This window comes from Dunckerocampus dactyliophorus, chromosome 16 (assembly GCF_027744805.1).
Source record: "Dunckerocampus dactyliophorus isolate RoL2022-P2 chromosome 16, RoL_Ddac_1.1, whole genome shotgun sequence".
NCBI classification, from domain to species: domain Eukaryota; kingdom Metazoa; phylum Chordata; class Actinopteri; order Syngnathiformes; family Syngnathidae; genus Dunckerocampus; species Dunckerocampus dactyliophorus.
This window is the reverse complement of record NC_072834.1, coordinates 17,986,193-18,113,890: the sequence shown is the minus strand read 5'-3', so window position 1 is coordinate 18,113,890 and position 127,698 is coordinate 17,986,193. Positions and strand designations below refer to the sequence as shown.

Below are 127,698 nucleotides of genomic sequence, written 5' to 3'. Positions count from 1 at the left end.
TCTTAAGCCTCAGCCTCCTGCAACGGCGCAGCCTGTCTATCAGCTGGTGCCTACAATGCACGGGTCCGCTCCCCAGGTATACAATTCTATCCTGCCACAGTATGCCACGCTCCAATATAGTGTTCAGATGCCAAAGCAGCCTGTTCCTGTACCTGAACTGCCCAAGCTGGTTCATGACAGTGAGCGAGAATTCACTGACCTCAAGATGGCGCTGTACCACCTGCTAGGCCCCCACACAGAGCTGTCAGAGCACTACAAGTACCATGTACTCATGGAGCGCCTAGTCCTGGATGAAGCCAAGCTAATTGCTCAGTCCTGCAGACATTATGCACAAACCTACATGGCTGCTATGGAGGCATTACAGCGCCAGTATGGACAACCACATCAGCTCGCACAAAGTGAGATTTCTGCAATTCTCCCCCTGATGTTAGATTTGGAGACACCAGAGGCTTCCAGAACTTCGCCCTCAATGTTGACCTGCTGGTAGGAATGCTCACTTCATTAGAGGGACCCAATGGGACGGAAATAATGTCAACCGGCCATGTGGACAGACTGCTCAGTAAGCTGCCCAGGCACATGAGAGACAGTTTTGTGGAGCATATCCAAGCGCAGGGCTGTCTCAACACAAGTCGTCTCAATCCCTACAACCTCAGAGACCTTGCTAACTGGCTCAAGTTAAAGGCAGAAGCTCAAAGACTCTCTGCGAAAATGGCACAGCGCCACCTTCCTGAAGAGCCTAATGTCTCCAGGAGAGAAAGACACACTCCAGCTTCCAAACCCCGAGTGCAGTCTGTTTATCACGGCTCTGATGTGTCCACAGACAACAGCCCTCGTGCAGAGGCATCCTGCTCCGACTCAAAGCTGCAAAGGTCCAAGAAGTTATGTCTCTTCTGCAAGAGCGTATACCACTATTTGTCACAGTGCACCAGCATCACACAGCACTCACCAGAGGACATCAGGAAATGGCTTGAAGAGTAAGCGCTGTCGTAACTGTGGTAGGACCAACCACCAGTCTGATGCTTGCACGTTAAAGAAACCATGCAGCGAGTGTCAAGAAATTCATCTGAGAGTTCTACACAAAGTTGCTAAGTCAGACTCACATGTCTACCTCATCACTCCACATGACCATGCCACACTCTGCAACTCCAAGCTAGGAGGAAAGTGTAAGTGTACCTCAAGGTCGTGCCTCTCATAGTAAGCAGCGGCCGCAAGTCACTGAAGACTTACGCCGTTTTAGACGATGAGGCTGAACGAACAATAATACTACCAGCTGCTGCCCAACACTTAGGCCTCAAAGGTAAAGCAGAGACACTCACCCTCCGCACCATCCGCCAAGACGTCACTCATCTTGTTGGTGAGTTTGTTTCCTTTTATGTAGCCCCACTAGCACACCCAAAAGTGCGCCACCTTATTAAAGGCGCTTATACAGCAGGCCAACTAGCTGGAGCAGAGCAATCCTACCCCGTGACTCTACTACAGAACGATACCACCATCTTCAAGGCCTCCCACTCCCAGACTTTAGTGAAGCGCACCCATTGTTACTGATTGGCGCAGATTGCACCCACTTGATCACAGCTAAAGAGCCAGTGAGATTCGGTCCAAAGGGCAGCCCAACAGCCATCCACACAAGGCTCGGTTGGGCACTGCAAGGTCCGGACAGCATAGATTCTACTGCTGTTTCTTGCTAATTCACCTCTCTCACGCCACCACTAGATGACCTCCACCAACATGTGGAACGTCTTTGGCAATTGGACAATTGGATGAGAAGCTAGCTGTCCGATCCCGTCTAGACCAAGAAGCCATCAACACCCTCGAGACACGCACTGAACGAGTCAAGGTGGATGACACATTCCACTATGCCACACCACTGCTCTGCATTAAAGGTGCACCACCGCTCAAGGCCACACCTGATGCAGTCCTGCCCCTCCTAAGTGGCACTGAGAGGCAACTCCGAAGGGATACAGTCCTAGCAAAACAGTATGAGACAGAGATCCAGAAACTCATCAGTGGAGGATGTGTTGTCAAGCTCAGTAAAGGTGAGGTAAAGGCATCCAATGAGTCATGGTTCATCCCCCACCACCTTGTTCACCATAATGGCAAGGCACGCCTCGTGTAGGACTGCTCCTTCATGCATAATGGCCTATCACTCAACGAACAGCTTCTCGCAGGTCCCACCCTCGGTCCATCTCTCATCGGTGTCCTCCTGCGCATTCGCCAGTATGCAGCGGCCATCAGCGGGGACATTCGAGCAATGTTCCATCAGGTTCGTCTCCTGCCTCTCAGCCACTGCTGAGATTCGTGTGGAGAAACTTGCAACAAGAACAGCAACCCGATGTCTATCAGTGGTGTGTCCTGCCATTTGGGACAACCAGCAGTCCCTGCTGTGCCACATTTGCACTGCAGAGGCACGCCAAGGACTATGTCGGAGGCGATCGAGACATCCAGCAATCCATTCAACGGTGTTTTTATGTCGACAATTGCCTACAGAGCCTCCCAACTCCTGAGTCAGCGAAGCCCCTCATCGACAAGCTGAGAGAGTCCCTCGCCTCAGGTGGTTTTGAGATCCGACAGTGGGCCAGCAACGTTCCAGCCATCGTCGCTCACCTCCCTTCGGCTGCGCGCTCCGAGGGTGCCGAGCAATGGCTGGCAGAGAAAAGTGTGGACCCCCAAGAACCAGCACTAGGCCTATGGTGGCATTGTCCAACGGACCGACTGGGCTTCAGAGCCAAGCCTCCAGAGAGTCAAACACTCACCATGCGCCATGTCTATAAAGTGCTCGCCGCGGCAGTATGACCCTCTTGGGATCATCATCCCCTACACTACAAGAGCTAAAGTCCTCATTCAAAGGTTGTGGGCAACGAAGACGAGCTGGGATGATCCTAACCTTCCTCTGGAGATCATTGACGCCTGGTCAAACTGGGAGAGAACTTCCCAACCTCACTGGTCTGTCCATTCCTCGAACATATGCCCCACTGGAAGCTGCCACTGAAGCCATGGTGTATACTCTTCACATCTTTTGTGACGCTTCAGAACGAGTGTACGGTTCGGTCGCCTATCTAACCACAACAGTCAGTAATGCAGTCCACGTCTCATTTGTCATGGCCAGGTCTAGTGTAGCCCCAAAGCGCCAACAATCAATGCCACGCTATGAACTGTGCGCAGCACTCACAGGAGCTCAGCTGTCCTCCCTCATTCTTCGAGAACTCACTGTAAACATCGCAGAGACTTACCTCTGGACTGACTCAACTACGGTCCTGACATGGTTGACATCTGAGTCCTGCAGATTCAAAATCTTCGTTGGGACCAGGGTGTCAGAGATTCAAGACCTGACTGCCTCACATACCGACATTTCACAATTCAGCAACTGGGCAGACCTTGTAAAGGCCACACATCAGTTGCGTCACGGGGCGGCCGCTTATCTGTCGTCCTCTCCTGATCTCCGTCCCTCTGAGGTCCACATACTGAAGTCCAGCCAGGCAGAGAGTTTTCCAGAGGAAATCAAGTGTCTGAAGGCCAAAAGGCCTGTGTCACTTGGCAGCAGGCTGAGTTCACTCGCTCCAGAGATTGATCCAGAGTCCGGCCTTGTCCGAGTTGGAGGCCGCTTTAGGCACGTAGAGTCCGGCCCAATTGATATTCACCCAGTGTGCTTGATCCAGGCCATGCTGTCACAAGGCTCCTTATTAGAGACATGGACGCACGCCTGCTGCACCCCGGCCCAGACAGAGTCTTCGCTGAACTGAGGCGGCAGTACTGGATTCTACGTGGGAGACAGGCCGTGAAGAAATATCAAAGAACATGTCCTGAGTGCACCAAGTGGAGAAGGAAGCCTTCGGTCCCCATGATGGCAGACTTACCTCTGGCCCGCCTGCGACTCTTGAAGCCCCCATTCTTCTCCACAGGAGTGGACTGTTTCGGTCCATATGTCATCAAAGTTAGACGCCGGAATGAGAAGCGATGGGGCGTGATCTTCAAGTGTCTCACAACACGCTGTGTTCACCTTGACCTGCTGCCAGGCCATGACGCAGACACTTTGTTGCTGGCACTGAGAAGGTTGATCGCACAAAGAGGAACTCCTTCCGAGGTGCTCTCCGACCAAGGGACTAACTTCCGAGGAGCCGGGAGAGAGCTTCAAGAGGCGTTTGCAAAGATGGCTTCAGAGTTACAGGAAAGGCTAGCCAAGAACCAGATCAAGTTCCAGTTCAACCCACAAGCTGTGCCTCACTTTGGTGGTGCTTGGGAGCGCGAAATACAGTCAGTCAAGAAAGCTCTTCAGGTGGTCGTTGGCCGGCAGTCCCTTCATGAAGACGTCCTTCTCACCCTGCTGATCGAGGTGGAGGGTATCCTCAATGCCAAACCCTTAGGATATGTCTCATCAGACATAGCTGACCCTGACCCAGTGACACCGAACATGCTGCTGATGGGGCGGCGGGATGCTTCCTTACCAGAAGTGTCCTACGCTCCTGACACCCTCACAAGAAGACGATGGCGCAACTGTCAGATGATGGCGGACCATTTCTGGAGGCAGTTTCTGAGACATTACCTCCCGTCCTTACACGTCCGGCAGAAGTGGAAGCGGCCCGCTGCTGACCTCGCTCAAGGAATGATGGCCATGATTGTCGATCCCCAGCTTTCGAGAGCACAGTGGCCTATCGGGAGGGTCATCAAGGTGATTGAGAGCACGGATGGTCATGCCCGATCAGCTGAGGTTTGAGTCGGTGAGAAGACTCACCTGCGGCCGGTGGCACGTCTGGTCAAGCTGCCTGCCATTCCGGAGGACAATGGAACTTCTTAGGGAACTCTTGTAACACGTTAGGGAATTTAGTAGTTTTTACATAATAGCTTTGCCATTCTGGGGGCGGCTGTTGTAAATTCCCTTGTAATTTCATGTTTAGTACAGGCACTGTTCAGGGCAGACTTCATTTGCGTTTTGCACCAGGCACCTTGCAGGGCGACTAAGAGGTCCTCAATAGGACCACAGCCTAGCAATCCAGGCATGTTGAAAAGCTCGTCCTCGTACTGTATGTCTATCTGCGTTAGTGACGAAGGTGAGTTTATGTGCTGTTAACGATCTTTCACGATCGTATTTATACGCAAATTAGGCGGCGAATATCGCCCATTGTTGTGTGTGGGCATGTCTATTATGCAGACGTTTGAAGTGCTAGCTAACCTGTTGGTGCCCATTTCGTCGTGAAGCCAAGTGTGTGTAAATTAGCATGTGCTCCTCTATGCTAGTGACTTACATTTCTATGTTAATATTTATTCATTACATAAACCAGACTCCTTGAGACATCAGACTCAATACAGTTTAACCTGTTGGATGGAAATTGGACTGTAGATAAATAAAATCCATATAGTTCTGTTGTTGTGTCCAGCCTCACTCTCTGACCGGAGTTCTGGTGTGGATGAGGTGCTCCAGCGAACCCACCTAACACACATACAGTCCGCTCTCCCCCACAATACATCTTTTGTTTTATAACTTCATTCTGGACTCGAATCAAATCAAACATATTTATAGATATTGCTGTGAAAGCTGAAATTCATCCACGACCGGAAACTTGTCGTCGTGAGTACTTTCGACATATTTCAAATTTGCAGTATGAACAATATTTGTAACAATAACGTTATGACTTGAAGCGGTCATCGGAGAAGAGCCGGAAGACATCCATTTGTCGGCGTTGGATATTGGTAAGTATCGATTTAACATTATTTAACATTTACATTAATACGATAAAGATAAGCATTTTAAAACATAATTTACAGAGTTACTCAAAGGCGCAGAACGGCAATTTGGAAAAATTGCAAAAAATAGACAAGGGAGAAGATCAGACAAAGGAAGAAGATTTGAACCACATGTTCATGAAATGAGTGCTGAAGCACAACGGTAAGACAGAGATATCAAGTTATTGATAATCAAGATGCTAATCATTTAAACATGAATAACAGGATTAAGTGACCTTGGAAAGAAGCTTGTAGAAAAAGATGGGGGTCTGTTCGAAGATTTGTCTTCTATGGTGACTGAGTCACAGTCAGAAGGGGATGTACAAGACTTGGAAGACATACCAGGTAATGTGTGTAATTGATGATGCAAGATAATACAATACACTCCTGATCAAAATCTTAAGACCGGTTGAAAAATTGCTAGAATTTGCATTTGCACATTTGGATCTTAATGAGGTTTTAAGTAGAGCTACAATATGCAAAAACAAGAAGGGGGAGTGAGACAAAAAGCATTTTGAAAAAGTAATTTCTTGAAAACAACAATTAAATTGAAATAGGCTGTTCATCAGCTGATCGAAAGTTTAAGACCATTGCTCAAAAAAATAACAAAACCAGAAAAAACAAATTCTCTGTAGAACTCAGTAATGAGTAGCTCCACCATTCTTGTTAATCACTTTAAAAATTGGTTTGGGCATGCTTGTCGAGGAAAAGGCTTCTTGAGACGTCATCTGTACTTCTGTGTAGAAGGTGTCGGACGTTTCGCTCCTCATCCGAAGAGCTTCGTCAGCAAACTAATAAGTGCTGGTAGCTTAGGCCTTAAATATAGTAAGAGTGGGCGGAATTGGTGTGCCAACACCCTCCTCCTTTGGGCATGCTTGATGCGAGTGTTTCCAGGAGGCGAGTGGGAACATTGCTCCAAGTGGTGAAGATGGCATCATGAATGGCATCAGCTGTCTGGAACTGATGGCCATTTTTATAAACTTTCCTTGCCATCCATCCCCAAATGTTCTCTATGGGATTTAAATGTGGGAACATGCAAGATGGTCCAAAACAGTGATGTTATTCTCCCTGAAGAAGTCCTTGGCCAAGCGAGCATTGTGAACTGCAGCGTTGTCCTGTTGAAAAACACAGCTGTGACCACACAGACGAGGGCTCTCAGTCATGAGGGATGCCCGCTGCAGCATCTGCATGTAGGCATCCGCCGTTTGACAACCCTGCACCGCCTGAAACTCCAGTGTTCCTCTGAATAAAAAAAGCACCCCAGACCCTATGACCTCCACTGTGCCGGGTAGAAAACATCTCAGGTGGGATCTCCTTGTCATGCCAGTAACGTTAGAAGCCATCTGGACTGTCAAGGTTACATTTTTTTCTCCAGTGTGAGGTCCAGTGTGAAATATCCACAGTCCGTCATGATTTGCGGTGCAATGTCCGGTGTTGGTAAACTCTGCTTTCTTAAATCCAAGGTCAACGCAACAGTCTACCAGAATGTTTTGAAGGACTTCATGATTCCTTGTGCTGAGGATCTGTATGGAGATGCAGATTTCATCTTCCAGCAGGACCTGGCCCCTGCCCATACCGCCAGAAGCACCAAAACCTGGTTTGATGCCCATGCCATCACAGTGCTTGACTGGCCAGCCAACTCACCGGACCTAAACCCCATTGAGAATCTATGGGGTATTTGTCAAGAGGAAAATGACCAGACCCAACAACAAAGAAGAGCTGACAGCAAGCATCAAGGAAATCTGGGCTTCCATAACTCCCAGGCAATGTCACAGGCTGATTGCTTCAATGCCACGTCGCATCGAGGCAGTGATTAAGGCAAAGGGATTCCCAACCAAGTATTGAAGATTGACATATCGTTTTGAAAGTACCATATTTTGATTGATTTGATGTGATCCTAATTTCTTTCTTTTTTTCCTGCAAAAACTGAGTAGTAAATGGTGATTTCTTCACATATTCGAATTTTTTGAATTCCTGTTTTTGTTTGAGCTGGAAGCCCAAATTCCGTAAAAATAAACAAACACTTGAAATCGTTTAAATTGTGGGCCCCGAATCTATAATCTATGAAAGTTTAACTTTTTGAATGGAATTATGGAAACTAAACAACTTTTCCATGATATTCAAATTTTTTGGAAAGGGTCTGTATATACAGAGAGAGAGAAAACACTCCTGATCAAAATCTTAAGACCAGTTGAAAAATTGCTAGAATTTGCATTTTGCACCTTTGGATTTTAATGAAGTTTTAAGTAGAGCTACAACATGCAAAAGAAAGAAGTGGGAGTGAGACAAAAAGCACTTTGAAAAAGTTTTTTGAAATTTATTGAAAACAACAATTAAAGTGAAATAAGCTGTATATCAGCTGATCAAAAGTTTCAGACCATCGCTCAAAAAATAACAAAAAACTCTCCAAACCAAAACAAAAAATGTTCTCAGTAGGACTCAGTAATGAGTAGCTCCACCGTTCTTGTTCATTACTTCAAAAGTTCGTTTGGGCATGCTTGATGTGAGTGTTTCCAGTAAGCTAGTGGGAACATTGCTCCAAGTGATGAAGATGGCTTCACGAAGGGCATCAACTGTCTGGAACTGATGGCCATTTTTATAAACATCCCTTGCTATCCATCCCCAAATGTTCTCTCTGGGATTTAAATCAGGGGAACATGCAGGATGGTTCCAAAAGAGTCATTTGAGTCGAAGACCGCCCTGTGTCTTGATGGACAGCCAATCGGATCCTCCGGCTCAGCGCCCAACCTCAGCAGCAATGGCACGCTGCGAGAGGTCTTGCTTATGCAGCTCGACAATCCGACCAAAGAGAAAGCTTCTTAGCTTTAGCCATCAGGAGGGCATGACAGTGTGAATGCCTGACAGAAAATGAAAATTTTCAGCAGATTTTGGCCTGTGGTCTTAAACTTTTGATGAGTTGATAAACAACCTATTTCAGTTTTTTTGTTTTTTTTGTTTTGGTTTTTGTATTTACAGGTGTGTGTGTGTGTGTGTGTGTGTGTATATGTACACACATATATATATATATATATATATATATATATATATATATATATATATATATATATATATATATATATATATATATATATATATATTGGCCGATAACCTGTCTCTCCATAACATGGAAGCTCCTGTCAGGCATCATAGCAGCTAAGATAAGTGGGCACATGGATCAATACATGACAAAAACACAGAAAGGCATTGGTAAAAACACGAGAGGAGCCAAACCCCCTTCCCCACTAGGTGGTGCAGGTGTTGTAGAGCCTGACAGCGGTCGGTATGAATGACCTGCGGAACCTCTCTTTCTTACACCATGGGTGTAACAGTCTGCTGCTGAAGGAGCTGCTCAGGGAACCCACAGTGTCATGTAGCGGGTGAGAGGTGTTGTCCATGATGGATGTCAGCTTAGCCATCATCCTTCTCTCCCCCACGAACCATGTTGTAGTCACTGTGTATTCTTTACTTGCGTATCTTGCTTGCTGCTGTAACAAGTGAATTTCCCTGCTGTGGGATAAATAAAGTACAATACAATACAAACACCAACTACTCGTTGACAGAACTGTCGATCGGGACTGCAAAACCAGACAGACAAACCTGTGCACTGCCTAGATTGATTACCAGAGAGCCGATGACTCAATGCCGCACACATGGATCCTGGAATGTCTGAAGCTGTACAAGGTCAACACCACTCTAAGAGCCTTCGTTGCAAACTCAATGAGGCTGTGGCAGACCACCCTTGAGGCCAACTTCGAGCCAATTGCGCAAGTCTCCATCAAATGTGGCATATACCAAGGAGATGCTCTGTCCCTGCTGCTGTTCTGCAATGGCCTGAACCCCCTCAGACAATGAATCAACAAGACTGGCTATGGATACCAACTTAAGAATGGGGCCACCATCACTCACCTCCTGACATCAAGCTGTACGCTCAGAGCGAGCGAGACATTGACTCACTGATCCACACCACCAGGATGGGGACATGTCATTCGGATTGGAGAAATGTAGCCGAATGATAACAAAGAGAGGGAAGGTAGTCCATACAGGGGGCGTTGCACTCCGAGAGGGCAGAATAATAGATGTTGAGGAGAATTACAAGTACCTTGGAATACCACAGGCAAATGGTAACCATGAAGAGGCCACAAGGAAAGCTGCAACGGTCAAGTATCTGCAACGTGTAAGGCAAGTCCTGAGAAGTCAGCTCAATGGGAAGAACAAGACCTGGGCAATTAACAGCTATGCCCTGCCAGTGATCAAATACCCTCCTGGGATAATAAGCTGGCCAAAGGAGGAAGTTCAGACCACCGATGTTAAAACACGGAAGCCATGCATGGAGGGTTCCAACCTATATATATATATATATATATATATATATATATATATATATATATATATATACAGTAGTACCTCGCATAACATAAACCTCCTTTTACATAAATTCCACTTAACATAAAGAATTTATGTAAAGTTTTTGCATTGTATTACATAAGAAATTCTATATAACATAAAGCATCAAGTCAGTGCAAGTCTTCAACTTTATTAATGCCTCAAGTCAGTGCAAGTTCACACTAACACTTGGTGACGCTTTCTGATGCATCACGCTCTCATTGGCTGATTTTCGGGGCACTGCCTCCGCTCTCATCTCATTGGCTGATTATCGGGGCACCGCCTACACTCTCATCTCATTGGCTGAGTTATACAGCACGTACGTGAGTTTGTGTGAGAGACAGGCTTCTCCCTTCAACCTCCTTCCTCTTCGTAGTCCCCCTGAAACTAACTTAAACAATTAAGTTAAGTTACAAATTAAAATTTTGCACACAGCATTACCGTGTAGTGTGTGTGCATTTATCTGTGAGACCAGCTGACTCTTACACTCTTTGAGTAGCGTTTCGACTCAGGCTAGTCCTCCTCCTCCTTCCTGCCTCCACTTGCGCTCCTGATCAAGACATCTCGTGAACGGTAGGATTGTTTTTGTTTTTCAGTTTTATTCATTTACAGTAATGTTATTATCTTATTATCTTATATTGGAATGTTACTGTACTATGTTTTTGCTAACGTTTTCTTATATTTTCCCACCATATTTGGTGGACTTTGAATATTTTTAAGTGCCAAAGGGGTGATTTTGGGAAGATCTTGGAACGGATTAGGCTATTTACATGTATTTTACGCTTCGTATAACATAAAATCCAACATGAAGGTTCTCAGAACGGATTATTTATAGATCATAGAACGGCCACCTGCCTATAACAGCCACTGAAAAATCCCCCACAAATTTACATGTTATAGACCCTGTGTATAGCAGTCACCTGTCCAACGCGGCCAGCGGCCACCCATTTTGTCTCCCTTGGTCAATATCTGACTGCATATAGCGTCCAAATCACTGACTCAAGTAGAAGCTTCATGCACGAAAAAGTTTCGTTTTTCAATCAATGAAGCCGTCGTGTGTAGACTTTAATTACTGAGTCCTAGCTCAGTCACAATCATTCACAAGATCCACACAAACTGTCAGTTGTTCCACATAAAAAAGCCATCTTCTTTTGAGTCTGTGTAGGCTCTCAGTCGTACAGGAGTTGTCCATCGAGGAAAAGGCTTCTTGAGACGTCATCTGTACTTCTGTGAAGAAGGTGTCGGACGTTTCGCTCCACATCCGAAGAGCTTCGTCAGCAAACTAATAAGTGCTGGTAGCCTAGGCCTTAAATACAGTAAGAGTGGGCGGAATTGAACACCTTCTTCACAGAAGTACAGATGATGTCTCAAGAAGCCTTTTCCTCGGTCTTCTTTTGAGCTTGCTATTTCCTGGTCAAACATGTAACTTTAAGAGCATTTGCACCAAAACATTACCGCAAAGTAGACTGGGAACAGGACGTGCTCCCAGCGACGCTACAATAAAAAAAAAACATACGCTAGCATGCATGCGGCAGCGGGAGCAAAACTGAGTTCGGTTGTACTTAATTGAAGTATTTTAGAATGTACTCATGTTATCAATCCTCATCCACAAATCCATCAAAGTCCTCATCTTCTGTATTCGACACAAAAAAAGCCGTCTTCTTTTCCGTTCGCTACTAGTCTGTTAACTTGTCAGTGTTATTCAGCTCCGAAGCAAAGAAGGAAACTTCTCCTGTTGCTTCTGCCAACTTTATTTCTTGAACGCGGCCACCAGACAGCAGCTCAGAACACACACACATCTCTCAGCATCGTCTCTCCTTCCTGCTTGCCCACAAGGCAAAGGTTAAACAAGCCCCACTACATAGCTGTCCAGCCAATGCCTGTAACAAGTGACACCGTTTATTTCCTGGTGTGAGACAATGTTCACAATGTGTGTCAATACTGTAATGCCGCTTGTTGTGGGGAAGGAGAGACTCACGTCGCCGATGCACTTTAATGGCTTTATTAACAGCGGAGAACACTGCAGGACTTTACATCCACGCCAACATAAACACACTTCCCAACTCTCTCCAAACTCACAGCTAGCACTGAGCCTAGCTCTCCTGCTCGGGACGCCCACCGTCACTTCCCGTCACTTCCTGATGAACTAAAGCTGTAAAAAGTAAAATATTAAAAACAAGCATAAGACATTACTAGCACAGCTTTGTTCTGTGGGTCGTGGATATATTCTATCAGTTATTATTAAGCCTCTAGCTTCCTTTTAGTAAGTAAAAACCTTGGCTATGATTGCACTACATTGTCATGTAGACCTACAAAGTACACTTGGGAGAATAAGAGGTGAATAAATGTATTGCAACTGATGTGAAACTGATGAGGGGTAGGATTAAATAAGCTTTGCTTTTTCCTACTCCTTTTTGGACTTGCAAAATTGTGAATTGTACTATGTGATGTGCTACTGTTTGACTCATGAATGAATTAAAACCATGAACCATGAACCATGATAATAACAAGCCTAGTAGTGCTGTACAACTTTTATCCGTAGTCCGCAGTGCCCTCTACTGGTCAACATTATTATTATTATTTTTTCCCCTTTTTTTTCCCTTTTTTTTCCTCTACTGGTCAACATTCAAGCTGGATGCCAACCTGTCTATAGAGGCCACCTGTCTATAGTGGCCACTTTTGCAGACTCCCTCTGGCCGCTATAGACAAGTTTGACTGTGTATATATATATATATATATATACAGTATATTTCCCTTGACTTGTTATTTTTTGAAAGATTTAATTTATTTTTAGTTTAGTTAAATGGGTATAATTTAAAATACATGAATTTGCTGATATGTTGATAACTTCCATGTTCTTATTTTATATTGTTATTTTATTGCATTCAAACTCCTATATGTATATACTGTGTATGGTTTTTCGGCACTACTTTGTGCTATAGCTGATGTAATGTGAATTACTACTGTGTTGGATCAATAAAGTTCTTATCTTAGCCGTTTCAAAAATCAAATACATTGTGTTTGGTGCTTAACTGTTTCCCAAGTATATTAGTGCGTGTGTGAATGTATAAACGAGAGGCATTAACTTACATTTATCTGTAGAAAAACGTTTTATGAAGTACATTTCCTTGTATTCATTGCAGCCCAGCCTTGGTGACGACGCTGACGCTCAGCTCAGCGAAGTTGCATTTACTTACCGTATTTTGACAGCAGAGTTTCCTGTTTCCCAGTGTGCTTTGCTGTACTGTTGTGGTAAATAGCCGCTAAGTTACATGTTTAGAGCTCACATATGTTCTGTGGGTGATGTAGAATAAGCAGGCCTAGTAACTTTTTATAATTTTAATCACCAGCTCTGCCGGGTTGCATCATACAGCTACAACTTAGCCTTTTTCACTTCTTCCTCACTCACTCACCGTCTTCCTCTCCTGTTTGTCCCATTCGCGGTGTCACAGTGCCCTCTCCTGGTCAAGCACGTAGCAGTATAAATATGGAGTTACTACAAGGCGTAGCATAATGTATCTGCAAACACAACAACATAGTTGTCGGTTATTCTGCATTATTCGTTTACAGTGTCTTGTCTGTTGTTATCTACCTATTACGTTCCTGTGTGATGTTTTTTTAAGTCTCTTTTTTTAAAAAAAAACATTGTGAGTAAGACTAGTGTGTGGAATGGTAACCCCCCCCGTGATTTCCAAGGAGCTTGAAAGTTAATTGTGAGCTTTTTGTAACTCTGCTTGTATAAATTTTGTTACCTTATTGTCAAAGACTTGTAAGAAGCACAGTATTAACTTAATGATGCAGTAAGTTCAGCAGTGTTGCAAAATTGTGAACTTGGCGCTAGGAACTCTGTATCGACATTTATTGCAATAAAAACCACGACTACGGATCGGTGGTCATATCCCTAATATATACAGTACGTACTGTATGTGTGTGTTTGTACTGTATGTATAAATACAGTATATGTATTAGCAATTGATGCGCTACAAAGAGGGGGTAGGATTAAATAAGATCTCTTCTTTTATGAAACCATAAACTATTGTCGGGGGTATTGCTCCGGTGGTCTGGCTTACAGTGGCTGGTGGGGTCCGGCGGCTTGTCTGCTGCTGGTCTCGCCTGCTCGGTTCTGGTGCTCAGCCTTCCCGCGGCTTCGGGGCGAGGTACTCCCTATCCGGGGATTTTCTGCAACGCGAGTGACGGCTGGCGCGGTGTGGTGGGTTGCCTTGCTGCTCGCCCTTTAGCCCGCCCGCTTGCTCATTTGCTTGCTTTCCCCCTCAACTGCTCCTTTGTCTGCCTTGCTGGTGTCGTCCTGCCGTTGGGGTGGATGGGCCTGGGGTTTCCTTGCTCCCTAGTGGTCCGCATTCTCTGCGGCTTGGGATCTGGGTTGTGGGTCTAGGACCCCAGGGTCCCCTACTCCGCTACGCCTCGCGTCCCCTGCACTGGGTGTTGCGACAGGCTTCCAGGTGTCGAGGGAATGACCACAGTGTGTGTGTGTGTGTGTGTGTATATGAATAAGGACACAAAAACCTGACAGGATATCATTGTTTTATTGAGTGGGCTCTAATATGAAGTGTAATTGCATCTTGTAAAATAATTTTCAGTGGAAGTCCTGATTGATGTGCTGTTTGCAAAGTACATACACAATTTCTGCTACACAGATAATATTGACCATTGAAAGCCAATAAAAACAGTTGCCTTTTATGTCCGCCCCATCACACGTGTTAATAAGTGTTGGAAGCGCCCTGAACGCCTTCTGTTTTGCTTCTATCACACACCAGCTGCAACGTGAGAAGCTAGCCTATAGCTATGGCACCAAATGACTCCACATAAATAAAACCTTATTAAGTTAATTATGTATTGATATCTAAAAACCAAGTGGAGTCCAAGCATCATGATTGTTATCACTGACATATATCCAATCCAATCCACTTCATTTATCAGCACATTTTATAAACACTGTTTCCAAAGTGCTGCACAGACTAGTAAAACCATAAATAATAAGTAAAAGTACAAATTACTATAGTATAAACTAAAAGATCAAATAAAAACAAAGACACTTAGAACAGTAAAATATTTGAAACAAGAAGTAAAAGCAATAAAAGCAATAAATACAAGAAGTAGGTGATAAAACACACACGACTCACACGAGTTAAAATCCCGAGAATAAAAGTGGGTTTTAAGACGAGACTTAAAGCTTTCAATTGTGGGGGCCGTTTTTATATGAAGGGGGAGAGTGTTCCACAGCTTTGGGCCAACTACAGAAAAGGCCTGGTCTCTCATGGTCTTAAGTCTCATCTTGGGCACCACCAGTTGGAGCTGGCTTCGGACCTAAATGTGTGCGCTAGAGAGTAAATTTGGATGAGGTCCGAGATGTACTGAATGGCCAGTCCATTCAACGCCTTAAAAACAAACACTAAAATCTTAAAATCAATTCTAAAAAGCACAGGCAACCAGTGCAGCAACGCTGGAATTGGGGTGATGTCCTCCCTCTTTTTGGTTCTTGTTAAAGAGTTCTTGCAGAGTTCTGGACTAACTGTAAGAGAGAGTAATTTGTGGCTTATTCCAGAGTAAAGCGCATTACAGTAGTGCAGACATGATGAAATAAATTGCTCGAAAAGATTAAAATGATTTAATTTGGTAGAAAAGCCGAAGATGATAAAAACAGGATTTTACAATGGCGTTGATTTGTTTATTAATTATTATTATGTACAGTATTTTGGTGAGTGCAAGGTTTTATTTGCCACAATTGTAACGGAGATTGAATGTTGCCGAAAATAAGCAAGTTTTGAGTTCACCTCAACTTTAAATTTTGATTCCCTTGTCAGGTTTTTAGTCAGCAGGTTCGGAGAATGTGTCAGATTCTCCTCGTTCTCTTGTCGTGTTCTTCTTCTCTTCACACCTCTTACTGAGGCTGGTCTTTCTTTGGAATGAGTTCTCAAAAAACAACCAAAAGTCAAACAAAAAGCAAATGCACAATGAGAAATGAAGCTTTGATGCTTGACATCTGTCTGATAATGTTGGTTCAACTTTTGAAGTCTTCAATTTCAGAGGCGTTTTTCTGAAAATGTTGGTTAAACTCTGAATAGTACAACTTCAGAAGACATTCAGAAAATCAGTTTTAATAGCAGATCCTAACCTTGATTCATAGCCTTGTCTCAGCACCATGAATTGCATTCTTGCTGAGTTGGGAATCTTTTCCCCTCCAATGATTCCATATGTACTTATTTATTAAGTGTAATGAGGCATGCCGCACAGTTTAAAGAAATTCACATACACTAGATCCTGTCAGCAGGATATTATTATTAATATGATTAATCACATTTCGTGACAAGAACCCTCTCTGGATGCCAACACAGACATACAAAACCATTAGTTCAGTGTATTTCTGATGGATATAAGAAATGGCTTTAAGTATGTCATTGGAAAAGGTGAGTTATATTGATAGCTGCAGACAAATGGTTTTATGCAACACTATAAATTGGATTTATTTCCCTAGTATGAGCTTATGTTGGAGCCAGGAGCCCATAGTTGAGTCTCCAGCATTGTTCAGGTGCTTGCTGCAGGCCTTCCCGACCAGGAAGACGACCTCTGCAATGTTGAGGAGGATGCAAACGCCCGACACAGCCAGCATGAACACGGTGAAGACGGTTTTCTCAGTGGGTCTGGACACAAAACAGTCCACTGTGTTGGGGCATGGGTACGAGTCACATTTGACCAGGCGGATCATCTTGTAACCAGGGTAGATCATGTAGAAGATGTACATGAATGTCACCTCAAATGTGACCCTGAAGAGCAGGCTAATGACATACGTCCACCAGAGGGCGCCTGTGATTTTCATCCTTTGGGTCTTAATCTGCTCCAGGTCTTTGGGGCTGGTCTTCCCTGACAGCTTGTAGAGACTCTTGTCCACATGGCGCCGATGGGCCACATGCATGGCCACCAGAAGCGCCGGGGCGGAGACCAGGATGAGCTGCAGGGCCCACAGGCGGATGTGGGAGATGGGGAAGAAGTGGTCATAGCAGACACTGTTGCAGCCGGGTTGCTGGGTGTTGCAGGTAAAGCCTGACTTCTCATCCCCCCACACGCTCTCTGCTGCCACCACCAGGACCAGGATGCGGAAAATGAAAAGCACTGAGAGCCAGATGCGACCGATTCCTGTGGAGTGTCTGTTGACGCCGCTGATGACAGTATAAAATGAGGCCCAGTTCATTTTTTGTTCCGGGTCTGAAAGAGACACAATAATGCAGTTTCCGTCACAGAGTTGAGTTCCTCCTCCTGTGCCAAACAGCCCGTTCCATTCATGCTGTTGTCTTCTGATTTAGCGTGCCGCTTTTGTATATATTTGTATGCCTTAACAGCTTCAAACAACCTGAAAATGGAAATCAAGTTAAAACATATCACAAATTTTGTTAACTAACTAACTTCACTAATGGTAGCAGAACATTTGAATCGCACTTGAACTGTGCTATTATGAGCAATGTGGGTTGTGCTCAAAGACACCACATAATTTAAGTTGAATTCACGTTTTGAGTGGATTTCATACTTAAATGCACAAAATTGTACTTACGCATAAGAGTTACAACGTGAGCGATAAGACTATCGATTTTCTTTGTCTATCTGTTCATTTAGACCACACCTACTGTACAAGCATAATTAAGATGTTTTGATGCTCGGAATTTTGAGTTTCCTTAATGCACCGCGGTTGCTGTGGTGAGAATCAGGAAGTGTCGTTCTGACGATGAACAGACGAGGGAGTGTCCGTGAGTAGGAGATACATGTTTGGTTTTGGAATCGCACTGCTGTTGATGTGTTGATGTCAGAATAAAAAATTATAAAAGATAGGAAAAGAGTCTGTGTGACTCTGTGGCACTCAACACTGTGCTGCCGTCTGCTGTCCTAACAGAGGTGTTAGCTTGCCAAAATGCGCATGCCTTAATTACGCTAAAAATGTGAACCTAATTAATCAAATAAATTTGTTAACGCATTATTTTTGACAGCCTTAATTTTCTATTATTAAAAAATACCCCAAAACGCAAACTCTTCAGCTCACAAACCTTTTTCACATATTGCTTACTCGCAGCAGTTGAATTACAAACAAAAACGCCTTCCTTTTAACATTCGCTTTGTATTTTTTTAATTAAATATGAAATTACAATGCTAATTATTTCCATTCTAAAATTATAACATAACATAAAGGAACATAAGATAACATACCATAACAAAATACAATTTAACAATAAATTACAATAAAATAACATAACGCGACATAAGAAGTTATGCTTGTGTGTCTCCAAGAATAAAAAGTCAATTTAAGATCACTAAATCTAACCACTGCAGAACCAAAATCCAACTTTCAAAATCTCCAAAATATTTATATGGTATAAAGTATGAATATAGAGTGGTTACCAGGCTCAGCAGGAGGCGTAAGAGGCATATGAGGCAGTGAGGAGCACACTATTGACCCGCTGGCTTGGCATGGATGACTGACTGCAGAGACGAAGGGGGCATCTTTGCCCTCCTCTGTATTTGGCAGACCTTGCTCCGTGTGTCATGTGACATGCTCCTGCCAGTCGCCATAATGTGGCCTACAAAGTGGGCATCTGCATGCAAAGTACCTCGTACTTTATGTGAATATCAGCCTGATGTTAACTAAACATTAAAAGCAGGAAGTAAAATATCCTTACCTTCAGGTGAGGCTTACAAAAAATAAAATCCAGACATATTTATGTTGATTTTGTTAACAAACGTCTGCCACCAGTCAGCAGCAGGACTTTGCATCGCTAATGGTATCGCACACAGTTGCCACAGCCCTGCACTGAGAGGTCATATGCTTGGCTGCATGCACTAGTTTGCATACAATAGCTCCATTTAACCAGGCCAAACAAACAACTACACAGTTCAGTTCAAATGTTTTAATTTCAGCCCAATGGAGGAATCTGTGTAGGGGGGCTGCAGTCTGCTCTCTTGGCTTGACTGTGCCTTGTCCAGAGAGGAAGTGGAGGCAGTGTAGAATGGAATAAAACAGCAAATGATACACAAAATCAAGGTGCAATACAACAGTTTATTGTTATGATCATTTGCTGCTAATGAGTGTTTCTTCCAGGGTTTAACATCCAGTTCATTGCTTCCTGGTTAAATATTTTACATTATCTGACCATCATTAGATTCCCCCCCTCCTCCGTGAATGCACTTGAAAGTGATGGTAAATAACTTAAGATTTATGAATTTAGTCTCTGGGGTCTAAATAAATAAAATTTGTGTCTTTACAAAGATAATAGTCAATCCTATTAATTTTACACAAATAGTTGGTTGTTGAACTGTACTGCATTCAATCTGAAGATGTTTCTAATATTGTTGTTGCTTATATAGACACCAACAGTGAATATTATCTTCACGATAAATGATTCAATACTTCTGCTCAGTCTGAAGGAGGACATCTAGAGGTCAATATGGGTTTCACTAGTATCATAGGCTCATTTTATTATTTTCCCTTTCTCGAATTCTCGAATGAATAACGGTGCGAAATTACGAAATGCAAGTAATCAAGATTCCGACAGGATGTAATATTTGCACTATACAATGTTTAGTTATGATTGTATTAGATACTTGTAACTTTTACTTTTTATATTTTATTTTGAAATGTCTTCAGTTTTTATTTTTAAAAAAGCCGTTTCCTGTTTTAGTCAAGCGGTGTTTCCGGTTGGTTGGTGTACTAAGTGAACCCTTCTGTGCCTGTGTTGAATGGTGACAAAACAGACAAAAATGTATTTCGTCATACAGATAGTTATTTTGAAATGGAATTTTGTTCCTGAAAGTGTCGAAATAGATGCTGCTCGTGTTAATCGGTGGCTTAATGCCACATCCGGGTGGTAGCGTCCCCTTTAAGAACCTCATGGGTGTGTAAAAAATGTTTTTTTTGTGTGTGGTGCTCGGCCTCCCCTGTTCGCGTTCCATTTCGCATTGTGGTAGGCTACTTGACAGTTTATGTGACGTTACAATACAAATGACATGTCACAGTGAAATTTCCAGCTTCTTTTATGTTATGTTTACAAGTTAAAATGCCTTTGATTTTTTAAATTGTAAATCAGGAAAGAGAGCGCAAAATACGATTCGTGACAATGAGAAACATTTCGGAATGGGACGTGTCCAAAAGAATACTAGCCGCTCTTGCTGGTAGCTACATCACAACACTGGAAAAGTGGCAAAGCCGACAAAGACTCGATAATTAACAGTCGAATAAGCTTGCCAATAACGGAAAAGGGAGTGATTCCACACCATCCATTTGCTTTCGTTTTTCTCGGCTTGATAACTGACCAGCGGCCATTGCAGGAGACTCCCACAGGCAACATGGTTGTCCAAGCTGAGCGGCAATGAGCGGCATGCAACAGTAAACCATCAGCGACTGTGTGGTAAACAAACTCGGCGTGTCTCTTTTTTTGTCCTAAAGATGGGGCATCCTCCCCTGGAGTTCAGTGACTGCTATTCGGACAGTCCTGACTTCAGAGAGACGCTCAAATGTTATGAACTGGAGCTGGAGAGAACTAGTAAATTTCTCAAGGAGTTGATAAAAGACGGCAACAGTGTGATCAATGCAATAAAAGGTAAGCTTGGATGCACCTTATCCTCTGTTTTTTTAATGCATATTTCATGCTGCTAAAGTGTGTGCAGGATGTGTGGGCTGTGAGTGAGGGACTTTTCGGGAGGCGTAGTGCTCGGTAAACACCTATAATACCTAAAGTACACATGTTGCTCCCCCACTGTCTGCTGGAGTGGACCAAGTGCAGGTTACAGTTTGGACCAAAGCAGCAAACTTACAGTTGGTGGGTACATATGCGTGAGGGTGGCACCCCTGAGGCCACACTTGGTTTTGTATGACTCGCTAAGATCCAATTCTGCTGCCCTGGCAAGCAAGCACTGTGATTGTTACACACATAGTTGGGGTCTTATGTGCACTTCTTGGCATAACTGAATGTCTTATTGTTGATGCACCAACACAAGTCATGTTATACACGTCCCAGGCTGCAGATGCATGCATTTATGCTTACTATGCATGCTTTTCCTGCAGTAAGTAAAAAAAAAAAAAGCAGGTAAAACAAATGGTTAAAGGTTGGAAGATTCAAGGGATGATTTCAAATATGCCACTGGATGTCAGCCTGTGTCAGCCAAGTACCTGAAGCCAAAATGTCTTACGATATTGATTTAGCAGACTTCCGTTTGTTTAGATAATGAAAGCCAGACATACTGTTGCTGGGATAATGTACTGACCACATACTGGCTGCTGCTGTGACTTTCCTAACAGTGGAGAAATACAATAGCAATGTGGAGCGAAAGGGGCACAAAGGCCAAGTTTATTACATCCAAACCATTATCTGTGATTCATAGTAATGCATACAAACGCCGTGAATTCAAGATTCAAGATTCAAGAGAGTTTTATTGTCATGTGCATAGTAAAACAGCAGTTATACCATGCAATGAAAATCTTATTCTGTTCATTCTCCCAAGAAAAGAAAGAAAACAAATGAAAGAATCAGAACATAAGAAACATAAACACATAAACATAAATATCAATAAATTAAGCAACAACAGAAGAGACATTAATACAAGTAAATAATACAAATAAATAAATAAATAAAGTGCTATGAGTGTGTGCGTGTGTTGCGTGCGGCGTGTGCGAGTGCTTCGTTGAGGAGCCTGATGGCCTGTGGGTAAAAGCTGTTTGCCAGCCTTGTGGTCCTGGACTTCAAACTCCTGTAGCGTCTGCCTGACGGTAGGAGTGTGAATAATGAGTGTTGTGGATGTGTGCTGTCCTTGATGAGGTTGTGTGTTCTGCGTAGGACTCTAGATTTATAAATGTCTTGCAGTGAGGGGAGGGCTGCCCCAACAATGTTCTGTGAGGTCTTGATCACCCGCTGGAGTGCCTTCCTATCACGTGTTGTACAGTTACCGTACCAAACAGTGATGGAGGCGGTAAGGACACTTTCGATAGTGCATCTGTAGAAGCAACTCAGGATTGTGGTGGGCATGCCAAATTTCCTCAGTCTTCTCAGGAAGTACAGTCTCCTTTGGGACTTCTTCATAATTTGTTGGGTGTTGTGAGACCAAGTGAGGTCCTCGCTGATGTGTGTGCCAAGGAACTTGAAGGTTTTCACCCTCTCCACCTCAGTCTCATCAATAAACAGGGGTCTGAATGCTCCATCTGTCATTTTTCTGATCCCGCTCAACCTCTCCAGCAAGTTGTGCAGATACTTACAGCAAAGTTTAATGATGACAGCTGAGATCATTGTAATGATTAGCAAATCGAAAGCATTTACTAATGTTGCTGACAAGTTAAATTACATTCCGTTGTGTCTGAAGTCTCGGTGTGCTTTCATAGGTTATTCTCTGGCTGTGCAGAAGTTGTCCCAAACTCTCAGCGTGTTCCAGTTTGACTTCATCGGCGACTCCCTGACCGACGATGAGATTAACATCGGTAGGTGGGAAGCGCAAGGTCATGATGGTGACAAAACACGTGAACTGAGTCTGTAGAAATATACACCACGATTCGGGGGGTGCCAAGATACAGAAAATTTACGGTTTGGTTCGACACTTTAGTGTTACCGTTCGATATGTTTTTTGATAGAAAAAAGAGAAATTGCCGTGCCCTTTTTTGTAATTTATTGAAATTTCCAACATTTGTTTAAACTCAGTTTATTAATTAAATGATTAAATGAAATGTATGTAGTGTAACTATACCTGCCTCATTTCTGCTGTGCATACTTCAAAGTTAGAACCATATAAAACAAAAACCTTGTAAAAAAAATATAAATATATAAATAATTCACAATTAAATTCAACATGGAAACAAAGATAAATACACGTAATTCATCAGTAGTTGTGTTCATAGGTTCAATAGACTCTCAATCAAACTATATAGGATTCATTATTTCCACTCTTCATGTACATATCCAGTTTGCTATTAAATATTGCAATTAGAAAATAAAGAAAAACAATTATACCAGCCTAAGTCAAGGCAGCACTTTAAAAACTAAAGCCATAAGAAGATTTTTTTCAATTCACTATAAATTAATAGCAACAATAACAAGTGTAGAAAAACACATTTCCTTAATGGAGTTCAGGGTGCACACGGCGTCATAAAACACTTTTTTTTTTTTTTTAAAGGTTTTACTTGGAACGAGCTGCTACAAATGCAATGCCGACCTTTACTGTATGTCAGAGATGTCAAAGTGCACCGCTTCTCCTCATTAGGGTTGCGGGGGTATGCTGGAGCCTATCTCAGCTGACTTCGGGCGAGAGGCGGGGTACACCCTGGACTGGTCGCCAGCCAATCGCAGAGCACATATAGACAAACAACCATTCACACTCACATTCATACCTATGGACAATTTAGAGTCACCAATTAAACTCACATGCATGTTTTTGGAATGGGGGAGGAAACCGGAGTACCCTCAGAAAACCCACGCACGCACGGGGAGAACATGCAAACTCCACACAGAAATGCCCCAGGGGAGAATCGAACCGAGGTCTTCCCAATCTCTGTGTGGCCAACGTGCTAACCACTAGACCACCGTGCGGCATTAAAAATACAATTAAACAACAAAAATATAAAAAGCATTATTTTTTATGAGAATAAAGATGAAACATTATGAGAATAAAGTTATAATATTAAGTGGAAAATAGATGTAATATTATGAGAAACAAGAATAAGTTGCAATTTCAGGAAAATTATGTTGTGTAAAAATTATAATGTTACAGTAATAAAGTCAGAATACTGTACTGTGAGAATAATTTTGAATATAATATTGCAAGATAAAAGGAACGAGAAGAAAGTTGATATATTTGTAATAAATAAATAAATAAATCACAAAAAAAAACAAGCAAAATGTGTAATACAAAAGGAAAAAGTTCATACAAGGGGTGTTCCAGTACAACTTTTTCACTTCCGATCCAAAACCGATATTGCAGCCTTGAATATCGTCCGATAGCCATATTGATCTGATATCAACATAAATCATACGTACGTTTATTATTTATTTTGTCGTGTGTACTATTAGAAAAGCACAAATCATATATATTTTTATGACTCATTTTGTAGTGTGTAATGTTAGAAAAGGCTTGATCAATTGATATTACTCATACAGAGAACAATAGTCAGCAACAGTAGGTGCTTACTACGCTACTTACATTATTTTTATATACTGTATATATACTGTATATATATATATAGTGTGCGTGCGTGTCTGTATGTATGTATAGATATACACTCCTGGTCAAAATCTTAAGACCAGTAGAAAAATTGCTAGAATTTGCATTTTGCACATTTGGATCCTAATCAGGTTTTAAGTAGAGCTACAATATGCAAAAGCAAGAAGGGGGGAGTGAGACAAAAAAACATTTGGAACTTATAATTAAAAAAAAAAAAAAAAGAAATAGTTTATCACCTGATCAAAAGACCACAGGATATAAAAGCCAAAATCTGCTGAAAATGGTCATTTTCTGTCAGGCATTCACACTGTCATGCCCTCCTGATGACTAAAGCTAAGAGGCTTTCTCTTTTTGAAAGTGGTCGGATTGTCGAGCTGCATAAGCAAGGCCTCTCGCAGCGTACCATTGCTACTGAGGTTGGGTGCAGTAAACCAGTCATTCTACATTTTTTTAAAGATCCTGAGCATTGTGAAACAAAAAAGTCATGTGGTAGACACAAAAAAAATCACACCTGCGCTGAGCCGGAGGATCCGATTGGCTGTCCATCAAGACACAGGGCGGTCTTCCACCCAAATGAAGGCCCTTACTGGTGCTGACTGCAGCGCAATAACCACCAGACGGCATCTGCGGGAAAAGGGTTTAAAAAACAAAAAACAAATTAAAAGACCTCATCTCCTTCAACACCACAAAACTGCCCGTTTAGACTTTGCCGGGGAGCATCAAACATGGGACATTGAAAGGTGGAAAAAATTTTATTTATGCAAATTCTAGCAATTTTTCAACTGGTTTTAAGATTTTGATCACGAGTGTTTATATATGTACAGTATATAAATACATATACATATATATATATTTATATACATATATATCTATATCTATATATACAGTATATATATATATCTATCTATATATATATATATATATATATATATATATATATAGATAGATAGATAGATAGATAGATATACACATACAGACCCTTTCCAAAAAATTAGAATGTCATGGAAAAGTTGTTTAATTTCCATAATTCCATTCAAAAAGTTAAACTTTCATAGATTATAGATTCAGGGCCCACAATTTAAACAATTTCAAGTATTTATTTGTTTATTTTTACATAATTTGGGCTTCCAGCTCATTAAACCCACGAGAACAGGAATTCAAAAAATTTGAATACTGTGAAGAAATCAGCCCAAATTTTGCAGGGCATGAATGTTTTAAACTGAGTGTCACACACTAATCATCTACTAAACTCAAATCACCTGCACATGCTTCACCAGGTGTCATTAAATTGCTTCAGTTTGGTTCAATTGTCTCAGTTGGGTTCAATATGGGGAAGACTGCAGACATGACAACTGGCCAGAAGACCATTATTGATACCCTCCATAGGATGGGTAAGCCACAAAAGTTCATAGCTAAGGAGGCTGGTTGTTCACAGAGTGCTGTGTCCAAGCATATCAATGGAAAGTCTAGAGGAAGGGCAAAATGTGGCAAGAGAAGATGCACCAGCAAAAGAGATGACCGTGGGCTTCAGCGGATTATCAAACAGGGAAGATTCAAGAATCTGGCAGAGATCCAGAAAGAGTGGACTGAGGCGGGAGTCACAGCTTCAAAAACCACCACATTCAGACGCATCCGGGAGATGGGCTACAACTGTCTTCCTCGGGTCAAGCCACTTCTGATCCTGAGCCAACGTAGGAAGCGTCTCCACTGGGGCAAGGAGAAGAAGGACTGGACTGTTGGCCAGTGGTCCAAGGTCCTCTTTTCCGATGAAAGTAAAGTGTGCCTTTCATTTGGGAATCAAGGTCCAAGGGTTTGGAGGAAGACGGGTGAGGAACAGAACCCAAGCTGCCTGAGGTCCAGTGTGAAATATCCACAGTCCGTCATGATTTGGGGTGCAATGTCCAGTGCAGGTGTTGGTAAACTCTGCTTTCTTAAATCCAAGGTCACCGCAACAGTCTACCAGAATGTTTTAGAGGACTTCATGATTCCTTCTGCTGAGGATCTGTATGGAGATGCAGATTTCATCTTCCAGCAGGACCTGGCCCCTGCCCATACCGCCAGAAGCACCAAAACCTGGTTTGATGCCCATGCCATCACAGTGCTTGACTGGCCAGCCAACTCACCGGACCTAAACCCCATTGAGAATCTATGGGGTATTCTCAAGAGGAAAATGAGGGGCACCAGACCCAACAACAAAGAAGAGCTGACAGCGAGCATCAAGGAAATCTGGGCTTCTGCTTCAATGCCACGTCGCATCGAGGCAGTGATTAAGGCAAAGGACATATCGTTTTGAAAGTACCATATTTTGATTGATTTGATGTGATCCTAATTTCTTTCTTTTTTTTCCTGCAAAAACTGAGAAGTAAATGGTGATTTCTTCACAGTATTCAAATTTTTTGAATTCCTGTTTTCGTGGGTTTTATGAGCTGGAAGCCCAAATTATGTAAAAATAAACAAATAAACACTTGAAATCGTTTAAATTGTGGGCCCTGAATCTATAATCTATGGAAGTTTAACTTTTTGAATGGAATTATGGAAATTAAACAACTTTTCCATGACATTCAAATTTTTTGGAAAGGGTCTGTATACATATGTGTGTGTATTAGGGATTGGTGGCTGCCGATTTGCTGTATTTATGAAGATAGAATAATATTGTCTTTCGCCACAAAATCGGGACGATCCGGTTGAAAACCAACACCAACATGCAGACGTGTCCACAGTGTACCGTGGTGAAGTTAGTTTCACGTTGGACATTGGATATTCAGCTCCGTAGCTGCAGTGGTAGTTTCCTCTCACTGTGCCCGTACTGCTATGTTATGGACTGTGCGTGCGCGACTCAGGCTGGATGAGTATACCGTATTTTCACTGTGTTGTGTTTTATTGCTTTAATGTAAGGACCTTTTTACAATGCCCACTGACGACATGCAGGTTCTGAGTGAAAAAAGACGAGAGGCATGTTTAAGCCCCGGTCACACCGCCCGAACTTTGCTGTAGCATCCCTGGAGCGGTGAAAAAAATTAATCACCGCTCGTAACCGCGCACCACGTTTTAACACGTTTTAAGGCAACGCTGTATACGCTCGGCCACCGCTGATGGTCCCTCCTACCGCTCCGAAGTTTTGAGCTGCACAAAATATTGCCAGCGGTGAGGAGCAGGCAATTTTCCGCTACGGCTAAGTTCATCACCGCTCCAACAACGCCCAGTTAAAGTTTGGCGCTGCTAGACGGAAGTTCGTGGACGCTTGGGTCCGCTACGCCAACACAGAAATCTTGAACGCTGGACCACTGCTGCTTCGCCAGCTTTGCCCGGGCGGTGATTAAACGTTGCACAAACTTAGTTGGAGCGGCTGTAAGCGTTTTACGTGCGGACACGGGATTGCTGGAACGGTGTCAGGCGTTGAAGCAGCGATGAAGCAGCGATCCATTGCAGTGATGAACTTTGGTTTGCCGTTGGTATGGACGTGTCAGAGGCGGAGCATAATATTGCTATAAATATGGGGACAAATGGACCAGGAGCCCATTTGGAATAGCCGTTCAGTGCAGACCTCAGTTATATCAAATTTGCTCAAAGTTACAGTAAAACTGTACTACCATGGATGCTGAGAGACTTGCTATGATTGGTGCACTAGTCCAGCAGCTGAATCAGAACCTCCTCAGATTGCAACAAGCTGTTGACAGAAGGAGAAGAGAGAGAAGATAGAAGAGACAAGAGTTGTGTGGGTCAGACAGTTATTGTGTTTGCAGAGACACACTAGAGGGCACTGTGGGACTGCGAATGAAGATCCACGAGCCTTCCAGCAAGTCATGAGGATGCCACCAGCCCGCATGCGCAGAACGCTGCTCTGTCGACGATCTCGTCACCGATAAACCAACGTTTGCAACCGTTAAACCAACACTAAAGCAACGGCGGCTTCCGCGGTACACCGCTAGGACAACGCCCGTGTTTTCTATTTTTTTTCCCATTTTGTGCGCGGTTACGAGCGGTGATGATTTTTTTCACCGCTCCAGGTACGCTACAGCAAAGTTCGGGCGGTGTGACCGGGGCTTTATTCTTGCACCCGCCACCCGTATAAACCGTCAATTGCCATTCTCAACACACAACACATTCCAGCCTTCAAAATAAGAGCGCTCTTTGTCACATTTGTCCTTCAAAATAAGAACGCTCTTTGTCTAATTGTGTAAACAAAATAAGAGTGTCATTAAAACATCTTACATTAATAACACGATTGGAATGACATCTGTGACGCCATCTTCCTTAATCACAAGCACGGGCATTACAGTTCTTATTTTGTAGCAATATGTGCTGAGGCTGACGTCACATTAATAGAATACTGCCTGTTTCACTATGCATATGACAATAAAACTCTTGAATGAATCTTGAATTAGAAAAGTTAGCTAAGCTACATCCGTTTCTCACTTACTGGACAAAATGGGCCAGTGCTGTATTGCATGATAAATGTAAGGATTTTTGCATTTTATTCACTAACTCAAATAGCACACACTCTATGCTGGTAAAATAAGTGGAAACCGGTTTCACAGGGCCCTAAGAGAGTTTGTTAAAAAAATGTCATATATTCTAAATCACACCACATTGATCTATAGGCATGTGAAATGATTAGTCCTGCCCTAAAAGTATTTTGCACGCCCATTTTTTCCAATTTGATCTTTTATTGGATGGACTTTTATTGGATTAGGGACCTGATTCACAGTGGTTTGTTACAAAAGCCAAACAATATTGTTGATCATGCTGTGTAATAAAAAGTCAATTAAGCAATACTTTGGTTGCATTATTTTTAATGCTTTGAAGAGCTATTTTCATAACCATATTCAATTCCACAAATTCATGTTTGTAAGAAAAACATTTTATTATTTAAACAAACAAACAAACAAAAAAAGATCGCTATTTTGGTTTGGTTTGGTTTAATTTTATTTGAACATGCATGCAGGTTAGAATGGAATACATCTCATAAACCATTTCATAGTTGCACATGCCCAAAAGGAGTAGGAAGAAGCAAACTTATTTAATCCTACCCCCCATTCGTTCCACATCTTGTGCAGTACATATTATTCACTTCCTGCATTCCATATAATTTTATTCCATATAATAATCAGTGTAATAATAAATAAATAAATAATAAAAAATAAAAACAAGCATGACAGAACAATAAATACAATAATCAAAACTCTTATATTTATTATATTTAGCAAACATCAACTGCTTGTATTGTTTTTTTAACTTGCTCATCTTGGTACATAATGTTTGAGATCCTTGCTTAATCCGTTCCATAATTGAATTCCGCATACTGAAATGCTGTGGGTTTTCAGCGGTGTTCTCGCATATAAGTTTAATTTTCCTCTAAGATCATAATTTCTCCTCTCTTACAGAGGAATACTGAAGTTTGGGTGGGTAACAAGTTATTGTTAACTTTATGCATTATTTTAGCAGTTTGAAAATTTACTAGTCAGAAAATTGTAGTAACTGATTTTAAAAATAAAGGTTTTATATGTTCTCTATACGTGGCATTATGAATTATCCTCACCGATCATTTTTGCAGTACATTGAGTGGAGTGGAGTTGCGTACGCACATTTGGACAGCAGGTGAAGCACAAATTGTGTGAATGTGTGCGGACGCCACCTTTTTTAGGTCTGAATATTTTTATCTGCACGCACATTTCTGGTTTTTGGCGTACGCAGACTTTTAGTCAGATTTCTACTCACAGTTTTATAGATGAGGCAACCGGACACTCGGCCCGGCAATGAGATACTCAAATGATACTCAAAGATGCTTTATAATTTCGATACATTAAAGTGTGCCTCCTCTGTATGGATAGAAAATTGTTATATAGTCAAAACTCAGTTTTTAATGCCCCGGTTTTCATATGATTCAGTTTTCATTGAAAACTTTTCTGTACATTAATCCGCCTAACAGAGTAGTCCAATAAATTAAATTTATTTTTTATTTATGATGATTTCTCTATAAACTGTATTTTTTTGTTGATATTTTTGGGTGTCTAGAATGGTTTAAATGGTTTTAAATTATTTCCTACGGGGAAAAATGCCTCAGTTTTCATACGTTTTGCTTTTCATCAGACATTTTGCAACAAATTAATGACAAAAACAGAGGTTCCACTGTATTAAAAAAAATACCACCAAAAAAAAATTCTCAAACAAAAATGTTTAAAGACTGGCACGAGAATGATTCCTTGTGTTTGTTGTTTGCTTGTTATTTTCGGGGAAAATATGTCCTCTAAACTCGCAAGAACTTGGGAATTTGAACCGCCATTGTGCATGATGTCCCTAATTATACGAGACGTGAACTTGGCTAGCATCAAAGGATTAACTCTGTGAATACGTTTTGTGTTGTCTTTGGCTTTTTGCGACTTTTTCGCAGCACTAATGAAAATGCCTCTCAGGGATTACGTTTCATCACTTTAAAAAAAAAAAAAAAAGAAGAAACAGGACGGCCATGACATGAAAACAGGACTTGTCCTGATAAAACAGGATGTTTGGTCACCCTGTTGTATGTATACACACCTTATTGTTGAATTATTTTATCCATAATTTCGATAGTACAGATGAAAAATGCAGTTTTGCGTACCTGCAGCCACAACAGGTGCAGCTGATTGCTTTCATCTGTCGGGATGGGAACTGACTGATATCATGTGACGTCTACATCTGGGTTACAGTATCATTTTGATTTAGTGCGCACCAAACCGAGATCACTGTATGGAACAATTCGACACAGATACATTTATTGTTGCACACCTAACCACGATATTTCACGCTCTTGTGCAGTCTAATAATATCCAGTGCAAGAGTGTGCCTTTACAAATAGAATTCTCAGTTTAGTTTGATAACCCTCAGAGATTTAACTATGCATGTTTTTAATGAATCTTTCAAAGTGCTTTTCCCACGTTTCAGTGTTAACTCTCCTCTGTGATCTTACCCCCTCAGCTCAGTCCTTCCAGGAGTTTGCGGGACTGTTGCAGGAAGCAGAGCATGACAGGATGATGCTGGTGGGCTATTGACTTCCTCCATGCGCACTTCCTATATGAGCTTCATGAGATATTTGGAAAAGCACATCATTGCACATTTTCCTCAGACATGTTTCCTGGCTCTTTTCTGAGATGCAGAGTGCACTCATCATGCGTCATGTTATGGTATTTTTTGATGGGTTGCAACTAGAGGCAGATCCTGTTCGACTGGGCTGTCCGGGAGTGGTCAACCTGATGATGTGTGTTAAACAGTGCTGAAAGAAATGCAGCTGAATTGTTTGTACTCCTATTTCAACAACCTGATTGAGGAACGCTGCCTTTCTTTTTATGTTTTGAATGTAATAGTAATATAACCTATTTTTCTTTGTATGTTTAGGTTCAGAATGCTTCAGATCTACTCATCAAACCTCTGGAGAAGTTCAGAAAGGAGCAAATAGGATTAACAAAAGTGAGATCAGCTGTGTCATATTGGACTGCAAGTCTAACGCTTGCACAGCATACAGTGCTTTCCTGACAGTCAACAGGATGTCATGAGCGGCTTCCTCATTATTTCTTATGAAGATGTGTGTGCAACATGAGGAACAAGACTGACATATTTTATTTCCTCATTTAACATTTCAAGTGTGAAGACATTCTACTCACACTACAGGGCAGGAGCCATTTTGTACCACAGCTTAATATATTCTAAAAATAAAATAAATAATTACATATTCCACTAATAACTATTGTCGGAGCTCAAAAATGCTCATGAAAGTGGGAAATGCAGAAAGAATTGCCCCATAAGAGAAAACTATAGCTTAATCGTTTCCTCATACCACTTCATCTAAATGCTCCGACTGTATCAGTGCCCAGTTATTCTATAAAGACCATCAAGCCTGCTCTGTTGCATGAAAATAAAACAGAAATAGACTGTGTGAGTAGAAAAAATAAAAAGGGAGCACACGTGCGACAACGTTTTTCAACCCTTTCATTCGCGTTTTGCTCCTGACATAAGTCCATACAAAGTGAATCAAATAGAATAACATTTTGGCGCATCTGTATGTACTGTAAATCTACAAGTCTCCTACAACTTTTCTTGGTTCACATCGGCAACTTGCGTTGACGCACGATGACATCTCAGCCGTACAAGCTCCACTCGCTGGTGTACGTAGCTAACAAGCTATTTTATCAGTTGGATACTGTAACGTTGCATGGAAGATTACTGCTCTCTGTGACGTACTATACTGCTTTCCCACTCACGCCAAAACCACATTTTTTTCTGTTTGTATGCTTTGTAACGCCGCTCTGAATTATATTAAAAATTAATAACACAAATACTTGACTTTAAATATATGGATGTTTAAAGCCTTTAAAAACAGCAAAAAACATATACACCATGGACAATTTTGCCAAATTGACAATTCACAAATAAAGAACAAGAAAATAATAACATTCTAAAAGCGTCTCTATAGGCAACCATGATTAGTTAGCTGTTGGTAGCAGTTTTTAAGGATTCCATGCTTTATTTGATATCACGAATAGATGGTCACATATGTACAAGAACTCCCATCATTCTGTAAATTATCATTTTGATGATGGTTATCTATTTAGTTTCTAAAGCCAACATGGTACACACATATAGGCAAATAACATGACAATGGAATGTCTGGAGTTGACTAGAATTGTTAGAAAAATGAGAAAGTCACTATATTTATAAATTGTATTATTATTATAACTATTATTATATATACAGTGTGTATATATATATTGGAATATATTACCTGACATGGTTGTGGTAGGTTGGATTGATATCAACGCCGTTCTTCTTGTGCGGTGTGATAAGTGGCCATTAGTAATGAAATTATATGAGACGTGATGTCAGTAATGTTATGTGGCTGTATGTGTAGCTTAGTACATGTGTACAGGATGTAGTATGCCAGGGTATGTACAATACATTCATATTTGTGGACCGCAGTCCAAGGGGGATTTATTTTGGGTTCCACAAAGATGATGTTGAGCAAAAGAACACGACATGCAATGTGAGTATGAAAACTGTCATAACCACCCAAAGCACATTATGTAAATGGAGCATTGTTGATGCTTTTTTTTTTTAGGCGGAATAGGTGCGTCCCATTACGTGCATTATATTTCATTGACCAGTTATTGACCAACTGTGTGCCAGTTGGTCAATAAATCAACGAAAATAAGTTAATTTACAAATCCTGCAATTATTTTCAGATGGCAAAGATATATAGTGGTCTGGGATTTATCATGCATTTATCATTATCAAAGTCAAACTGCCCAATTTATTGTGCTATTGATTTGAGGTCATATCGCCCAGCTCTACTTTTATGTTAGGGCTAATCATTTGACATGGTTATAGATTAGTTTTTCAATGAGTTGATACCTGAAATGTCTAGATGGCCAGTGGGGTGGCCGGTGAGTGACCAAGGGTGGCCACGGCCACCATTTGCCACCACGTAGCTTCGCCGCTGCGTGCGAGCTCCCTGCACAATGACACAGCAGTCCGGGCACAGTGAGGGGAAACTAACTAGCTACGGAGCCGAATGTCCAACATGAAACTAACTTCACCATAGTACACGATCCTGAAGGTCGGATCGGGTCATCCCTACTTTAAAGCAAATACTTCCAGAAATAAACCGGTGTTCTAGCAAAGCGATGCAGTCTAATAGCAAATATGGACCACCTCTGTCAACTGGCTACTGGGAAGCAACTTGAAAGGATTGCTATCGCGTTTATAAATTAACGTTCATATGCTGCACCCTCATAGAAAAACAGCACAGAGAAATGATTGACACATACAATCATGGATACATTCACATATTCATGCAGACTGACCTGGTGTAAGAACACAGGCAGTTAGAAGCACTATTTATATTTGCTCAGTACATGCAATATGTCTGATGCGGATATAAGCTTTCACCACTGTTTGATTGCCTTGTTTTCAACTATTTCATGTCTTAATGCAACACACTATGCACACTCACATAACTTGAGCAAATACTTTCAACTATCCATCCATCCATTTTCTTCCACTAATCTGGGTCCGGATCACGGGGGCGGCAATCTCAGTAGAGAAGCCCAGACTTCCCGGTCCTAGGCCACCTCCTGCAGCTCCACTGGGAGGGCACCAAGGCGTTCCCAGGCCAACTGTGAGACATAATCTCGCCAGCGTGTTCAAAGTCTGTCCCGGGGCCTTCTCCCGGCTGGGCATGCCCGGAACACCTCACTTAGGAGGTGACCGGGAGGCAACTGGAATAGATGCCTGAGCCACCTCAACTGGCTCCTCCCGATGTTACAGGATGACCAAGCTCCTCACCCTATCACCCTACGGAGGGAACTGATTTCAGCTGCTTGTAGCCGCGATCTTGTTCTTTCGGTCACAACCCGGAGCTCATGACCATAGGTGAGGGTGGGAACATAGATCGGTAAATTGAGAGCTTTGCCTTCCGGCTCGGCTCTCTCTTCACCACGAACGTCCGGTACAGCGGCTGCATTACTGCAGATGCTGAGCCGATCCGCCTATCGACCTCACGTTCCAACCTTCCCTCACTTGTGAACAAGACCCCGAGATACTTGAACTCACCACCTGGGGCAGGACCTCATTCCCAACCCAGAGGGAGCAATCCACCCTTTTCTGACTGATAACCCTGGCCTCGGATTTGGAGGTGCTGAGTCTCATCCCAGAAGCTTCACATTCAGATGCAAGCCGCCCCAGTACGATGTGGCCATCAGGACCACATCGTCTGCAAATAGCGGAGACGAGATCCTAAGGCCAGCGACCTGGACTCCCTGCACGCCTTGGCTGTGCCTAGAAATTCTGTCCATGAAAATTATGAACAGAATCGGTGACAAAGAGCAGCCCTGGCAGAGGCCAACGTTCACCGGAAACAGGCTTGACTTACTGCTGGCAATGTGAACCATGTTCCTGCTCCGGTTGTCAAGGGCTGAATGGCACGTAGTGCGCCACCAATCCCGTACTCCCGGAACACCCCCCACAGGACACTGCGAGGCACACGGTCGAATGCCTTTTCCAAGTCCACAAAGCACATGTAGACCGGTACCAGCTGCTTCAGGAGTCCCACAAGCCATTCATGCTCGATAGGACTCTTTCTTCAGCTTGACGGCAGCCCTAACCTCTGGTGTCCACCATCGGGTTTGGGACTTGCCGCCATGACTGGCACCGACCACCTTGCGGCCGCAGCTCTGATCGGCCATTCGGACTCACAAAAGTACACACATGCTGCTGGTAAAATAAGTGTAAAAGCTAAAAAACGAAATTCTAAAAAATGTATGAAAATTTGTGCAGGGGGGTGAGATTTGATAGGACCCTATTTAATGTTCGGTGAGATACACAAGCAGCAGGCTTGATCACCGGAACAACAGCCGTTTGTTTGCAGGTTTGAATTATCTTACAGCAGGCACAATAATCACTAACACAGGCTACTGTTGTGGCCGTAACCCACGCCGAGCTAAAACTCAACTCTGAACCCCCAACGTCACTTCCTGTCCACCCACTCAGCTCCCCTAGCACCGAAACACATTTATAGCAACACAAATGAGCATGAAGCTTATTTATGTCTTAAATGTAATAATTTCTTTTATTATGTCTGCTATATTGGGCAATAGGAGTGTAAAAGTGACTATGGAAGTTATTTCATGTCTAGAGCGCTCTAATAATGTTACAAGCTGTATTTAGAAGGTCAGAAACTGGTTTTCTATAATTAACTACGGAAATATTCCATTTATAAATAAGGAATCATACTTTTTAAAATTCACTTATCATGGTCGGGGCTGAAACCAGTTACCACAATAAACAAGGGATTGCTGTTTTATCTTCTGTGCAGGAGAAGAGGAAGAAATTTGAGAAGGAGAGCGAAAGATATTACTCCCAGCTTGACAAACACCTGAGTCTTTCTGCTAAGAAGAAAGAGAGTCAACTTCAAGAGGTGGGTGATGATGTTGGAGTTGTGGAGCGGCACATGGCCGACTGCTTGACGCCGCTTCATTTGTCTTTTCTCGCCACAGGCCGATGAGGTCTTATGCAAAGAGCGAGTCAACTTCTATGAGTCTTCAGTGGAATATGTATACCAGATCCATCAGGTCCAAGACAGGAAGAAGTTTGACATGGTGGAGCCTGTAAGTCAAATGTGAAGTGTGACAAGCAGGGAAATGTAGCAGGGACAAACGTCAAGGGACACATTTAATCAGTCAATTAGAGGTGGTTCCTGTGAAGCTTAAAAATACATTTTTGGACTATCCCGTGCTTCCAACTGTGTGGATGCATTCCTCTGAATGAGATGGACACACACGAGTCTTCCCAGAAGAGAGAAGCTCTTATACTTGCAAAGGGGACATCAAAACTTGATATTTTACTTCCATTTTCACATCCTGTTGATGTGAAGGCCAGCTTTCCCCCTTTTTTTTCTTCATAAGGTGTAGAGCCCAATAGCTACATTACCAGACAAAAGTTTAGGGACAGTTATGACACACTCTCTGAACTTGCAGAGATCTTTACAAGGATCAGGGTGTCCCAAAAAATGTATACACTTGCTGCAACAGTGCCTACTTTTACATGCAGTCAATATTCAAGTTAAGGTCAATATTCAAGCCTGCATGGACAATGTTTTCACGCATGGTAAACGTCATGACGCAAGCGCGTCATTTCAGCTTCTTCTTCCTGCATCCATAAGCAACAACAACACTGGCAGAGCGGATAATGAATGCCTTTGTTTGCGTTTTGGTGCCACCACCAGTACTTGACGCTATTCTGCCTCACTTTCTTCATTAATGGAAGGCGAGAACGTGAAGAAATAGGAAATGGAACCAGAGCTGTGCCACCCACATCCATGCTACATATGTAGCACATTCTAAAAATAGAACTTAAAAAAAAAAAAACAAGATAAACAAAATGGAAATTTTACAAGAATAAAGGTAAAATATGAATTGGAATAAAGAGTTGTCCCAAAGCCCCTGGACACTTTTGAAGATGCGTTCGTACAAACCCTGCTTTGGGTAAAAGACACAATGTTTCTGTCTTTCACCACACTTACGAGGTGGCATGTTTCTCCCTTGCTCCAAAAGTGTGGGGTTTTGCGTGTCGTCACGTTTACAAGTAGTTCCTGTCAAAGACACAAGATTCTCTTCGAATAGAACATGCGCAGAACACAAATGAATGTTCCTTTTGATCGGGACATGCCAATAGGCGTATACATGACCCGATTTTTGGGTTAGAAAAGGAGTAACCCAGGGGTAATATTTGGCTTTTTAAAAACCGGAATATGACAATATTCCGTTTTTTTTTTTAAAAGGGTTATTGGTCTTTACATGGCCGTGCGCAAGAAGGTTGTTGCTAATATTCCGGTTGTGATAGGGTTATTTGACTGCATGTAAACGTACTCGGTGTCTGTACCGGAACGGATGTCAGTTTGAGAACAGGCGGTGACAAAACAATAAAATGATGTTCATAAATTGTATTCCATTTTGAAAATTGTATACATACATACACCTAGTTTACCATTATTTATAGTGTGCATACGTTTTTTTGGGACACCCTGTATTTTGAAATTGTTGAGGTAAAGCGATGATAAAAATGAATCATGGATAACGTTTGGTCTTTTCTTGATTGTTGAGTCATTCGTGGAAATTGGGGGGTGCAGGGACACCAGAACCTGACAGAAATGTCATGGTTTTGTTGAGTAGCCCTGATATGAAGTGCATTTGCATCCTGTAAAATAATTTGCAGTGGAAGTCATTATTGATGTGCTGTTTGCAAATTATGCACACAATTTCTGCTCCACAGATAATACTGACCAAGTACAGGAACTTTGGACGCCCAGTGCAAATCATGACCCTTTCTTGTCCACCGCCGCCATGCATGTTAATTACCGTGGGAAGTGCCTTGAATGCCTTCTGTTTTGCTTTTAACACACACCAGCTGCAAATCAAGAAGCTCGGCATGACTAAAACCTTATGAAGTGAATGTGTGTATTGATATCTAAAAATCATGTGGTGTCCAAATCATCACAATTGTTACCACTGACATATACAAACATGGAAAAATTATTAGACCACCCTTGTTTCTTCAGTTTCTTCAGGTGGTGATTGAGCACTGTAAAAGTTCACCTCAACTTTAAATGTCAACTCCCTTGTGAGGTTTTTAGCTAGCTAGCTAGGTTCGGAGAACCTGTCCTATTCAAACCTTTGAATGGCACTGTTGATAGATACTACTTTCTCATTTTAAATCCATGCTTTGCTCCACAGGTGCTGGCGTTTCTCCATAGTGTTTTAACCCTCAACAACCTGACGGTGGAGATGACACAGGACTTTATGCCCTACAAGCAGGAGCTGCAGCTCAGCCTGCAGAACGTAAGTGCACGTCCTTGCCAACAAATTAATCAGATGTGAAGTCCTCTCAATCAGCAGCTCGTCAGACTCTATAAAGTGACGTCCACTTCTGCCCGCAGACGAGGAACCACTATGAGAGCACCCGTGAGGAGATGGAGGACCTTATGAAACGAATGAAACACTCATCGCAGAGCTGCAAAATGCCCAGTTGGTTGCCTATGGAGGGTTATCTGTACTGTCAGGAGAAGTGTAAGTGTAGCAGGTGTTTAGACAGGAGCAAGGTACTTAATATACGAGTATAAGCTTGTGTGAATTCCCTCTCCTGCAAATTCTGACAAGGTGGGCCCTGTTTTTGCTTCCATCCCAACAGGGGCTCTGGGCGTGAGCTGGGTCAAATACTACTGCAAATATCACAAAGAGGGTAGACTGCTGGTCATGGTCCCCTGTGAACAGAAACCCACCACTAAACAGGTGTTACAATAAAAAAAATATTTGTAATAATCCAGTCCAAAACCCAATTTGCAACCATGACGTTGTTCCCTTCAGGGTGCCACACAGCTAACCTTGAAGTCCTGCATCCGCCGGAAGACCGAGTCCATAGACAAGCGCTTTTGTTTTGACGTGGAAGTTAATGAGAGGTTAGTGCACACAAATCCGATGGCAGCGATCCGACAAGCCTCGCGGGGTAAATGAGTGGAGGCGGGGCACGGGCGAACAGGTGGTTTTTCAAGGACAGGGCATGAGGGTGAAATGGACCGTAGCCCAAACAATTCCAAAGCAACAGAAACAGATGGAGAAAAGCAGCAATAGCACACGGGGCAGGAACATGACAAGTTCATATTTATCTAAACAAGCCACTTGTCAACACTTTGCTCTGTCATAGCTAATGACTTGGAATGACACTTGCTTGTCCTCAGGGTGTTTTTCAATGTTTAAATACATGCTGAATGGTGCATGAAGTACTTCGTCCTATAATGCTGAGCAGCTAATTAGAGTCTTTGTGTGAACACCGTCATGAGAGCTCAGCTTGTCTGCCAGACTGAAGGTGGCAGTACTGTCTTTGCAGAGACTCTCATGATGGTAGCTCTGTGTTTAAAGTGCATTTCAGCTTCTTTTAGCTCATTGTCAGCCCAGAAAAAGAGCAAAAAAAATATTTTTTGGATATCTGGTTAATCTACAAAGGTTGAAACTGTCTTTAGAAGTATTTTTACGTGGACTGTGGTGTGCAGGTAAACAAACGTAGACAAAGACCGAGTAAGACGGGGAGAATTAAGAATAAAGAAAATGGCAAGTTTGGAGGCTTTTGCTGAGATAATTACACTTTGTTTTGAAAGCAGCAAATCGCACGACGAAATGTATAATATAATTATGCACGAGCGCAGGGGTGTCTGTTCGGTCTGCAGCACATTCTATAAATGTAATTTAACAAGAAAACAAAAAAAAAAAATCCCAGCAATTTTACAAGAATTATGTCAAAATAGTAAAAAAAAAAAAAAAAAAAAAAAAGTTGTAATCTAACAAAGTCTTAATTTTACAAGGATAATATGATGAAAAATAACATTTTTTTAGCGTAAAGTTGAAATTATTTTTTAAAGTCGTAATATCATGAGTAAGACTAGAGTTGCAATTTTTGTTTAAATTAGGTTGCAGAAAAAGTTATGTTACAAGGATAAAGTGAAAATATCTGAATAAAGTCACAATTACAAGAACAAAATTTACATGAAGTAAATGAAATAGTTGGACATTTAAAAAAAAAACTGCTGTAATTTTAGGATAAAGGACAAAGTCAAACTATTAAGAGAAAAAAAGTTGCATTCTAAGAAGAAAAAGTCGCAGTTTTACGAGAATAAATTTGTAATATGAGGAAAAATTATGTTGTTTTATTAGCATGAAGATGTAATAAAATAAAACATAAGTACTTTTTTGAAAATCTGATACGAGAAACAAAAAAAAGTAATATAAGGTTGTAATTTTTGGAAAATGAGGTTGGGGGGTAAGAAGTTATAATATTATGGGAATAAAGTTAAAATATCACGGAAAAATTCTGAAGAATATTTAAGACGGATATTTAGGTAACAGCTGTGTAAAGTAACTAAAGTAACAGTTGTCATCACTTCCCAGTTTTCTCCTTCTACCGACTTATTTCCTAAAAGCTTGCTCTAGCCCAGCCTGCAGAACGTTACTGTCATACGTTCATGAATATGAATACATATACATGATGAATAATAAAGGAATATTTAAGGTTACTTTCAACTTAATTGAACTGTACCCAAAGACACTGTCAGCGACACACCACATGGACACCACCTTCCTGTGTTGCCATGAGTTATTTTTTAAATTCAATAGTGTTTCTAACTAAATACCCAAAAGGGAGCCAAATAAATTTGCAAGTGCCAGCATTTTGATCAGGAAGGTGAGAAACACTATTGAAATCAAGAAATTACTCATGACAAAACAGGAAGATGGTGTCCATGTGGTGTCTCTGCGCCACATCATGTCTGCCAGAGCAGTCACAGCTTCAATGAAGGTAAAAGTAGCCTTAAATGTTCATTTATCACTTTCATTCAACATTTATATGCATTTAGAAATGTTGCATGCATGTAAAACTATAAAACCATTTTATGTTAACATTTTTGAGAGACAACAGAGATGGGCGACATAGCTGACTTCCGGTTCCTGTCAGCAAGCTAGGGATGCTAACAGGGCGTTTTGTCATATAAATACATTAAGAACACAGTTGGAGTCACGCAGTGTATTAATAACACAACAAGTCACACATCATATTGTAAGCTAACCAGAAAATGTACGCAAACCGAGGCAAAATGTTGGCATAAAGTTTTGATGTCAACCAAAAAAAAAACACGCTAACTAGGGCATACACTAACCGAGGTTCCCATGATCCACTTAATTATTCATCTTCACATTATTAATAGATGAAAAAATAAGAAAAACAACACGTTATTCATGTTTATGCTTTTGTTTAAAAAATTACTTATGAAAAAAAAATCCTTTATTTTAGCATTGATTTCAAATGAAAAAACAAATGATACACGGTTTAGTTTGTGTCAACAATTGATTGAAAAAGCCACAAGCTTTTTAAAATTTTTAGCTTTATCTTTTGCAGAAGACAAATTACAACAGCAGCATGGTTTAATCAATGTATCATTAATGTCACATTTCAAACAGGTCCACGTTTCAAAGCTTCAAAAGCTCCCCTAAATGCTCCCTATAGTTCGGGATAGCAGTGTGCAGTGGATTTTCAAACGGAATAATTTCATTGCAACCTTCGAACTCTTTAATGACATTTGCTACTGTTTCCATAGAAACATTCCAGTCACATTCCAGGCGCTTTCGGAAGGAGACAGGAAGTTGTGGATGGAAGCCATGGATGGAAAAGAACCTGTGAGTTAACTTTTCTTTCTCCTGTCGTCCCTGCTAGACATTTAATGGCACTGCTCTCACGAATAGAATATGGCAGGGGTGTCCTAACTTTTTCCACTGACGGTCACATACTAAAAAAACGGCCACTTCAATCTTTTGTAAAGCAACACATGTAGATGTGCTAAGAAGTTACATATATTTCAAGAAATAAGTGTGTGATATAGATGGGGAATTTCCAAACATTCGTATTAAATAATCTTCATAAATTTGATCCTGTAATATTGTGACTTTATTCCCATAGTATTATAACTTTTGCCCCAACCTAATTAAAAACACTATACTTTTGTTTTTCATGGCATTTCTACTTTAAAAAATAACATATTTTTTTCTTTAATATTTCAACTCTATGCTACTAAAATTACATTATTTTTACTGATATTATTTTAGTAATTTGTGACTTTTTTCTGAGTATTCTGAGTTTACTGTTGCAGTTTTTTTCATTTCTGGTAATACCTTTTTTTTCTCATTTCAGATCTATCACTCCCCAATTCAAAAGCAAGCTGAAAGTAAGTGTGTAAGGTGGAGATGATGCTGTGATGCTGTGTCACTTGTTGCTGTTAAACCCTTTTTTTCTTTTCTTTTTTTTACTTCGTACAGTGGAATTGAATGAAATTGGATTCAAGTTTGTACGGAAGTGCATCAACTATGTGGAAGAAAAGGGTGAGGAGTGCCAGATACAGTATTAATCCCCACTGCTCTGGTTTGGCTGGTTCAAGTTGTACAATACGAATCTAATGTTCTCACGTTTGGATATACTGTACAGCAATCACTTAAAGTGGTTTTTATGATGATTTTGCTTGGCTGTTACTGTATTTATTTAACAAAAGTGTTAATTTCTTTGCACACCAGGAGGCAGATGTGACTGATATTGTTTTGATGCAGCAAGCATGTCCCTTTGTTGAAGTTGTGAAATGACACATTCATAAACAGCAAAGAACATCTGTTTCTGAGTATTCTGCAAGAAGCTTGTACTATGTTTCCATTTCTCCTTTTCGTCACACACTCTTTCTTCCCCTTAAGCAGGACTGACACAAGAAGGCGTGTACAGAACAGTTGGCAGCAACATCCAAGTGCAGAAGCTTCTAAATGCCTTCTTTGGTAAGGAAATAAGCCTGTGAACCTGTGCTGCATTCCATTCACACTTTTGCATAGTGCAGCTCCACTGTGCAATTGAGAAGCAGTTCTGCAGCTTCCACCAGTGAATATCAGCTGGACATCAACTCACGGCACACATGCTCTGCAGGGCGCTGTCTTAACATGACGGCCACAAGTTGTACTTTGAGGAGCAGATGCATGTGCACGATTCCCATTTGTATAAACAAAAACAGGAAACCTAACATTGCTGTGTCACTCGGTTCATTGAGCATTTCAGCATTTGTTAGGTTAGTTTTTAGTGTTGCTGTTTCATGCGTTCAACTTGCTGGTGAACATTATGAAGTATTAGCATCACCTAATGGGTTGGACTCATCTCAAATTTAAAGAAAGTAGTAATATTGATCTTGGATGACACAAATAATGTGTGTACAAAAGTAACTATTTATAATTTTACATGAAATGAGACAGTGACAGTAAAGTTGTAGTTTTGAGTGCACAATACTCAAACCATCAAACTCTCTTTAAAAAAAACACAAACAAAAAAAACTCAAAACAATTGAATGTAGTACATTTGGCAAGAAAGATTTTTTTGGGGATAATTTTAAAATAATTTTTTCTGTTTGTATATTATATTTATATTTTATTTTATCTTTGTATTTTTTGCATAATAGAAATATATAAACATATTAAAATATTTAATTAATAAGAATGAATAAGAATAAAAAAAAAATTGAAAACATTTGTTAAAGTTTTGTTTTGACATGCATTATTTCCAGGCTTTCACGGGCAACATAATCTGAGTTTGATACTTGTGGTGTACTTTAAAATTTACTTTTTTTGGCTAGAGCAAGGATCACTAACTGGTGGACCTCAGTCCGTGTCCTGACCCAGACACCATCCAATACGGACCTGGACAAACAGTCTAAATAAATTATTAAAGTTTGGCTTTCTGTTTTGAATGGCACCTCTTTTGTTAGACTTTGCGGTACTAGTTGTGAAAAATATAGACCTTTTTCTTTGTAAAATGTATGAATCTGTGTTCTTTTTTTGGTTTCAAAAAATTTTATTTGGAGTGAGTTGCAAGCAGTCCCTTTAAGCCCTCAAAAAGCCACAACCTTCTGAGTGAAAACATTTTTTGCATCTAAATGCATCACTTTGAAAAACTGCTCTTTTTTTTTTATTATTTATAAAGCACTTTAAATTGCCACAGGGGCCCAAATTGTGTCCAGGAGATAAAGACAACAAAAAATGATAAACTACGGTTTAAAAAAAAAGTACATAAAAATACACCACAAACATCAAATACAATGCTTCCCGAAGGTAAAATAAATACACACATAAAATCAGCGTTGAAGGTCAAGTACAAAAGGTGAGTTTTAAGAAGCATTTTATGAGAGGCTTTTGACAAGCAATTTTTTTATTGAAGTATAATAATAAGGACATTAAACTTGGCGAGGGCCAAAAACAATTATTGCATACTTAGTGGGATATATTGTGGTTGTCCTCAGGCCATGCACTTGTAGTTTTGTGAGCTTTTACGCTGGTGATAGCTGTGGCTGGATAGCATTTTGGCTTTCGATCCGTGTCCATCCTATTTTCATGAAAGTGATATGTAGGGAATTCTTCAGGGGATTTTATTACACCCTACATCTATTCAGGCTTAGTAATTTTTGGCAATTGACGGTCTCTTAAAACACCTTTTTCAACAGAACCAAGTAATTTATAATAGTAGTAGTTGTTTATGAACACATTTCATACAAATATGTAAAAGGTTGTAAAGTGACGACAGGCAGTAATCTCGGTTGTTTACACTTATATTTTTCTTACATGGACAAAATGTCAACGTGGATTCTTAGACTCTCTTTAAGACTTCAAAGCACGGCCGCCTACTGCATATATCATGTATCCACTGGAGCGGATCTCTCTAACATCTCGTTTGACTGTTCCACTGCCTTTAGATCCTGCAAACTCAGGAGATGTGGATCTGCACAGCGGCGATGACTGGGACATCAAAACCATCACCAGTGCAATGAAGTTTTATCTGAGGTGTGTGAGCGTGTACATGTGAATGTATTATGAAGACAGTAATGTATTATTTTACAAAATGTGTACATTTACATTGATGATACTGCTTTCTACTGTGATAGCGTCATGCGTTTGTTTTTATTTATCTGCAGAAGTCTGTCTGAACCTCTGATGACCTATGATCTGCACCGAGACCTCATGTTAGCTGCAAGTAAGACACATTTTGGGGCACTTAGAGCTAAAGTACACTTACAAGTTGTTGTAAAAATGTCTTCACTGCATGGTGGAACCTGTTGTACAGACTCCACATTTTAGGTGTAAATGGTAAGGTGAGCCAATACCTTTGTCCATGCAGCGTGCTGGTGTCTCATGTCTCAAATCAGGTGTTGCCAAGGACAATAATGCATATGTAGCAGGAGTGTCACGAGACACTCCGTTCACAAGACGAGACAATACACAAGATTGGGTCTATGAGGACGAGATGAGATTTGTTATTACTTTTAAGAAAACTACAATAAAAAAATATACAAAAATATATGACTATATATTGCGATCTACCAGTTGAATTTATACTACATTATCTTGCATTGATCCCCACGAATCTTCATTCTTCTGCACTCTGTGTGTATGCCACCGGCCTCTTGTCCACCCACTGAGACAAAGAGATTGTATCACTGACAAAAGGGCTCATTCCGTTCATCCTGCTGTTTTATGGAGCAAACGCGCCAAGGTGCTGAAACCATTGCACAGTGAATCCTCTTCCTGACACTTTGGAGGAAAGAGACGAGGAAAACAGACACGCACAAGGAAAACAGACACACATGCAAATGGCAATGTATTGAGTTATGTACTATAGAATAGTATGTTTGCTCCCTTCCTGATTTTAAATTTTTTTGCCACACTTAAATGTTTAAGATCATCAGACAAATGTAAATATTCGTCAATGATAACACAACTGAACACAAAATGCATTTTTTTAAATGAAACTTTTTATTATTAAGGGAGAAAAAGGGAGTGGGGGAGAAAAACTACATGGCCTTGTTTGAAAAAGTGATTGCCCCCCAGTTAAAACAAAAACTTAACTGAGATTAATTGAGATCTATCAGTCTGGAAAAGGTCATAAAGTCGTTTCTAAAGCTTTGGGACTCATCATCCATGATCAACAACTGGTGGTTGATCATGGTGAACCTTCCCAGGAGTGGCCGGACAACCAGAGTGACCCCAAAATGTCACAAAACACCCCACAACAACATCCAATGAACTGCAGGCCTCACTTGCCTCAGTTGTGGTCTGATGAGATAAAAATTGAACTTTTTGGAATGTATGTCCCATTACATCTGGCGTAAAAGTAACGCCGCATTTCAGAAAAAGATCATTATACCAACAGTAAAATATGGTGGCGGTAGTGTGATGGTCTGGGGCTGTTTTGCTGCTTCAGGACCTGGAAGACTTGCTGTGATAAATGGAATCATTAATTCTGCGGTGTACCAAAAAATCCTGAAGGAGAGTGTCCGGCCATCTGTTGTGACTTCAAGCTAAAATGGGTTCTGCAACAAGACAATGATCCAAAACACACCAGCAAGTCCACCTCTGAATGGCTCAAGAAAAACAAAATGAAGACTTTGAAGTAGCATAGTGAAAGTCTTGACCAGAATCCAATTGGGATGCTGTGGCATGACATTAAAAAGACAGATCCTCCAATGTGGCTGTGTTACAACAATTTTGCAAAGTTGAGTGTGCCAAAATTCCTCCACAGTGTTGTAAGAGATTCATTGCAAGTTATTGCAAATGCTTGATTGCAGTTGTTGCTGCTAAGGGTGGCCCAACCAGTTATTAGGTTTTTGGGGTTAATCACTTTTTCACACAGGGCCATGTAGGTTTGGATTTTTTCTCTCCCTTTAAAAATAAAGAGTTTCATATAAAACCTGCATTTTGTGGTAAATTGTGTTGTCATTGACTAATATTTAAATTAGTTTGATCTGAAACACTTAGGTGTGACAAACAATTGCAAAAAAAAAGAAATCAGGAAGGGGGCCACACAACACAACACACCACTGTATTTACAATCCAAAGGCCAAATTTGGAAATAATTCTACACTTGTTGCTATGTGGAGCACGTCATCTGCCACGCAGCGTACTGTGTTTCGATCAAAAACGTAACTTACACATCATTTCTTTGATATTAGAGTCGGACAGTCTTGACTTTCGGCTGAGTGAAATCCATTCCCTCACCTACAAGCTACCTGACAGAAATCGAGAGATGCTGGAGATGCTGATCAAACACTTGGTGGTGTAAGTGTCGGCGTTGTCATACTGCATTCTGCTATCGTGAATGTGACTATTACTGATTTTTGTCTACAGCGTGTGCAGTCACAGCGAAGAAAACCTCATGACTCCTTCAAACATGGCCGTCATCTACGGACCCACGCTGATGAGAGCCAAGGAGGAGACGGTGGCCGCCATGTTAGACATTAAATTCCAAAATATTGTTGTGGAGATATTGATTGAGGAATACAAAAAGGTAAGGCTGGGTATAATAATAATATATTCATTGTGGCTTTGGGGAAAGACACCACGTATTTGTCGCTGTACCACAGTCAATCACTGGTTGTCTCACACATTTAAATGAATAAATCCTTATCGTTATTAGTCCACTAATTAGCCTTTCTGTGGGTGTGTCTCAAATGGAATACTTGTAGGTCACGATAACAATTTTTGCTGGACGATAATTGTCGTGCAAATTATTCCAGATAAATGATACTGTTGTCAACATTATTTTGAGACCATTTTTTCATGAATGTATTGGTAATATATGGCATAATAATGCAAATACAGGTAGCATAAGCGATAAACTTTAATTTGTCAAGAATATTTCATTTAAATCCCAATGAAAACAAAATGGACTTTGTCTCTTTTAGCAAGAATTGCACTTAAATAAAAATCACAAATAATAACAATATTTCTGATTTTGAATCAGTGTCACTTTCATTATTGTCTGAATATTGACAAAAAACTGAGAAATAACCGAGAAATACTCTAAAATTCACATTGTGTGTCAATGCAGACGTCAGCTCATTTACATATAAACTTCCTTGATGCAATACATCGTTTGACAATTTTGCCCTTCAATTCAGAAGCAGATATAGCTTGGCTAACTTTTCTAATGGGGTTTCAGCAACTGCAAACATTTCTACAAAATCGGTTAAGGAAGTGCAATTCCATTTGTAATGTAAGATATATTTTTATGACACCCTTATTTTGTCTGCACAATTAGACAGGATGTGGCACTCTTATTTTGAAGGCCAGAAGTGTGTTGTGTGTGTTGAGAATGTTTATTGACCGTTAAGCTAGGAGCAAGAATAAATATGCATTTTGTGCTATTTCACGGAAAATACACAACGTCTGCGGGCATTGTAAAATGCTCGCTTTAACTACCGGTAAAACACAGCACGGTGTAAAGACACTCGTAGAGCCTGAGTCGCACACACACAGCTGCACGAGCATGCTCTGCGAAACTAAGCTAACCCAGCTAGCTTCCATTCACACTCAGTAAGATGAGTTTTTCCGCCAAGTCTCGCTGGTGTTTAGGCTGCCTTATTCGGGAGAGGGGGTTAGTGTTTGTGATGACATGCCGCCACGATTGAGCGGTCCGCTGGGGAAATACTTGCCTACACAAATGTTGCTTCTCGTCACGATATATTTGGTTTGTTGATCTGTTTGGTAGAGAGAGAGAGGAGGCCGGCAAAATGATTGAGTTTGTTTTATTTATTGCGTGGTTAATTGATTTATTGATTATCATGGCAGGCCTAAATACTTCTGTCAGTACACATCAATATATATACTACATATTTACATTGCTACTGTACTTAAATCTCAAGGGCGTATATTTTGGCAGTGTAATAGTGCTGTCTCAAATACATTACTGTCGTTGTGCACTTACTGGAAATGACAATGGGGGTTACAAAAACCTCACATGAATATCATGGTTTCATTGGGTGGTTCTGATATGAAGTGTATTTGCGTCCTGTAAAATTATGTGCAGTGGAAGTCATTATTGATGTGATGTTTGTAAAATATGCACACAACTTCTGTTGCACAGATAATACTGAACAAGTACAGGAACTTTTGAAATCCAATAACAATTGTCACCTTTTGTCTCTAATTAGCGTGGGAAGCGCCTTATTGGGCCACATGACTCCACGTGAATAAAACCTTATAAAGTTAATTATGTATTGATATCTAAAATCGTGTGGTGTGCAATCATCACAACTGTTATCACTGACATATTTTGGTGAGTGCAAGGTTTATTTTTCATGAACTTTCACACATCTCTTTATATGTTTTTTATGATGTGGCGGTGCGAAAACTGCAAAAAATAAGCACATTTTAAATGCACCCCACCTTAAAATTTTTAGTCCCTTGTCAGGTTTTTAGCTTGAGTGTTTGGAGAATGTGTGATGGATGTTAAAAAAATTTTTTACTAGGGATGACCGATATTGGCATTTCTGCTGATAACCGATATGCAGATATAGCCAAACTCCCAATTTCCAATTCTGAACCGATACCAATACGTGTAACATCACATATCTTTTTTTTTTTTTTTTTTTTGTAACATTTTTAAGTAACAATACTGAGTACAGTTGTTTTGTTGGCTACTCCACCCATCTCTGTTGTTCCGCTGTACTGTTGTTGTAAATAGCAGCTAAGTTACATGCTTAGAGCTCACATAGTTGTCAGTTATTCCGCATTGTCTGTTGTTATCTACCTATTACGTTGCTGTGTGATGGTTTTTTAGCTCTTTCTTTAAAAAACACTTGAGTAAGACAAGTGTGTAAAATGGTAAACCCCCCCGCTATTTGTCAGGTGTTCATCGTGAGCTTTGTTGTTTCTCTGCTTTTATAAATATAGAGTTACCTTATTGTCAGAGACTTGTGAGCAGCACTGTATTAACTTTATGATAGAGCAATGTTGCAAATTTGCAACCTTGGTGCTAAAAGCTCTGTATCGGCTTTCATTGTAGGGGGAAAAAAACGACACGGATGTTGTCTGATATCACGTTCTTATGCCAGCATCGGCCCAATAATTATTGGTGGCCGATAATATCAGTAACATCCCTAATTTTGACCAATAAAGGCCTCCCCTCTAAACGCCTGGTATGTGTTGCAGTTGCGTACTTAAACTCAAATGGCCACTATATGATTAAATGAATTGCAGCCAAAATTTTCACATTCACGGCTGTGGTATGGCTGAAAATGAACCCAAAGAAAAGCATTTTTGGGTCTGACCAATGACCAGTACTGTGGCTCTGCAAGGTTTTGCAGCTCTCATCCCTGAAATTAGGCTGTGGCAGCACCTATACCACATTTTGCCGTGTACTTGGAACAAAAATAAAAATAGATACTCTGCAAAAGTTTGATTCTTTTCCAGTTTGCATTCAGCTTGGGTGAAATCTGGTTATTTATCACCTTTGTACTGGACACAAGTATGTCTAGCGGTGCAGGTTTCGGATTGTCATTTCTGTAGTCTTAATAATTCTTAATAATATTTCTCTAAAGAAAAGATGTAACCTGCTTTATTTTTAAGGCTATCAGACATTGCTGTATCTTTTTTTCTGTTCGGTTCTGACCAATTTTTCCTCTCTGACTGTACATGATGACCGTTCTCTGCTGTCATCAGTGCTGCTTCTTGGCAGGCTGAGATAGCACTTACTCACTGGAAGTTTTGTCGTGCTCACAGATTTTCAGTCATATGCCAGAGGACAGCAATGCCCCGCCCATCCCTCCTCCACGCATCACCCCAAGAAAGAGGCAGCCCATAACCATCTCCAAGCGGCCGCCTCGTCTTTATCCACCTCTGAGTCACGAGCACTTCCAGCAGCAGCAGCAGCACACAGAGGGTAATTATCAGCCTCTCTTGACCTGACTGCTATCATCATCATCATCATCATCCTCATCATTATCCCATCCAGTCTGACCAAATTCACTGCAAATAACTTTGTAATGTTTGGATAAATTTACAGAGGTAGTACCAAAACACACCAGCTGGGTCATTTTAGTGACACAGGGCAGAGAATGTGTCTTTAGCGTGTCCATTAAATACTCCTAAATGTCATACCAACATCTTTTTGATCCTTCATTGCAACACTGAAGCGCGGTTGATTTGGATATTGGATATTTTTCATCACATTTTCCTTGGTAATTTATGAAAATCATGTAATTTCTTCTCAGTTTAAAACTCTTGGAGCAGGGTTGCTGCACACTGAAAAATCAAAGGATGCAGGGGCGACTTTGATATTTTTAAGTTTTGTAACTCATGTTATGTATATTAAAAAAAAAAAAAAAAAAACAGCCTTCATTTGAAGCTTTGTTTTATAGGTGACAAAGCATATTATTTCTAGGAACTTTTTCTCCTTATGTCGCACGTTTTTGCACATCTTTAAAATGTTTTTAAAGAAATATTTCATTGATATTTTTTGTTGCCCTGTGATTGACTGCTGACCAGTCCAGGATGGTCTGCCTCTCGCCTGAAGTCAGTTGGGATAGGCTCCAGCATACCCCCGAGACTCTAATGAGGATTAGGGTTGGGCGATACACAAAATGCAGTTAACGATAACGGGCGATAACGGGAAACCGGTATAAATTCTTCCATTGATAAGAAAATGACTTGAAAATGAAAATTTTAAACTGGAAAAAAAAGCAGAGTTGATTGTGTTTTTCTTGCGTCCGCACTGCGACACACTGTACTGACGCATTCGCACCTCACGTGTATCACAGCATGGTCCGTGTCACCAGAGAAAAGCAGAGCAGAGACAACAAAAGAGAAAATGAGCATGGCTGAAGGCAGAAGAGAAGCGGAGACTATAGACAAAGAAATTGTTGCTAAACGGGGAGGTACCTCTGTAATATGGAAGTGGTTTGGTTTTGATAGAGCAGAAGTGGAACAAGAGACCATAATACGCAAAGTTTGCAAAGCAACAATGACACAGAGTTGAGTATGAAGAGTGTGTCATGAAGCATGAGACAGGGTCGGTGAGCACGTCTACACTTACCCAGTCAAAAATAGAAAACGCTTTTGCTCATGGCCTTGCTTACGACAAGAAAAGTAAACAATGGCATGAACTGACTGATGCAGTGTCACATTATTTAGCCAAAGACATGATGCCTTTATGCTCAGTCGAAAAGGACAATATTTAGCTTTATTACTGTTTTGCAATTTTCAGTTGCTACTAAACTGTATACTTGAATTCTGAATACTTTGCACTGATCTAGTTTGGACACTCAATGCACTTGCTGTATTGCACACTACCAATAAATCAATAAATGTGCTTTACAATTTGAGACAAAGGTAGCTTTCTAAGACTCTGCTGAATTTAATTAAATCATCGTATTGTGATACATCTCAAAAATATTGTGTTACATGCTAAGGTCCTTATCGTCGAACCTTAGCCAGTATAAGGGGCACAGAAGATGGATGGATGGATGGATGTCTTATAATAGTATGACTTTATCCCAAAATATTTTGATTTCGTTCTTGTAGTATAACTTTTTTCCAACCAAATTTTCCAAAAGTAGCTTTTGTTTTTTTGTTTTGTTTTTCATGATATTACGGCTCGATGAGGCCATCAGGACCACATTGTCCGCAAATAGCAGAGATGAGATCCTAAGGCCCCCGAACTAGACTCCCTCGACACCTTGGCTGCGCCTAGAAATTCTGTCCATGAAAATTATGAACAGAATTGGTGACAAAGGGCAGCCTTGGCGGAGGCCAACGTTCAACTGGAAACAGGCTTGACTTAACTGCTGGCAATGCGAACCAGGCTCCTGCTCCGGTTGTACAAGGACTGAATGGCACGTAGTAGCGCGCCACCAATCCCATACTCCCGGAGCACCCCCCACAGGACACCGCGAGGGACACGGTCGAATGCCTTTTCCAGGTCCACAAAGCACATGTAGACCAGTTGGGCAAACTCCCAAGTACCCTCCAGTACCCTTGCAAGGGTGTAGAGCTGGTCCAGTGTTCCGCGACCAGGACGAAAACCACATTGCACCTCCTGTAGCCGAGGTTTGATTAACGGTCATACCCTTCTCTCCAGTACCCTGGAATAGACTTTCCAAGGGAGGCTGAGGAGTGTGATCCCCCTATAGTTGGAACACACCCTCCGGTCACCCTTCTTGAAAAGGGGGACCACCACCCCAGTCTGCCAATCCAGAGGTACTGTTCCCGACTTCCAAGCAATGTTGAAGAGACGTGTCAGCCAAGACAGTCCCTCAACATCCAGAGCCTTGAGGAATTCAGCGCGAAACTCGTCCACCCCCGGAGCTTTGCCACTGGGGAGCGTTTTGACTACCCCAGATACCTCAGCCATGGTGATGGAACTGTCCGCGATCGTGTCCTCAGCCTCTGCTTCCTCTATGGAAGGTATGTCAGTGGGATTGAGAAGGGCCTCAAAGTATTCCTTCCACCACCCAACTATATCCTCAGTCGAGGTCAGCAGGCCCAGTGTGAACCGGGTACTGCTTCCCCTTTTGAGGCGCCGGATGGTTTACAAGAACCTCTTATAGGCCGACCGAAAGTCGTGTTTTTGCCTCGACCACCACCGAAGCCGCGTGCCGCTTGGCCTGCCGGTACCTGTCAGCTGCTTCAGGAGTCCCACAAGCCATCCATGCTCGATAGGACTCCTTCTTCAGCTTGACGGCAGCCCTGACCTCTGGTGTCCACCATCGGGGTCTGGGTTTGCCGCCACAACTGGCACCGACCACCTTGTGGCCGCAGCTCCGATCGGCTGCCTCAGCAATGCAGGCACAGAATAGAGCCCATTCGGACTCAATATCCTCGTCCTCCCCCGGGATGCAGGCAAAGCTCTGCCTGAGGTGAGAGCTGAAGACTCGACGGACAGGAGACTCTGCCAAACATTCCCAGCACACCCTCACTACACGTTTGGGTCTCCCGGGTCTGTCCAGCATCCAACTCATCACCAGGTGGTGATCAGTTGACAGCTCAGCCCCTCTCTTTACCCGCGTGTCCAGAACATGCGGACGCAGGTCTGATGATACGACTACAAAGTCGACCATAGACCTGCGGCCTAGGGTGTCCTGGTGCCATGTACACTTATGGATATCCTTATGTTCGAACATGGTGTTTGTGATGGACAAACTGTGGTTCGCACAGAAATCCAACAACATCACACGGCACGGGTTCAGATCGGGGATTACGCCCCTCCAGGTCACACTGTCATTTCCCACATGGGCGTTGAAGCTTCCCAGCAAAACGACGGAGTCACCAGTTGGGGTGCTCTCCAGCACCCCTCTGATTAACTCCAGGAAGGCTGGGTAATCTGAACTGCCATTCGGCGTGTACACACAAACGACAGTCAGGACCCTTTCCCCAAACTGGAGGTGTAGGGAAATGACCCTCTCGTTCACCGGGGATGACTCCAACACAGAGGCACCGAGCCGGGGGGGTATTAATGAGCCCACACCAGCTCGCCACCTCTCCCCTGCAGCAACTCCAGAGTAGAACAAGGTCCAGCCCCTCTCAAGGAGTTTGGATCCAGAACCCAAACTGTGGGTCAAGGTGAGTCTGACTATATCGAGTCGGAATGTCTCAACCTCTCTCACAAGTTCGGGCTCCTTCCCCGCCAGAGAAGTGACATTCCATGTCCCAAGAACCAGATTTGGCCGCCGAAGACCAGGTCACCTAGGCGCCTGCCCTCGACCGCCGCCCAAAGCGTAATGCACCGGACCCGTATGCTTGCCCCTGCAGGTGGTGGGTCTACGGGGAGGAGATCCCGTGTGGCTTGTTCGGGCTGAGCCCGGCCGGGCCCCACGGGTGAGAGCCCGACCACCAGGCGCTCACCTGCGAGCCCCTCACCCAGGCCTGGCTCCAGGGTGAGGCCCCGGTATCCCACGTCCGGGCGAGGTGTGGTCTCTCCTTGTGTGTTTATTCATCAGGGTCTTCTGAATCACTCTTAGTCTGGCTCGTCACCCAGGACCTGTTTGCCTTGGGAGACCCTACCAGGCGCATATAGCCCCAGACAACATAGCTCCTAGGATCACTCGGGCACACAAACCTCTCCACCACGGTAAGGTGGTGATTCACAGAGGGGCCTGATGGCCTCATCGAGCTGTGACCTGCAGCGTTTACTGGGACAGTTTGCATCTGAGTGTGAAGCTTCTGGGATGAGACTCAGCACCTCCAAATCCGAGGCCATGGTTCTCAGTCGGAAAAGGATGGATTGCTCCCTCCGGGTTGGGAATGAGGTCGTGCCCCAGGTGGAGGAGTTCAAGTATCTCGGGGTCTTGTTCACGAGTGAGGGAAGGTTGGAGCGTGAGGTCGATAGGCGGATCGGCGCAGCGTCTGCAGTAATGCAGTCGCTGTACCGGACCGTCGTGGTGAAGAAAGAGCTGAGCCGGAAGGCTAACCTCTCAATTTACCGTTCGATCTATGTTCCCACACTCACCTATGGTCACGAGCTTTCGGTCGTGACCGAAAGAACGAGATCGCGGATACAAGCGGCTGAAATGAGCTTTCTTCGTAGGGTGGCGGGACTCACCCTAAGAGAGAGGGTGAGGAGCTCGGTCATCTGGGAGGAGCTCAGAGTAGAGCCGCTGCTCCTTCACATCGAGAGGAGCCAGCTGAGGTGGCTCGGGCATCTAGTCCGGATGCCTCCCTGGTGAGGTGTTTCGGGCATGCCCAGCCGGGAGAAGGCCCCGAGGAAGACCTAGAACAAGCTGGAGGGATTATGTCTCACAGCAGGCCTGGGAACGCCTTGGTGTCCTCCCGGTGGAGCTGGAGGAGGTGGTCAGGGACCGGGAAGTCTGGGCTTCCCGACTAAGACTGCTGCCCCCGCGACCCGGACCCGGATAAGCGGACGAAAATGGAATGGGGTGGATATTACGGCTTTAAAAAACATCCTTTTTTTTCTTTATTTATTTCAACTTTATGATTCTCAAATATATTTTTTCCTCATAATATTATGACATTATTGTTGTAAAATTATGACTTTTTTTCTTGAAAGATGACCACTTTTTTACTGAATATTAGAACTTTATTCTCCTATTATAAAGGTACTGCTCTTTTTCTATTTTATTTATTTATTTTTTACCTTTCCTGTTTAATTATTCTTTTGGAATGTGCCGAGGAGCCATTAAAAAAAACAGTCTAAAGGCCCCCAGGCCGTACTTTGGACACCTCTGTCTTAGAGGTTGGGTCTCCATCCATCCTCCATCCTATTCTTTAAACATTGCAGATATATTTGGAGCACCTGCACTTCACACACACGCACACACTGTAGGACTACTATGTCTGCTAACTTCATGTCACGCTCTCCAACAGATGGCCAGAGTAGCAACTACGTGATTGAAGCAGATTTCTCAGCAAGTCCAGTTCCCCTGCAGAGGACCAAATCTTCAAACTGTGCCCTGCTTGTTCCCAGAGAACCTCCTCGGAGACAAGCACCAGTGCACAGAGCTAACAGACAGGCTGACTGTGATGTAACAAAGGTAGAAAGGCCAGAATCTTCCTCAGTTCCAAACGGGGAGTCTGGTGTCCCTGTGGGTAGAGTACCTTCATTTCAGAGCAGGAGACCTCCTCCTAAAGGTACAGCAGCCAAGAATGTTCCACCGATGACTCTCAGTCAATCTCAAGCAATATTGTATCGTGTTTTACAGCAGAATGTGATGGTCCGAGCAAAACAAGGCCCACAGAGAAACCCCCCATATGCAGACCCCCGACTCGGCCCCCTGAACCGCCCTCCAGGCAGCCTTCACTCAAGATCCAGAGTCCTGCCAGCAGCGATGGACCCACGGCGTCCTAGTAAGAAGCTAGCAAGTTCACAGCATTAGAATTGTTTGGAAGATTACCAGAGGGGGACACTGTGGTCATCAACAGTAGGACATTTCTCTTCATGTAATGGGGCATCATATCACAACAGAAGTTCTCAAAGCACTTTTTATCTGGGCCAAAATAATTCTAAAAATGGAACAGATGCCATATTATGTAACATTAACCCGAAGAAGTCCCACAGCCCAGCGATTTGTCTCTAACTTTCATGCCCAAAGGACAGCCAAGTGAACGAATATCCTAATATATTCAGAGACCAGTCATTATCTGTGAACCACTAATCTGGCAGGTAATGGCTGCAGTGACAAAACAAAGGTGGGTAATTGTAGGTTATCTAGTTATTAATTTTAAAACACACAGCCTTTTGGCTGTCCTCTGGGCATGGGAGCAGGAGTAAGAAAACGCTGGGGTTCTATTAGTGTGCGATATGAGGACACAAACGTTAACACCCGTAGCATATATTTGTGATGCTAAAGTGCAAACATTACATTCACTCACTCACATAGGTTAGTCTTTTCGCTGAAGAAAAACATGATCAAACTTTCAGCTCCTACGTCTGTATCTGACTGACGGATATGGGCAAAACTCCAGGCCGCATTTTAAGGTGTGTAGTGAAGCCTGTTTTTTTTTTTTTTTTTTTTTTTTTTTTTTTTTAAAGAAAGTGCACTTTCTCTACTTTTGACTTGTACACTGTAACTCTGTACTTGTCCAAAGTAATAGACGCCTTATATCGCATACAACATTAAGGAGTGAGACAGGAGGACACAAATGTTAGCAAGACTAGCATAGCTATCTGACGCTAAAGTGCTAACATTACCCTCACATTTTCACATCATGCATGGTTAGCCTATGTGATGAAGAAAAACAGCAAGATCAAACTTGTAGCTCCCACATTTGTTTGTGACTGACAGAGAGTTGGCAGAACTACAGGCTGCATTTTGAGATGTGTAGTGAATAGGCGTGTCACGAGATCTCGAGAGATTAAAAGCTATCTCGAAAGATTAAAAGCTATCTAACGGGAAGAGGGCAGCTAGAAGTCAATCAGACTGTGCGCTATGGCATCCCTACCTTGAATTATAATACATGTAATATGAAAGTGGCAGCGCGCCACGTGGGATTGGTACAGCACATTAAATGCTTTAAACACTGCAATCCTTGCAATCCTGCCTGCACCCGGTGTTCCCAGCGACATGGGACTGTTTTTTTTTTGTTGTTGTCAAAGTTCTACAGCTGTCGCCATGTTAATGTCCAGGCAGAAATTGTAGTAATTCCATATTTGATCAAAGTTACTTAAGATTTGTTCTAACTATCTCTTCTTGCGTATGAAAACATGTGAGAGTAGAGTCTTAATACGTACCTACTTCCTGCTTCCACACTCTACGCATCAGGGACGTGTAGTTCTTTTAGCGTAAACATGAAGCAAATCTACTTCAATCTACAATCTATTTTAAGAGTGTTTACATAACTACACATCGACATAAATGATTAGGATTAGCAGCTGTGGAAAGAAGTTCAACAGCATCATGCTTAGGTCATGCATGCAAAGTTATAAAACATTTCAAAAAGTACCTGCGTGAACTGTGAGTGTATCATGACACCCCTAAAATATATATATATATACTGTGTATGTATGTATATATATATACTTATTATTATGATAATATATTAATGGTTACATTGGTCATTGGTCTAATTGGTTACATTGGTCTCAAATAATGTTGACAATAATATTGTTTATACACTCAACAAAAATATAAATTCAACACTTTTGTTTTTGCTCCCATTTTTTATGAGATGAACTCAAAGACGTAAAACTTTTTCCACACACACAATATCACCATTTTTCCCAAATATTGTTCACAATTCTGGTTAAATCTGTGATACTGAGCACTTTTCCTTTGCTGAGATAATCCATCCCACCTCACAGGTGTGCCATATCAGGATGCTGATTAGACACCATGATTAGTACACAGGTGTGCCTTAGACTGCCCACAATAAAAGGCCAAATCTTGTCTCCTCTCGTTCTCGTACACCCAATCTCGTGTATCGCCTTGTCTCGTGACCTGAGTGTCTCGTGACACCCCTAGTAGTGAAGCCTGCTTTTTTGGAAAGTGCACTTTATCCACTTTTGACATATACACTGTAACTGCACTTGTCCAACATAACAGACCGCATATATCACATACAACAATGTAACATTACGGAGTAGGACAGGAGGACACAAATGTTAGCAACACTATCATAGCTATGTGATGCTAAAGTGCTAACATCACACTCACATTTTAACATCATGCAAGGTTACCCTATGCGCTAAAGAAAAACATGATGAAACTTGTAGCTAGTGTCAGTGATATTACGAATCACTACTATCAATATTACTACTTACAGTACTTACTTACTCTCATAGAGCTGTGATGTTCACTGCAGCAAGCTAGTTAAGAAAAAAATCTCTTTTTGACTTTGGTGCTGTTGATGGCCTCCACAAGCTAAGAGATAATGATCATTTGCTTTTCTTTATTGAAAAAAAAAAAGTCCCAATATTAATTTGTGCAATGTTCTACTTTCTTTTCACTCTACAGTGTTGCCTCGAAAATGAAATTTTTTGAGAATGCCTCGAAGCAAGTTGTCAGGTAAGTAAAAGCTTCTTGTCTTTCAGATGTGGAGTAAAAACAAAAAAAAAAGTGGTTGCCTTTATGGAAAAACATGAAAAACCTTTCTATTTGTCTAGATCATTGTTGAGTAAACATATCTGTTAGGCTGCCCAAGTGCCAATATATACATGTACATGACACATTGTCTGAACCGGGGGGGTTTGGTAGGGGCAAAATGTTTTGGCCTAAATTAAGCATTTTCAAGCATAAAAATTACCAAATTAACTAATGAATGTAAGGCATTCAGAAGACTCATTCCAAAACTTTACCCTACACTGGTCACTAGGTGTCAGTAATGTTAAATTGATGTGACATAGCCACTGCAGGAATTACTGGTAGTAAAAAAAACAAACAACAAAGAACTCTTCAAATCCTAACGTGTGAGCCTACAGTGGTGTGAAAAAGCTTTTTGCTCCTTCCTGATTTCTTATTTTTTGCATGTTTGTCACACTTAAATGTTTCAGATCATCCAACAACAGTAAGTATTAGTCAATGACAATGCAATTGAACACAAAATGCAGTTTTTAAATGAAACTTTTTATTACTAAGGGAGAAAAAAAAATCGTAACCTACATGGCCCTTTGTGAAAAAGTGATCCCCCCCGTTGACTTCCCCAGAAAGAAAGTAATTGACATATATCCGTCTGGAAAAGGTTATAAAGCCATTTCTAAAGCTCTGGAACTCCAGCGAACCACAGTGAGAGCCATTATCCAAAAGTGGCAAAAAAATGGAATGTGGTGAACCTTCCCAGGAGTGGCTGGCCAACCAAAATGACCCCAAAAGTGCAGCGACAACTCATCCAAGAGGTCACAAAATACCCCACAACAACATCCAAAGAACTGCAGGCTTCAATTGCCTCAGTTAAGGTCAGTGTTCATGACTCCACCATAAGAAAGACACTGGGCAAAAACAGCTTGCATGGCAGAGTTCCAAGACGAAAACCATTGCTGAACAAAAGAACATTAAGGCTCGTCTTAATTTTGCCAGAAAACATCTTGATGATCCCCAAGACCTTTGGGAAAATACTCTGTGGTCTGACGAGATAAAAGTTTAACTTTTTGGAAGGTGTGTGTCCCATTACATCTGGTGTAAAAGTAACAGCGCTTTTCAGAAAAAGAACATCATACCAACAGTAAAATATGGTGGTGGTAGTGTGGTGGTCTGAGACTGTTTTGCTGCTTCAGGACCTGGAAGACTTCCTGTGATAAATGGAACCATGAATTTTGCTGTCTACCAAAAAAAAATCCTGAAGGAGAATGTCCGTCCATCTGTTGGTGACCTCAAGCTGAAACCAACTTGGGTTCTGCAGCAGGACAATGATCCAAAACACACCACCAAGTCTGCCTCTGAATGGCTGAAGAAAAACAAAATGAAGACTTAGGAGTGGCCTAGTCAAAGTCCTGACCTGAATCCTATTGAGATGCTGTGGCATGACCTTAAAAAGGCTCTTCACGCCAGAAAACCCGAACATGTGGCTGAATACAACAATTCTGCAAAGATGAGTGGACCAAAATTTCTGCACAGCGCTGCAAGAGACTCATTGCAAGTTATCGTAAATGCTTGATTGCAGTTGTTAAGGGTGGCCCAACCAGGTTTGGGTGAGAGGGCAATCACTTTTTCACACAGGGCCATGTACTGTAGGTTGACATTTTTTTTCTGCCTTAATAATAAAAAGTTTAATTTAAAAACTGCATTTTGTGTTCAGTTGTGTTGTCATTGATGAATATTTAAATTTGTTTGATCTGAAACATTTATGCGTGACAAAGAAAAAAATAATAGATCAGGAATGGACAAACACTTTTTCACATCACTGTATATTATGTCTTATTTTCTCTTTATTTTCTCTTATTATACACTCCTGATCAAAATCTTAAGACCAGTTGAAAAATTGCTAGAATTTGCATTTTGCACATTTGGTTCTTAATGAGGTTTTAAGTAGAGCTACAATATGTAAAAGCAAGAAGGGGGAGTGAGACAAAAAACATTTGGAACTTGTAATCTAAACAAAAAACAAAAAAAAAACTGAAATAGGTTGTTTTTTACCTGATCAAAAGTTTAAGACCCCACAGGCTATAAAAACCAAAATCTGCTCAAAATTGTCATATTCTGTCAGGCATTTACACTGTCATGCCCTCCTGATGGCTAAAGCTAAGAAGCTTTCTCTTTTTTAATGTGGTCGGATTGTCGGCGTCTCGCAGCGTGCCATTGCTGCTGAGGTTGGGTGCAGTAAATCAGTCTTTCTACATTTATTGAAAGAGCCTGAGCATTATGGAACAAAAAAATCACATCTGCACTGAGCCGGAGAATTCGATTGGCTGTCCATCTTGACCCAAATTAAGGCCCTTAATGGTGCTGACTGCAGCGCAATAACTATCACACAGCAACTGCGGGAAAAGGGTTTAAAAAACAAACAAATTCAAAGACCGCGTCTCCTTCAACGCCACAAAACTGCCCGTTTAGACTTTGCCGGGGGGCATCAAACATGGGACATTGAAAGGTGGAAAAAAAGTTGTATTCTCTGAGGAAAAAAATGTAACCATCACGGTCCAGATGGCTTCCAGCGTTACTGGCATGACAGGAGGTCCCACCTGAGATGTTTTCTACCCGGCACAGTGGAGGGGGGTCCATCATGGTCTGGGGGGCTTTTTCATTCAGTCGAACACTGGAGCTTCAGGTGGTGCAGGGTCGTCAAACGACAGTTGCTTATGTGCAGATGTTGCAGCGGGCATCCCTCATGACTGAGGGCCCTCGTCTGTGTGGTAACAGCTGGGTTTTTCAACAGGACAACGCTGCAGTTCACAATGCTCGCTTGACCGCTTGAAAATAGTTTCAGGTTTCAGAATCAGTTTCAGACATTTGATGCCTTTCGTGAAGCCATCTTCACCACTTGGAGCAATGTTCCCATTAGCAATTTTTGAAGTGATTAACAAGAATGGTGGAGCTTCTCATTACTGAGTCCTACTGAGAGCATTTTTTGTTCTGGTTTGGAGAGTTTTTAGTTATTTTTTTGAGCGATGGTCTTAAACTTTTGATCAGCTGATAAACAGCCTATTTCAGTTTAATTGTTGTTTTCCATAAATTACTTTTTAAAAGTTCTTTTTGTCTCACTGCCCCTTCTTGCTTTTGCATATTGTAGCTCTACTTAAAACCTCATTAAGATCCAAATGTGCAAAATGCAGATTCTAGCAATTTTTCAACTGGTCTTAAGATTTTAATCAGGTCTGTATCTACTATATTGGGTAATAGGAGTGTAAAGGTGACTATTGGGGTGTTAGTTCATGTCTATAGGGCTCTAATAATGTTAAAAAAAATGTACTTAGAAGGTCGTGAATAGGTTTTCTACTGCAAAAATATTATTTTTATACATAAGGAATCCTAAGTATAAAGTACGCAAGAGCTAATAAAAACGGTCAGAGATGAAATGATACAAAGATGGTTTGATAAAAACAGACCCTCAACCCAAGTCGAACTAAAATCATGCTATTTGGCAATAGCAGAAGGGACATTTATGCGTCAATACAAATAGACAGCATAGACATGACAGGGTGAGGGAAAATACATTTCTAGACTTTGTAATAGATGACAAAATGAGTTGGAAATCCCACATTAAAAATATATTAAAATATACAAAAAATGTCAGTACTGAATAAAGCAACATTTGTTCTGGAACAAAATCACTCCATACGCTGTATTGTTCACTGGTTTTACCATATCTAACTTATTGTGTGGAGACATGGGGAAGTAACTAAATATACACTTCACTCACTAACTATGCAACGAAAAAGGTCAACTACGTTAATCCATAAAGCCACCTTGAGAGAACATTCCAACCCTTTACTCTTAAAATCTAAATAATTAAAATTTGCTGACCTGGTAAACCTTCAAACAGCTAAAATTATGCATCAAGCAAACAACAACCTGCTACCCAAAAACGTAATACCATTCTTCTCAAGAGAGGAGAAATATGACCTAAGGATAAATTAAACCTAAAACATTTAACGTATATGCAAAAAACCTTCAGTATTTCAGTGTGTGGAATCAAATTATGGAACGGATTGAGTAAAGAAGACAAACAACGAACTAAAATCAGCCATTTCATGAAACAGTACATGCCGTCGTTTACAAAGTACAAGGAAAAGTGTCAGTATGGCAGTAATGTAGTTCATTGGTGTAACAATGTTAATAACAATGTCTCTAGCTTGGTTAATTTGCACGTCACATTATATGCAAAATTCCCCCAAAAAGTGCACTTTTCCCTTTTAAGATTGAACTGGCATCTTTTTACATGTAACATGTTTTGAGTGCATCACAGCTTTAAATTTGGGCTCCGTGTCATATATATTGGTTTGCTCCCAGGCAGCACAATTTGGAAAAAAAAAAAGTTGGGGGGGACACACACAATTTGGAATTAGTACATGTGTCCGCAATGTCTTCTAACGTGCTTGGATCCCCCTCCCCTTGCAGTCTTCCAGTTTCACAGGCACCGTCAGCAGCAACAAATGTGAAAAGAGAGGTGAGATTTGATGCAAATTTTCAGTTTAACCTGTTATTTTCTTGAGGCTGCTAAATCTGTCGACGTTGTTGCCATGTTTTTGTGTCGCGTATTTGAAACAGCTTGTCTCCTCTCAGAAGTCAAGCTAAACAATGTGGTGCAGCCTGTAATGATGCACGCCAAGCCGGAGGACTGCACCAACAGACTGACCTGTGAATGGTGTCGCACTCAAGAGTCCAACACCAGCTGAACAGATTGCATTTTTGTGTGTGAGTGAAGAAAAAGTGACTCTCACATGTTCAACAAGTACAAATCCTTGTTTAAACATCATTCCAAAGTTCAAGCGGTTATTTGTTGTTGCGTAATGTTGCTCCATGTTGTTCTACTGTGTTAAAAGCGTTGGCGTGCCCAAGACAAATAACTTGTTTCTTAACCAGTGAGGGCTTTCCTAAAATCCTAAAAGTATACTTCTTCAATTTTAACCGTAATTTCAAAGTGATAAATGGCCAAAATGAACATTGAAAATGTTTTTGTTTTTTTTGTTTTTTTTACATTTTTGTTGCATGTTGAGTTGCCATGTTTAGTTCTTCTTTTCCTGTAACGTGGAAATTCTGTTTGTTGTTGTGTTTCCTTGTGTTTTCATGAAGGAAACTAATAAATATGAACAGCATGAATTGTTTGAAAAGAAAAAAAACAACTCTTGGTTTCTGTGTCATTGCATGGATATATAATATTTAGGACTGGCAAATGATTTTGTAATGAATTTTTAATCAGATTAATGACCATTTTCAAATTAATTAGTCATGATTAATCACAGTTTGCCAGTGTGTTTTTACTGTATTTTTTGCCTATTTGTGACATAATTTCTGTCTTATGCATGACTGATATTCAGAAGTGTTGTACTTCGTGAGAACTGAGGCATGCTTCTCGTAAACAGATTTTCCTAACAGTCGTGTCACAGCCAGCATTATTTGACGGTAAACAGTGTGATTCCCAGCATGTGTGGTCTTCAAACATCTTTAATACACAAAGTAACTGTTGTTGACCAGTGAAAATGGATGCAAAAAAAGCTGTTGACTCTTTTGTTATTGTCTTCAAATGTGATATACTGGCAAAAAAAGAAGGGGTCTCAACTTCTCTAGAGATTTGCTTCTATTTTATTTCCTTATCTCCCTTTTATCTTTGTGAAAGTGAAAATTATCTAAGTGAAAATTGTTTCAAGCTATATACTTTTCTGCAAAAAAAAAAAGCTGTATACTTTATGGGGAAAAAAAGTGACATAATCTTTGAAACAAACACTAAATACATATTTGTATGTATTGTATACTGTATATGTTTGCCTCCAGCAAGTGCACCACGGAGGTTATGTTCTACGCTAACATTAGCATCGTATCATTTTTAGCCATTTCCTTAACTAGACACTTATACAAGGTCAGGCAAAATGATCTGACACATTTGTAGGTTAAATAAAAGGCAAATAAAGTAAAGAAACAAAAAAGTGTTATTTTCGAAAAGTACATATAATGCCATTTTTTCATATATTGCCATTTTGCTTTGTTTCTTTATAATGCCATTGTTTTTCGTTTCTTTTTCAGTTGCTGCCATGAATTGGACTGGTGAGCATCGCGCTTTCATTGTGGAAACGTTTATCAAAACAAACTAATCTAACTGCAACACAACGAGCGTTCCGTTTGCACTTCAATCTTGGTAGACACGATCCGTACCAGCGCCAAACCCCATCTTGTTATGGGTTACCAACTTCACAGCTACTGGATCTGCATTGAGTGTGTGGACAGTAATGGATCCCATTTGACTGATTTAATTTTTAAAACAGAATGAAACAGAATGGCATTATATGAAGAAAAAAAATGGCATTATATGTACTTTTCGAAAATAACACTTTTTTGTTTCTTTACTTTCTCCTTTTATTTAACATACAAATGTGTCAGATCATTTTGCCTGGCACTGTATAAGCACTTACTATTATGCTTTGTGTTAGCATGATAACTTTAGCATGTTAGCAGTGCCAGGGCAATCTAAATATGTAGATCAAATAAATGTAGAATATTTATGGCGTAAATCACAATATGGGGGGGAACTATGACGCTTGGCGGAGGTCTGTGCTCTTTTGAGTGCTTTTCTGGTTTTTCAAGGGGTATGTTTTTCACTTAACTCATTCAATAACAAAGACGTATTCAAATGTTTTTCTAATCACGAATGCCAGAGCCCAACAACGTATTTATACGTCTTTTCGATTCTGCGCAAGAGGCAAAAAGAGTTGATGATGCAACTATCCACTAACGCATGTCACTTTTAGAACAATTTTAAGCCATAAAAACGGCCACAAGGTGGCAGAAGTGCATTTGATAAGTGCTCAGCCAGGATCTTACAGGAAGGAGGAAGTGAGAGCGCGTGGAGGAGTGTAAGCGTGCAGGTTAGCATTGTAGGGAAATTTTAACGTATACATACGCGTGTGCATGCACACACGTACCGTAGTTCAGTTCCAAATGTAGAAATTGTAAATACTTCATGGTGTTATTTGTAAATCAATTATTTTGATGTAACAACCCCTTTTTGTGGTGTTTATGTTGGTATTGTTTACGTATTTGAGCTGTGACAAAAGCAAAATATATTTGTGTCAAATTGAAAGTTATGCTTGAAATGTATCTTTTCTCTCAAAGCTGTTTTTCTCCCTTTTCTTGTCAGGAACTGATATTTTCCTGAAACTTACCTATGTTCTACTGCTGATTACTAAAGAACGGCAAAATGTAGAACCAAAAAGGTAAAAATCGTCTGAAATGGCCGGTTTTACATAAATTTGCATACATTTTGGAAATAAGGGCAAATTATTGTATTGTAAAAATAATATACTGTATACATATACTGTATATATGTAATATATAATGTATACCCCTTGAATGCACCATAGCTGTGTGTGCCTCAAGAAAAACGACGTACCACAAATAGTATTTTCCCCGTTCTTTCACCTCATCTCTTTTCACCAAACTGATGCTGTGTGTGAATGCATCAAGGTGAGTTTTGATGACATGTCCATGTTGAGTTAATTTATGCTAGCACTGTCACCCACACATCGATGTGGAAATCTTCAAATTGCACTAAAGTTAATATAACTACTTTTGAGACCCTTATTTTGTTAAGTGCAGTCAGGCCGGATGAGTGCGCAGCTCATTTATTGCGAAGGCTGGAAGTGTGTTGTTGGTCTTGGTGTCTCCTCCCAAGAACATGTTGATGCATGTTCTCCACATGGGTTATTACCACCTGTCACCCAAAGTCAGTTGGGATAGGCTCCAGCTCAGGAATCTCCTGTAAAATGTGTTCCTTCTGTTTTAACCACGTATTGTTTATAAGAATGTTTGTACTCAAGACATTGTATTTATTTTCCCATTCGCTCCTCCCACCGCATTCCTGCCTCCAGTGCCAGACGAGTTCTCTCTGCCCTGTTGCTCACTTCGTTTGCACTACTGGAAATTACTTTGGAAAGCTACATAACAGAGTTTTAGAAGTAAAATTAAACCTCAACTCTGTAAATGAAACCTGCATAAGAAATATTCTGTCAGGACGGTTTTAATTGTCTTTTTACGCTTTTGAAAAACAACAGTTAAAAAACACAGTTCAGAAATGCCATAAACCAAACAACTGACCATTAAAAGAACAGCAAAACCAACTACAGTTTCATATGCAGTACATACCAGATATACAAACGTGGTGGGCCACACTTACGGTGTGTTCTGTGCACACCATACATGTAAACATGTTTCATTTGCCCTGTGAAATGCATTATTAACAGCTAAACAATCAAGTGTTACACAAAAATAGGTAATTAAAAATGACGCTGGCTAGGTCAACATCACAGCATAGTCATCAGGAACCAGTATGTACAACCAATGTCAAAGCTTGTTGCTTTTTCGCATATTGTATCAAAACACATTGGAAACATTCATCTGTGCAGGTGGACTGAAGCACAAAAAACAATGCACTAGACCACTTCCCAACTGGTGGCTCTCTACAGTAATGACCCCAAGTCCGTGAATGCGCTTCATGTTCTTGTCTGTTGCAAACAGTCTCTTTCAATATCAAATATCTTGTATACTTAACAAGTTTGAGTTGTAAAAATCAATTGGGTCGCCGCTTGTCATTGAGGGATGATGGGGGGTCCCGCAGCCAAACCAGTTGAAAACCACTGCACTAGACATCATGAAATAGCTGCTAACTGTGCACTTTAATAAAGCTAAAAGCAGGGACCACACAACACGTGGAGCCGGCAAACTTTCAAAGGAAATGTAAAGTTGTAAAAAAAAAAATCATATTGTCATATGAGCACACCAAGTTAATTAGGAGTATGTGTGTGTGTGTGTGTGTGTGTGTGTGTATGGAAGGTAAATAAGCTGTGAAATGCACGTTCATGGTAATTGGCACAGGTTTTGTATGTCAGTTTTTACATTGAATGCACACAGTTAGCGTTAGCAAATTAGCCAGAAGGCAGAGGTGGATCTGTTTTTGTCATAAGTCTCTAAGTAAATGTGCAGTGTAAAAAAAGTCAGCTAGATACTGAATGAACACAATGGAACCTCCAAAGTTGAACACAATCCTTCAGTGACACTTGTCTACAATTTTTTTTCACAAGAATCAATTGCAATTCAAATAATCTGCCCCAGGGTCAAAACTGTCAGCATCATAAAACCTTCATTAGCTGTGCAACTGTCATGCATGTGTGACAGTCTGCAGCTTCTGTATTTCCATGAAGAGCGCGGGACCAAATGATATGCGGTGGTTGCTCAGTTTTCGTTATTAATCCCTTCCAAAATGTTTGATGAAAAACGAAACCTACGATAAACAAGGTTATTTTTTTCCCACAGGATAGTTCCAGACACACTGAAATATGAACAAAAAATACATTTTATAGACAATTATGGGTTTACATGTAGAAAATGCAAGATAATTATAAATGGCCATCTGATGGAACTTATCGTTGATGCAGACTTACCGTACATCCAGGTGAAATGGAACTTATTGTTTCTCACCGTCTTTATCAAATTGCTGGCACTTGTTACTTTCTTTGGCCCCATGGTGGGTTGTTTAGAAGCCACAATCAATCAATAAATTGCACAGACGATGAGTCAGCAACGCGTAGGGGGCTTTGTTTGGGCACTCAATTTCACATAATGATACAATGCAGGTCAAAAGGACTAGTTTGTTACTGTACCAAAAATTTAGACGGTGTACGAAAAACTGAGGCGAAATTTTGGTGAAAAAGTTCAACAACAATTGGGGTGAACGAAAACCGAGATTTGACTGTCGGAATTACTATAGCATGTTCACAGTCCACTCTGCTCATTTCATGTTTAAGTATGTTCCATTCTGACTGTCATTGTTGAACAGCGGTTGAGTTAGCCATATTGTACTGAGCAGCCCAGACACACCTTTCCCATGTCCAATTCCTGTTCTATGGTTATCACATTTTCCTCTTTGCCATCACTGGTGGTGGCTTCTGTGGTGGCATTAAACAAATCCTATAGAAAATGCAAAATACACTATTGTGAAGGTAAATCATTTCCCTGCTCACGGGGCTTAAGTCTTGCATGACATCACAAGTTTTTCTGTTTCTTTTTCCAGACCAGTTCAGTTGTATTACAAATTGTACAACTTCTAGGCTTGTCAAATTTGGAGGTTCCACTGTTGGCTAAATTCTGACTTGCTGATTTGTTATGTGGACTACATAGCACAGATTCTTCCTTGGCACCACCAGCTCAGGCGTTTTGTCATCCATCATGCTGTCTTCTGACATGCTTCCACATCAGAGTTGGCCATCATTTTTTTCTATTTGTTGTCCTGCTGGAACGTTTCTACCCTCGTCTAATATGAGATCTGGCAACGACGATCATGTTCTCTCAAAGAAGTTGGTGTCTTCCTTACAGCACAGCCCCCAGAAGGTGGTGAGTACAATGTATTCTTGTGTTTTTACATCCATTCAAATTGGATGGGAACTTGATATTTAATGCAGAATGAATTCCGGTGCAAGAGCTGCCTTTACAAAGATAATAATGCTATATTAAGTACTGTAGGTATCAAAACAATGTTTATTATTGTGGTTGTAGTTTGCAGCATTGTTATCTTGATGAATGCAACATCTCTGTGCTTAATTTCTTGTGTTACATTCATTTGTGCAGGTGTACCTAATAAATTGGTTAATTAAAATTCAAAAGCACCTGCATCATCTTAAACAGCATTTTCATTATCAGACGTACAAAAGTGACAAAGTGTGAACACACAAGCTAAACTACTTGGTACAACTAAATGATGCTGACAAGTGTGAGTCATGATACCATCCAAGGGCGCTGCCCACAATGCTGGGCCTCATGAAAAAAGCATTGTAACTACGGGGGGATCACACTCCTCAGCCTCCTGGGAAAGTCTATTCCAGAGTGCTGGAGAGAAGAGTACGACTAGTACGTCGAACACTGGACCAGTTTTCCACCCTTGCAAGGCTACCGGAGGGTGCCTGGCGATTTTCCTATCCAGTCCATATAGACTTGGAAAAGGTATTCGTCTCTGTCCTTTGCCGTGTCCTGTTAGGGTTCGTGGAATTAGAGTTGGGGGTTTCAAGATCAATTTAAAAAATCTGAACTAAATCTTTACATTAAGGCATCAAATGAGCGCACCTTTCACTGCTCAGTGACGTAAGCTTCTAAAAAAAAGAATCCTGACGTTCGTGACAAGGCACATCTAACATCACTTGACAGGTGACGACTTGGTTTGGCAAGCAATACAAGCACTTTTCTTTGTGGGGGAAAAAGCATCTCATTTGCATTTGCAAAGACACCAAATGCTGGGTGTACCCTTACCAGACACTTCTTTAGGTACATGTAGGACCAATATAAGAGCTGTATCAGTATTCTAATAATGCTCTTATTAATTAACATTACATGTATTTTTGTGGCTGCAGTTTGAGTGGGGTAGAATTCCACTGTAGCTTACTGAGATATTTTATTCCGCTCTTTAAATTGAACGGGTGTACTTGATAAAGTGTCTGGTGAGCGTGAAAACATGTTTTCCAACTGCAGGTAGGTGCGATGATGATTTACAGATTGTGTGTGTGTGTGTGTGTGTGTGTGTGTGCTTTCACAGAAGAATTTCAGCTCAGGGTGAGAAGACAAAGAAAAAAGGACGAACTTGGGCAGTTGTGAAAAAAAAAGTCAATTATGTCAATTATTATTAAAACTCAAAAAAGGAGATATCACAATTGAGGCTGGGAACTAAACAATGTGGGAAAACCGTACAAAGAATTGTTGATGGAACAAAAAACAACAAAAAAAAAGAAAGGAGTCGTTTTACTCGTGAAACATGATGGGTTTGGCCAAACCTGCCAGCATCTTTGGTACGTGCACTGAGACGATCTCTCCAATCATCTCTGGGAAGCTCACCTTGCTGTGGAACGACTGAGCTTGGACAAACAAGTCGAACGTGAACTGATGCAGCTTCTTTATGGTCTGGAACAAAAGAGAAAATGTTCTCATTTCAACATCATATCATAGGAGCATGACCTCTAAAGTTCTAAATGATGATTAGCATGAGAGGAAACTGACATAAAAATGTATCATGTATCATGGGGTATCTGCTCATACCGGTATCGTTTTTTCTGCAGAGAATGATATCTGTGCGTGAGTGATGACATCCTCCACACAGCAGTATGTCCAAGGTGTGGAATTATTTCCCGAGTTTGGCATTTGGAAGAGGTGGGACAAGGTCTCTGTTTTCTGCAGGTCTCAAGTAAATCTCTAGTCTTTAATCCCCAAGTCTCAAGTTAAGTCTCAAGTAAAGAAGTGCAAGTCCAAACAAAGTATAAAGTCATACGTTTGAAATTTTCGAGTCGTTACAGTCCTGAAAGCACTGTTAAGTGTTTCCTAAACAAAATACCATGACCTCGTAATTACAGAATGCCACACCCTCGTTGTTTGCTCTTAAACCTGATTGGACATCAATAGATGCATTCAATGAGGCAGATTCTGTGAGAAAATTGGCATCCTGCTGGAAATGACATAACGCCCGAGTTAAGTCTGGAGTCACTGATGTTAAAACTCCAAGTCGAGTTTCAAGTCTTTGACGATATTGTCAAGTCAAATACAAAGTCATCAAAATTGTGGCCAGTCCACACCTCTTAGCATTTCAATTGTAAATATGAAATTAGCAGTGGATGCACTGCAGCAGCTCATCTCACCATCTGGAGGGAGTCCAGCAGTCGGGTGAGTTGGTAGAACCTCTGAGAACAATTGGCTGTAATACGATAATTCACCACACGGCTGAGTTCGTTGATGTAGGTGATGCGCAGCTCGTCAAAGCACTTCTGGCTCTTCAGACCCTCCACGGGAACTGAAGCATACAGGTTGTTAGTTTTGGGATGTTTTTGTCATTCGTTCCCCTTGCGAGCGGGTAAAGGGGTGGAGAGTTTCTGTAAACTTTCCATGGGAAGTTTTGCAGGGAAATTTTGGGGAAAAAAAATCTATTTTCCTTGCTTGCTATATGGGCTGACTGGACATGCAGGCTTATTTAACTAAATGATGTAAGTACAAAGGTGTGTTAAGATATATATTGGAGAATTAAGACATTTATGTCAAAAATTACATAGAAACATGAATGTTTAGGGATGTGTTTTACACTTAAGACAGTTGTGCATCAACATAAACCGCTTGTTTTACAATAATTTTCATTAATTATATAATACAGTTGATATTGGTTGTAAAGTATAAAATGTCCCATTTTATGAACTAGACAAGGCTAGGGGTGCTCCGATCGATCAGCCACCGATCAAAATGGTCCGATTTCCATGAAAAAGCATGTAATCGGCATACGCCGATAAATGCTTTTCAACGGTGATCACAAAAGCCACCTAGGACGAAAAGTAGTTTGATTTGTCGGACTGGATGGCCTGCTTTCGTTGGCGATGGAGGACACCGGGTTTGCCGACTGGGGTCCTGCTGGAGAGCCATCAAGCTTTGTGTTCTCGCATCCCAAGTCTCCTTAAAGAATGAGTGTCATCCTCTAAGTTTCACCAGTGTTACAAGTCAAATAGTAAGTCATATGCTTTTGTCTAAATTAAGTGATTTTATGGTTCCCTTTTTCATAACATATAGCCAATAGTAAATTTAAAAATGTACACTCAATCTATTTGATTGGTATTGGTATCGGCCGATTTCACTCATGGATGGTTGGTATTGGAATCTGCAGCATAAATCCCAGATCGGAGCATCCCTATTGTCAACATGACCTAAGGTTTTTTAATTTAGACAAGCCATTAAGTAAAAACTTTACTATTAGTATTTTGTCTTGTCTTTTCATGGCCCCAATACTTGCATAAGCAGATTTGCAAGCTTTAAATGACTTTTCTGACATTTATTTGTAAACAGAACATTAATAGTCATTGCATGCAGGCTTCACTCTATCACGGTTTTTAAAAATAATTGATAAATCATTGCTGTTTTATTGTTGACTGTGGCCTGATATAGCATATTTATGCTCATTTTAAATATTTTTGGCCCAAATTAAGTATTGAAATAAACTAAAATACAAATGTGAGTCATTCAGAAGACACATCAAAAAACGTTGCGATATGTTTTGTATGTATAAACGTTTGATGAGACAATAACCACCCCAAAAAGTAGTGTACACAACAAGGGACTGTCCCAATGCTGACATGTGTGAGCAAGTTCCTAGTTCATAAATTGAATATTTTCGTAGTTAAGAGCCTAAAAACCTGTTTACAACCTTCTAAATAAGGGTTTTAACATTATTAAAGCAAATAACATGCCTATAGTCAACATTACATATTACCCAATATAGTAGACATAATGACAGAAAATAAGCAATTTAAGACATAAATAAGTATAAATAAGACTCGTACTTGTGTGTGTGTTGCTGTAAATGTGTTCCGGTGTTGGACAGCAAGTGACGCGGGGGTTCTGAGTTGAGTTTTAGCTTGGCACGGGTTATGTCTGCAACCGTAGCCCGTTTAGGGATTATTGTGCCTGTTGTGAGATCATCACAACCTGCAATGAAAGCCTGTTAAGTCTGGTGCTTTTGTGTCTCACCTAACATTTCAGCAACCTGACTGAGTAGTGACCAGTGTAGAACACTACATATCATCACAACGTCTTTGAATGCATCTTCTGAATGCCTTGTATTTTAGTCCATTTAGCCATTTTTATACTTGAAAATGTTTCATTTAGGCAAAAAAAATACAATTTGCTTAAATATACTTATTTTTGACTAATTAATATGCTATATTCAACCACACAACAGCATGATTTATCAATTTGTATATTTTTGAAAAACCCGTGGTAGAGTGAAGCCGCAAAATTCAAAGCACGAAGTGGCAAGGAATGACTGTGTTTTGGATTTATAGACAGTAACTTTTTTGTTACAGTTACCACAGGCACAAATGCACGTCAAAGAAAGCTTCACTAAAGCAAGTAAGCCTTATTTTCCACGTTTTCTTTTTTGGTTGAATGGCTGTCCAGCAATATACAGTCATGGGTTCGGAGTACAGCACACCTAGTGCAGGAAAGAAATTCAACAAAATTTCTATTAAATGTGGATTTTTTTACCAAGGTTATGCTGGTTTATCTTTTAAAACTCCCTTTAAATTGTCATAATACATCTGCGTTAATTTTCGTGCAGAGCTTTTGCAACCCGCCATGGATTCATGTCAAAACTTACGAATGCTGAAGAGGAGCAGGGCCTTCATGCAGAGGAACTCCTCCTGCGTTATCTGCATTGACTCAAACTCCTGCGACAGCTGCTTCATGCGAATGCAGTGCTCGTACATGGTGGAGATGTGCATCCGATGCCTGCGTACGTTAAGAAGGTCACAGGGTGAGTGGTGCGATCACGGCAATAATCAAATCACAACAAGGAGAATAAATTGCTTTACATGCTGGACATTTTGTTCTGTGACAAGCTGCAGGGAAGATGAGGTTAAAGTCATGTATGAGAGTTATAATTTCTTTCTAACAATACTTGGTCAGGAAAATCTAAAATTGGGTCTTTCCTGTTCAGATTTTTCAGAACAAGAGAGGAAGAGCCGGAGTTGGCCCAGACATGAACTCATTTCACTTTTGTCCTGTTTTATTAATGTGGAAAGATTAGGCTTCTAATATATCTTGTGAAACCAAGGCCAAGATCTTATTTCATCAGTTGTGAATGGAAAAGGAGGATGGCGATGAAGCCATGAACCTTTTCCATCATTCAGCACAAAGTCAACGGGCCAAATGTATCAGTACACTTATCACTACATTTATTTGTCAGGGGTGTGTTTTTATACAACTTCTGCATAATCAAACTACATATACTGTATATACATACATATACATACACATATATACACAGTATGAATACACACATATATTGATTATATACACACACACACACACACACAGACCCCTTTCCAAAAAATTAGAATATCATGGAAAAGTTGTTTAATTTCCATAATTCCATTCAAAAAGTTAAACTTTCATAGATTATAGATTCGGGGCCCACAATTTAAACGATTTCAAGTGTTTGTTTATTTTTACATAATTTGGGCTTCCAGCTCATAAAACCCACGAAAACAAGAATTCAAAAAATTTGAATACTGTGAAGAAATCACCATTTACTTCTCAGTTTTAGCAGGAAAAAAAAAAAAGAAATTAGGCTCACATCAAATCAATCAAAATATGGTACTTTCAAAACGATGTCAATCTTCAATACTTGGTTGGGAATCCCTTTGCCTTAATCACTGCCTCGATGCGACGTGGCATTGAAGCAGAAGCCCAGATTTCCTTGATGCTTGCTGTCAGCTCTTCTTTGTTGTTGGGTCTGGTGCCCCTCATTTTCCTCTTGAGAATACCCCATAGATTCTCAATGGGGTTTAGGTCCGGTGAGTTGGCTGGCCAGTCAAGCACTGTGATGGCATGGGCATCAAACCAGGTTTTGGTGCTTCTGGCGGTATGGGCAGGGGCCAGGTCCTGCTGGAAGATGAAATCTGCATCTCCATACAGATCCTCAGCAGAATCATGAAGTCCTCTAAAACATTCTGGTAGACTTGCGGTGACCTTGGATTTAAGAAAGCAGAGTTTACCAACACCTGCACCGGACATTGCACCCCAAATCATGACGGACTGTGGATATTTCACACTGGACCTCAGGCAGCTTGGGTTTTGTTCCTCACCCGTCTTCCTCCAAACCCTTGGACCTTGATTCCCAAATGAAAGGCACACTTTACTTTCATGGGAAAAGAGAACCTTGGACCACTGGCCAACAGTCCAGTCCTTCTTCTCCTTGCCCCAGTGGAGACGCTTCCTACGTTGGCTCAGGATCAGAAGTGGCTTGACCCGAGGAACCCAACAGTTGTAGCCCATCTCCCGGATGCGTCTGAATGTGGTGTTTTTTGAAGCTGTAACTCCCGCCTCATTCCACTCTTTCTGGATCTCTGCCAGATTCTTGAATCTTCCCTGTTTGATAATCCGCTGAAGCCCACGGTCATCTCTTTTGCTGGTGCATCTTCTCCTGCCACATTTTGCCCTTCCTCTAGACTTTCCATTGATATGCTTGGACACAGCACTCTGTGAACAACCAGCCTCCTTAGCTATGACCGTTTGTGGCTTACCCATCCTATGGAGGGTATCAATGATGGTCTTCTGGCCAGTTGTCATGTCTGCAGTCTTCCCCATATTGAACCCAACTGAGACAATTGAACCAAACTGAAGCAATTTAATGACACCTGGGGAAGCCTGTGCAGGTGATTTGAGTTTAGTAGATGATTAGTGTGTGACACTCAGTTTAAAACATTCATGCCCTGCAAAATTTGGGCTGATTTCTTCACAGTATTCAAATTTTTTGAATTCCTGTTCTCGTGGGTTTAATGAGCTGGAAGCCCAAATTATGTGAAAATAAACAAATAAATACAAAAAACAAATAAATCTATGAAAGTTTAACTTTTTGAATGGAATTAAGGAAATTAAACAACTTTTCCATGATATTCTAATTTTTTGGAAAGGGTCTGTATGTGTATATGTATACATATATATATATATATGTATATATATATGTATATATGTATATATATATATATATATACACATATATATACATATATACTGTATATACATATACACACATATATATATACATATACACACATATATACAGTATATATACAGTATACACACATATATACACATATATGTATGTATATACATATATACATATGTATATATATATATATATATATTATATATATATATACTGTATATATACACATATATACATATACACTGCTCAAAAAAATTTGAGGAACACTTGGAAAACATCAGATCTAAACTGGGGGAAAAATGATGTTGAATATCTTTCCTGATAATAAGTGGGTGATGTATTAGTAACAAAATGATGCCACATCATTTGATAGAAATGAAAATGATCACCTTATAGAGGGGGGAAATCAAAGACACCCCAAAAATGAAAGTGAAAAAATGATGCAGCACACTGGTCCATTTGGCTAAAATGTCATTGTAGCAACTCAAAATGATTCTCAGTAGTTTGTGTGGCCCCCACGTGCTTGTACGCATGCCTGACAACGTGGGGGCATGCTCCTAATGAGACTACGGATCAGATCATTTAGATTTCTGATTATAAATATTTATATAGAAAAGTTATTTTATATATTTTGTATTATATTTTTAGATGTATTTAATACATTTTGTATTATTATTATTAAGAAACCCTGTCATTTCATCACAAAATACTTTCTAGATACAGTCATGGAAAAAAATATTACACAACCCTTGTTTTTTGTTCATTTTAATGCCTGATACAACTAACGGTACCTTTTGGACAAATATAACAATGACAACAAAAATAGCTCATCAGAGTAAAATTTTTTGGCAGTACAATGCTATGGCTATTCATGTAAGAACTTTTTATGTTCTTTTGTTATTATGCTTATTATCAAGAAAACCATGGAAGTTGCTAGATATCAGCTCTTAAATTCAACTCTTTCAATTATATTTGTCCAAACAAATGTACCTTCCATTAAAATGGATCAATAAACTGAAGAAACAAGGGTGGTCTAACATTTTTTTCCATGACTGTATGTATGAGTACAATTTTAGTTATCGGAAGCATTAATATTCCTCACACCTCACTGTGGTTGTGTGTGTTGAGTAATATCCCGATCTGAATCAGTTTCACTCAGCAGAGCCATCAGAGTTTGTAGGATGAGAACTAATGTTCCCCACTGTAATCTCATGATAACAAAAAGACAACCGCTGATGAAAAGCTCGCAACCATTCCTACTTTGACAAATGGATATGGATTTGGTATGATTCTGCACACGCAGGAAAGCAGTGAGTGTAAAAAGATGGAGGTAAAGAAACTGGTGTCATATAGCAGCAGATTAGTTCCGAGAATTACGTACTCGTTGAAGACGAGATCGGGCGCGAAGTACAGCATCCTGCTGTTGACCGTCTTATACGATCGCCAAGCCAAGGCGGACACCATCACGCCCATCCATGAATGTTGGATGACAGTCATTTGGTCATCCACATGGAGATTCCTAAAACCTAAACACAGTTATAACATTTACACTAATATACACTATATCCTCTTTAAATTTATGGGATGAGTGAGTGACCTTGTTGGTCTCACTGGAATTATAACAATTGTGTCAACATTCCCCACTATAAAATACCCTACTGTATTCCTCAAGGATCAATGTTAGGACCACTGTTAGTTGTGCTGGTGATGTACCGTTTGATCGCAAGGAAAGAGCAAAAGCATTTCTTGATCCAAACAACTCAAAACTAATGCATTTGTGGTATATCAAAAATAATCATTAGTTACAGCTTGTTCAAATCATGTAAAAAGCATTTGCATCAGTTTCCATACCTTTTTAGAAATTATCCAACTTGTTTCTAAAGCACTTCACGTTCTTGCATCACCTGGATTGTTGCCTGAAACTTTTGGAACATTGATGACGCTCCCGGTGCTCTGGCACGAGTCTCTTGGATTTTCTCATTAGCTCATGAACGCAGCTGAGAAGACTTCAACTACAGTAGTCTTACCTGGTAGTCGTTTAGCCCACTTGACCACATGGACCAGTTGTCTCTCTCCAAGCTCGTTGAGGCTGGTGAGCAGAGTGTCCGCTGAGTCTGACTGGCCGTAATCGTGGCCCGCGTTCACCACCTCAGGCTCAATGGACTCCAGAATATTAAGGAAGTGGGAGTTAAAGTTCAGGTTCAATTTCGGGGCGATATCTTGAATAACCTCAGGTGAATCCTGAACAGGACGATCCTCTTTGGGGTTTTTTGGTTGTCCAGTCTTCTTTGGTTTACGTGCTGTAAATGCAAAAACAAATGCTTTGTCAATAATAATCTGTCTTTTCATGTTGCCATAGTGCAGTGCTTCTCAAATAGTGGGGCAGGCCAGAAAATACAGTACAAAGTCAAGTAGTGATGACATCATAGATGGTTGACGGAGCTGACTTTTGGTTCCTGTTTCCATGTTAGCAAGCTAACAAGCTGATAACAATAACGTTTTGTGATTAAAAATGCATTAAGAACACAGTTGAACTCATCAGTCAAAATACACGCCGTATTGTTTACTAACAGCAAAATGTACGCAAACCAAGGAAAAATTGTGGCATAAATCTTTGACTTTTAATCAAAAAACGTGCTAACCGTGGTGTACGCTAACTGCGGTTATTTGTTTACATTCCTGATCAAACTCTAAGGACCAGTTGAAAAATTGTTTTCAAATAGTTTTAATTAGAGCTACAATATGTAAAAACAAGAAGGGGGAGTGAGACAAAAAAAATATAGGTTGTTTATCACCTGATCAAAAGTTTAGGACCATCTCTCAAAAAATAACAAAAAAACTCTCCAAACCAGAACAAAAAATTTTCTCGGTAGGACTCAGTAATGAGTAGCTCCACCGTTCTTGTTAATCAGTTCAAAAATTGATTTGGGCAACATGCAAGTGTTTCCAGGAGGCTTGTGGGAACATTGCTCCAAGTGGTGAAGATGGCTTCACGAAGGGCATCAACTGTCTGGAACTAATGACCATTTTTATAAACGTCTGTTGCCATCCATCCCCAAATGTTCTCTATGGGATTTAAAAGAGAGGAACATGCAGGATGGTCCAAAAGAGTGTTGTTATTTTCACTGAAGAAGTCCTTGGTCAAGCGAGCATTGTGAACTGCAGCGTTGTCCTGTTGAAAAACCCAGCTGTTACCACACAGACGAGGGCCCTCAGTCATGAGGGATGCCCACTGCAACATCTGCACATAAGCAGCCACCGTTTGACAACCCTGCACCATTAAGTTCCAGTGTTCCACTGAATGAAAATGTACCCCAGATCATGATGGACCCCCTCCACTGTAGAAAACATCTCAAGTGGGATCTCCTTGTCATGCCAGTGTTGTAAATGGGCCGTGAATGTAAATTTTTTCTCATCAGAGAATAAAACTTTTTTCCACCTTTCAATGTCCCGTGTTTGATGCTCCCTGGAAAAGTCTAAATGGGCAGTTTTGTGGCGTTGAATTTGTTTTTTGTTTTTTAAACCCTTTTCCCGCAGATGCCATCGGAAGTCGGCACCAGTAAGGGCCTTAATTTGGGTCGAAGACTGCCCTGTGTCTTCATTAGGAGCAGCGTTTTCTGCCTTTTGCATAGCTACTGTAAATGAGATAAGCAGTCAAAAATGAATAGGTAGAAGTCACTGTTCTGACTGCTGTTCTGAGAATTCAGGTCATTTCACTTTTTAAATCGTCCATTTGAAAAATGCCCCAGCAGCCACTGTGGGTAAAAAAAATACTAAACAAAAAAATAACAATTTTAGCCAACAACACCAAGATTAATCTTCTAATAGCTTTGCTATTGATTCATACTGAACATATGAGTCTCATCTGGTGGAAAGATCTGCAGGGAAGATGGCTTGATGGAGATACTGTATGTTTTTTTTTCTTTGCCTCTTTTTCAATTCTGTCCTGCCTTTAAGATTTTGCAGCATTGCAAAGACATCTTTGAAGGACACAACTGAGTAAATCATGGCCATTTGCATTACATTTGGGTTTCTTTCTCCACTAAAATGCAGAGTGGAATTGGGAGGAAAGAAGTGCACTCCCATCTTCAGCGGCGACACAGCTGCAAAAATCCAAACAATTCCAAGGTCGTAAAACAGGTTTTCTACGCTCTTAACAAAATATTTCAGTCAGAAAAAAAGGAATCCTACTTCATGTAAATTCACTTCTCACCAGAGGTGGGAAAAAGTCAGTGTTTTATAAGTCTTAAGTCTGAAGCCTTTAATCCCAAGTCTCAAATAAAGACTTGCAAGTCCAAGTCAAGTTTCAGGTCAAGACAAGACAGGTTGAGTCAAGTCCAAAGTCATAGGCTTGACATTTTCAAGTCCTTACCGATTTGGTAAGCACTGTTAAGTGTTTACCAAATAAAATACAATGACCTTGGAATTTGAAAATGCAAATTAAAATTCCACCATCCAGGCATTAATCACTGCCATACTCCAGCAGTCTGGCGCTCACCTAAGTATAAGCCACACCCTCGTTGTTTGTTCTTAAAACCTGGTAGGATGTTAATGTGGGAAGAATTGGTCTTGCTGGAAATTACACAAGTCATGTTAACTGGAATAGTTTGAATGGGGACACATTTTTACTCAAAACACTCACTGAAAATCTGTAAGTATTTTCAGGTCATTAACGTCAGAGTCAAGGCCCAAGTCATTGATATGAAAGTCCAATTTGAGTTGCAAGTAGGGATGCTCCAATCAGGGTTTTATGCTGCCGATTCCGATACCGATCACATGGATTAACTGTACTTGGGCTTGTCACGAAAATCAATAAATCTATTAATCGTACACTAAAAAAACCCCAAAAAACAAGTTGATAATTTGGCCTGCTTCGATAAACTGACTGAGAGTGAACCCTCCTCTCAGCCATTCAGCCTTTTTGTCCCAGTACGTGGAGGCGGGGCTACTAGTGAGTGCTAGCTAGCAGCAAGTTAACCTCGTGAGCCAGCATATGCTAATATGAAGGCACAAATGCAATGGTTTCTAGGCAAATGCTACAGCCCCAGTGTGGGAATATTTCGGTTTTCAAGAGAATGAACAAGGTGAGCACATGAACACCAACGAACCGATATGTCGCATTTGTTCGAAAGTAGTGACAAGGAAGACAAGGAATACCACAGGTGCAGCGGAGCCTTCAACCCGACAGTCAAAGCTGACTGAGGCGTTTGGTCAGCAAAGTAAATATAAACAAAATAAACAGTGTCGCTTGCTACATTGCAAAAGAAATGCAATCTTTCAGTACGGTTGAAAAGCCAACATTTCGGGAAATGTTACAAATGTTTGACAGACAGACGAAATGCCTGGGAGAACGTACATGTACATGTGACAAACAGCAATTCCTGAAGTATAACCAAGTGAAAGAAGACATGTTGAAAGAGATCAGAAACATTGCATTTTACTCCACCACCACCAGATACCCGTATGTGGCCAGCTCGAATATGACCCCCTACGTTAGTGTAACAATGCACTTTTATTGGAGTGTTTTATTTTTCTTAACAGAGACAAGGTCTATTTTTTAGTGTTTTTGGTGATGATTGTGATTTTTAATTAAGTGCAATTTTTGCTAAGAAAAATAAGTGTAAAGAAAGATGCAAGAGAAGTCATCTACCAATAGGTTTGCCAATCAAACAGGCTGACATTGATTGGCGTAGCCTGTGTGAAGCTGTCAAACTGAAACCATTGAGGTTTCACAGACTAGTGTTGATTCTCGCGGAAATACGGGACAAAGTGCATTCCTTGTCGGCTCAATACGGGTGTTGGGAACCCTATGCGACACAGCACACATGCACATTCATGTCATGTTTGTATTGCCATGACATGAGTCGTCATGTTACCGCTGCACAGCGATCGTTTTTTGTGATTGGCATTTATCGGCTGCCGATAACGTGTTGTTTTTTTATGGAAATCGTCCGATACTCAAATCGGTGGCCAATCCATCGGAGCATCCCTTGTTGCAAGTCTTTGATGATCTTGTCAATTCGAGTCCAAAGTCATCAAATTCGCATAACTTGAGTCCACACCTCTGTTTATCACCAATTAAGCACACTAAAAGAGGGATTACTGTATTCCTCATACTTATTAGGCATATATTTTTATCTTATTCTACCTCAACTAAAGCACAACAAACCATGCAATGGAAAAAATTATGAGACCACCCTTGTTTCCACCCTTGTTTCTTCAGTTTCTTGTTCATTTTAATGCCTGATACAACTAAAGGTATATTTGTTTGGACAAATATAAAAATGACAACAAAAATAAGAGTTCATTTTTTGGCAGTACAATGCTATAGCTATTCATGTAAGAACTTAAGTGATTTTGGATGTTGTCAAGAAATCATTATATTTCTCCAAACAAATGTACCAGGCACTAAAATACACTGAAGAAAAAAGGGTGGTCTAATCATTATTTCAGTGACTGATATCACTGGATAAGTAATGTATCATTTTGTCTAACTGTGGCGAATTGACGAACAAAGTTGAAAACGGCCACCTTTCAGGCCACACCATGTTAAGAACCCCCACCCGTCACATCACTGGATAGGTCTTGGTGGCGATAACAGCCCTACTTAGATTTGGTAACATTCTGTTGCCATGGCGACATATTTGCTGACTAAAGTTTCCACTTGATTCGGAACCCACTTCAGGCCACACCGTACATATAAGATGAGAGCTACCTTCAAGGATACAACGCTGGGGCAAAGTTCGGCAGGCCCATTCAAAATTTCCACTGAATTTTTTGTAGTTAGGTTAGCTGTAAGCTTTGCTCTTGCTGCACACTTGACCATGCTCGAGTGTACTTTATTTGCTGTGTGTTTTATTAATTTATTTCGTTTGCAACCTTATGGTTGGTTTGTCTAAAGTAGGTGTCGGCAACCTTTACTATCAAAAGAGCTATTTTACCCCCTCGCTCACAAAAGAAAAGTAGTCTGGAGCCTCATAACATAAAACACAAGGCTGAGTGCTTGTTTTGAAAATGTCTTAACGTGTAGAATTCAAAACTATTCAGGGGGAAATATATTCATGGTTAACTTACTACGTGGGGAAAGACTTCTCTGTCATGTCTAAATGAACGCAGGCAGGCAAACCGACTCCCCCTCCCTTCCTCGCGCTCATCTAATCACCAGTCAAAACTCTGCCAGGATGCATTCAGTCTTACAAAAAGGCAAATATTTTCAACTCTTTTAAAAAATTTGCATTTTCCCTCCTCAGGTGTTAAACACATTTGAGCAGATGCAAAAGGAGCCACAACAAGGCTTCGGAGCCACGGGTTGCTGATCCCTGGTCAAAAGAATAAAACTTGACTGTAATTGTGTGCTACTATAGAAGGAAAACAAAAAAATGTTATTTATGCTTTTTGTTTTCATTTGTAGTAAATTCTGGAAGCATGGCATCTAGGTGGAGGCCATTATAGGAGATTCTGTATGTTGGTTAGCAGGGGTGTGGAATCCAGTCACGCGATTTGGATTTGAGTCACAATTTTGATGACTTTGGACTCGACTCTACAATATCATCAAAATTCGACTTGGGCCTTTGACATCAATGACTCAGGACTTGACTCAGACTTTAGTCTGACAACCTGCAAATACTTGAGATTTTCATTGAGTTTGTTAAGTAAAATGTGTCCCCATTTAAATTGTTCGACTACTGTGACCGTTATGTCATTTCCAGCAAGACAAGACATTTTCCCACAGAATATCCCTTATTGAATGCATCTATTAACGTCCAATCAGGTTGAAGAACAAGGGTGTGGCTTACATTTCTGTGGGCACCAGACTGCTGGAGAGTGTTCAGAAGTTGTTCGCATGCACAACGTACATACGTGCGTGCGCGCACATACACGCACACACTCGTACACAATTAGGTAAAATGAATATACAGTATCTTGAACGTCTTCAGACGTTCGTTTGTTGTGGTTTGCAGTGACTAAAATCCTGAATATGTCATGCTTTTTCTGTGACTAAGGCTGAATCCCAATTCCACCCCTTCCCTTTCGTCTTAACCCTTGTCTTACCACTACCACTTAGAACCAAGGGCCGAGGGGAAGATGCCACTAAGAAATGGGGCACCATTTGATTCTCATTCTGTCATCACTCGTTACCGCTTACTGGCTGTGACTTGGGCAAATGAGACAATTGTTCAGAATAAATGTTTCCTACCATGAAGTAAAGTGCATGCATTTCTACATATTTCATTGTTATATAGCCCACCTCAGAACACCATCCATTTTCTATACTGCTTCTCCTCTTTAGGGTTGCTCAGCTATCCCAGCTGACTTCGGGCGAGAGGCGGGGTACACCCTGGACTCGTCGCCAGCCAATCGCAGGGCACATATAGACAAACAACCATTCACACTCACATTCATACCTATGGACAATTTAGAGTCGCCAATTAACCTAACATGCAGGTTTTTGCAATGTGGGAGGAAACCGGAGTACCCGGAGAAAACCCACGCACGGGGAGAACATGCAAACTCCACACAGAGATGCCCAGGGGAAAATCAAACCCAGGTCTTCCCGATCTCCAGACTGTTACTGTGTTGGCCAACATACTAACCACCTTTTTTTTTAAAATAAGGGAACACATTTTTACAAACTTTGACATAATTTATGCTGAATACAATAAGCATGTCTCACCATGAGAATTGTTGGTGGACTTGGGTGGCCACAATTCACAGCAAACAGACTTCACTACGATGTTGCACATGCAAGTGCTAATAGCTAATATAAATGTCACAGTTCAGTAGCCGTGTTGAGCTAGTGAGCGATTTCAAAAGACAACTTACAATTAACCGGCTAATGCGGTCGCTTCTAATCATTCATGAAATGCAGTAAATTGCACTGAAGTTTGATATCGGTGTTAGGCGACTAGGGCAAGCAACAATTCAAAACATGGTGAATATTTATGTGGAGTAGCAACGGATTGAATCACTCATAAAACATGAGTGACATTACTGTGAAAATCCATAATTCTGCTTAATTATTTACATTTATATGTTATATGTTTCTTTCGGTCTCCGCTGCCGTCTTGTCAGCGGAGTGCTGAATCCGAGGAAACTTCACCTACCCTGACGTTTCAAGACCTCACTTGGGGTTTCTAGGGCCTGTACACCCCTTAGTCCTTGAATTAAGAAGAACTTGATTCTCCACTTGATTCTCTTGTTACATTGTTAATCTGGGAATTTATTTGTGAGACGCTAAACAGTGCTTATGACTTGTAAGAACTCCAAAGTTTCAAGCCTATGACTTCGGACTTGATTTGACCTGTCTTGACTTGAGACCTGACTTGGATTTGCATGTTTACTTTAGACTTGACTTGAAATTAAAAACTCGAGACGGTTAGTACAGCATTCAAGTTACCTACTGCATTTGCTAGCGAGCATGAAGATTTGTTTTTGTTTCATTTTCCTCTGCTTTGACTGACAGTAATTGTTAATTGTCTCACTTCTGTGGAGAGACTTATTAAAAGTGCCACCTGACTTTTATGCTCACTTCGATCAATATTATCTTGCCAGTTTTGTCTCAAACAAGTCACGGGTGGAAGCAAATTTGAGATTATATAAGGCATACCACTTGCAAGGCCAATATATTCAAAATACATTCATGATCCAACAACAAACACATTGAATAAAAATACTAAATACAATTTTTTTGTCAGTCGTGACCTTGCTCCGTCCAGCATACAGTGTAAATAGGTTGAGCTAACCTTAACAGCTCCATCCTTGAGTTTGATGCCAACATAAACAGGAGACTTGCAAGCAATGGATTCAAACACAAGGATTTCTAACACTCTCTAACTCTAACCCGTTAATCAAGATGTTGTCAAAATGTATAGAAAGAGCAACGTACTGTGCATTAGGCTGGGGATAATTGATGTGAATAATTGACTTTAAAAGTTTCACTCTTCTTGGCTGGTGGTGATACGGTAGCCAGCCAGCCAACGTCTCCTAAGCCACGAAAGCCTTTTGCACAGTTGCAACCTGCTTGATCTGTCATCTTTCCATTCATTTGGCAGATGAAGAGCTCTATAAAAATCACCGCAAGATGATCGGTGAATGAGGACAGCTTGGGAGGAGCATCCTGTTCATGCACTATGAAAAAGCTGCTCCTATCCTATTGGAGGAAATAATTAACATTCCAGGAATCATATAAAATTGATTTGATCAAAAATTAAACCTTTTAAATGATACTTGAGCAGATGCCAAACCGAACAAAATTAATACAAATTAACTTGTGGTTTTTCTCTCAAAAGACTTTCCAGAACTCAAAGTAATAAACAGTTCATCTTAATGATAAAATGACGCAAACTACATGTACCCTTCCATCATAAACTAGAATGGCATTCAGTAGAATACAGACCTCCACCAAGGCTTAACAATTCTAATTTGCAGCATAAATCTGGAACTGAAACAGATCTGGATTGTGATGAAAAAATATATATTAATTTGTCCTTCACATTTTCTTCTAATTTGTTCTCATGTTTTGAGCTAGCCGAGTAGAAAATTGCATACAAGTCGTGTGAAAAGCATGTACTGTATCTCCACGTTTAGTGATGTTTTTCTTCCAGTGTCCCTGGGAAAAAACAACAAATTTTCTTTGAGAAAGAGTAAACTCAATTGAAATAAGTATGAATGTAAGTTTTTTTCTTTTTATCTGGAAAAATATAAAAAATTACTTTTCATTGTTTTTTTTGGTAAAAAAAAACAAAAAAACATTTCAACTACCAAGTTTGTACAGTGGAACCTCAGTTAGCATGCTGCCCGGTTTTTCAAGTAATATCGAAGAGTTTTGCCTCTGTTTACATCCATTTTCCAGTAAGCGGGTCTGGCAATATTGTCATTGTCATGTCGTGTCATGTTATTAATACACTGCAAGAATTCAGCTGTGTTCTTAATGTATTTTTACCGCACAATGTCCTTGTTGTCACGTTTCGCAGGACAGGAGCTAGCGCTTCCTGTCTTGCGCTGTTATTTTGGCAAGCTGTGCTTCCGGCTCGGTGGAAGAGGCAGGTGCTTCACTTCTGGTGCCCGCGCAGCTGTCGCCAATTAGTAGCTGTTAAAAGGCCAGCGTCGTCATACGTACGGCGCTGGCTCATTGAGTTTGTCACTCGTGCGATAACTTAGACTACCTACTTACCTGTGCCTTGGAATGTACCTGTCAGTTTTTTCCCACAGAGCTTTCCTCTCTGTCGCGTTTTGTTCCCATGTCTGATTTGTGAGTATCTGAACGATTAAAAACGTTTTATTTTTTGGCACACCGTCGCCTCATCTCTGCATACTGGGGGTCAAGCACTTGACAGCCGCCACGTAGTCGTGACACTTGTTAGCAGCCTATTAGTTTGCTAATATGTGTAAAAAGGAGCTGGAAGTCAGATCCGTCGCCTATTTATGATGTCCTCAGTGGTTGACTCTGTAGTTCTTTAGTAACTAACAGTTTTCTTTTGATCATGGATGCCAAATAAGCCAGTGTCGCCAAAGAAAGTTGCAAGTACCATAATTGTGATAAGGTGAGAAACACTACTGAATTCAAGAAATAACTCATAGAAAAACAGAAAGGTGGTTTCCGAATTGATCTTGCGACCATATTGATGTCTTTGTCAACAATCATGTCTTCAATGAATGTAAAAGTAACCTTAAATGTTCATTTATCCCTTTTGTTCATCATTTATATGCATTTAGAATTGTTTATGCATGTAAAACTATAAGTTTAAAACTACAAAAACGTGTTTTGTGTTTACATTTTTGACACTTGTCTGTACTAGACTGTACAGCAACTGTACTAGTTAGCAAAGAACTACAGTCATTCGCTGATAACATCATAGATGGGTTACGGACCTGCCTTCCGCTTCCTGTTTCCATGCAAGTTAATAGGATGCTACCAAGGACGTTTTGTGATAAAAAATACATTAACAACACAGTTGGCCGAACACAACATATTAATAATACGACAAGACGCGCAGCGTATTCTACACTAACTGGAAAATGTATGTAAATGGAGGCAAAATGTTGCAACATTAACTGAAAAACAGTTCTTGTTCTTTGACCTGAAAAAAAGATATTTTATTTCAAAGATAGTAATATTTTTATTTAGAATAAGTATTTTGAATTTATGTTTTTTTCCTTGAAATATGTTTTCTGTGTTTTGAAGAAATAAAGAAACATCTGTACAATTATCTACAGATTTTACAGGTTATTTAAGAAGTCAAAATTTGTCAATACTGTACATACTTTTAATTGGACACTGACAAAAACATAACCTGCTCCACTGGTGAATAAAGTTTTTAATTTTAGAGCGTATCATCTTTACGGGCTAATATGACAAGCACAGGAAAGGGAAGCGATGGAATAGGTCTAAATTGCATGGCAGCTCAGTCGGGAGCTTGATGAGCAATCACTCACATCCCCTATTGTGATGATGCTGCAATTGAAGAGAGTCGGCAAAGATGTGCGGTGGAGAAAGACTAAAAAGTACTTTGTCTTTCTTCTTCGTGTTCTCTGAAGTGTTCTTGTCCCTGCTGCATACTGTACACAAATCTTACTATTACACTCTTCATCCAAATTTTAAGACCAGTTGAAAAATGGCAATAATTTACATTTTCCACTGTTGGAACAAGGGCTTGAGCAGGTTCACATGATAATGTATATCTGTTTCGGTTTCTTCTTTCTTCGCCATTCCACATCTTCTGCAGTACATATTATTCACTTCCTGCATTCCGTGTAATATTATTCCATATAATAATCAGTGTAATAATAAATAAATAATAAAAACAAGCATGACAGAACAATAAATATTATAATGAAGACTCTTCTGCCTTACATTTAGCAAACATCAACTGCTTGTATTGTTTTTTGAATTAGCTCATCTTGGTACATAATGTTTGAGTTCCTTGCTCAATCCATTCCATAATTTAATTCCACATACTGAAATGCTGCGGGTTTTCAGCGTTGTTCTCGCATACAAGTGTTTTCATCAGATCATATTTTCTCCTCTCCTATAAAGAAATACTGTACGACGTTTTTAGGTAACAAGTTATTATTAACTTTATGCTTTATTTTAGCAGTTTGAAAATTTACAAAATCAGCAAATTTCAATATCTGATTTTAAAAATAAATATTTTGTATGTTCTCTATACGCGGCATGATGAATTATCCTCACCAATCTTTTTTGCAGTACCTTGAGTGAGTGAAGGTAGTCACTCATATCTCCACACAATAAGTTACGGTAATACCAAAGAACAGTAAAGAGTGTGAAGTGATTTTTGATCAAGAACAAATTTTGCTTTATTCAATATTGAAGTATTTCTCGCCACTTTTTGTTGTATATTTTTGATATGAGATTTCCAACTCATTTTTTCGTCCATTATGATCCCCAGAAACGTATTTTCATTCACTCTTTCAATATCCACCCTGTCTATTAGTATTTGATCGTACATATCCTTTCTGCTATTTCCAAATAGCATTATTTTAGTTTTACTTAAGTTCAAGGATAATGTCCATGTCCATATGACCATTTCATCCTTTACCTTTTTAATTAGTTCTTGTTTGCTTTCCCAGAACAAAAGGCAGTGGTATCATCCGCAAATAATACCAACTTTAGTCCTTTGTCACTTTACAAATGTCGTTGATTGTTGTCAAGTTATTTTTATAAGTCTTATTTTTTTCTGCTTCTTTAGTTTGTTGAATGATACATTTCCTGTATGATGTATTCTACAGGAAATATGGAAATGTTTTCTTTTGTCTTTTGTGAAAGTGTATGCTGTGAAAATACTGTAGAGCTGTAAGAAATTCATCATAAAGTTGATTTTAAAAAAAGTTCATATCATTAAAAAAATCATGGGGAAGTTCAGATATTTCATCCAAAAAGAACTCTGGTTAGCACCCTCATTTAAACCATGCACACTTTTATGACCCTGCATATGAATTGGATCTGAATCGAGAATTGTTATTAACGGGAATCCAAACAAGGAATCGGAATTGTTCAAATTCAAACGATCAACACCATACCTCAAATACCATATACGTCGATCCAGAGCATCCCAAACATGCTCAGTCAGTCTGTCTGACTGAGCTGTCTGACTGCTGTCCTGTGTTGCGGATCGAGTGGCGCATGGTGGGGTTGGGGTTGTGGAATGGGTAGGCGTGTTATGTACAACCAACACAGATGCATTTCATTGATGGCACAATGCACAGAGATACCATGATGAAATTTAAGTCCACAGCCTTTAAAAGGTAAAATCTCGGAAAATGCCATGTCACTGTAATTCTCTGTCAGGTATAAGATCACAATCTCTTGCTGGCAAAGATGAAAAAGCTTTCTCTCTTTGACCACGGTCGGATTGTTGAGCTGCATAAGCAAGGCCGCTCGCAGCATGCCTTTGCTGCTGAGGATGGACACAGGAAGAAAGTCAAGTTCTTCAAAGATCCTGAGGGTAACTGAACAAAAAAGTCAAGTGGTAGATCCTGAGCTGGAGCATACGATCCTCGTCCCAAATGAAGGTTGTTACTGGTGCCGAGTGCAGCCCAATTCATGTGCGAGAGAAAGGTTTTAAGAAGAAAAAATGCCTTTAAAGGCCTTGTCTTTTTCAGTGCCACAAAATTGCCTGTTGGGAATTTGCACCAGTACCAAACATTGGACATTGAAAGTTGAAAGTTTTATTCTCCGATGAGAAAAAAATGTAACCTTGACGGTCCTCATGGCTTCCACCGTGACTGGCATGACAAGACGATCCCATCTAAAATGTTTTCCACACGGCACAGTGGAGGGGACACCGTCATGACGTGGGGTGCTTTTTCCTTCAATGGAACAATGGAGCTTAAAGGTTGTGCAGGGGTGTCAAACAGCAGCTGGCTATGTAGAGATGTTGCGGGGGGCATCCCTCACGACTGAAGACCCTCGTCTGCTTGATAATGACTGCCTTTTTCAACAGGACAATGCTGTAATTCACAATGCCCGCCTGATAAAGGACATCTTCCAGATGAATAACCTCTCTTTTGGACCATCCGGCGTGTTCCCCTGATCTACTATAAATCCACCTGAGAACATTTGGGGATGGATGACAAGCCAAGTTTACAAAAATGGACATCAGTTCCAGACAGTGGATGCCCTCTGTGAGGCCATTTTCACCACCATTCCCACCAGCCTCCTGGAAACACTGACATCAAGCATGCCCAAACCAATTTTTTAGGTGATTAACAAGAATGGAGCAGCTGCTCATTGTCCTTTTTTAAATATTTTATTTCTATTTTAGGGAGATTTCATTTTTTAGCTATGGTCTTAAAGCTTTTGATCAGCTGATGGACAGCCTATTTCAGTTTAATGGTTGTAAACAAACCTTTGTCTCACTCCCATTTCTTGTTTTTGCATTTTTAAGCTTTACTTAGAACCTCAAAGGCATAATTCGGATTTTTTGACATGAAGTTATATGACATCTCCATCAGCAGTGATGCAACAGCGACTTACCCCTAAGTCCAGTTTTGGTCGGATTTTGGTGATGAAGAACGTAGTTCCGCTGAGTTGCTGGGAGCATTTAAAAAGGGACCTATTATGAGTTTCCTCTTTTCTGATCTATAAATGTTGTTACAATGTTGTATTCTCGTGTTAAACGATGCCAACGCGTCAGATAATGAGGTCTGAGCATTTGGAATCGAGCCCTGAAAGCAGTTTTGGATGGCTCAGCACTCCCCCCAGCATCCCCACTCTGCTTCACTCTGTTCACGGTGTTAGCACGTCGAGCAATGGCTCCCAGGAAATGTTTGTTCGGGTGTGCCTAAAAAGGCAAGCATCAGGCAGAGTTGGAGTTACTGTTTCCCGGCCAGCAAGAGAAAATTATGCTCATCTGTCAACGGCACTTCACACGGGACTGTTTTGTGAATATGGGCCAATACGAAGCTGTTGCTGTTGCACCAGCCAAACTGTTGCTGAACGCCTTTCCAACGTTACTTGGTCGTGTTGAAGAGTTAGAAGAACAAACTAAGTAACAATTTATTAGTGTCCTGTGTTTATTTTGTGTAAGTAATCAGACAAAAGGGGTTCAGCAGCTGTCCGTAAGTCCTCGGGAGCGCTTAGGAGTGTTACAATCACAGCAGAGTGAGCTCGGCAGGAGGCGTACCTGGAGGAGGGCCGGGGGTGGAGTCAATTACACAGGCAGGAAATCCAAGGAAACTGCCGGAAGAGGTGCAGAGTCTGGAAGATCTAGGAAGCTTCCTATGCGGGTTATTGTGTGTAGCTGCTCTACAGGTGTCCAGAACGCAATACAAAGGCTCGAAAATGAGTAGAATAGGTCCCCTTTAAGTAAAGAGTTTGGCTTCTCAAAACAATATGCCTTCAAAGGAGTAATAAACGTGTATGTGATACACATTCGCGGTAATGCCACTCTTCTTATGAGACGGAGCGCAGCGGCCATCTTGTTTACGTACGTGTTCCTTCCTTATATACAAGATGTGAGTGTCATTACATAAAAATTAATGCACAGGCGACAGTACCTTTTCTTCTTAAAACCCTTCTTTTGCAGGTGCCGTCTGATGGTAATTGGGCTGCGTTCCACCAGTAACAACCTTTATTTGGGACGAGGATCGTATGCTCTAGCTCAGGGTCTACCACTTGACTTTTTTGTTTGGTTACCCTCAGGATCTTTGAAGAACTTGACTTTCTTCCTGTGTCCAACCTCAGCAGCAAAGGCACGCTGCGAGCGGCCTTGCTTATGCAGCTCAACAATCCGACCGTGGTCAAAGAGAGAAAGCTTTTTCATCTTTGCCAGCAAGAGATTGTGATCTTATACCTGAGAGAATTACAGTGAAATGGCATTTGCCAAGATTTTGCCTTTTAAAGGCTGTGGCCTTAAACTCCGGCATCACGGTATCTCTGTGCATTGAAAATGCCATCAATAAAATGCACCTGTGTTGGTTGTACATAACACACCTACCCATTCCATAAACCCACCCCCACCATGCGCCACGATCCAAAACACAGGACAGCATACTCACCAGACATGCTTTGGTCGACGTATGTGGTATTTGAGGCAAATGTGGTCACACCAGACCAGGGTTGGGCATCGTTTGAATTTGAACGATTCCGATTCCTTATTTGGATTCCCGTTAATAACATTTCTTGATTCAGATCTTTTTAAGGGTCATAAAAGTTTGCATGATTTAAATGAGGGTGCTAATCAGAGTTGTTTTTGGATTAAATATCTGAACTTCCTCATGAATTTTTTTAATTATATGAACTTTTTATCAACCTTCCGATTAATTTTTTACAGATCTATTTTCACAGCATACACATTCACAAAAGACATGTCCTCACAAACACTAACAAGCCCTATCCATGTCAAGGTGGCAACCGGAAACATCAGCTAAGTCGGAAAAACTTTGATATTCTTACTAGCCACCGAACGTGAGCATGAGCTCACGTAAAATAGCCAGTATCAGCTAGCTGGGTTAGCTTGGTTTAGCAGCGTGTGTGTGTGCCACTCAGGCTGCGAGTTGTACTTTAGTGCTTGTTATTGTAATCCAGCGTTTTAGGTTGGCCGCTGACTTTGTGCAAGTTGTGTGTGAAATAGGGACAAGAGCCACAGCTTCAAGAGGCCCTCGATAGCTATCTTACTTAGCCATAGTCAAACCACAATTTCATAACACTTCGGCCTTGAAAATAAGAGCGGCGCAGATCCTGTCTAAAAGTGGTAATAAAATAAGGGTGTCATAAAAAATACCTCACATTAGTAAAGCTATTACAATTGCATCTGCAATTTTATTTAAAAGCATTAAAGCATTATTTAAAAACATTCCAATTACAATGTTAAATACCCTTTGAGAAATTCAAGTGTATTGCTTTTGACATGATGTACTCACATTATTATGCAGTCATACAGTAATTAATGAAAAAATGGTCTCAAAAATGTTGTCAATATTGATTATCGACAATCCTTTGTAGGACAATTATCATCCAGCAAAATATGTTTTACAGGCCTTGTAAAAGGTTTGTCTATGAGCTATGAGTCTTGTGCTACCATATTGCCACTACTACAGCATATTTTGCTGCCTCGATGTTGGTGTAAGATATTTTTATGACACCCTCGTTTTGTTACCATAAGTAAACAGGATGTAGTGCAAAGTGCTCTTATTTTGAAGACTGGAAGAGTGTGTGTGGGTTGAAAAGAGCACTTTGACATTTGCTAAAGACACGCTGTGCACCCGAATAAACTTGCATCCTGCAGCCGTGGCCCCCGTCCTTTTACACCGAACTTGCACATCAATAGGCATCCTGAAACCCTGTGTTGCATTTGGCATGACACAGATGTCATTTATTGACTTCCCTGCTTCTGACTGCTTAGATGAAGTCCCACATAGCACATCAAATACGGGGCACTCTTTCTTCTACACCGTGTTTACTCATGTTGGTCGTCCTTTGCACGACATCATTGTGTTGCAAATGTTGCACTGAGCCGACTGCTCTTGTCTTTGTTTGTTAAGCCAAACATTGTAGCCACTTGTTCTTCTTGGTGCTTGCCAACTTCTCCGTCGTTGGTGTTTGCCGCTATTTTTTCCGGTCGGTGGACTGGGCATAGAAACTAAGAATCAAAAACTTTTAATTTGAACAATCCAGGAGAATCAGAATGTTAGTTCCGGTTTCCGTCAAGGCACAAGACTCGATGCCCAACCCTACACCAGCACTTTGCACTACATCCTGTTTACTTATGGTAACAAAACGAGGGTGTCATAATGTAGTGCTTGTGAATGTAGTTAAGTTTAGTTTAGTAGTTTATTTTTTAAGTTGATATTAGTCCATCCTACCTCCTAGAGTCATCCCAGCTTCAAAACACTTCTTCAGCCGACAAGATGGACAATTTTTTCTCCTTAGTTTATCAATGGTGCAGTCGTTCTTGCTGGCACAAAAGTATTTCTGCTTGCCTTGGAGGAAAAGAGGACAGCAAAGGTCACTAAAGGTATACAATATGTAATTTCACTTATCAAATATCATTAATGTTAATTTCAGACCTATGCCTTCTGCTGCCCTTTTGAAGAAAACCTTGCAGCTACCACAGGTGAGTGCGCCGTAATGGTAGCCAGAAGCCTCGTCGGAGCAGATCAGGCATGTCCTCTGTGGTGGGAAGAAGAACTCCATGGGGAACATGTGCTCTCTGCCAGTCTCAAACCTGTGGTCCAAAAAAGGAAGCATGCCAGGCATGCGGCACAATGCCTTCCTTATATACAACCAGTTCATTAGATACACATACAGCATAAAATCTAATCAAAATCCCAACAAGAGCTATCTAAAGTGACCACTTTACAAAGGTTATACTTAGTTTTGTGGTATTTAGTGTGAGAAATTGACATCACTGGTGAGTAGATGTATTCTATTTCAAAGTTTGATGTCTTTCTTATGTTTTGCAATAAAAATGGATTCTGAACTGCTCCAAATGATGAACCCTTTATCGCTGAGCCGTTCCATTTACGCTCCATTTACCTTTGTCACCAACTTTACAAGCACTGCCGGTCACTAGGTCAAGTTACTAATGCTGGATGTTACTAGCATAAAGGCGTATCGGTGACTATGATAAAGGGTTAAGTAAATAATGGTATTCTAGCGACCTGGCAGGTATTAATAGAACAGAGTTAGAGTTCATTTTTTGGTCTGGTGTTTGGTTGCATTTAGTTATCTTACGTTTGAGGCAACAACAGCTGACTTTAGTCACTAGTTCATGCACCAAAGACGTTACATATTATAAGTTGTTGGTCTTTATGTTGCGTTTTTCAAATTATTGGGGATGGTGTGGATGGTGCCGCCAAAACTGTGGCCGAAGGGATTGAGGGGGCAGGATGCCCAGTCTCATCCTTGAGCAGAGAGCGTAAACACTCAGACGTAACTGTGACTTAAATATCATGGTGCACCATAAAAGAGTGTGAGACGGAGTGATGGGGGAAAAAAAAAAAATCGGATATTTTCACAATACCCGTTTGATTACAGTGAGAGAATAGTTGCAAAGACAGAGCATGGAGGTGTGAAAGAGCAAACTGAGATTCATCTGAGATTAAAACGAGAACATAAGCCTCCCAAGGTCACCATGGCAGATCTTAGAAGGCACATGTCAACAAAGGCAGCTTGCATGTCATCCCATGTGCTTGCATGTGTGGCTGTTTCATTACGGTGCAGAACTAGGGAGCCCCATCACGGTGCACAACATTCTAAGAACGGTGCATTTAATTAGTTATCTCTACCAACAATTATCTCTTTTGGCCTTTTTCAAGAATTAACATTTTAATTTATTTGTGTTGAAGTCACTTTCCATTATCTGGCAGAATAAAAGGAGTGACTCTAAAAGTAAGCAGTGCATGCTTAGACTCCTTCCTGGTCTGCTGGCAAGAGGTTTCTCATCGGTCAGCGGCCATGCATGAGGTATTTTAAACAAAGTGGGATTTTGCGTCTTGTTATAGATCCCTAAATCACCAAGTTCATTTGCCATTGTTCTCTTTTTATTTTATTTTAATTATATAAGGATTGAGCAATATAAATGTATTGTGTTCATAATTAATTTTAGATGCATACATCCCATGCCACTCTTTACCAAAACCTGTTCTGACCTGAAAACAAATGCAATTTTGATTGACACTTTCAGTGAAGTATTATTTCAATAGTATGTTTATTATTGTGGTTGAGATTATATAAAAATGCACTTCATGGGTACCTCATGTAGCCCTTCAGGCATTTAACCTGAAGCCATGCGGGGGGGTGTAGTCATTATTTAAGAATTATTATATACAAAGGTATTTGTATAACACACACAAATGACTTACTTCGTGTCTGTCTCCTTTCCTCTATCTGTGCTACCTGTGTTGTGCAGGCGCTGTTCACATGATGAGTGTTTAGTTTTTAATTTTGACAGTGACAATTTGCGTACCCCGCTTTGAGAATCTAGGCTGAAATAGACATGCTGTTAATACCGCAATCAAAACTAAACATGACCGTCTTTATAAAGCCCAAATTGTTGATACAGCTCTTCTCATTACGTGAAAAAAGTGATTCTTCTTGTGATTGTATGTTGCAGTTCAGAACTTGCATGTAAAAAAAACAAACTCAGCCATCAGTGTCACAAAAAAAAACATATCTGACATATCTGAAAGAAAGTTTTTCTCTCTGCATCCACAGGGTCTGCATAGATTTTGATAAAGTAAAGAAGGGACTTTGTTCAGTAGTATGTGCCAAAGTCTTTGGTCGTCCGTCCTAGACGTGTTGTTTGATTGTCTTCACAGGAGCCTTTCCCAAACTTATGGTTTGGGCCCCGAGAATAAACCAAATATCTAAGTTGGGTCATAGCCCACCATAGTGCAAGTAATCACATTTGTCTTTCAGAGGAACAATGTGATTTCTATCAGATGTGTGGAGTTTGCACATTAGGGTGGGCGAGACACCACTGGCTGGCTGGCGCTTGAAGCTGGAGCCTGTCCCCCTGCCTGGACAGGCTCCAGCTTCAAGCGGTATGAATAAAGTATGAATTAATTAATAAAACAATGAAAATTATTGAAAAAGTTATTTTAAAAAATAGTGCAGTGTAGTACAATAATTATGGGGTTAACAAATTTCATTTTGCAAGTATTTTAATGAGTATTTTAAAGGGTTAACACATCACCAAAGTCCCAATTATTTTTTTAAATACAATGCCAGGGTGGGTAAAAAGTAACTGCCTATTTGAAATAACTTCTACAGTATAACCAAACCAAAGACTTTGGAAGAACTTTGAAGGGTGAATATGGGAAGTTATGTCCTCTATCCCACAGGTGTGCCTGCTGAAATCAGTGGACACAATATCAAATTTAAAATAAAAAATACAATGCCACTAAAATCTTTGGTTTTATTTTTTTCAGAGAAAACAAAAGATTTGTAACAATATAAATTAGTGGGTTATTTTTCATCCACCCTAGCATTATCATAAGCAGCAATTCTAAGCTCTAATATCATATTAAAATGTGTAAGTACAGTCTTCAACTTTTCAAATGTGTGACATTACGATGTGTTTACCTGGAGTCTTTGTAGGCGACATTCAGCCATTCTCCTACCTCCTTGATGTGGCTGGGGTTGGGGTAAAGCGGCATCAGCATCCCTCCTTCGGTGCACCACTGCTCCAGACGCCCGCTGCTCCTTTCGTACGGATCACAAATGAAGGCCGTGCTCGTTCCACTCGTCTGCGGCGTAGAAACGCACTGCCTCGTCCCCCATAATGGAGAGTTATACCTTTCATGAGCGGTGGAGGTAGTGACCCACTGCCCCTCACCGGCTTCGCCATTCACCTTCTCTGACTTGATACTGACGCCGTATGGCTCCAGTTGGTACCCACTCGTGTCCTCGCCAAAGTCTGGTGGGACATCCCGGTGCTTGTAGGTTCGACACGGCCGCTCCACTACGCGGTGAAGGTGCTCCATGTGGAGCGGCGTGGACGGCGTGTAAGTACACTGTGGAGTACTCGGCGTGCCCATGTGGTCTACCTCTTTAGAAGTTAAGTCAGACGCGTCACTAAAGTCCGAAGAGGTCCGACATGATGGCAACGCCGTCTGCTTGCGCTCCTCTTGAGCGAAAGAGCACCTGTACTTGAAGGCGTCTGGCGTAACTAAACACTCGGCGGACATTTGGTCGTTTGGGACACGTTCCGTGTCGCCGGTGGAGTCCAAGTGTAGTCCCAGAGACACGGACACGGCCTTGCAGAGCTCCCGGGCTGTCTCCGAGATGGTGGCGGAGGCGGGGACGAGACGAGTGTCGCCCACGCGGTGCGCCTCCTTGCGAGGGGCTGGATGACGGCAACCTTTCTCAGTGTCGCACGGTGCGTAAATATCGTATACATCCGACTGGCCTCCTCGGGTGTTCTTGGTCAAAAAGTCATTTTCCTCTGTTTCTGTCGGCATACTATTCGGGCGCACATCGTCGCCAGTGGTTAGTTTGTCCCTAGGTGGCCAAAATGTGTTGCAAGATGACTGTCTGCTACTTTGGCTCATTTCCTAAACTGTTTTTTTTTAAATATGGGCACTTCACAAGCCAGGGGAGCGAACTTTTTCCCTCCCAAAAGTCGGTGCTAGGCGGCTGTGAAAAGTGTCAGAGGCGCAGACGTCGTCAAAAGTGAGAGAGGAGCTCAGGTTGGCTCCCTGCAAGACAGCATCAAAGTCTTTGCTGATTCTCACTGGATTCATACATCCTCACCACTTCAAACCAGGGTGGTCAATTGTGGAGGACGTCACGAGTTATTATACAATTTAATGTTCTTATATTATTACATCCACGGAAAAAGCTACAAAGCAATCCTTTTGATCAAGTGGCACAGAGTGTGCAAGTTAACATACTTTGACTAATAGGCAATGTGCACACAGTGTTTTTGGCCCTTCTTCCACATGCAATCTGCATTTTAGATTTAAAATGTTTCAAAATGTCAAAAGTAGTTTTTTTTCCATTACAGTGTATTAAGTGTTTTTTGCAGCATTTTAGTGTAAACATGTGGGATGATCCTTTCCTCCATTGGCTACTGGCGTCGTCCATGTAGCCATCCCTTTGCTACCCCTTATCCTGTTGAGGGTCACAGGAAGCTGAAGCTTATCCCAGCAGATACAACCTGGACTAGTCGCCGACCAATCAACAGGGCATATATAGCGACAGACAACCATCACATTCACACTGTGTATATATATATATATATATATATATATATACACACACACACACACACACACATACATATATACATGGCCAATGAATTTATTTGGAAAGATTTGTTATATGTCGACATATCCTATTAAGTCGAGCGTATACCCATTCCTTTGGAGCATAATTTTGCACCTTTTAGATGTCTTTATTGGTCATTGTCTTTGTTGACTTTCATGATTTTTTCCCCTTTGTTAATGTTACCTAATATAATGAAATATTAACATTTAGTTATGTCATTACATAATATCATATAATGTTAATGATTTGTTTGTTTCTGGCATGCACAATAAATCAGATATGCATTAAGGCACGGGTCACCAACCACTGGGTGCAAAACTTATTGTGATTTTAAGGACGCTGTGACCTGTCAACATTTGCATTTGAAAATAATGGAAGTTTTCCAGAAAATGAGGGAACATAGGAGAAATACCCTGCACCCCTTTCCCCAGACAAGTCCCATTATAAAATGTTCATGAGCAAAGGTGAACAGCAAGTGTTGAGTATTAAACTCTGCAAGTGGTGCATGGCATTATTGATCACGCCAGGGTTCCAGTCAGAGAATACTACTAAGTCGTCAGATGGACTCATCCACATTTAATTGTAGACTTTGAAGTTGATGTGTAGGTTAATAAGTGATTCGTTTAGCAGTCAAATGCTTACTAAATAAACACAGCTGTCATTCCGACTATAATGATATCAGAATATCAAAGGAGAAGCCATTGATGATTCAAATGTATCTCTTAAAGCTAGGCTGCAAATCACGATTATTTTCTGAGTGGATTCATTTGAATCTTGTTGTTTCGATTAATCAGGTAATCGGTTAGGCCCTAGATAAATCAATATGAAGCAAACACAAATAGTTAGTGGTTTAGTCGGCAACATATCAGAAAAGAGGCAAAAATGTCAGTCACTGTTTTCCAAAGTCAAAGTTGATGTGTGTGAATATTTTATTTTGCCTAAAACATTCACATTTTTAAATAAAAAAAATAATCAAATATCAAAATAGTTGATTAATTGGATAATCGATTAATCATTGATTAGTTGTTGCAGCTCTCCTTAAAGCGTTAAAAAACGTACAGCAACTGTGACTTTGTCATAGCAGGTGTTGGTATTACCATCATAACATAAACAAAACCGAAAACGGAAGTGACACTTTCAAAGTAAAATGTTTCAGAGTAAGAGTCAATGCATAAGCATTTTGTAACAGGGAGTGCCAAATCTATCTATCTGTAAACTGTATATCTTTCTATCTTTCTATCTATCTAACTAATACAAATATTAGTCAGTGACAACACAACTGAGCACAAAATGCAGTTTCTAAATGAAACTTTTTATTAGGGGAGAAAAAAAATCCAAACTTACATGACCCTGTGTGAAAATGTGATCCCTGCCCCCCATTTAAAACATAATTTAACTCAGATTAATTGAGATCTATCAGTCCGTAATGCTGCATTTCAGAAAAAGAACATCAGACCAAGAGTAAAATATGGCAGTGGTGTGATGGTCTGGGGCTGTTTTGCTGCTTCAGGACCTGGAAGACTTGCTGTGATAAATGGAACCCTGAATTTTGCTGTCTACCAAAAAATCCTGAAGAAGAATGTCATCTGTTCATGACTTCAAGCTGAAACAAACTTGGGTTCTGCAACAGGACAATGATCCAAAACACACGAGCAAGTCCACCTCTGGGTGACAAAATGAAGAACAAAAACATAATGAAGACTTTGGAGTGGCCTAGTCAAAGTCCTGACCTGAATCCTATTGAGATGCTGTGGCATGACCTTAAAAAGACGTTTCATGCTTGAAAACCCTCCAATATGGCTGAATTACAACAATTCTGCAAAGATGAATGGGCCAAAATTCCTCCACAGCTCTGTAAGAGACTTGACTGCTTGACTGCAGTCGTTGCTGCTAAGCGTGGCCCAACCAGGGGGCAATCACTTTGTCACACAGGGCCATGTAGGTTTGGATTTTTTTTCTCCCTTAATAATAAAAAGTTTAATTTAAATAATGTGTTTTGTGTTCACAACGATATATACATATACATATATACGATATATACATAATATGTATTGTTTTTCTTATTCTTATGCTGTTCATTCTCCCAAGAAAAGAAAGAAAACACAAGAAAGAATAAGAACATAAGAAACATAAACACATAAACATATATACCAATAAATTAAGCAACAACAACAGAAGAGACATTAATACAAATAAATAATACAAATAAATAAATAAATAAAGTGCTATGAGTGTGTGCGTGTGTTGCGTGCGGCGTGTGTGAGTGCTTCGTTGAGAAGCCTGATGGCCTGTGGGTAAAAGCTGTTTGCCAGTCTTGTGGTCCTGGACTTCCAACTCCTGTAGCGTCTGCCTGACGGTAGGAGTGTAAATAATGTGTGCTGGATTGGATGTGTGCTGTCCTTGATGAGGTTGTGTGTTCTTCGTAGGACTCTAGTTTTATAAATGTCTTGCAGTGAGGGAGGGCTGCCCCAACAATGTTCTGTGCGGTCTTAAACACCCGCTGAAGTGCCTTCCTATCACGTGTTGTACAGTTACCGTACCAAACAGTGATGGAGGCGGTAAGGACACTTTCAATAGTGCATCTGTAGAAGCAACTCAGGATTGTGGTGGACATGCCAAATTTCCTCAGTCTCCTCAGGAAGTACAGTCTCCTTTGGGACTTCTTCATAATTTGTTGGGTGTTGTGAGACCAGGTGAGGTCCTCGCTGATGTGTGTGCCAAGGAACTTGAAGGTTTTCACCCTCTCCACCTCAGTCTCATCAATAAACAGGGATTTATGCGGCTCATTTTCCCTTGTTCTTGGGTCAATGATCATCTCTTTGGTCTTATCTGGATTGAGATGGAGATTATTATCTCGACACCAAGCTATGAGGTCCGCCACCTCTCTTCTGTATGACGTTTCAACACCACCAGTGATGAGGCCGATGACTGTAGTGTCATCCGCAAATTTAATGATGCTGGTGTTGTTCTGGGAGGCCACGCAATCATAGGTGAAGAGCGTGTAGAGGAGCGGACTCAGCACACGCCCCTGTGGGGTCCCAGTGCTCACAATTCTTGAGCTGGATGTGCGATTGTGGACTCTGACTGACTGGGGCCTGCCTGTGAGAAAGTTAAACACCCAGTTACAGAGGGAGGGTGACAGGCCAAGTGTAAGGAGCTTGTTTGTGAGTTTGTGGGGGCTGACTGTATTAAAAGCAGAGCTATAGTCTATAAATAGCATTCTGACATATGTGTCCTGGCCCTGTAGGTGAGAAAGGGCTGTGTGGATGGCAGTGTTGACTGCATCAGCCGTGGACCGGTTCTGGCGATATGCAAACTGTAGAGGGTCCACAGTTGCCGCCGGGATGCTTTTGATGTGGGTCATGACTATTCTTTCAAAGCACTTCATAACAATAGGAGTGAGTGCTATAGGGCGATAGTCATTCAAGCAGGTCACGTTGCTCTTCTTGGGTACGGGCACTATGGTGGTGAACTTAAAGCAGGTCGGGACAGATGCTTGTGCAAGCGACAGGTTAAATATGTCATCAAGCACATCAGCTAGCTCTGATGAGCAAACCCGAAGTGCACGTCCTGAGATGTTGTCTGGGCCTGCTGCTTTTTGTGGGTTTGTTTTGTTTAGAACCCTGCGCACATCAGCTGATGTCACCATGAGAGGTGAGTCCTGTGTGCTACCCAAGTCCAGCCACCCTCTCTGCTCATCAGGAGTTTGGGTGTCAAAGCGGGCGTAAAACTCATTCAGCTCGTTGGGAAGTGTGGTTTGGCTGGATGTGGCTACGCTACTCCGCTGTCGATAGTCTGTGATGTGCTGGAGCCCCGCCCACATGCGCCGAGGGTCTGAGGTGGAATAGTAGCCCTCCAGCTGTACTGTCTTTTGGCCTCTCGTATGGACCTCCTCAGGTCATATCTGGCCTTTTTGTAGTCCTCAGCGGTGCCCATGACAAATGCAGACGAACGAGCACGTAGCTTAAGCCCTTAAATCACAGTTCATCCAGGGTTTTTAATTAGGGTATTTTCTGTAATACTTGGTGGTGGTAACAGTTTCCATACATGTGCTAAGTAACAGCGGAAGCATATTCATCCAAATCAACAGTACAATCTTCCCTCCCCGCTGTAGTTCTAAACACATTCCAGTTTGTGCAGCCAAAGCAGTCCTGAAGTACAGTTTCTTCATTCCACACTGCTATACTTACAGGGGGAGCTTGCTTGAGGAGTTGTCTGTATGTTGGATAAAGGAATGTGGAAATGTGGTCGGCCTTTCCAAAGTGGGGTCTTGGAACAGCCTTCAAAGCACCTTTCATGTTGCTGTAGACTTGTTTCTTTCTTGGGAAAGCTTACATGCTGGTAATATTTGGGGAGGACAGTCCTGAGGTTGCAGTGGTTGAAATCGCCAGATATAATGAATACAGCGTCCGGGTGTTTGGTCTCGTGTTTATCTACGACGTCATGCAGGAGGCCAAGTGCGTTAGCGGTGTTAGCTCGTGGTGGAATGTAAACAGCAGTTAAATACACAGCGCTAAACTCACGAGGCAAATAAAAAGGTCTGCATTTTACCATAAGAAGCTCAATGTCCTGCGAGCAGTGCTTTTCCATCGTCTGTACATCGGTGCACCACCGTTGGTTTACATAAACACAGACGCCGCCACCTCTGTTTACCAGACACTAATGTCCGATCACCCCGATATGCGGCAAATGTTTCCAACTGGATCGCCAAGTCCGGCATATCCTCCGTCAGACAGTTTCTGTGAAGGTGAGCACACAGCACTCCCTGATCTCATGTTGAGCTGTAATCCTTGCTCTTAATTCGTCCATCTTTTCAAGCGAGCGGACGTTGGCTAGCAGCAGGCTTGGTAGTTGTGGCCTAGTCGATCTAGCTTTTAGCCTAGCATGTGTAACAGATGCGGAAAAAACATGTATTGTCATGTCTGAAATGTCTTTGTTTATGGGTTAATTTCTCCAAAATCCCTATTTTGTGATTTGTTTTGGTTTCTTCTTAAGTTATAATTTAACATTTGTAACTTTATTTTTGTATTTCCTTTGTCACCTTTTATTTTGAAGGTTCAGGGGATGTCGTACTGCTGCTCACGTTGTCAGCCAGTCCATTTTTGTGTTGGCTTACAGGTACGTTGGTGTGGGAGCAACTAACTTCTGTAATAACATTTCAGTGGTTAAAATGTTTTATATTAACCTAACGGAAACCATGTTATTACTTATGTTTCTTTAATATGTTGTGTAGTGTGGTTCTGGGGATGGTTTTGACTGTGGGAGAGCAAGCTAACGTTAGCTATCAGCCACGTTTTTCTCTATTAGGGGTGTGCGTGAGCGTGCTATCGTGCATTGTGCTGAATGTGCCTTATTCCTGCACAGGCCCGTTATTGAGCTCACGCGCATGTCCTCTTCATGTATTCCACCACACTGCAGGTATATTGTTTTACTTTGAATGATTTCTTTTATTCCATTTCTTGTGCTTCAGTTATGTGCATTTCAGTTAATGGAATTGCATTATTATGTATTGTATTCATTTCATGTCATTTCATGACCTTTACTTTACTTTCTTTACATTTTGAGTCCATTTTTGTGTTGGCTGACAGGCCCGTTGTTATGGAGCTCACACGCATGTCCTCTTCATGTATTCCGTCACACTGCAGGAATAAACTTCTATTCCAAAGCCATCTCTGTGTCCCTCCATCGTGCACCAGAACACAACGCAGTGTAGTCGGGACAGGAGGATGCACTGGCAGCCTGGCGACACATGCAGGCCGCCCCCCTTGCCTCCTTTCCGTCTCGAAAGCTTTGCACGCTGGGTATTTAGCTCACCAGGCCCGTAAGCTGCTGCGTTCACCCGGCGCAGAAGAAAGCCAAAGTCTGAGAGGCTGAATGAAAGTTCATGATGAACCCTGCCGATGTTCAGAGTGTCTTTTGTAACGCACTCACAGATCAGTGTGAGTGCGTTGAATGTCCAAAATGAACAATAGCAAAAAATATAAAAAAACGTGTGAGACAAGACACGTTTGCCTCCACTTCACATGGGATGCACCAGGAAGCCACTGAACTTGTTCGCAGTAGCAGATGTAAGTTCATGGTCACAATAATACGCAACATACACCTTGTCTTTCTTGTTCAGGTAAACCATCACCCTGGTGTCACACAGCTCCAACAGCCAATCACTGTCCCTCCACTTCCTCTCCCTTAACACACATACTTTAATCTCCCCACCATACGAGCAGTAGGTCATGGTGAAGAAGTAGGCGCCCTTGTAGGGGGCTGTGAAAATGCCTGCAGGGGGACAATCACACCTTCGTTAGCCCCCCCCCCCCCCCCCCCCCCCCCACACACACACACACACACACACACACAGTGGTGCTGTCAAAGAGGTAAGGAGCTATGAAGAAATCCTATGCTAGTTAGCAGTCAGGTGGCATCCTACCTGTAGTTGCATCATAGGCGTCACCCTCGTTGGTGCGCACGTCACCAAAGATCACAGTTTCCTCATAATCATACTCGGATGTCTCTTCGCCCCCTCTTGCTGAAAACCACACCTTACGTTTGTCTGCAGGATTACACATAAGGTGTCAGGTCATAGGTCAACTACACTCCTATGACCTTTACCCTTTCTGACCTACCTGACATGGCATCCAGCTTGCGCACACGTGTAATTAGATCCTATGAGAGTACATGAGTATAAGTACTAGTGATGGGACAAGCGACACCGGTGCGACAGCACTGTGCCGAGAGCTCAAGAGTGAAACCCCGTATCGGTGCCTGTATTGCTTTAAGAAAGAATCACGTGACCGATAGTTTGTGCCGCGCCAAAGTGTGTTTATAAGGAAACTAAGTGTATCAACATGTCGTGGGTTTGTTGGATGGAGTTTTGCGTAATTATGAATCGTTCTAAGAAATTTTCCCCAATGTGGAATAATTTTGATCTTGTGACGCCAAACAAGGTAAATCTTTTTCTCCTTTGAGCATTGTTTACTGTTATATACTATTTTTTACGGTGGCGCATTTCACTCACTTTATCAGTTTATCAAGTGAATGACCTGTGATACACATGATAGTTAAAGAGCCTTACAGTTGCTTTATTCATTTTATCTCGTAATTACGAGATCCTGATCTCGAAATCATGAGAGAGTGTCTATTTTTTTAACAAGTGAATGCAATGTTCCACCTTAGTTTTTACTCTATTCTGGTAAGAGGTTTGAATTGTTTTCAGATAAATTAACTTTTTATGCTATAATCTCACATACCAACTCAGTTTAGCATTTACACAAACAAGGATTTTTTTTACCTGCAATGATTTTATTACTACTGCAGGGTGACCAACACAGTATCAACAGTGCTGACAGTTTATGTAGTGTGTCAATACACTCCTTGAGGTATCATCGTGCCATCACTAATAAGTACTACTGCAGTACATCATGTCTATATATGCTAATCAAGTATCCAAGTGTATTACCTGGTGGATGTTTGCTGTGCGTGTGAACTTATCGTTTATTCGTTCTTCCAGAGCCTGTGGGAATAAGTATTGGAAGTAATGTAACATCCTGTATAAGTGTCTGTGTCTTCCTGTCTCTGTATGCAGATTAAGTGTCCAGGTATGTTTTTTTACCTTAATGGTGTTGTGGTTTTCAACCTTCAGGTCGTCCACACGTGCAGTTAGATTCTATGAGAGTACATGTTGTATTTAATACTGCAGTACTTCTATACATGCATGTACATATAAGTATCCAGGTGCTTTTACCTTGGCGGTGTCTGTCTCTTTCTCCACCTTAGCCACACGATCTCTCAGCAACTGTGAGAGTGTACACTGTGGGTTATACTGCAGTACTTTCTGTGCATGTACATACTGGATGAAGGATTGCGCTGCACCGCCATGATCAAATAAAAGCTGCCACCTTGGACATGAGTTTGTTTCATGTGTGTTAAGTAATGAATGGACATATATGCTATATCGGGGGGGTGACATCACTCAGCTGACATGAAGCACCCCTCCTGATTCGCTCTTGGGCCTCGTATGTTCCTAGCAGGGGGTAGGTGTTTGGGACATGGTCATATGAAATATGAAGTAGCCCACAGGCTGTAAAAGTGTGCTATATACTGTAGGTACATGTATAGCCTACTATTGACCACCCTTAAAATATCAATTATCAATATCAAACACCAGAAGAACTTTCCACTACGCTTTATTTTGAAAAAGGTGCACTGGAATGGCCTGTCTGTCCTGTTAGCACTTGGCAGATCAGGACTGGAAGAAAAGGTGAAGAGAAAAGTATTTCTTGTTCAAGCCTGCGTAAACAAGCCTAATGTTGACATTCTTACCACAGTAAACTTCAATATTTGAAAAATGCTGCAACGCAGCAGCGACAGTCCGCCTCCCGTGCGGCCCACCACCACAGCTTCACAATCCTAGGGAAAGCCTGCCATATGTTTGACTTAGCGGCATGGAAAAGCGGCATGGAAAAATGACTTGTAGCGGCATGAATGATGTGTTTTTCCTGCCTCGGTGCTGCCCTGTATTGACGCATTGGTGCCTCACGTGTACCACTCTACAGGCGCAATCGTTAGAATTGGCATGCTGGAGCCTATCCCAGGTGACAGGCGGGGTACACCCTGGACTGGTCGCCAGCCAATGGCAGGGCACATATAGACAAACAACCATTCACACTCACATTCATACCTATGGACAATTTAGAGTCGCCAATTAACCTCACCTGCGGAATGTGGGAGGAACGCACACGGGGAGAACATGCAAACTCCACACAGAAATGCCCACCACAACAACATGCTAACCACTAGACCACCGTGCAGCCCTCCTCAATGACTCAGCACTTTTTATTCACTAACCCATAAAGCACACACGCCATGCTGCTAAAAATACCTGTCCAATGGAAACCATTCAAACAGCAAAAAACTAAACGGAATTTGGGGGGCGGAGATCGGCAGAGCAGAGAAATTGAGCACGGCTGAAGGCCAAAGGTCGACCTCCTACTAGAAATGTAGAAAATACATAATATATCAGTAGGTATTTATGTAGGTGATACATGTACATAGTAACTACTGTATTGTTGTGTACCTTCTTGTAACGTGTCACCTTAAGCCTCTTACCGCTGCAGCTAACCGTTCTTTTAACAATCCATTCATCCGCTGTTTATTTTTCCATTAATCGATGAATCAATCGGATAAAAAAAACAACCGCATTTTAAATTTTAAAGGAAAATGAATTTTGCCCATTATCCACAATCCTTATGCGTTTCTGTGCCTTCTAAAAAGAGAAAATGAGTTAGCATGAGCCAGCTAGCATTGCACGCATGGGAGGTAGCTATTACAATGATAAAGCCCTCTAAAAAACCCCTAACAAGGTTTCATGGTTTTCTATCCATGCTGTGATCATGCATTAACAGGTACACTGATGATAACATGGAATACTTAACTACAGTATGGAATACAGGAATACAGTATCTTGCCATATTTTTATGATTGAACACTGCTGTCCTCGGCGTATTGATTTTCCATACGAGCTATGGAACGCTACTTCCGTCAACAACAGCAGCATAGAAACAGCGAGGACACGTCCAATGTGCGCTCTCATTGGATTGGCTGTGTCTTCCGGCGCAAGACTTGTGCTGTAGTCCTCAGGTCAAAAATGCTAACAGCAAGCCAGCATCTTGTTGAGTCTTCGTAGCAAAATGGAGAGCCAGTAGTATCCACTCTGTCTGTCCCGGTGCAGTGCCTTGAGGCGTTGTGAGTGACGCTGAAGCTAGCGAGACGTCGTGTTACTCGGCCAGATAAATACAGCATTTCGTGTTAGCTGCTACACGATATAATATAACAATATAGCTGTAGCTTGGTCACTTATCAAAATGGAACACTGTTGCCGTTTTTTTTGTGAGGGCTTTAGCATCAAAATAGGTACCCCCCATGACGTGCATTGTTAGCTGACTCATGCTAACTCGTTTTCGTTTGTTAGAACGCACAGAAAAGGGAAACAAATTTGGGAATGATGGGCAGTTTTCCTTTAAGAATGCATGAACGGCCTTTTTCCCTCCCCAGAATCCTAGCAAAGCTATTTGTCGTTTCGCTCTTCTACCACTAGGTGTTGTGGGCACGCACGGTAAAAGTTTTCCTACCACAAAAACGAGTGGAAAAATGATGAGTGCTCTTTAACAAAATCAAAGCTGGTTTGTGTGACCATCTTGTTTTGCTGCTCGATAGTTGCTGTAAATGATCCTCCTTCATCCATCATTTTGGTCATTTTTACACCATTTTTTCACTGGTGTCAAAGTGATACACCTTGTTTTTGTCTTCTATGGTTCATGAATGGTTTCATGGATTATCGTGACAGGCCTGCTGGAACACAAAGACAATAGTTCATCCATGAAGGATGACTTAGGAAATGATAACATAGTCACATTTGAGAGGCTGAACTCAGTTGTCCATTCATTGATCATCAATTAACAATGGATTCATCCATTCATTCTTGCAGCTCTCGTTAGTTTATCCCTAATCGCTAAAAGTTGCATCTGCGTATGGAGCTTGAAACGCCGTGGGGGAGCAAGCACCAATCAGGATGGGAGCGATTATGTCAACTGAGCCATGTGGGATGACATCTACAAAGTGACGTTTACGTAATCCACCCAAACGACCTTGACCATCCACCGCTAGCTTGCTATTGACGTTCACATGGAAGTGTTTGGTTTGGATATAGCAGATGTGCAGCAAGAGACCATAATATGCTAAGTTTGCAAAGCAACTCTGATCTGTATCTGTTCACCCACCTCAATGACCTGTATCCATAGCTGTACTCCAATGGGCGGAGCTTAACCCCACAGTGGGCGTAGCTGAACTGGAAAATGGATGGGCCTTAACTCTGTACATTATTTTAAGTCTGAAGTGGCATGGATTGATCAGACCTGATAACATGCTAGTTATCTACAGCAGTTAGCACAAGTGCATCTTGTACGGCTGAGACAGTCACTGCGAGAGTTACATCGCTAGTTAGCTACGCCAGTTAGCACAAGTGCATCTGGTATTTAATGTTGCAGACACATTGTCTCAATTTCAGCTATTTTGCAATGTTTCAGTGTGTGTGGTGTATTTACCTCAACATCCTTGACCTTTGCTACATCGTCATTCAGCTGGGTCAGATCACGTATTAGAGTCTGCAAAAGGATGTTCTGGTCACTATACTATATACTGTATAGTACAGTAGTAATATGTATTACCTCAACATCCTTGGCCTTTGCTGCATTGTCATTCAGCTCGGTCAGACCACGTATTATAGTCTGCAAAAGGATGTTCTGGTCACTATATAGTACTTCCTGTCATGTATGTGTTATAAACTAAAAATGTGATTTATCCATTTCATTCCGCATTTGTATCAAATTAGATTTTTATGTACTATGGGAATGTTTGCCCTTTTGGAATGGATCATGACAAGAACCCTAATATAGAACAGGTATTCATGGTTTCTCCTAGGATTTTTTTGAAGCTGTGGTGGTGGGCTGCATGGGAGGGCAGACTGCCGTCACTGTATTGTGCCGCTGCTGGGTCTACATTTTTTTGTAATGACAAATATGTTGCACATTTGGATCTTAATGAGGTTTTAAGTAGAGCTACAATATGCAAAAACAAGAAGGGGGAGTGACAAAAACATTTAGAAAAAGTAGTTTAGTGAAAACAATAATTCAACTGAAATTGGCTGTTTATCAGATGATCAAAAGTTTAAGACCGTAGCTTAAAAAATAACAAAAAACTCTCCAAACCAGAACAAAAACTGTTCCCAGTAGGACTCAGTAATGAGAAGCTAAACCGTTCTTGTTCATCACTTCAAAAATGGCTTTGGGCATGCTTGATGCCAGTGTTTCCAGTCATGAGGGATGCCCGCTGCAACATCTGCATGTAAGCCACCAGCGTGTGACGACCTTGCACCACCTGAAGCTCCGGTGTTCCACTGAATGAAAAAGCACCCCAGATCATGATGGACCCCCCTCCACTGTGCCGGGTAGAAAACATCTCAGGTGGGATCTCCTTGTCATGCCAGTAACGTTGGAAGCCATCTGGACTGTCAAGGTTAAATTTTTTCTCATCAGAGAATAAAACTTTGTTCCATCTTTCAATGTCCCATGTTTGATGCTCCCTGGCAAAGTCTAAACGGGCACTTTTGTGGCATTTTTTGCTTTTTAAAGCCTTTTCCCTCCGATGCCATCTGATGGTTATTGCGCTGCAGTCGGCACCAGTAAGGCCTTCATGAGGATGGAAGACCGCCCTGTGTCTTGATGGACAGCCAATGGGATCCTCCGGCTCAGTGCAGGTGTGTTGTTTTTGGGTCTACCACTTGACCTTTTTGTTCCATAATGCTCAGGATCTTTCCAAAACTTAGAATGACTGATTTCCTGCTCCCAACCTCAGGAGCCATGGCACGCTGAGCGAGGCCTTGCTTATGCAGCTCCACAATCCCACCACATTGAAAAAGAGAAAGCTTCTTAGCTTTACCATCAGGAGGGCATGACAGTTGGAATGATGACACTACATCAACATTTGGAGCACATCTGGGCTTTTATAGCCTGTGGTCTTAAACTTTTGATTAGCTGATAAACAACCTATTTCAGTTGTTTTGTTTTTTTTAAATTACATCATGTTTGTGGTGCTGCTCTGTTGCCCTCTGCTGTCTTTTTGTTGCAGCACCACGCTGACGTAGGGGAGGAGCTCATGCACACCTGTACTCAATCAAGCCACTTGTACTTAATGCCAGCCTGAATGTCTGTCCAGTGCCAGTTTTTCTTCCCATGCAGCTTACGTTCCCTTGTACCCCGACTCTATGGTCCGCCTCGCCTCGCCTCGCCTCGCCTCGCCTCGCCTCGCCTCGCCTCGCCTCGCCTCGCCTCGCCTCCTTGTGATTGTTGTTTGATACTTTCTTCTTGCTTGCTCGGATGCATTGATTTTTGGTTCTTGTATTTTGTATTTTCCTGTGGCTAGGCCGGGAGTTTTTTTGTATTTTTTGTAGATATATTGTATTGATACTTTGTTGTCTTTTTTCATTAAACCTTGTAAACTATATCTTGCGTCGCTCTGCATTTCGGGTTCCAACTTAGCGGCTTCACGCCACCCGTGACATACAAGTTCCAAATGTTTTGTGTCACTCCCCCTTCTTGTTTTGCATATTGTAGCTCTACTTAAAACCTCATTAAGATCCAAACGTGCAAAATGCTAATTCTAGCCATTTCAACTGGTCTTAGGATTTTGATCATGTGTGGGTCTTACCTGAAGACACGACTCCAACATGTTGTGAGTAATAATAATAATACTCTTGTACTGTCAAAGATATTTATCTTTACTTGGGATTGTTCAGTGTCCATCTGTAAGACAACTTGGACTTGTTCAGTGTCCTGCATGTCCACAGATGTGGACGGCATCTGGAAGAGAAGATGTTGTGGGTAAAACAGCATTCTATCACTTCCTGTTAAAAAGTACCTGTTTTTACCTCAGTTTCCATAGTTGCTGTTGTTAGTGCAGCCTCCTCAGCTGTGGGCAGAGTCTACAAGAGAACATGTTGTGGGGAATATTCTATCTAAAATGTAAAAAAAGATGTTTTACCTCAGCTTCCACAGTTTTTGGTGCTACTTCAACTTCCTGCTTGTCCATAGGTCCTCTATGCTTCTGCAGGTTAGGTGGTGCAGACACCAGTAGGATGTAGATGAGTGCAAAGATGAAGAGGATGGTGATTAGGATCATTAGGAGGCTAAAGGCCTTTTGAGGCTTCTTGCCTGGTATGTCTACCTTTCTCATGTTTCAAGTTGTGTGTTGTGTGATGGCTGTCAATCAATTGAAACATTGAACCGTGATGAAGCGCATGTTGTCCATAGTAAGTCCTAATTAAGCGCAGGTAGATGAAGTGTTTATCAATAATAAGTAGGGATGCAAATCTCTGTGGTCAATGATTGGGTGCACATTTAGATACACCAGTTAAGATACAATTCAAAAGCCATATATTTTAAAAACACAACAGTACAAACGATACGATTCCACTGTTCTTACGATCAAAGTGGCTTTCTTACAGTTTTTTCAAATGTGTAAAAGAGCATGCTGCACAGGCGGCAGGAAACCTTCAGGCACAATGATACAACAAATCATCATTTACATCAAAAGGTGTGGAATGATATCCCACATTTTGCATGTTTGATGTGAGCGGTCGGACGGTCCTTGAAGGCACCATCTAACTTTCTCCCATACTCACCTCATATTTGCTCCCAAATGCTGATGCTACTGCATGTGTGACCTTACTGTGTGCTAATGTGTATACTTGTGGCTACACAACCTCTCTGGAAAAACAAAGTCCAGGGGCCTCACTTGGAAAACTGTGCGTGGAAATACGACTAAAAGAAACCCAATTAGAATAAACCCAAAATGTGCGTCCATATTTAATCAGCCTTGATTGCATTTTGCTGGGACCTTCTGAGTCACAGCAGGAAATATTTGGAGGACATAGCAGTGGCATTATGAACAAGAGGAAGATGAGCGAGTGGTGTCCGCTGCCAAACCGGAGCAGAACTTTCCAAAAATGGTGGGATATCAAGGCACACGTTTCCATTCTTTGTGAGCGTGTTTCTACATTTTTCCTAATGATAGCACATTTTAGATGAATGCAAGCTTAGACGTGGACGCAATGATTCAAAGTGAATGAAGTCTTATAGTTTAAAAATGTTCTCCTTCATGACATCAACACCACCATGAAAATATGAGCGATCTTATTATTTGATGAGTTCCTCATCAAATAATATGTGTGTTATTTTAAAAGCACAACAAGAGAAAAGCCCATCATGTGTGGAAAAACGCACACGGCCCTGACACTGTCCACATGCATGGTAAAGAAATTGATGACGTACAAAAAACTGATCAATTGTCCAAAGAAAGGGAGAAACGGAGCACTAAGGACATATTAGCTCTGTGTGTTGTAAACTTAATCCATTGAATGATTTCATTGACAACCTGATTATGATTACTATCAAAGGAACACATAATATCATCATGGTTATTACATAAAATGATGAAGTATTCAAGCGCTGCGTAGTGTTTTTATAGGTACCATACTTGGCATGGAAAACGGCGTACGAGACCTTTCGGCCCCATTTTTTGCCAACGCAGCTTTATAAGTAAGGCCCCAGGCTGGTAGTGGTGGATGGTGGCTCTGTATTCGTTCAGTGCTTTTAATTTGATGTTGTTCCTGTCTTACTTTTACACAATACATCATAAATAAGACCAATTTAGATGGCAATAATGTACATTTGTTTGGCTGATGTGTTGAAAATCTTTCCCGGCGACTAGCTGAAGTACTGATAATGCTAGCGCCGCTAATGCTTGTCACTATGCAATGCGTACGGCAAACGCAATCGGTTCTACACAAGTGCGAGACTACGTCACTTCCTCCATTTGCAAATTTGGAGGGTTATTTTCTTAGCGATTCTTATTAAGACTTTGTCAGCATGCGGCTGTTTCTTCACCAAGCGTGACCCCACATAAAAACGTAGGCAAAGACCATAGCTGCATGCGCAGATAAAGAGATAAACATGTTAAATACAAGTAAATAGAATAAAACATAAAACAAGACAAAGCTAGGTATTTGAATGTAACCAACCATAAGCAGAGTGCAATGATGGCTTCATCTATAGCAGGGGTGCTCACACTTTTTCAGCCTGCAAGCTACTTTTAAAATCACCAAGTTCCAAAGATCTACCTCCTACGAGAAATATAGAAGATACTTATACAGCCATGGAAAAAATGCCAATACAATGTTTACTTTTAAAATATGAGCAGGTGGACTCTGTTCGGACCAAGAATCACATCAGAATTTACTTTACAAAGAGGTACTAGGCAAGGGTGTCCACTCTCCCCCTCACTATTTGCTATCTTTATCGACCCTCTTGCAGCTGCAATTCGACAACATATAAATATTAAAAGGGATCCACACCACAAATGTTCATCATAAGATAAGCCTTTATGCTGATGAAGTATTACTCTTCCTAGATAATTCACATTCTTCACTTCACGAATCTATCTCACTCATTAACAATTATAGCACCTTCTCAGATTACTCCATTAACTGGTCTAAATCCACAGTACTGCCCATTAACTTTGGTTTCCAGAGCACCCCCTCTATACCACTGTGTTCAGGGAACATTAAGTATTTGGGTATTAACATTTCCTCCAACCTGTCAGACCTGATCTGCTTGAATTATACTCCACTATTGAAGTCAATAGAGGATGATCTTGCACGTTGGAGAACCTTGCCCATCTCACTTACAGGCAGAGTATCCACCGTGAAAATGATGATTTTACCAAAGGTTAATTATCTATTTTCAATGATCCCCACAAAACCATCTATAATTTGGTTCAAGTCATTAGATTCATATATAAATAAATTTCTTTGGAAAAATAAGCCAGCACGAATAAGTCTCAAAACATTACAAAAATCTAAAGAATATGGGGGCTTAGAACTCCCAAACTTCTCCAACTACTTCCTTGCAAACAGGTTACAGTATATCTTAAAATGGATCAAACCTAACCCATTGGATTATTTATGGCTAGACTTAGAACAATCACTTAGCCACGAAATCCCAATTTGTAACCTGCCCTTCATTAGCCAAATCCTCTGGAAAAATAATTGTTTTAAATGTATAAATATAAGCACCACTCTTTGGTGGGAATTTCTAAAAATAACAAAATTCTCGCTCACTCCTTGCCAATACACTCCCGTCTGGAATAATCCTGACATCTTGCTTAAAAAGAAACCATTAATTTCCCAACATGGCACGAAAAAGGAATAAGTTGTATGAAAAATATAATTATAGGAAACAACTTTATCTCATTTAACGAGCTTGTTACACAGTATGGAATAAATCATAACAAATTTCTTGAATACATACAAATTAAATCTATAATTAAAGCAAGTTTCAGGTCCATATCATGGGAAAGCAATACCACTATTGACCAATTTTTAAAAATATCTGCCCCTAAAACATTATCTATATTATATGTTCTACTTTCAAAAAATGACAACACAATCAGAGTACCAATCTCCAAATGGAGCTCAGATTTATCTACAAGCTGTGACCCTGAATTCTGGAAGCAAATATGTCTTAATGCTTCCCGGTTAATCAATAATCCCAACCTACAGCTGATTCAGTTTAAAATCCTCCATAGAGTACACTACACAGGACATAGAATGTTTAGAATGGGCTTAACTGACTAACATCTGTACACACTGCTCAGACCATAGAATAGATGACTACTTACACTCCATGTGGACCTGTGCTCCCATTAACAAACTTTGGCACGGAGTGTGTGAGTACCTATCTTTGGCACTTGGGTTCTCCACTCCTACCTCCCCTTTACTATGCCTACTGGGCGATCTCTCCACAATTGATGTAGAAACAAACCAAACACAACTTCTCATCACCGCATTAAGCATCGCCAAGAAAACCATTCTCATCAATTGGAAATCAAGGAAGAAACTGAACATAGCTCTTTACAAAAATCTCCTGTTAGTGTTATGAACGGCCAAGGCCGTGATACAGGAATCCAAAATGCAGAGTCGAATAATTGAAACAGAAAAGGTCTTTAATACAAAAATGGATAACAAAAAGGTACCAAAAACAACACAAGAAACAAAGTACAACCAAAATACATCCGGACCTAGTCGCGGGAAACAGTAACAAAAAACACTGCTAGCAAGGTGAGCTGAGCAGGGAAAAATACAGACAAGTAACGAAAAGAGCTGCTAACAAAAAACTAGCAGAAGTACCAAAAAAATACAGCTACTGCTGAAGACGTCAAGCAGGCAGGTAGGTACTTACAGGTGAGCCGAGCGAGGGTCAGAAAGCCAAAACACAATGCACAAGAACAAGCTGGAAGGAGCTGAACAGGGTGTAGCAAAGGGACAATCTGGCACTGGATATGAGTAAGCACACAGCTTAAATAGAACAACTGATCAGGCACAGGTGAAGATGATCAGCTAATCAGGGTGCTCAGGAGTGTGCTGCAACAGAAAAACAGTAGAAGGCAGTACCGCAGCACACAATCCTGACAGTTAGATCATATAGCTATTGAGAGAATGTCTGTTCAATCTAAAGATCAAATGTCAGAATTTCAGTCTATATGGACACCAATAATTAATTAATTATTTAATTAATTAATTACTGACTCTCAGGGGGGCTGAGGGCATCTGACTCTGCTCCTGGGGGTCTTGCTCATCTGGCTTGAGGTGTGGTCCTGGTCGCTGGGTGGCCCTGGTACCTCGGGGGCAGGCTTGGTCTTCTTTGCTGGGCTGCTGGGCTGCCTGCCTGGGGGGGCTGGTGTTTTTTTTTAAATTAATTTATTACTTATTTTATTTTATTTTACTGATTTATGTGTGTGTTGTATGTGTGACAGGTGGGAGCTGCTTGTTGTCCTCCGGTGCCTGTGGCTGTCCCCCAGCTGATTGGGAGCGTGGAGGTGGGGGTCGCGGATGTGCGGTTTGGGCTTGGGGTGGGGGCTGCATTGTGCTGGGGTGGGGGGATCCCTTGCTTTTGTCAAGTGACCTAGGTACAACACCTCTTAGAGAAGGCCTAAGCCAACTTTTAACCAAAGTACTTATAATAGTCAAGGGACAGAGAACAGTCTAGCATGCTCAAAACACTCTGTCACTTTTAGAAACATAACCATACAACACAAGTTAGTTGGTACCTCATGTTAGTGAACATGTACTGTACATTTATAGGGAAAAGCACACATTGCAATACACAACATTAGGGAATACTTACATGACTATCGCAACGCTAAGCACTTATTAAAGTACTAAATCAGTATTATTCAGCAACATGATTTAATAGAAGCCTATGGTCCTATGGCCTTGAGAATGTCAACTTGTTGATGTCTAAGGTTGTATGAATGTAAAGAAAAGAATGTCATGTTCAGATGTCAGGTGCTTAACTGATGTTAAAATAACTTGTTTGGATGTCAAAAATGGTAATAATTATAAGATAGCTGTTGCCAATGTGAGCTCCACAAACCACAAAGTGTGCTGAGTCCGCTTCTCTACATGCTCTTCACCTACGATTGCGTGGCCTCCCAGAACAACACCAGCATCATTAAATTTGCGGATGACACTACAGTCATCGGCCTGATCACTGGTGGTGTTGAAACATCATACAGAAGAGAGGTGGCGGACCTCATAACTTGGTGTCATGATAACAATCTCCTTCTCAATACAGATAAGACTAGAGATGATCAACCCAAGAACAAGGGAAAAGGAGCCGCATAGACCCCTGTTTATTGATGAGACTGAGGTGGAGAGGGTGAAAACCTTCAAGTTCCTTGGCACGCACATCAGCGAGGACCTCACCTGGTCTCACAACACCCAACAAATTATGAAGAAGTCCCAAAGGAGACTGTACTTCCTGAGAAGACTGAGGAAATTTGGCATATCCACCAAAATCCTTAGTTGCTTCTACAGATGCATCGAAAGTGTCCTTACAGCCTCCATCACTGTTTGGTACGGTAACACGTGATAGGAAGGCACTCCAACGGGTGATCAATACCTCACAGAACATTGTTGGGGCAGCCCTCCCCTCTCTGCAAGACATTTATAAATCTAGAGTCCTACGCAGAACACACAACCTTATCAAGGACAGCACACATCCACAACACTCATTATTCACACTCCTACCGTCAGGCAGACGATACAGGAGTTTGAAATCCAGAACCACAAGGCTGGCGAACAGCTTTTACCCACAGGCCATCACGCTTCTCAACGAAGCACTCACACACGCCGCACGCAACACACGCACACACTCATAACACTATTTATTTATTTGTATTATTTATCTGTATTAATGTCTCTTCTGTTGTTGTTGCTTAATTTATAGGTAAATATGTTTCTTATGTTCTTATTCTTTTTCTTGTGTTTTCTTTCTTGTCTTGGAGAATGAACAGAATAAGAATTTCTTTGCAAAGTATAACTGCCTGTTTTACTATGCATATGACAATAAAACTCTTGAATCTTGAATCCCCCGAGCAGGCGGGGACTGAACAGAGCATAAGAAGAGAGCGCTTTCAGCACTCTTGGCTGGTTCCAGGCTACCTGGCAAGAGGTAGCATCTCCTAAGCTCCAAGGCCCTCAACAAAGCTCTGGGACTGCTGAAGAAGATTGGACACAACCACGAGCTCATCTGCCCAGCAGAAGGAGAGACTCCGTCTGTCAGATGAACGTGAGACATCAACTAAAGATACTGTCTGCTGCGCCACCGAGAGAAGAGCTGAACCTGATAGAGCACGGAACCAGTCACAGCAGCGGTCCCCAGCCTTGCCGCTCTCGGGAGCAACCTAGAGCCGTCAGGACAATCAGGGAAGGTCGAAGGCTTGATCACCCGACGCCCAACCCGCACCACCTAGACTCATCCCTGAGCAGCGAACTCTTACTTACTGGACTTATTGTCTTCACTACTGGCTGCGTTATTGGGGTAGGACTGAGGCACTGGCCTGCGGCCTTGCGCTTCTTTCTAGTTAGGTAATGTGAGTGGAGCTCATTGCGGCTAGTCTGACATTAAGAAAAGTGTATCCTTATAGTCAATCGAGTACCTGCTTCAATTCCCTTGCTAACTTTCCGAATAAAGCTTTTCACTCTTGCACTAAGAGTTGTCACCCGGTATCATCTTTGAGGTAAAAGAGTAAGCAGTGTGTTACAAATTCCTTTGAGGTTGCTCTGGTAACTCATTAAAAGACAGGTCCCTTTGATCGCTAACAGATGAGTAAATAACCCCAGGTCCATACCAAGAGCAACTATCCATATAGAGAGGAAGCAGTGGTAAAAGCAGAGGGTCTGGTGTTGCGTACGACCAAACCGAGTTACTCTGGTGCGTGATTCGGATGCAGTGGGGCCGCCTCTACACTACCGAGGCTGTGAATACCTGGGTGAATTCCTCTCGTCCCTGACTTAGGTCTCTTTTTCGTCCCTCTATGGGAGAGACCGTAACCCTTTAAGACCGTAGTCAGGTAGGCAAGTGCGCCTGCTTCTTACTCGAGGGAGCAAGGGTCTTGCACCGCCTAGGTAACAAGGGATTAAAAACTTTCTCCCTTCAGGGACGGGGCCGCTGTGGTTTGGTGGGCGGGGGGTGTGGGGGCCGCGTGTGGGTGCGCGTGTGGGCGAGCGGTGTGGTGTTGTTCTGCGTGGCACTGGCCGGGATCGGCGGGGGGATGCTTGCTCCAGGGTGGGGCGGTCGGGGGTGGCTTTGGTCGGGAGTTTGAGGGTGGGGCTGGCGGGCGGTCCCTGCTACTTGCTGGTGTCTGGCTGGTCTCTGCTTCCTGGCTGGGGGTTGTCTCCCTCCCTCCGGGGTTTGTCCCTTGGCGTGTTGGTGGATGGGCGGGGGGAGGGGTGGTGGCAGGAAGGGGAGTTGCCTTGCGGGGCTCCTTTGCCCCTGCCGTGCCACTGACCTGTTGCCCCCAAATTTTAGTCGCAAAGTAGACACTTTGGGTTTGGGGGGGCTGGTCAGGTGAGGGGCCCACCGAGCGGCAGCTGTCCCCCGACTTTAATTGCATCATTAGTTATCATCCACATACACCCCTATCGTTTACATGCACTGATACAACCCTCAGGGACACAGAGACCAGATCTTCATAGCTGTCCTCTTTTATTTTATTTTATTTATTTTTTGTAATTGCATAATAGACACAATCACACCTTATCACATACACGGGTGGGGCGGGCTGGATTGGGGTGCCTTGTGCCTGTTCCGCGGCGCCTGCCCGCCTGGGTCGGGGTTGTGGCCGTGGACCTGGCCATCGCAGTGGGTCGCCCGAGGTGGCCTGGCTTGTGGGATGCCTTTGGGGGGGGCATACAGGGGTTTTCTCTCTGGGGTCGAGTGCTGGGTGATGCATCTCTGCTGCCCGTGCCTCCGCCGGGTGGGTGAGGGGTGTGCCTCCTGCATCCCTGGGCGGGGCTGTCCTGTGTCAGGGGTCGGGCGGGGGCTGGCCGGGCTCAGTTCCCTGGGGGTGGGGGTGGCGGTGGGGGGGAATGGCGCTCCCGGCGTGGGCGGGCTTCTTTCCGGTTGTGGGGGCGTCTCTGGGCCTGCCGATGTGTGGCCCCCGGTACTCGTCTGCCTTTGTAGGGTGTGATCTCTCGCTGGTCTCAGGGGTTGGCTGTCCTCCGGCCCGCCGGTGCCCTGTCTTTGGCTGGGATTACCTCTCTTCGGCCCCTTGCTGGTCTTCCCGGGGGGGAGGGCTCTCTGGGCTGGCTCTTGGGGCGCTGATCTTTGTGCTGCCTGCCCCTGTGGGCCTGTGGGCCTGTGGCCTTCTGGCGGCGGGGGCTCGGCCTGGCTATTTGGGGCGGGGCTCTCTGGGATATAGAGGGCGGCCCTTTTCCTTTCATGCAGTCTCAGTGACAATTACACGGCCACACAATCTCGCACCTTTTCATATATGAAGACTTCCCCACATACAGAGATACCTGTACATGTACTGCACACTCGCAGTACATACATACTTCCCCACATTACTTACTGAGTTTAGCAGGGTGTTATGTTGTTGGTTTTATTACAGCGGCGGTGATTTCAGCAGTATGATTATATATATTTTTTTTAATTATGTGCATTAGTTATTGTCATTCTGTTCACTATCATAGATAATCATTTAGATAATCATTTCATTACTACAATTATGTGGACTGTTTCAATGCAGTATTGTCATTGTAATCACTATCATAATTCATCATTTCATGACTACTATTATGTGTACTGTTTCAATGCAGTATTGTCATTGTGATCACAATCACAGTTTTATTTTATGACTACTATTATGTGTGACTGTTTCAATGCAGCATTGTCATTGTGGTTGTTGATATTATTTTGTCCTTTCCTTCAGGGTCTTTATAGTCGTCATAGACATTTATTTGCTGATGTAGTTCTGTATGCTTCTGTTGTTCTGTTCTTGTTGTCACAATTGTTGTTGCTGCTGTTGTCCTTGTCTCTTGTCTTTTTTTGTCCGCCTCTTATCCCCGCACACCGGATAATACGGGAGCCAATAGGCATATCAGTTTTCATTGTAGGGAAAATACCCGATACCGATATTGGCCCATATTACACTTTGATGCCAATATTCGGACAGCCCTACTTTTTGTAGATAAAAACCTCTTCCAATCTGTGATTAATTAGATTAATAGACAAAATACAATTCATCACCATTAAATGTTTCAATCAATTGACAGCTGTTAAGATTGATGAGCAGTGGACAAAGAATTTTGGAGAAAGGTTATTTTGATTGGTACGTTTAGCTTCAAAGCCCTGGCAGATGGCTCTCACAACAAGACCAAAGTTATTTCTATCTACTGTCACTGTGGTTTGAGTTGTCCGCCCGCCTGCCAGAGAGAAGCGAGAAGTTACTGGAGCACTGCCCATATTTATTTTATTGTCATTTGTACAGTGGTATCTTGGCATATGAGTGTCCCAACTAATGAGTGTTTTTTTACATGTGAGCCGCCGCTCGGCTCATTTTTTTCTTGCGAGCTAAAATGTGGGTTAGGAGTTGCTGCTATTTACCATCTGGCAAGAGCCGAGGACAGCTATTTTGGAGCTTGTGTCATTATGACGATGGCTGAAGACGAGAATGGACGTAAATCGCATTAGCAGCGCACTAGCTAGTCACCGGGAAAGATTTTCAACACATGAGTAAAACATATATACATGATAGCAATCTAATTGATCTTATCCGCAGTGCACCTCAGCCGGCGTGGGCGGAGATGCCGGAGTGCACCTGCGGGCAATCATCAATCTGGACTCCTCTTAAGCAAGGCAGCAGCTACTCACCTTTGCCAGATTGTACTCCCTGACTCTCCTGTTACCTGCTACCGCTCAGTCCGGCTCCCGTACCCCTTACCCTGCTTTCTGGCTCCCTTGTTTGCTTGCATTACCTGCTCTGTACAGTTACTCATCTGTCTGGTTTGCCTGCAGTGTTTTCTGTTTCACCTTCTAGTTTTTTCCTGCTGTTAGTGTTTTTTGTTAGTTACCTTCTAGTGGATTTTCCTTTGCTTGTACTTTGCCTGTTTGGACACCTTTAGTTATTAAACCATATTTTTGTATTAAGAAGTTGCTCTCGTCTTGCGTTGGGATCCTACTTTCCTTGCTGTGGCATCCGCCACTCCTGACAATTATTCCACCAAGCCTGAACCTAAAGTATCCTACCCAGAATGCGGAGAAAATTGTCAAAGGAGCACGCCTTGCTCTACTGAAGGAAATGATGCACAACAAATAAAGTACAGGACATCAACAAGTTGTCAACTTGAAATGAGCATGACTAACTTTCCCAAAAAACTTCCCCTCGGAGGGAAATAATGAATAATGAATAATGAATGCTCACAGCATGTGTGGAAAACCACTAAAGCTTGTTGGAGCTTCTTGGAGGTGTTTTCATAGCGGCCTCTCAAGGCAGAATAGGTGTGTCCCATTACGTGCCGTAATGACGTGTCTCATTTTATCTGTATTTCTATCTTTAGAATGCACAGAAAACACCACCGCTGGACCAAATAAAATACAGAGACGTGCCCACAGGACCATAAACCGGGACCAGGGGGTCCTCTCTCACACCTGGGATGTGGTCCTAAAGGAGTCGGACAGCAGATGCCGCTGTGGCCCTACTTTCGCTGGCAGGATGACAGCCAACAACTGTATAAATCAGCTGACAAGACATCATGTGACCACTCTAAAGACGACTGCTGTCATTACGCGATCCGTACCGGAAACGCAATGGGTTCTACGCATGTGCACAACGCAATGGGTCTACATCCGGTTGGCCTATTTTTCGGCAGTCAGGTGTCGGCCCAGCCGATTTGTACTACTACGCATGTGAAATCTACATCAACCATCTTTTTTACAGCAGGTACAGATTGTAAATGTCAGGCATCGAGATTTATACTAGTCATGTGCAATATACGTCACCCCACTCCCGAAAAACGTTATTAAGATTGGAGATATTACAACATCTTATATCATACCCATGGTTTAAGTGGGTCAATTATAAGCCCTCTTTTCTTGGTTGAGAGGCGGTTGTGGCGCCCCGGCTAGCTCTACACTCTCGGCAGGGTCCTTGAGGGCGCATGGGGAAAAGTTACCTAACCAGCCTGTGTTTTGTGGACTTGGAGAAGGCATTCAACGGTGTTCCTCGAGGAATTCTGTGGGGATTACTCCAGGAGTATTCAGGCTGTTCGTTCCCTGTATGACCGGTGTCACAGCTTGGTTTGCATTAGGTCGGACCCGTTTGCCGTGAGGGTTGTACTGCGCCAGGGCTGCCCTTTTGTCACCGATTCTGTTCATTACCTTTACGGACAGAATTTCTAGGTGCAGCCAGGGAGTTGAGGGGTTCCGGTTCTGGTTCATCGAGCCGTGACCGTCAACTCTCACTGGTGGCTGGGCTCTCCCTTAGAGATAAGGTCATAAGCACTGTCATCCAAGAGAAACTTTTGAGTAGTGCTGCTCCTTCGCATTGAGAGGAGCCAGATGGCTGGGGCATCTGGTCAGGGTGCCTCCTGGACGCCTCCCTGGGGAGGTGCTCAGGGCACGTCCGACCGGTAGAAGGGCCCAAGTTGGAAGGACTGGGTCTGTCAACTGGCCTGGGAATGCCTCGGGATCTGCCAGGAGGAGTTGGACGAAGTAGCTGTGGAGAGGGAAGTCTGGGTTTCCCTGCTTAGTCTGCTGCCCCCGCAACCCCGCCTTGGCTAATCGAAAGACCACGGATGGATGGAATAAAAATAGATCAATCTGTCACGCTCGGCTGTGACATCTCAGCCTCTTCTTTATCGCCGGACCGCTACAGACCCTTTTGGTCTTGTAATGTGCTCGTTACTGCTCAGTTTTGTTCTGTCTTTCAGAGGCTGGTTTTCCTGAGATGTGCGGAGCCACTGGATGAGCTCAGCTGCTTCCCATCAGCACATGCATTTATGCTCCTCAGCTGCTGCAGGAAGGCGGAGGAGTATTCCGCTGTGTTGGATGCTGCTCTCCACACTTAAGGTCTGCTGACTTCCTTCATTCGCCTCTGTATCCTTGTCTCATTCTTATCTGGTACTTGCCTTCCTACCTGCTTGTCCAGTGGCCCGCCTGTCTCTCAGGTAGTTTTAGTTTCTCCTTTGTACAAGTTAACTTTTGTTGCGGTGCTTTGGACACTCTGTATCACTGTTGTTTTTAGTTGCTGTACTTTTTTTTGACTACAAAAGAGTCAAGTAAAGCTTCTAATCTTACCTGGAAGTGTCTTGCCTGTATACTGGGATTCACACCTGTACATCAACGCACCAGTCGTGACAAAATCCTCTAGATTAGGGGCCTCAACCTCATGGCCAGCCTCATCCAGACTCTACCTCTAGCGGCCCCCAGGTAAATTGAGTTTGAGACCCCTGCTCTAGTTGAACCCATCATTGCATCACTCTGCTAATGGTTGTTTCCATTCAAATGTCACTGTATCTGATGAGCTGTTTTCTTGTATTTAAACATGGATATTTTAATATTTTGATACAGAATGACCTTTACGACTGTACGACTGTATGCTTGTGAAGTCTTTTAAGAAGAGTCACTAATAAGATAACCCCCCAATATATTACATATATCAAGCATGGTTATTGACCATTTATGTTCCTACGTTTAAAAAATATTCAAAGCTAGCATAGCACGTGACGTCGCAGAAGCACTG

At 41.5% G+C, this 127,698-nt stretch overlaps 3 protein-coding genes across 8 annotated transcripts; 1 reads left to right on the top strand and 2 right to left on the bottom strand.

Annotated features, from left to right (window-relative positions):
* Nucleotides 1-14,637: 14,637 nt before the first annotated feature.
* Nucleotides 14,638-18,888, bottom strand: LOC129169029 (gap junction beta-1 protein-like). 3 transcript variants are annotated; one of them, XM_054754961.1, is made up of 2 exons: nt 18,783-18,888; nt 14,638-17,322 (listed from the first exon to the last, which is right to left on the bottom strand). In XM_054754961.1, exon 2 carries the CDS (start codon nt 17,306-17,308, stop codon nt 16,583-16,585), a length of 726 nt encoding a protein of 241 aa, XP_054610936.1. In that variant the 5' UTR covers nt 17,309-17,322; nt 18,783-18,888; the 3' UTR covers nt 14,638-16,582. The 3 variants fall into 3 exon arrangements, with proteins under 3 accessions (XP_054610936.1, XP_054610934.1, XP_054610935.1); XM_054754959.1 differs by lacking the exon at nt 18,783-18,888 and adding an exon at nt 18,505-18,717; XM_054754960.1 differs by lacking the exon at nt 18,783-18,888 and adding an exon at nt 17,666-17,787.
* A 1,143-nt stretch (nt 18,889-20,031) lies between these two features.
* Nucleotides 20,032-67,157, top strand: LOC129168653 (oligophrenin-1-like). The gene is made up of 24 exons (XM_054754145.1): nt 20,032-20,699; nt 22,472-22,567; nt 31,255-31,316; nt 31,672-31,743; nt 36,143-36,244; nt 36,324-36,434; nt 38,559-38,663; nt 38,762-38,891; nt 39,013-39,113; nt 39,189-39,280; nt 41,966-42,044; nt 42,556-42,589; nt 42,681-42,743; nt 43,107-43,181; nt 45,137-45,224; nt 45,356-45,414; nt 47,390-47,495; nt 47,565-47,724; nt 50,940-51,099; nt 56,538-56,801; nt 56,873-57,017; nt 59,624-59,674; nt 64,160-64,208; nt 64,310-67,157. Exons 1-24 carry the CDS (start codon nt 20,546-20,548, stop codon nt 64,334-64,336), a joined length of 2,385 nt encoding a protein of 794 aa, XP_054610120.1. The 5' UTR covers nt 20,032-20,545; the 3' UTR covers nt 64,337-67,157.
* Nucleotides 67,158-67,519: 362 nt separating this feature from the next.
* On the bottom strand, nt 67,520-100,355 carry LOC129168654 (androgen receptor-like). Of its 4 annotated transcripts, none has more exons than XM_054754147.1 (8): nt 99,319-100,355; nt 96,300-96,457; nt 96,096-96,212; nt 79,298-79,570; nt 78,652-78,796; nt 74,919-75,049; nt 72,424-72,575; nt 67,520-71,695 (listed from the first exon to the last, which is right to left on the bottom strand). In XM_054754147.1, exons 1-8 carry the CDS (start codon nt 100,284-100,286, stop codon nt 71,537-71,539), a joined length of 2,103 nt encoding a protein of 700 aa, XP_054610122.1. In that variant the 5' UTR covers nt 100,287-100,355; the 3' UTR covers nt 67,520-71,536. The 4 variants fall into 4 exon arrangements, with proteins under 4 accessions (XP_054610122.1, XP_054610121.1, XP_054610124.1 ...); XM_054754146.1 differs by having other exon boundaries at nt 96,300-96,501; nt 99,357-100,355; XM_054754149.1 differs by having other exon boundaries at nt 99,357-99,464.
* Between the last annotated feature and the right edge of the window lie 27,343 nt (nt 100,356-127,698).

Bases quoted from the DNA above. Each gene is read 5' to 3' on its own strand.
- LOC129169029 (XM_054754959.1), bottom strand. From the start codon at position 18,532: ATGCCTCTTACGCCTCCTGCTGAGCCTG. The intron at 17,323-18,504 runs GTAACCACTCTA...TGTCTCTTTCAG, and splicing joins TACGCCTCCTGCTGAGCCTG to ACCCGGAACAAAAAATGAAC.
- LOC129168653 (XM_054754145.1), top strand. From the start codon at position 20,546: ATGGGGCATCCTCCCCTGGAGTTCAGTGACTGCTATTCGGACAGTCCT. The intron at 20,700-22,471 runs GTAAGCTTGGAT...GTGCTTTCATAG, and splicing joins TGTGATCAATGCAATAAAAG to GTTATTCTCTGGCTGTGCAG. The intron at 39,281-41,965 runs GTTAGTGCACAC...CTGTTTCCATAG, and splicing joins GACGTGGAAGTTAATGAGAG to AAACATTCCAGTCACATTCC.
- LOC129168654 (XM_054754146.1), bottom strand. From the start codon at position 100,286: ATGAGCCAAAGTAGCAGACAGTCATCTTGCAACACATTTTGGCCACCT. The intron at 96,213-96,299 runs GTCTGAAATTAA...TTTTCCTCCAAG, and splicing joins AAGGGCAGCAGAAGGCATAG to GCAAGCAGAAATACTTTTGT. The intron at 75,050-78,651 runs GTACGTAATTCT...TAACGTACGCAG, and splicing joins CCCGATCTCGTCTTCAACGA to GCATCGGATGCACATCTCCA.